Source organism: Molothrus aeneus, chromosome 14 (assembly GCF_037042795.1).
Source record: "Molothrus aeneus isolate 106 chromosome 14, BPBGC_Maene_1.0, whole genome shotgun sequence".
Lineage (NCBI taxonomy): Eukaryota > Metazoa > Chordata > Aves > Passeriformes > Icteridae > Molothrus > Molothrus aeneus.
Genome location: NC_089659.1, coordinates 13,169,344 through 13,311,676, shown reverse-complemented (window position 1 = coordinate 13,311,676; position 142,333 = coordinate 13,169,344). Strand labels below are relative to the sequence as shown.

Here is a 142,333-nt window from a genome sequence, read left to right as displayed (position 1 = left end):
CGTCCCCGGCCCGCAAGCGGCTGAAGCCGCTGCGGACGGTGGTGGCGTGGAGGGGCCGGGCGGAGTGGGACCAGGTGATGGTGGGGCTGTACTGCGGGGACAGCCGGCTGCAGCAGGACGCGCTGGACCGCGTCTCGGCGTGGAAGAGCCGGTACGGGCCGCGCGCCGCGGGCGGGCAGCGATGCGGGGCTCGGGGCCGGCCCTGTGTCCCGGGAGCGGCCGCTCTGTGCCCTCGGCCCCGGCTGTGCCCGGCCCCCGCCGGAGCAGCTCCGCGGCCGGGGCTGTGTGGGCAGGCCGGCGGTGCAGCAGGGCTGGCGGCCCCGTCTTGCAGAGCTCCTTCATTGCGGGAGGCTCCGGGCACGCAGCTTATGCCGAGAGCACGGTGGTCCTGTGGGAGCAGGGTGGCAGAAGCCCTGCATGCCCGCATCTTCACGGGCTGATTTCTCTGGCAGTGAGCATATCCAAGGCCCTTAAATTGCCTCTGCTGCATCCGTACACAAGACCCGCCTAGGTAAAGCATCTTGTCTGTGTGCTTGGCGTATCAGTAAATATTCATTTACCGTGTGCTTAGGAGTAACCGTGTAACTACTCTGTTCCAATAGAACCCTTCTGGAAAGAGCCTTTGATGCTGTCTCAGCATACCATTTCTTAGGCTGTTATGTACCACAGAACACGAAATGTAGTGGAAAAGCTGCCCTTTGTACAGGGTGAGTGTATTTGTGTGAGCCTACTCACCTGGTTTTCCTTGCCTCCAGGTACGGTCCAAAAATGCCTCTTGCAGTGGACTCCACGGCAGAACTGATTCGTTGTAAGGTCCTCGATTCATCTGGCAGATTGAAGTCACACGAGCTCATCCTGTCTTATGGGCTGGCCCTTGTAAGGTAAGGGCTATCAAGGCCCTTGTGCTTTTGAGAGAAAGACCTGGACAGATGTCATTATTCCACTGTCTGAGTTCACTTTGCATCTCTGGGACCACAGGATTGTATAGTACACAGGGAGTTTGTCTCAGGAGTTCCAAGTTTCTCTGCAGCTCTTGATAGTAATTTATTTTTTCTGTAACCTCCATGCAGATTTGTCAACTTGATCACAGAAAGGAAACAGAAGTCGGTCAGCATTCCTCTGAGACAATTAGCGAGAGAGGTAACTATTGAATAGGAGTTGCTTGATAATTTACAGGTTATTAACAACACTAGTGAATGAAATTGTGGGGGATCATTCTTTTGTAACCAAAATAACAGATATAGATGCTTGTTTATTCCAGCTGCAAAGTTTTAAACAGGTTAATTGCAACTGGATATAAAATTTGTTCTGTGAAGTCACAATAAGAGTAACAAAGGCCGATGATCATTAAAGGTTTTTGAATCACATGTGATCAAATTATTTGAATCACATATGATCAAATGTGTGTAGTCCCACTTGACATACTGTCACACGTTTTGTTTTCTTGGCGACTGAGCAAAAAGAGCTAAATCTGTGGTTTATAAATCCTAGTCTTTGACAAGCAAGGCTATTCATCACATTTGTAGGTATTTTCATCTCTTTTTCTTCAGGTGAGCTTTTCCACTCATGTGGAGGAGGAAGGGTTCAAACTGTAATTGTAGTAGCAGGACTAACTTGAGTCCTTTTACTGCCAGCTGCACTGAGCATCATACCTGGGACTGAACAAGTTTTGACAGTGAAGGACAGACAGTATTAGAGACTCTTCTGTATATGTTTGGACCCTTGTGTGGGAATGATGAATTGATTTTTTTTTTCCTGGCTTTTTGAGAAAAGTTCTGCTTCTCACTTTTTAAAACTGATCAAGCTTAAAAGCAAAGGTCCTGCATAGTTAAAGGTAGTTGTCCTCAGGAAAGCTGAAAAAAACTGCATGCAAATTATCGTGTAAATGTCAGTATTACATGTGATTCTGTGTCTTTGATACATAGTTATCCAGAATGAGACGCAATTAAACTGTATTTAAATGGATGAGAGAGTTACATTAGATTACATGTAACACCTCTGTCTAAAAAGAAATCTCTTGTTGCATGTAACACTGAAGGACTTAAACTGTAAACTACAAGTTTGTATGAATCCTAGCCCACAGGAGGAGTGGCATCAGAGAGCTGGGGGATCTTGGCTCACTCCTGAAGTGGGCAGCAGGGGAACTACAGCGCAGCAGTGGCCAGGAAGGTGCTGTTCCCAGCTGCTGGAGGCTCGGTGCAGCTGTGCAGGGCTGGTGCAGCTGTGCAGGGCTGATGCAGTGGGGCAGAGGGGTCAGCTGCTGGCTGTTGTTGCAGGTGGACATCCCCGTGTGGGTCGTGGATCTCCGTCACGAGCTGACGCACGGGAAGCTGCCGCGGCTGGCCCTGTGCCGCAAGGGTGAGTGAGTGAGTGAGTGAGTGAGTGAGTGAGTGAGTGAGTGAGTGAGTGAGTGCCACCAGCAGCTGCCACTGGCAGGGGTGGCCTGAGGCACATTGCCCGGGGTGGCAGTGCCAGAGCTGCAGGCCCTGAGAGGAGCACCCCTGCCTCCATTTTGGGGTGCTGCAGGACAGGCAGGGAGAGTTGTGATATCAGACTCTGGGAGGATTTGCCACTGCCCTGTCAGGATAGCTGAGCTGTGTCCTGTGGCTCCTCACAGGACAAATGTTCAGAGGCTTTCTCCTGTCCCTGAAAAAATGACTCAAAACAGCAACAGCTGGTTGCAACAGTTTGGTGCTTTTGCTTTTTTACAGCACAGGAAGTTCATCTTGGGGAAATAGGTAAAAGCTTTTTCTGATGGTATAGTGATACCTAAGACTCCTAAAAAATCCTATTTAGGGAGAAATTTGGATACTGCAAGCCTCAGTGAATGACCAGCTCATAGTATTTGAAGAGACTCCTGGAAATATTGGGTTAAGGCTTGAGAATCCAGTTAAATAATCTTCAGCATGGTCCTTAGATTGAATTGGGAAAATGCTGATGAAAGTAAAGGCATTTCCTTTCTATTCTATTTCATGTATGCATAGTGTAGTCCCTGCATAAAAAAAATTCTGTTATTGTTGTAGATGCTGTGTTGACCATGGCGATACTAACATGGTGATACTAAAGTATTGGCTAATTTTCTCATCTGAATGCCACTGCAGGGACCTAGCTGCTGCTTAAATTTGACCTAGCTTGAGCAAGGTGCAGTGCCATAGCAGTGTCCAATCATTTTTTTTCTCCCCCAAAAATATGATGGGTAGTTATCATGTCTGTGATACTGGATTGGGTTTTTTCTCTTCCTGGTTTCTTTCTGGAGGTTGGTTTTGGTTTGGTTTTGGGGGGTTTTGTTTGTTTGTTTGGGTTTTTTTAACTTGTTCACTTCATTCATTAATGGAGTATTTTGTGTTTTCAGGGTTCATAACTGGTTAATAGCATTTATTTTCATAATTCAAGTTAGCAATATACCACTTATTATTTTTTGCCATAACAAAGAAATCCTTCCTGAGATGTTTTCTGTTCTCTGTTAGGTTGTGATGTTGTGCTGGAGTGGCTGCGGAAGATGTATTGGAACCGTCAGCTGGGCAATAACTTGTGTGAGGAAGATGAGGATGAGGAAGAAGAGCAGGAAGAGGTGGAAGCAAATGCAGATTTGGATGGTGATGCATGGGAGATTCAAACCCCACAGCATGAGGCCTGTCAGAAACACAAGGAATTCCATGGTAGGTGTTCCTAGAACAACAGCAGATACAAGGATTGGATATGCTAAAGAAAGCAGATTAAATGTGTCACCTTCTAGCATAAAGATATAACTTCAGCTCAGGTTTTGGGATTCCTCTTTGAGTCTTGGTGGATTCCTGGTGTTGACTGACTGGTTTGGTAGTATTTCTCCAAATTTTTAGCACTTTGTGAATAGCTGTAGTGCTGCTGCAATTGATACAAAATGCAAGTATATGGAATACAAATATGCATCAGAACATAAACTACATATGGGAACAATTTCTTCCTGCACTGATCTAGGAATTTGGTTTTTAGCTGTCTGTGTTTATCCAACTTACCTGTCTTTGGCTACTGTTAGTGATAAAATATGGAAATTGTGGTTCAACCCCACTTGAGAAAATTCATGTTGCTGGAACAGTCTGGGAGTTCTGGGAGCCTTCAGTGTGTTGTCTCAACAGAATTGCTGCCTTCATTTGGCTGATGCCTTCCTTGAGTGTAAATTTAGCAAAATTAAGCAGCTTCCTTAGATACAAAATCCCCTTACATAGTTGGTCTTCTGCTTAAATTATAAATTTATGTTTATTTCTAGAAAAAGTCAGAGATGTTCTGATATCTTACAAGAATGAGCAGTTCCGGGTAAGTGCACTCTGATGATCAGCACTTTGGTTCATTCTTTCTTCCTTCTTGGGCAATATGTTTTCTCTTCCTTGTTGCCTTAGTTAGTTCCTTGCTCAGGTCTGTCTGCTAGTGTTGTCATGCATGGCTTGCCAAAGGAAAACTTCACTACAGAGAACAAGCAATTTGAGCTCTGACAGTTCCTAATGTGGGCACTTTGTTCAGGTTTATAAAGGTGATCTGTGGTTATTGGAGATTCCAAGAAAGGGGGAACATTTGTGAACTTTTTCAGGTGCTGGTGATAAAGTACAGGTGGCACGTGCATCTTCTTGTCACAGCAATAATGTCTTTGTCATGGGAGTGTATTTTCTGTTCATGCTTGAATTTTGCCTTCACTCAGGTTATGCAGGCTATGCCGTCTCTTTCAAAGTCTCGAGAATTGTGGTCTGATTCCTCTTCAGAATTGGACTGGATTTTGGCTCAGATCAAAGACCTGATGCAGGAAAACAGGTATGTCTCTGCTAAAGAGCTGAGGTGAAAGGTATGGTGCTGAACTGGGCTGTAGACCTGTTTAATTGCCTTTTCATGGTAGCTGATCATGGAGAAAGCAATAAGTCAATGTCCTCAACATCTTTGAGGGCTGAGTTGTTGATGTGTGCTAATGAGCAATGGTCTTTGTGCCAGGTGATACCAAGGTGTTCTCCCAGACTTAGTGATGCTGGCTCCAAGGCATGCAGCATCTTCACTGTCTTCAAAAGCTCCCAACAAACCTGTAGAGATTTTGATTTCACAGTAACCTTTGGAATGCTTCAAAACTGCAGGGCAATATTTGGCATTTTCTATATTTTTTATCTTTCTATTACTACAGAGCCTCTAGGACCTAGTGTGTTGAGGCTTCCTTATTAGCATATAAATTTGCATGGAGATTTTGACCTGCTTTGAGAAATCTAAATGGTGTAACTGCAGAGGGAAGAGAGTATCATGTTACAGATAAGAGCTGTAACTCCTGATATTTTGAATATAAATATATATGCCATACAAGAATAGCATTACCACGTCTCTCAAACAAAAAATTCTCCATTCCCTCCTCACAGTTCCAGGTGTTTGTCAGTCAAACTTGTTTCAGAACTGGGGCAGGTGGTGTTTTGATACATGAAGGAATGAGTGGCAGTAATAAATTTATAAACTCTCTGCTCTAGGGCGACAGTGGCTGAAGCTCTTCTCAGTGATGGCTTTCTCATCCCAAAGATGGATTGTCTGAAGATGCTAAATATCAAATATGAAGGTGAGTGCTTTATGCATCACCCAAGTAGAGAATGCATAGCTAGTGTTATGACCAAGTCTGTTATTATTTTCTCATTATATTGAAATCTCTAATTGGCTGCATATTTTTTGTTTATCTAGGTCCTTAAATATCTTTTTCCCTGTTCTCCAGAACCCCTTATGGCCATGCTTAGCTACTGCTTTGCATAAAACTCTTGGGATGGAAGGATAGCTCTTCAGCACTGAATATCTGGCCAAAATATCTTTCAAAGCTTGCATCTACCCTTTTCTGCAATAGTTGCTGATATCAGGAATGTTTCTCTTCTACACTGAAGATTTGAAACAAATCAAAATGGATGGGATTTTTTGAGCCTCATTCACCAGCTGCATCTTAGTTCCAAGCTGCTGCCCATATGTGTGGAGTTGCATTTATTGTTTGTAGGAGAACTAGGCACCTAGAGGGAATGAAAAGAAATAAATTCCCTATTTCACAGCGAAAGAACTTTCCAAGAAAGATTTTCAAATTTCCATCACTATATAACAGTAGAAAAATTTAAAAGCTTTTTCATTTTTTTGTTGCTTTGCTCAGTAAACCTTCTCTTTGCAGTATATTTTTTAAATAGAGTAGCTCTTAATTATATGTGAAATAAGCTGAAACTGGAAAGGGATTAGCAAAACAGATCTTTCTGTGTTAATAATTTCTTTGTGCTAATTATCAAATTGCTACTTATTTTACTTGCCTAGCATAAGAAAAATAATAGTTTCAGCAAGGACTTCAGGAAATATCCTGGAATCAGTGATCTGAGAACAAACCTCTTTAGTTTGGAGCAAGTGTCCCACCTGTATTTCACAAAAACATTACAAAGCACCAATTTCTGGCTTCTCTGATTCGTTTTTTTCTTCTCATTGCAGCAAATAAAGAGGTATGGCAATTCAAAATTCCCCCAGCATTTTACTGCTTTTGGCAGCCTTTGCTGTCAGGCCTCCTTTCACGAAGTTTTACCCAGATCCTAATAGAGAAAATGTTTATAGAGCTGAAGGAATGTTCTGACTCTTCAGAACTCCGGCCTCAGTTCTTGATCAACTGGATTTCTGAGTTGCTGACTGGCATTGCCAGAGTAAATGCTGGTGAGTGTGTCTGCAATTTCTGTGTTTAAAAGAGCTTAAGAGTTTCTTCTGTACTGTGTAAAAGTATGCTAGTAAGGTGGTGGGACCTTTGTACATAAAGTGCAGTAGCCTAATTAGTACCTTTTGTCATGTGAACATAAAGCTTTTATTATTGCATTTCTTAGACTTTCCACCTGCAGCTTGTTCATGTCATGTATTTCTTAGCAAAAATTTTAAATTGTTATTGCTAAGTTTGCTGCAGCCTCCTCAAGATAGGAAAAGCAAATCTCTCACAGGAAAGATCAAGCCATTAATTGCTAATTTCTCCAGATATCAATACTTGTAGGAAATACCATCCTTATATGCTATCTGCTACTGTTATATGTGGTGTGTTATGAGATGCCTGTTCCCAGTTCTTTTCTCCCTTAACAGAAGCCTGCCTTTATAAGATACTAAATAGTGTTGCTGTCCTATCACAGGATTTTTATGCCTTCTAAACTTACACACATGTAATAAGTAATATTTTATTTTCAGTTCCTGACTCTTTAGAACTGTTAAAATTGGCAGACCTTATGTTTCATTCCAGAGATGGGCACTGAAGGGCCTTAATTATTCAGTGTCACAGGTTTCTGCTAACAGGATTTTTATACTGTGACATTGTGTATCCTTGCAGAGGTTTGCACCCCTTAATTTTGGTGCCTCTTCTGTCCTCTCCTGATCTGGCTCAGAGATTTTGCTCTGGTCTGCACAAAGATTTTGGCAGTATCTCAGGCAGTCATAGGTTAAGGTTTGGTGCTTTCAGTCAGTGCTGAGCATATCTATGATGTACCAAGATCCTGAATGCTGCTGGTTCCCAGCTGTTAAATCTACTGTTTGCAGAGCTATCTGGAATGATACTGGGTACCAGATGCAGTGCACTGCATTTATTTGGGATAATATTGTTCAAACACATCTTGTGGCTTTCCTGTCTGTTGTGACAAGCACAGGGCCTGATTGGGAATGTCTGTGCTGCTTTGTGCTCAGGTCTGGTGGAGCTACCTGAGCTGTCCATGTGTTTTCAAGTCCTTTATAACAGCCTTGATGTTGTATTTGGTTGGTACATCTGGCTGTGCACTTGGGTTAAAATGACAGTTTATTTGAGGATGGGTTCCAGTAAAAATGCAGAGGGTTGAAGGTTTGAAGGGTATATTTTTGATGAGTTTTGAGCACCCTATTGTTTTCATTATCTTCTTTGAAGGGAAGAAAAAACAACAGTGTAACAAGCAGATGTCTGTGAAGGAGCTGTTCCTCCACAAAGTTCCTTTGCAGTGGATAAGACTGACTGACAGTTGCTTGCAAGCTCCCTGCTGGGCAACCCCACATCTTCTTCAGCTGTAAGTTTGATGCTGTGACCTAGAAAAGGGACAGCAAAAAGTGCTCTGTAACAGCTTTGGGTCCCTACTGATATGCTGAGCTATAGCTGCATTCCCTTGCCTTTCTTTGCATCTTGTAGAAATTGTAACAGGTGCATATAAAGCCATGCTTGCTGCTATTCACCTCCCCATTGATTGCACACAAAGAGAAGGAAAAGGATTTTAAAGGATTGCACCTTCCAAATGAAAACAGAAGTTATCTGGGGAGGTATTTAAAGAAGCAGCCTGTTCAGGAGCAAAGTGACTTGGTAGAGATGTGACCTTATTGAGGTGATAGGAATTTACCACAGCTCCTAACTTGTATGCAAGAAAACAGTAAAGCAGTAATTCAGTTAGAAGTATCCTGAGTCCTTAATTTTAATCACAAAGATGGGAGTATTCCAGCATCCACTGACCAGGGAATAATCAGATTTTGCCTGTTAGATGTTATGTGAGCCAGCTGTCCTGGAGAAAACAAACACTTAAAAGCAAAAAAGCCTCCAGATGAAGATTTACCAACCCTTTTAAGACTTTTCCTTTGCCCTTTCTCCTCTCTAGGATCCTCACCATCATGAGGCCTCGCTTGCCACGTTCTTCTCGGAAGAACCTGCTCTACCTTGCTTCCATTTACACAGAAGGAGGGGCCCCTCTGTCCAGTCCAGGCCTCTCTTCAGATGGCAGTGAACAGCCAATTTATACTATAGAGAGCTTACAGTGGAGAGCCAGGCAAGAAAATCAGGTTAAAAATCAAGGGCAGACTGTAGAGAAACAAGAAGACGTGCCAGAGAGAGACAATGGTGTAGAGGAAGTGGAAGAGGAGGAAGAAGAAATGGTGACTGAAGCAAATGCTCTGGAAGGACTTGCTCATTCTGGTACCATGGTGGCCATTGCTGAGAAAAGGGCAGCACTGCAAGGGTCTGCCTGGCAGATCACTGCAGGTAAAAAGTGACTCTAAGACAGTCTTCATTACTGACAAGTGTTAATTGAAGTGCAAACACATCTCAGCCCTTTGGGGCTGCCACAATTAAACTGTGCTTCCAAGTCATCTAAATGCCAAATTACTAAAAAAATTTGGGTTTTCCAGTGTTTTGTTTATGTTCAGAAGTCATTTCACTTAAACTCATAAAACACTATGAATGTCTTTTCCAGGAGCATGCTATTACTATCTTATTTATTTTCTATGAAGTTTTTCCAAACTGTTTAAAATTTTGGTGTATCCAGCTGATGGGGCAGCATATATGCCAGCTGCTGAATGGTGAAGAAAATATGGATTCTTGGACTTGTGTTTGTCAGACTTGGGGGTAATTGAAAGCAAAGTTTGTCTGTGAACCCAAGTTCTATGCTCTGGGAAAATGGTTGTTGTGACATGGTGGCAAACAAAAGGAAGGAGCAAGACAGGGTTTTAGAAGGAATAAACAGCATATCCAGTGTTTTGTTAGCATTGTTACAGTAGCTGTGCTTTCTCATTGGGGTTGGAGGTCTCTTTAGCTAACAATTTCTGAGTCATGGAGGGACTCAGACACAGGAGGAGGAAGTTAGTGGAGAGGAGTTGGAGTCAAAATGACATTTAAAGGAAAAAAAAAGCAGCCACTAGAAGACTGAACTCTTGTACTTCATTCACTGAGAAATTTTCTCAAGAAAAAAAAGAGACATCTTAAATATGCTGATGTGGACAGCTTGTTAGAACTGGATGTTTTGAGAACAGAAGCAGAACTGTCCTCTGCTTCTGTGACATTGGTGCAGATCATTTGCTGAATGGCTGAGTTGCAGGGGGCAGTATTTGTGGACTGGGGGAGGGTGATGTTGTGTTTCAAAAATCTCTTTGGGAAACTCGGACTTCTTGTTTTGTACTGTTTTTATCTAGATGAAGTACGATGGAAAGACTTTCCTCTTGGGAAACTCCCAGGTCAGACAGATGACCCTGATGGTCTCATGTTGGATAATTATTCTATGATGTCCCTGCTTGATCAGCCAGTGAGGGAGGAGTGGAAGCCTCTCAGTACAAAGTGAGTAATGGTGTGGGTGGGATTTTGCCCCTGAACCATGAAATGCATTTCTCTCTCTGTGCCTTTTACTACACCATGTGAAAAATTAGGGCTGAAATTTCCTTTTTACTTGTATTTAAATAGTTTGACCCAAATATCTACTATTGTCTCTAAACCTAACCTTAATGGTATCCTTTGAGCACACCATCTTCTAATATTGCTATCTTCACTCCTGCTGCTCTTTTTTAAAAGAAGCCATTCCAAGCATTATGAATACTGCTGTTTACAGGTATCAGCACAGCCCCAGCAGGCTTGAAAATTGAAGTTTCTATTAGCTGGGGCTTTGATCTTCAATATTGGCAGTGCCCAGTGACCTTTTAGAGCTGTAACTAGTAATTTAGAGCTGCAGATCTGACCTCAGTAAAGAAACACAGATTGTTCTGGAAATAACAGGGGCATTCTATAAAGCTTTAGTTCAGATCACCTTTGTTACTAAATGAAGCTCATTGGAAATGTTTTAATAGGGTCATTATTTCACACTTTGAAGTCAGAGGAACTTAAATGCTGTAAGCTGTCAAATCAGTTTCATCACACACATATAAACCCATATCCTATTATTTTAATCCAAGGAATGCTTCAGAATCTAAATGAATTTTAGTTATTTTCCTTAACACTCGATTGGACAACCTTCTAATCACTGATTCCTTTCTGTGGTTGGTGGACCCAATCTGGCAGCAATATGAAGGACTGAGAATCATGCAGCCTGGGATATACTTCACTGAAGAAATCTTGCACATGTTCATATTTTCACATATTAGAGTTGTGTTCAAATCCCAAGCTTCCAGTTTCAAATCAGAGAAGATAAGGGCTTCCATTTTTCTCCATCCTCTTGGTCATCCTCCCTGGCATCAAATTATTGACCTTCCCTTATCAGTAACATCCTGTTCTTTTGGAGAAAGATGCCCTAGACTGCATTTTGAAATATGATTTAGTAATGGTGAGGACTGATAGTATATTAATTCTAAAAAGCTACAAGCCAGATCTGTAAATTTCAGGCTGTGTTTTAAACAGTGTAATGTGTCATGCAACTGATATTACTAGAAAATACTCATGTAGAAAATGAGAAAGCACCTACCAGGCCAAAAGTAACATGTGTTTGTTTCTGCACCTCCTTGTGTGGGGAAAGGGGCAGACAGTTTGTTCCACTCAGATTACAGCCTGGCAGGATGCCAAGGAAAAAAATCTTAGAAAGAAACACGAGGAAAACCTGTTGCTACCACAAATAGAAAGGAGCAGAACCTAATTTATTCCTGTAGCTGTGCCTGGAAACAATCCAGGTTTCATCAGGAGAGCTCCAATGGCAGCTTGTTCATTACTCTGATTTCCCTTCCATAGCAGCTCCTCCATTTGCCAAAGGACATGTGGTGTTAGAAAGGTGGTCTGACTTGCCCGAGGCAGAAGGAAGATTTTCTTGACTGCTTACATTTTCTTCTGTGTAGAAACCAGCCCACTGCTAATGTGCTTTATTCTCTTCCTCACAGCTCTGCAGAATTGAACATTCCCATGACAGGAGGATTGTTATGGACCCAGAACGACTTCCATAAAATAAAAAGTGGCCTTCAACTTTTCTGAGATGGCAGCAGAGTGCTCTGTGACTTTTAGTATTGCACAAGTTAAGTGGCATGGAAGATCTAGTAATGATGGTGGGAAAACAGTCACTCCAGGAGAAGTTGTTGCTGTGATTTATTGATTTTTACCATGTAAAATCAATGTTTTATAAAGGTCTTATGTTTTTAGTTGCATGTACAGTGACCATTGTCTTGCTTAACCGGTTGAAGTTTGCCAGATAGAGTTAAGTTTGGAATCCCTCCATGTTCCTTAACTTTTTTATAAATAAATACAACTGACTGGAGGCAAACCTTGCTCCTGGGTGCTGTTTCTCAGTTTTCACTCTGGAAAGTGTCCTCTGGCCCACAGTGAGACTATTGATTGATCCAGTCTTATTTCACTGATGCTGATACTGTCCTGGAGGAGTGATTGTGCCAGGATGAGATTGTGCTACAGTTTTCACCTGTCTAGGATTTCACATGAAGCTTCAGGGATCAATCCTAGCTAGAGCATGGCTGAATGTGATATGTAAATAACTTTGAAATGTTTTTGTCACGATGTTTTTTCAAGTGAGAGTCTTGAAGCCACTACTGTCTCTTTTTGATTGAAGTGTTTTGCTTCATGTTACTTCTGTTCATGATTTTGCTGATATTCATAACCAATACTGTGGTGTTTGCTGAGAGCTGGTGTGATCACTGCAGAAAAGGACTGAACAAGTAACTTGCTGCAAAGTTGTTGAGAAAAATGGCTTCCAGATAGTTTTTCCTAAATTCAGTTTTCTTTACCTGTATTATTGGAATTTTAGAGGCTTCTTCAGTTACCTGTCAAAACTCCCAGGAGTTTAAGTGTATATTTATTGCAGGATTCCTCAATAAGAATTTTTTTAAGTGCATCTGCTAGAGGGTAAAACAGAGAATTTCTCTGAGTCCATGTAGTAATTTTTGGGTTTTACTGAGCAGAAGGAATAACATATCAAGGAAAGGGATACCAAAAGGGGCATATAACTTCAGCAGCACATTGCATAGGGCTGAAATGCTTTATTAGAACAGCAGCTTCACGGATGCTTTGCACTGGCTCTCAAGTAAAGGCTTAGCTAGATGGCCAGAATGTAAATATTATTTTGTTACTCCTTCTTCTCTAGATTTTTGTCATTCTGCTCTACTGCAGTTGGTTGTTACCACACATCCAAAAATGGAACATACATTGCATATTTCCTTCTATAAAAGCAAGCAGTGCCAATGCAAAAGGAAATAAGCTTTCTGTTTTGAGGGATTTTTCATGGAAGCTCTTCTCCTTTCAAGTATTTTTAGAAAAGCTTCTTTTACCCAGTAGTTAATTAGGCTTATTTAGGAAATTCTGAGTGAAAGGGATTTGTTCCTTTATTACTGCATTTAGCTGAGTATGAAATTACTTAAATTACTGTATTTTCTATTGCAAACAAGCATAACAGTTCAAATAGGGATGTGCTGGCACATACTGTGCCATCTGTAATGTTTTTTTACTCACTGGAGAAAGTGCATTTTGTAAAATCATGTGCTGCTACCACGACTACTACAATACCTTGATCAGCTGTAGTTACTGCCTTGTGTATCTGCCATTACCCCACCTAAAGAATTTGGGAATTTTTCAGTCAATCAGCTAAAAAAACCCCAAGAAATAACTTGGACAGACTGCAGCAGTTGTTTTGGGCAAAAACCTTTTTGGGGGTCTTGTCTAAAGAGGGTTGAAAAATAAAAAGCTAAAAACAAATAATCCAATGGCTCTCAGTTTTATTAAATAAGCAAAAATTTTTTATATATATAAACTATAACATATTTCATATTATTAAATAATTGTGCAAAACATTTACATAGAGCAGGAGGGGAACAGGTGATAGCCTATACTTCTTTTAGATTCTTGCAATTCTTTTAATAAATTTACAAACTTTAAATACAGACCAAAATCAGCAATACTGTATAATGACTCTTGAAAGGCTAACCAAACACTGGCATAAGAATAATTTAAGTGATGGTGCAATTGTATTTTTCCAGTTGAAATATTGCAGGAATACACTTAATGAGGGCTCTGTCACACAAACAAGCGATAGGGACATCAGGAGTGTGAAAGCTGAATGCTCACCACAGAGGTAACTGTGACAGATGCTTCAGGTAAACTTTTGGCAAGTCAAGATCAAGTAATACTTCAGCTTTGGAACAAAGTTTCACAGAAATGTTGCACGTTCCTTCCCCTTAGTGTGGAGTTTTAAAAATTACAATAATCCAATGTTCCTGTTTGTGGATTGATATAGATCAGGTATGCATACAGGTCACCAAGTATTTTTAATTTTATTATTTGAACAAAATGCCAAAATGCATAATTTGGGACAAACTGGCATTAGAAGTATGTAGGGGTAAACTCACCTACTTAGGTGGTTTTGGTTTTGTCTGTTTTTTTTTTCAATGAAGCTCCTTCTGCTTGTTCTAAGCAACCATACTCCACACCTATTTTTAACTTTACAGCTAAAGCGTTTTTACAAAAGCTAAACAGACTCATGCTAGTAAATAAATTACATGCTGCAGCAACTAGAGCAGTGCCCACTTACCACTACAGAGATTTAAGAATACCACATACTGGTTTAACATCCATTTTCACTCATTTTGTCATTAAGACTTACATTATATTTGGGTCAACCAAAAAAACCCAAAGAGATTTATAAAATTTTACAACAATTAAACAGTAATGTTTAATTCTACAAATGAATAAAGCCAACTACTGCAGCTCAATATGACAACAACAGGACTAACAGCAGTGAAATCATGTACAATTTACTATATTACTGACATGTAATTCTTACAAAAAACATGAAATAATTTAGACTGACATCCCATAAAGCATTTGGTTTTTGATTTATGAATTTAAAGTTACACACTTTTAAGTGACAAATTATGTGAAAGTAATATAGCTGAAGATGAAAGAGAAGTAAATCAGAACTCCCAGAGAATGCTCTGGCCCCAGTAAAGCACTAAAATCTACTGCTCAACTCTTATCAACTGCAGTAGGCCACGATTTTACCTTCACTTTTTCCCCCCACATCTAGAATTGTTTTTTCATGGATTTTATTAAAATATAGTTTCTAGAACTGTTCTTTTACAGTTTTAAAAACATTTAAATACCATGCTCTAAAAAAGAGCATTTATACAAAGTCTTATATTTACAATATAGACAGTTATGATCAGGTGTTAATAAGATCAACTCTTCCATGTAAGAAGAAATCCAAGCTTATGCGCTAAAGATTAATGAACGTGTCAGTGTCCTGAACTGTCTTGTAAACATAGCTGAAAACAGGTGTGGATGACCAAATTATCACTTAAAGTAGTTGATCAGGAAAGACTACATCACATAGAAAAGTTGCATTACCTCTAAGGAGGACTAAACAAGCACAAAATTTGCAGGTTATTTCCACAAGGCTGCACTGCCAATTCTGTAACTATGCATGAGAGATGCCAATAGCTTCTCAGAATAAGACAATTTGCCTCTGAAGTGCCTTAGGGAAATAGTATGCTGGGTTTGTGTTCTCACAGCATTCCCAATGTTTAAAAAGGAATTCTTCCATCAGTAAAACAAAGGTTAGTGAAAATTAAAATGACTGGACAAATCCAACAAAAATGGATATCTCCATAAGCCACCCAGCACTTCAGACAGAAATGTCTGTTGAGTTTTCCACATTAGAAAACATCAAAATCACCTACTGATCCTCTCTTAAAATAGCTTATCTTTATAAATGGAGAAAAATGGAACAAACATTTTTCTGCATACAAATATTTAATTCCATGCAAGATGGAAAACATGAGTGCACAATAAACTTCATCTCATACCTAAATAATTTATAAATTAATTGGTTAGAATAAAATAGGGTCTATAGCAATTACTGTTACATTTTAAACACATGCAGATGAGTTAACAGCAACATTTTTACATAAAGTTTAGTGCAAGAATGTATCTGCTTAATAAATAGACTGAAGATACCTATGTAATGCTTTGAGGTGTACACACAGTATTTGTGCACATAATAACCTGGTTCTCAAAAGTTGTCCCTGTTTGTCTATAAACTACAAGTGCCCATTTTAAATAAAAAAATCCATAATTATTCATGGGCTACTTCCCTGTGACACATGGTGTCACAAACGTTGTGGTGAAAATGTAATACTGAAGTTAATCTAGAGATTATTTTTTTTATACACAGTTTTTATACAATCAAGAAAAAGAGATACAATTTGTATCAACAAACAAAAGGTCATTTCTGGTTATTTGAGGCATTGCTCTCAGCTGCTTATATCATGCAAGAGAAGAGAATAAGAATTAATTGCAAATTAAAAATATGAAATGTTTTTGAAAACCGGTCAAGAGTTAAATCTGTTTTCCCCCAGCTGTTATAAGTGTCTGGATCATTTTCCCCACTAACAGAGAGAATAACCAACTAATTGAAACTTAAGTTATTTGTAAGTACAGGATCACCTTCAAGTTACTTCATTTCAGATACATAATGACATAGTCATTATATACATCACCTGTACCAACACAAGAAAATTTATCCTGTGTGAAATGATACAGTTATCAAATGTCAGTAAATTAAATGTAGTTGCACCCATAATTGTGGTTTCTTGTTGGTTCATTTGGTGGGTTTTTTTATATGACAGGAACCTATTTTGCATGTGATAAAGAGCCCACAAGATATTCTGAATCAAACCAACCACTACAGTAACACAAGTGGAGGAAATGATAAACTTTGTTTCTCAGACAAACAGATAACTAGAAAGCAGCATGCAAGCCATTATCAAAACACCAGAAACAACCCTGACTGCAGCCTCACGTTCTGTGTGTTTCACAGTAAGAAACATTTAGGCAGTGTCACACCTTCTCATGAAGAAACAAAAGGCCATAAACCAGGCCTTCTCAACTTTCATGAAAAAAACTACAGTAGAAGTCAACAAGTCCTAGCTCGAGACATGTCGAGTTAGTCATGGTTCAAAATGTTGAAATATACAGTGGATTCAAAAAAGGGCGTACAGTCAGTGCAGCTTAAAAAAACCAATAAACGCCTCTTTTGGAGACATTTAGCTACAAAGGTTCCCACCCTGAGCAAGATACCAGTTGCGCAAACAATGCCACACAAAATTAGCTCACCTGTTGAAACAGGAACTCTAAAAGCCTTCACGAGGCAAATGCACACCTTAGCGTGGATGTGAAGAGCAAAAACCAGGACAGCTCTGCCACAAACCCAAACTGGAGCATCTCTTTTCAAGAAGCAGCCTTCCCCCTCCACCCTTTCTGAAGATGATCTTGTACAGCCCCCTTGAATGTCAGGCTCACTCAAACACCTTCCTTGCTCCCAGAGGAAGGGCTGCATTTACTGATGAACTTCCATGTTAATATCCAGTTTTTGCTGCTTCAAGTTGAGTAATCCAGTTTACATAATACTGACAATTTATTTTCAGCTTGTCTAGTTATTTGGGCCAGCAGCTGTTTACTGCACATTTGAGAGGAGATTCTGGAGAGAAGCTACAGTTAAAGTTTCAGTTTACTGAATGGCACTCATGCCTTTACATTCCTTAATGTTTTGGTCCTAATTTAATAAAGTATTTGGCTTCTGTTGGGTTGAGCCAACATATTGAACAATGTAATAATAGTTATTCAAACTCTTGAGGGACAGTTCTGAAATTTAAGTATCAACAACCATGTTGACATTGAAAATCTGAAATCAGTTTTTCCTTTTATAAACAATTTTAATTTTTAGCAAATTTACTTTTTCTTCACTACTTAAGATGCCACTAGGCAGTGTCAAATGACAAAGCTGAAACCCTAAAAGTCATCTTGGTGTGTATAGAGCATACTTTTAGAGGCCGATTAGGTATTTATAAGCAAATTGTAAGTGTACACTAATACATGCAATATAATTGCTAACACTAATTTTGTAGTAACAGCTTTGAGACACTGATTGTGACATTATAGTTCTTAGTGAGCTATCCATGCAGCAAGGTATGCATTTCCTATAAAATACTATTAAAAATCCCTATATTTTAAAATCTTAAAATTTGCAATACAATCAACTTTTATATAGTGCCTCAGCATATATATGATTGCTACTGTGTACAGAACTTTATACTATCTTAGTAGAAAATATTTACAATAGATTGGCCTCTTCCTTCATGTAAGTTTTCCTCTGGGTCCTATGTGCTGTACAGGTTCATTTATCCAAAAGAGGCTGTACTGCTCTAACGCCCTGTTCTTAATTTGGCAACAATCATAGCTGCCAGCTGTTGTGCATCTGTCATGTGGGGATTCTTCTCCATCACAGAAAGGACAACGCTTGGAGGGAAAATATTGCAGAGGTTCTTGTATGTTTGATACTGATGTTCTGGGATGATATGAGGTTCCCGTGGCTCACCACATATCCCAATCCAGGGATTTCTCCAGAGCTGTTCCATCTTCTCAGGCATGCTTCTAACCATGACAGGTTCATAACATGGCTGCATGAGGTTGTTACTCAGTGGGTAGGAGTGGTAAGTGTAGGAGTCTGATGCACAGGGCAATGGATCCCAGCTGGCGTGCTGCTCCCGACACAGAGGTGGCCGTCTCTGCCTCGTGGGGTTACTCTCATAAAGCCGAGAGTCAGAAATGCTGTCCATTCTTGTCATCACCAAGGCACGGCTTGGTTGTGCAGTTGATGGATGAACGTTTTGAGGCACAGGGTATTCTCCTGGACAACTGGACCGTGCTCCAACAACTGGATGCTGGGCATGTAGGCCTAAGTGGGAAACTGACTGTTTGCGAAGGGATTGCTTAGGCTCTTCAGTTCCATAACTCTGACCTCTATTTAAGGCTTCATGGTAACCATGAGGGAAAGGCTGAAGACGATTTTTCGATGGCAGTCTGTGGCTCTTCACATTGTCTTCTGGACTGGCATCTGCTACACCCAGATACAAGTCATTGTAAGAGGAATAAGAATCATTACTTGTATGGCTTAAGCAATTGTCAGGACAGGGGCTTGAGTTTCTAGAATACATCCCCTGGTCCATATCAGCCCCGTAATAATCTGAGTTACGGATACTACTTATGCTTAAGTTGGAGAAATCACTGAGTAAGGAGTAATAGCCATGGTCCCCCAGTGACTCATATTTGGGATACTGGTCAATATAGCTAACTGAGGTGCCATGGCTATTGGTGACTAGTATAGGAGGATATTGCACACTGGACATATGTTCCAGTGAGGATTTCTGATGTACGAACTGTGAGGAACCTGGCACCGGACTGCTTGCAGAACGAGTATTTAATGCACCAGCTGCATGGCTTTTTGGTGGAGGGAGCGTTGGTACACTTAATGCAGAAACCAGAGACGGGACAGAGCTGGCCTCGGACTTCCGGGCTGCTGATAACTTTTCCTCAGGCTCCACAGCTACTGACCTAATGCTTGGATCTGACTGGCGTTTTGGGGCAATGCGTTTCACTTCAGAACTGATTTCTCCTTTGGAGCTGGATGGCCCTGTGCCACATTTGGCCAAGGCTCCCTCACTCATAGTTTTCACAGCAGATAATTTGGCACTTATTCGAAGCTCATCCGCTACTGACCTTTGAGGCTGGTTTGCACGTTCTGGGTGGTAATATTTACATTTGTGCCCATAGGTGCACTTTTTACCTGAAAGAAAAGGGTTTTCAGGTTAAATAAATCAAAAAAACTCATTAATACCACCAGTTGCTATCTTTTTTCTTTATATCTTTCATCACTTTGCAATAGCAGTATTTATATAATAAACTTCTAAGGATAATGATGGATTTTATATATACAGGCAGTCACAGACTCTGCTTGCTGCCTGCATCCACATCTATCTGCATCAAAGGCACGATTTTTTTTTCCTAGTGGCTTATGATTTTAATCATGACAACATACACACAATGCTATATAAAACAAATCAGCTTTAACACAGTTTTATTAATTACAAATCTCCTCCCTCGAATACAAACCAGAATAGAATAGCAAAAAGCTGTATTATGCATAAGGTGTATCTTGTAATCCTCAATTTTCTGCTACACTGTTTTTATAAATATGTGCATGAGGGGTATAAAAGGATCATTGTGCTTGGATGGAAACATGAAAAGTGGTACATTTTGTTCTGATAATGACAAGATGTTAATTGCTAGTTTCACCTACCTTTAAATGCAACAAATCAATCTGACTTGCGCACTTACCATAAGGACACGGTTGTTTCTTATGTTCAGGAATAACTGGCCTTTTTCTCAAGAAATTTTCAAGGCTTGGACCATGACGTCCTAAAGGATCATCTGGAGGCATAAATCTAAGGGAAAAGAAATGAAACATGACCAGTTTTTCCTGAGAATGCTGAATTAGCAAATTTATTTACTTTTGAAGAAAAAACCCATACTTGTCATTCACAAAAGAATACATTAGCAGCCGCTCCTCTATGAACTTCTTCCATTCTGGTTTTTCATTCTGAAGATCCCGATAGTTATCATTGGACACAATGATGCCATCTGAGTCGAAGGCAAGTTTAACTATGAATCGATCATCATAGCAAACTACTCTTCTTCCCTGAACTCTTCGAGATGGGGTGAAAACAAGAATTTTTTCTTTCTCCAATTTACGTAAGATTTCTTGATCTGTAAAATAATTTTAGTTGAGCAGTTTTTAAAAACGTTTTAAAAGAAAGAAATGCAACCTTTGTATTACGAAAATTCTTGCCTTTTTTGTCTGACAAAGTATCTTGCAATTATATTCATACACAGACCTCGTTATGATTAAAAAACACCTCAATGTGGATTTTATTTCTGAGGTTTCAAAGCACTGAGTAAATATTCAATATTTGAACTTCATAACCACTCTGTAGCCATGTACCTTTACTCAGTCTTTCTGAACATGTCAGAAATTCAGGTGTTAGTGTATTACAACAGCCTTGTTAGGCAAGAGTAAAATGCAAGGTAAAAACACATGCTGCCTTTTCAGTGTTCAAGATAACCCTACTAACTGAGTCCCTGGCCTGTTACTACTTATTTCATACTCTCACCCAGCAAATAAAACTCAATTCCTGTATGCTCAACAACATTTGCAAATGGGAAAATTTCAACTGCTGCTTCTCAAAAATGTTGAAACCATCCAATAATGTTACAAAACCCAAATCATTGTTAACACATGCAGATATTTAAATGCTTGTTTTGTAATCAATGAAACTGTTGTGTTTTCAAACAAACAGTTGAGTGCAACATCATCATCACCACATCCACAGCCCAGTACTAGGACCCATCAGAAACATGACAATATATTTTTTTTTTCTTTTTAGCCAAGGGATCAAAGAAAATCTTGGTGTTACCTGTAATTGGTGCATCAGGTCGAGACTGTTCTTTTCTCCATGCAGGTACAAACACAGTGATATCTTTATGTCCTTTTTCCAGAAACCAATCAACAGCTAGTTGAATTCCCCGGCAGGAAAATCCTTCTTTGTTCCCATGGCTGAAGAACATGCAAGTTTTAGAAACAGCAAGGACCAAAAGTTACATTTGGTTTTGGTTTTTGTTATGGTGGTTTGGTTGTTTTTTTCTTCTAAAGCTGCCATGGTCAAAGGATATAAGGAAAAAAAAGTCTGTAAAGTTTTATTAGGCCTCCTTGCATAATTGGAAAAAGACAACTGTACTGAGCTATTCAGCCATCAGCTTACAGCAACCCTGCTACTTAAAAGGTCTATAAATTATGAAATTTTACTATCCCCAGAGCAAAAGCAAGTAAACATGAAGTTTTTCTTTTTTTTTTTTTAATTTTATTAGCTGACCTAATGAAAAATATCACTTTCCCTGACAAACTGAGTTCACCTTAAGTAGCACCATAAAATGCTACCACAAAAAGAGGAATAAACAATGCTGATTGCCATAGGTGATAAGTGCTTTTAGACATCTATATTAATAAAATATTTTCCTCTGATACTAAATGTTCTTCATTTTTATTAGAACTTCTTATAGGAAAGAAGTAATTGTGTAAAAGTTAAGTCCCACCCCATCAAAAATTTGTTTTCTGAAACTCAAAGGAGTCTCTAAAACAGCACACAACTCCCTCATAAAAAATCACACTTACTCAATGATAAACAATGGCTAGCTGAACTCTGTACTCTACAGAGTTCAAAAGTGGTATGGAACAGGTATCTCTTGGGTTAGTGTTAACCTAAGCAGCCAAGTGTACATAGAATATCCTGAGTCACAAGGGGCAAGCAGTGTAGCCGTGCTGGTCAGCAGGTTTAGCTCATGTGTTATCTCTGTTCTGACACAGCTAAATTGCTCTGAATACTGAGCAGGCTCAATCATCAAGAGCTCAAATACCATGAATTCACTGCATTTCATTACCATCCACTTGTCACTTTAGAAAGAACCAAGTTTTCCTACCGTGCTTAGTTACTTTCCTTTAATGTCCAGAAACAATTTTCAGTATTGTTCAAGGACTTCAAAATACTAAACCCATCCACACAAAAGCACACTACAAAGAGATTGCTTGAACAAAAGATTTGAGGTAAGAACTTGGTTTAAAATGAGGGCAGGGGAACTGGAACATGGATTACATATAAAGAACTAACAGCATAATTAAAAGCCTAGACTAAAGAGTCCATAAAATAGATGTATTATAAGTGTAGCAGTCTACATGACTTAAAATGACATTGCCATTAGTATTTTTTTTTAATATTTTAGTGATTTATTCTTTTCAAACATTGTGATAGGGACACCCACCTCATAGCGACATTGCTTCCATCAATGACAATTGGCCTCAAGTTATCACTGTTATCCACCACTTCATCTTCCAGGGACAATTCAGGGCTTGCTATTTCCTTTGGGCAAGGGCCTCTTGACACCAGAGTACCAGTGGTACTGCTGGCAGTGCTTTGTCCCTCTGATTCACTTTTGTTGCCAAGTCTCACAAGCTCTGCTAGAACATCATTGATGAGCGCATCCGCTCCCAACTTATTCAGTACAGCCTGGATCTGATCTCCTGCATACCCAAGCTTTAAAGCAAAATCCATTTTAGCTTGGTATTCCTTGTCCAAATTTGTTTTGCATTCATCTAGCTTCAAGTCTTGTGTGATACTGCTCTGTGAAAAACTTGGGCGATCCAGGCATGGGGACCGGCAGAGCGGCCGATGCGGTTTGGTGGAAACCTCCTTTTCTCTCCACTGAGCACTGCCTCTGAAGTATGGTTGCTCAGGCTCACTTTCTGAGCTCGTCCATTCCTCAGACTCAGCACTGCATTCCCCCGCGTCTTGCTCCACATTTCTGTCTTCTCTGGAGTGCCTCTTCTCCATTTTCAGCTTCCCTACCATAGACCAGGCCGTCATCACGTTCAGCTTCCAGCCAGAGCGCTCAGTTCTCGTTCATTTCCAAAGCCACCTGGAATTCATGCCCAATTGCATCATGTTGGCCAATTAAAAGTTTACACAAGGCTGGAGCTAATTTGCCTTGCTTACTATATTCTGGCATAAGCAACACCAACATGAAGTTCCTTAAAAAAAAAGGAAAAAAAATTAAAGATTAGGTTTTGATCAATTCTGCAAAATATTCAACTACAATGATTTTGTTTACAAGTCAGTAGATGTCCCTAGTCATTCACATTTCTATGTAAAGTGATTATAATAAAGCATATAATTACACTGTCTGTGTAATCACAAATAAGACTCTCTTTCCCTCCCTCAGTTACTCTACCTACAAAAAGAAAGAACAATTCCCACACAATAAACATAGAACTGGAATGGATGATCTCAGTAATACTTAAAGATGATAACCCAGAAAAGGGTGAGACACCATTTCCACTAGAAACATGGCTTCTACTGCAAGAACAGCCTGTCTACACTAGGAACAACTGTGCAGTGTTCCAGTATGTATAAAATTTAACACAAACCATTTCAGCCTCTTTCAGTAAGGATTTACTACCAGAACCAACAAGTTTACCTAGCAAAAGTGTCTTCTGGAAAACAGAACAGACATTTAACAAAATAATACAAGCCACAAAAGAAAATTAAAAGCATCACCAGTGTGCATATAAGTCAAAGCTTATTCATTTGAAATTTTCATATCCTTTTGGTTTTAGGTAATAAGATGCAGAAAATCACAGCACCTATTATACCACTCACAGAATCATAGAACAGCCTCTTCACCATTTGTGAGAGGCCATCCCTAACTCCTTTTGGACAATTTACAGGTGTTTCCCTGCTGCTTCCTAGAGCGCTGGTGTTTCCTGGTTCCTCTCTGACACTCAGAAGCACATCCCTTCCACTGGTGAATCTAGTTCAAAGCTCTGCTAGTAAGTCTTAGAAAGTTTTCTTTCTTGACTGTTTCCCTACATTAAATGGTGGAGTTCTGTTGTCTATGGGAATATTTCAGAGAACAACAGGTCTAGAAGAGTGATAAAATTTGATAAGCAAAACCATAAAAATGCCAAAGGATCTCTGAGACAGGTCCATATTGGCCTAACAACAACCAAACCCCCTAAAATTGTCTCAAAGTGAAACTGAGATTATTAACCTGCAAAACCTTTATATAGTAATATATAATAACCATAAACAGGCAAAACAGTAACATTCTACCAGACTGCACTCCAATTTATGCAAACAGAAATGTACACACACACAGCGACAGATGCTCAAAAGCCTAATTTCCTTAGAAAAATGCTAATCACTCATACCTAAAAAAAAACCCTAAAAGGTCAAGTTTTGAGTCAATCAACATCATTTTTTAATAAAGAATAACCATACTTTTTCATGATCCTGGAGGATTTCTTCCAACTTAAAGAATTCTGTGGTAGTTTAAGTCCTTTATGCCATATGAAATAAAAACACAATTGCATTTGAATGGAAATTCCAATCTTGACTAGTTAGTTTTAAGTTAGACTTAAAAAACTTCTGTTCTTTCATGTTATTTATTCAAAGAGTATCCCTCTAAATACTTAGGTATTATTTTTACAGTATTCTCTATTTTAATTCCAAGTGATTATTCTCTCACATAGCACTAATAGCACTATATTTACAACCCAAGTACTTGCCAGCTTAGATGTATTAATAGCTTGACCTGGAATGGATTTTAAATAGGTCTCATACATAACCTTGTACCTTTCCAACATTAAAAAAAAAGTATATAAAAAAATTACCATAAAAGAAGGTTAAAATACAAGGTTATCAGCACACTGCACCCACAGCATACAAAATATTGCAATGAAGGAATGCTGTACAATACATGTAGCAAGACTAATTTTTTTCAAATTATTGAGACTGTACTGCTTTGGCACTGGACAAAGAACAGCATGATTCTGTCCATCCAAGTTTAAAGAGCTTCATTCTTCTTTCCCAATTGTCATCTCTCTAAGCACAATGTCACAAGAATTTGGCTTCTGTTAAACTTATCATCTTGAAACCTCAATTCTCTCCCTGACCCTCACAATGCCTTTGATGCCTCCCCAGACTGTCCAAGCCATGTGCAATCACAGAACAGTTTTTCCTTGCATCCCCACTGTGTACCACACTCCCTCTGTCTGTGAGATGGCCCAGGCAGCCCCAGGCTCAGGGTGATGGGTGTCACCCTGACAGCACAGTTACATTCCCCCCCAAAGACAGCCAAACATGAACACACACTTAAAGGAAAGCAAGCTACTACAAATATCTCATTTAAAGCTATTACAGAAATACAGACACTGCAGCTTTAAATTTTTAATCCTCATGATGCTCGCTGCTAAGCAACCAACCAAGTTTCCTTCCCAAACACCTCTTTCAGCACAGTCACGAGCAACTAGTAGAACTGATAATGTGATTCAGAAAAAAGAGTAAGACAAAATCAAGTCTATTTTGTTCATAAGGGCCCAAACTGAAAGCATGTCTTCAACTTTGATGGTATTACAACAGAAAGAAAATATCTGCACAATAATAAAGTACTGTAATATAAATGAACACTTGCAAATTATTCAACAATCACTATTCAAATGACAATGACTATTTCGAGCTGGTGCTAGAAATACTCTATTCAAAGCCTGCTCATTTCAGCAGGACCAACAGAAGTTCAGGAAAAACAAAGGGCTGAACAGCTTCTTCTGGTCCCTTATGGCACTGCCTTTACCCTGACTCCCGGGTAAAGTGACGGCCCCGTGACGGACGGAGGAGAAGAGCGGCTCTGACAGAGCCCAGGTGGCTCCTGCCATTGCCCCGGTAATGCCCACGAGATGGGGCGGGGGAGCGGTCCCGGCAAGCGGCCCGGGACCGGGGCTGCCGCTATTGCCGCTTCCCTGCTCCGCTGCGGGGCAGCCACGGCCGGGCTCGGCCCCCGCCCCGGGAACCGGGGGTGTGAAATCTGCGGACGGGAGCCGCACCCTGGGCCGCACCGAGCCGGGGGAAAAGGCAGAGCTGAGTCCCTCAAGGAAACTAAAGTCACCTTTATAGGCAGGAGTGACTCCATCGCAGTTTCAACAATAACGAGTTTTGTTTTAGCGACCCGAGGGCCGCTGCGAGCAGAGCCACGGCCCCCGGGCGGGGGTGGCCGCACTGCGCGTCTGTCCCCGGGCCGTGCGGCGGGCAGCGAGCGCCCGGTCTGTGTGATGGTGTTACATAGGTGTTTCCCATTCCTCGAAAGGGAACACCTATGTAAACTGATTACAATAAAACATATAATTGCTCTGAATACTGAGCAGGCTCAATCATCAAGAGCTCAAATACTATAAATTCACTGCATTTCATTACCATCCACTGCATGTCACTATAGAAAGAACCAAGTTGTCCTACCCTACCTTGGTTACTTTCCTTTTCCTGTCCAAAGAAAAAGAAGTTGTTTTTCAGGCTCCCTCAAACCAGGCTATAAGTAAGCAGAGTCCTGTGTTAACAAATACCTTAGAATGGAAACTGAGCCAAGACACTGTTAGTGCCTATGAAATGAGAACCTTTCTTCCATCCTTTAAAATATGAATCAGAAAAACGCTGGGTGATTTATCAGTTTCTATTTGCCAAAGGAATACTTTAATTTTAAGATGCTTAAAATGAATACATGTTCAAAAAGTTCTTGTACTTTTTAATCTAATAAATTAGACATGGTCTAAAGAAGGATCTGAAACCAGATCCACAGCTCACTTAAACATTTAGAGACATGTATAATAGCATTCACAGAATATGTGCTAAGTCAAGCAGCATTTTTAACAGAAGTGTTAAAATGGCAGATCAGGCTTTTCAGTCCCTTGATAATTAGAGCCATATAAATGACAGCATTTTGATTCAGTTTAATGCATTTTTTTTTCTTATCTTACTATGCAATGTCAGTCTCAACACATTCCTGGGAAGTCTCAACACTGTCATTTTGATGAACAGAGAAACCCTAAATTTACACAAATCAAAGGCCTAATACTCTATAGTCTTTTATCAAGTGAAACTCAGTACAATGTCAAGAAAAATATTTTACTTTTTCTACTTACTATGGCTCCTCTGAAATAAAACACTAATATACATTAAATCTAAAGTATTAGCTATTTACACCAGCAGTGAACACCTTGCCCTTAAAATTAATATTGAAACACCAATTGAAAAATAGCCTGCTAGCTATGATTAGTAATAAATTTTATTTAGAAGCTTCCTATTTTCTGAGTCAATTCAGATAAAGTATTTTAAAAGAAAAACAAATTTGCCATTTCTGTTTCTCCATCTGTCTCTCCCCCTCCCTTACCCATCTTTGGAGAACAATAAGGAATGTGACTTAGCACTCTTCTATTACAGAGGCAAAGGACAAAGGAAGGTTTTCAGTGTTGACTCACCAGTTAAGATAAATGTAATTGTTACCACCACCCAACCCTGAAGGGGTTGTTCTTCTTTGACAAATGCTGATGGAACACTTGTAATAGTAGGAAAAGTTCAGTTGTGCAGAGGGGGCTGAATTTCAGGAATTCATACACCAGAATATATAGAACTGGAAATTACTTGAGAAATACCACTAGGCTTTAGCTTTCTGATCTACAATCTATATTGCAGTTCTTGTATACACTGAACAGTGATGGAAAAACCCACCCTAGGGACACACAAATAAATACAGATAGATAGATAAACCCATATATACATATACATGTAAATTCTAATTCTGTCAGTGTATCACTCGATAAATTCCATGGATCAGTTCAGAAAAGTGAAATAGAGCTATTGCTTCCCAAATGCTGCAAACACTTAAAAGTTTGGTAGTTCTCCTTCCTCACCAAGCTCCAGCCCACTGTTCCTGAAATCCTTTTACCACAGCTGGCTCAGTTTAAGAAAGTTATGAATGCTGTTTGAGAACAATGGAAATGCAGGGTACTGCCAATGAAAGTAAATCAATAAAAGAATAAAGTAAGCCCCTGAGTTAGCAGATCAAACATTTTCAAACACCGTGAGAATATCATCGAGTGGATATGAAAAACTAGATCCCTGAAATCATGCCATGGACTCTTCACCAAAACACCTAATTAACTAGAACCTACTCATTCTGACTCTCCCAAGAGTATGAAGAAGTTGATGGGCTCAGTTGGAAAAGGGACTGGGTGGGAATTTTTTGAGGGAGGAATTTGTTTGTTTCTTAAACACAGATCAAGTTTACAGTTCACCTCAAAAAAATAATTGCAGTTGTGCAAAGGGGAACAACATCCTGCAAGACAAAGGCAAGAAAGAACCATCATGAGAGACAAAAACATATAAGCATTGTCATGCAAAAAAGTAATTGTGCAAGTACCACCCTAAGGACATAAGTTTCTCACTTTCCTTTTCAACACTGCTGAATGCAAGTTATTGGTGTCTGGCTGGATTACTGATCAGGAATCAGGGAGTGACAGTATCCTTCAGCAATGACAAGACAGCTGAATTAGATTCAAGAGCCAGTCCTTACTCCCCTGACTGTGAAAAGTAATAAGCACAACTCTGCCTTTAAATGGTCTTTTTATTTCAGGAAAATTAGATTAAATACTACATTTCTAGTGATCACGACTTTAAAAAATCCAACCCAAAAACCTTAAGAAGAACATTCCATATTTGCAACTGAGTTGCCATACATTTCAAATTTAGATTTTTTTTTTTTTGGCTGACCTTGATGAAAACTTCCTCATTCAGATTATAAGAAATTGTACTGAGTTACTATGTTATTGCTCAACCTCCCAATAACAAGCAAGAAACTAAATAGAAAAGCAGAGCACTTGGCTGCATCAGAAAAAAACCTCATAGAAGGTGCTCAGAACTTCATTTTACTTTTCTAGCTCTGCTCAAACTGTAGATTTGTACATCACAAACACTAGGTGTTTGTCCTGCAAGATTGACAAGAGTATGACTAAACATTTGTGGCACGTTTTATAAAGGGTTCAGAAATTAACCTAGAGAACTTTTGGAAAATGCCAGGAACAGAACAACATAAACCTACCAACAGACACCAGGGAAATGAGAACAAGCATTTTGATTAACTCTAAGTTGGAGAAATCATGGCTATTTCTGAAAACCCAAAATAAAATACATGAAATACTAGGGTCACAGTAGATTTGGAACATTAAATAAAGCAATGTTTTCCTTGCTGAGCAAATATGTGATTAATCCTTTGGCCCAAATCTACAGCTTTTACTAAATCTAAACTTACCAAGAAGTCATTTTGTTTTCATGACTACACGATTTAACTCAAACCACAAGACAGAAACAACACCATAGAATAGAGAACTTGGTAGGAAAGTATGCATTTTTACTGCACTCTTATCATATTGTGAAGTTTTGTTAAACTGAAAAATTATTCTAAAAAACTACAGCAACACCTCAATGTTTGAGGCACTTCCAATTTACTTCAGGAAATACTTTCAGTGATCATTGATACATGTATTGGAATATACATAAAAGCAAGCTGGGTCTAGCATATCACATAGAGAACCTGAAATTCCTTGTGAAGGAGTCAACAGGGGAAGTTCAGGTTGGATTTTAGGAAGAAGTTCTTCCCCTGAGGGTGGCTGGGCACTGGAACAGGCTCCCAGTGCAGTGGGCATGGTGCCAAGCCATGGCTCAAGGAGCCTCAGGACAAAGCTTCAGGCACACGGTGGGATTCTTGGGTGAAGGGCCAGGAGCTGGACTGTGATGATCCTTGTAGCTCCCTTCCAACTCAGGATATTCTATAATTCTGTGAACTACAAATCAAGTGTGAACTGAAGAGAAATGCAAAAGTAGTATAACATTTAAGCACCTTGCCTCAAACTTCATTGATTTTGTCATACTCATAAGTATGAATTCAAAAGGACAGGATAGACATAGCTGGAATTCTAAACAGAGGAAACAGCATTTTAGTTCTTTCTTAAATTACATGATTCCTGTTTGGAGTTAACCCAACCTAGAAAGAACAGGTAGTGCTGAGCACAAGACAAATATAAAGTACAGGCCTTCTGAAGGGAAGAAAATGGAGTATTTCTGTTGCATTAGGTATTTAATCATTATTTCCTAAGACAGAAAAAAAGGAAATAATTATACAGTAAACACACACTTAAAAACAGTGTTCCAACAATTATATATAGTATCTTTTTCCTACCAATTTTCCCCTTTCTAATAATCTTAAGGAGCTACAGCTAGCATTATTGCCACTCAAAAGGTCTGTTGTCCCTACTAAGTCAATATTTACACTTCAGCTGACAACATGACATAAAATGAGAGCAGACATGTAACTCCTAAAGCTTATTTGTGGGCAGTTCCTTTAAACTGAGATGATTTATTTGGATCTATGACCAAAGGAATACACTAGCTCTCCTAATCCACATTCTGATAGGAGGCCATTTGGTACTACCTACTCTGCAGATATAAATGACTCATTATTGCTCTGTGAAGGGAAAAAAAAAAAAGTTGTGATTGCAGCTAAGTCAAAGACACATCAAGGATGTGATGCATCTTATCTTAACTTACACCAATTCAATTTGTAATTGAATATTTAGAATACTACTCTGGCAGACTAAACCAAATATTCCTTTAAACAAAATTCTCATTCAAAAGCAGTCTCTGAGAAACCTGAAAAACAAAGGGTGTTGTTTCTAAAGACCTCAATATACTGGATGGACCCTCACATGCTATGCCATCCAGGAGGCAGGATGGACTCACCTGTTAGGATAGAAGCTTTCTGATAAACTGAAAAAATCACTTCAGAAACTACCAAAAAACAGTCTGAAGCAGAGAGAGACACCTCACACAGTGAGTATCAAACAGTACCTTTATGGAAAGCAGCAAGGGGAGCTTGAAGGCATCTTGTGGCTTTATATTTTCACTCCAGTTACCTTGCTTTTGCAAAAACAAAGTCAGTACATGGCTAATTAAGTCTGCAATAAGGATGGTGTTGGACTAAGTGATCTCCTGAAAGAAGTCCAACACAAACTAATTCTTTTTTGCTAAGATTCCTTTATTCATATGATGGCAACACTGTTCATTTGCAAGGTGAAGAAGCTGCAAAGCCATCATCAAGAAGACAAGACAAAAAGCCTACCACTCTGCTTTGAAAATTAAAATGGCAATCCCTATGCTCCAGCAACTTCATCACTCTCTTTCTAAAAGGAGATCTACCCATGGACAAGACCTGAGGGAGGAAGGTTTTCTGGTGTGATGGATTATTTTGTTTTAGGGGGTGGAGTTTTTGTTTGTATTTTAAATCAATGTATTTAAACCTAGAAATCAGAAAAGGTAGAGACTTGGCAAAGAGGTGGAAACTAGTATTTGATCTTACAAAAAAAGAAAAAGCATTGCCTCGGGGCGGGGGGCAATTGCAAGTGGTTTTAGGTTGAAATTGTCAGACTTAGTTTTGACTTTATATGATTTGGCTGATGTGTCTGTGGGCTCAATAAAGGAGTGCATACTTCTTGTGGATAACCTCACTAAACATAAGAGTCTAAACCTTTGGATTTAACCTAATGTTCATACTCTGCCACGTTACAGCATTCAATTAAAACTAAAAGCCATGTCAGCTAATGAGAACAGATATTAATCTTGATGAGGGTCTCTCTCCAGATGGAACAAATGCAGAAAGGGGCTCTTAAATTCTGACTGTGTAACAAACAAGCACCTTGGCCTATGCTGGGATTTGTAAAACGCTTTAGTTCTACTCTACAATGATTTCCTAACGAAATTCTAGAAGAGGCCTACAACAAATGATGCAAAGCCTAGGTTTTATTTTGACATGGTGAATCAATCTGCTTTCTAGCAAGCCATGTCAAAAATAACCCATGAAAGAAAATTACAATAGGTACCTTTACAAGTCAAAGATACTTAGCTGAAGTACTTATTTAAATATAGAACATATATATTTGAATCAAAATTGCCAGCTAATGAAGATTTTTTTCTTATTATGACCATGAATAAATTGGTCACCTCAGAAGAAATGAAACTACATCTCAGGAGATGTTATACTGCTCAGCTCTGCACTGCAAATGTGTTTCCTAACTCTGAAATATATCTAAGGCAATTCTACATATTATGGCATCAGACAGCCTGGATCTGTAAAGGTGGTCATGGTATTCTTATTTCCAGATGAAATATCTGTGATACCATGAACACATCATACAAAATACAGCTTATCAACAAAAAGGGACAGTTCACAGGAAACTAAAAACACCTCACATTAACAGATGGCAAAGCATTTTAAAAATACCACTATTATGGCTCAAACAAGCTTTTCATTTACAATGTATAAAAATTAGCCTTTTACAATAAAATTACACACAAAAAAAGTTGATATATTTAAAAGTATATAGTTATCCAGCCATGAAAACATGGCTCTTCAAAGCCCTTTATGCCTAGCAGATTCCATGATGCAAACAAGGACAGCATTCTCAGGTATGTGTAGCATTACAGCCATTTGGGTTTTTTAATTTCTTTTTTCCACATTGTAAGATCAACAAATCAATATATCAAACTAATTTCAAATGTGGCAACACCTGGGAACTTCTTCCAAATTTATAAATTGCTTTTCTTCATCTTTCCAAGCCCTGCTTTCATACCTGAAATTAGATGCTGCCTTCCTTATTCCCAAAAAGCCCCAGTGCTTCTGCTCTTGATTCAAACAGTAAAAAAGTGCAAGTGATAGAAGCAATTTGTTGCACTTCTACTATTCACAGATTTATAGTAGAATTATAAGTGTTCAAGAAAATAACATTTCAGTTGCAAACTGTACAGTGGCTAGGAAAGTCAAAACCAGCAGATGTCTACAATGGAATAATTTAAATTGGAAAAGGCTTCCAGAAAGATCAAAGAACAGAAAGCCAGAACTTACCTAATTTACAGCTGTTGACAGTAAGAATTTACTTTCTTACCAGTTCATCAGCATATAATGGGTATCCCTTCATCCATCTTAACCCTTTTTCTTGTCATTCCTTCCAAACAGTGAGTTTGGGTTAGGTTTAGATTTAGCAGTTAGGTTTTCTTTTTTTTTAAATACCTTTTATTGCAATCATTCAAATAAAATTGACTTAGGAAGCTTTATGGATTGCTTCTATTAAAACTCGCTAAACATTAGATTATTTTAGAAGGCAGACAGATCCAGGAAATGTCAACACTGACAGGACTGATATACAGAAAACATGTGACATTGGAGAAGAAATGACATATTCCAAAGGAAGCTAAATTACTCTATATTTGAAGATGACCTTGAAATTTCCACTAACCCGTTTTTCCATTAAGAGGCAAAAATAATTTTATCAGTGGCACTAGCCAAATTTGTGAAATATACCTTCCAGTCATACATGCCATAGTTCAGTTACAACATTTGGCAAGCAGAAGATACATCTTATCAACAAAGGATCCTTCCTATGGAAAAAAGACTACTTGACAGGCTCTTCTATTTCAATAAACAAACATACCAAGCACAAGAAATCAGATGGACCTGAAATGCTGCATATTCCCAAGCACTCAGAACTAATGATCTGCATAATGGAAGTTCCTAAATGACCAGCATTTTAATATGCCTCCTATTCTTACTTCCCATTTATGGCAACACATGCTAATCACTGCAACACACTGCAAGACTAAAACAAAAAAAGTAAAACAATATCAGACATATCTCAATAAACTCAAATAATTTAGATTCACATCTATCAGAAGACACAATATAGCTTTTGCTTCAATTTTACTGTTTTGCTAGCCTGTGATGTAAACGCCTCCTGTGAAATATAATTTCCAAATGATTTAATGACAATTAGAAAAGCAGACAGCTATGAAAAAAATAACATTTTCAAATGAACTGATTAAAAAAGTATCTCAAACCTCAAGCATACTGCATGAGTGAGCAGTTCCTTATTCACAGTTGCATTATAAAGCAAAATGGAAGGATGCAAGTTGCAATCATCAGGTATCCTCTACAAAAGTAATTTCCTTATTTCACCACCTTTCTTCCTTAATGCAAGTTTCCTGCGTTGTTCTTTTGTTCAGACACCGAACACCTTCTCAAACAGCGTGCTAACGCAGCCTTTGCAATCTCTCCTTGGAGCTTGCAATGACTAAATGACGGGGAATTTCCCGGCTCCGTACCCCAGTGCCCAGGCCGCTCCACCTGCCCTGCCACAGCAGCCGGGGGCTCTGAGCGCGCTGCCGCAGCCTGGGCGAGGATGCTGCCATGGGTCCCCGCCAAGGCCTCGCGTCCCTCGCCCAGCGTGCGGCTGCTGCGGGCCAGGCGGCAGCGACCAAGGGCAGCGGCCCCGCAGCGCGGAGGGACGCGCCACGGCAGGCGGCCGCCGCTCCGGTGCGCGACGGGCGGCAGGGGCACCCCGGGCAGCGGCGGGAACAGCCCCGAGCAGCCCCGGGAGCAGCCCCGGGCGGCGGCGGTGCCCGCGCTGTCCCTCCCCGGTAGCGGAGCGCGGTCGGACGGTGGCCCAAGGCCGCGCCGCGGCTGCCGCCGGGCCCGGGCCGCGCCCGACGAGCGGCAGGGGGCGCCCCGCAGCCCCGCTCCCCCCGCCGCGCGGACCCCGGGGGAGGGGAGCGCTCCGCCGGGCTCCGCCGCTCCCCCGCTCCGAGCCGCCCTCGGCACCCCCGCGCCCGCCCGGGGCCTCACCCGCTGCTGTCGCTATGGACACCGTCCGCGGCTCCCTGCGGGATCTGGCGGCGAAGAGGTGAAGGACGGCAGGGCTCGGCGCGGCCGCGGCACGGGCCCCACTCCGGCCGCTCCCGCCGCATGGAGGGGGAAGGGCTGGCCGGAGCGAGGGGAGATGAGGGGGCGTGGAGGAGCAGAGCCAGGACGGGACGGGATGGGGAGGGATGGGGGAAGTGCGGGCTTGGAGTTCAGCGCCGACGGGAGCGCGGGGGCCGCTGCCGCCGCCTCATCGCCGCCCGCGCCGCACCGGGCCCGCGCCGCCGCCGCCCGGCCGCCGTCGCCCGGCAACGCGCGCGCCCCCGCTGCCGCAGGCGCGCGGCTCCGCGCGGCGCCCCGCGCGCTCCCGACGCCAGCGCACGCGCAGCCTCGCACGCGGCGGCGCGCGCCGGCCTCCCCTCCTCCTCCTCCTCCTTCTCCTCCTGACGGCAGGGGGCGCTGCAGGCGGGAACGGGATCGGGGAACAGGGACAGGAACGGGGAACGGGGAACGGGGAACGGGGAACGGGAGTCGGGAATGGGATCGGGAGAAGGGACAGGGACGGACACGGGGAAGGGGAACGGAGAACGAGGACAGGATTGGGAACGGGAACAGAGGATGGGAACGGGGACAGGGACGGGCACGGGGAACGGGAACGGGGAACGGGAATGGGATCGGGGAACGGGGACGGGGATGAGAATGGGAACGGGAATGGGGACGAGGACGGGGACGGCAACGGGCACCGGCAGCACCGGCTGCCCGCTGGGGAGCCGCGAATCGCGGGGCCGAGCCACGGGGCGGCTGTAGGGTCGGGCTCCGGAAGGGAACGGGAAAAGGGAGACGTGTCCCTTGACGCTGTCCCCTCCGCCATCCCATCCCCTGCTGAAAGAGCAGGAGGAGGCTCGGGGAGGGCAGAGGGGTGCCGGGCTGTTTATTGCAATATCGTGTTCTCCCAGGTTTGCAGGTCACGGGCTTGGAGGATGAAATAAAGGACATGACCAAACGCGGGTATATTTAGGCATACCTTTGGGATGGGCCAAGATTAACATATGCTGGCACTTAAACCTTTACCTAGGTAGGATGCTCCGGCACAGGATTAATAAAATTTGCAAATACTTTAGGCTTTATGTAAAACATTGATATTTAAGGACCAGATGCTTTAAAGATCTCAGGGTTAGCATGTAGTTGCTTCTGTCAGTTTCAGTGTTGCTGTACCTCCAGCTTCCCAAAGCATTCTGAAACCAATACCAGCTTTCCCTTAACATATGAAATTGGGGTGACCACTCAGAGAAAAAAATCTGTAAAATGTGAAGAGTATTTTTTGAAAGCTCAAAACCCCAATGGGATACAGAAAGAATCTATTTCCAGTTCAGAAACTCAGTAATTTAAAGCAAATTTCATTACTTGGGATGCACCATTTTGACTCATCCGTTTTCTGATATTTAGGTTTGACAATATTGCTGCACATTCTGCTTATGGTGGTGACTTGTACCTAATCCAGCAGTATATTAACCCAAGTTCAGTTCTGTTGCGTGTTTTACTGGGGGCTCTTCTCCACCAGTCTTTAATCTCTAATATTTCTTTAAATGCTAATTATTTCATAACACGTGTTGCACTTTAAAAAAAATGCAGTTAGAGTATTAATATTTAATAGTTCAGTTATAAGGGCCCTACATTGCATCACTACATCCAGACTTTTAGAATTAATTGCTGTAGCTGGGATAATTATCTAGGGAGGAAAAAAAAAATCCTTCCAGTTGGAATTGTTCTGAACTAGATTTGTTGTCATAGTGCTAAAGTGTATGGACTGACATTAGACTGTTAAATGGAAGTAGCTGATATTTGCACAAAAATTCAGTCTGTGCTCAATGAAGTAGGGGAGTATTTTAACCTTGGTTTCATACTGCATAATCCTGCAACTTGTTTTGAAATCTATTTGCCTGTTGGCTCTTGGTTTAAAAAGGATCAGACAACAACAAGAAGGTTGAATTTTCCAGGATCAGCTGAAATATTTTTTTCAGTGTCAGTTTAGTCCTAAGTACCTTAGCTTTCTTTAAAAAATCCAGTCCACATGCTGGGAAAAACTGATCATTATTTGCATCCCAAAATTTATCAAAGTTTGTAAATAGCACCAGAATAAATAATACATACCAGTGCAGTGATTTCAGATCATATAAAAAACTGTCAGACCCACTTTGTCTAAAAGAAAAACTGAAACACAGACATTGAAACACCTGAACAAAGCCATGAAGCACAAGTTGAATGCTACCAATTTGTATGTGCTGGGACTGCAAGTGTCAAACTTTTTGACTGTTTTGAAGTGCTTTGAAATGTGAAGATGTAATATTTTCTCTCCTTTTTTAAAACATGGAGAGGAAAAATAACTGCTAAGGCTTGTGGGTGGGTTTACTTCCTAAGAACTTCCAACTGATTTACAACAGTTTGTGAAGTGGTTTTCTTAGTGTCATTCAAAGCAGAGTAAAGGAACAAGTTGAACTTGCATTTTCATTTTCAGCCCTCAACCTTTTAGATTAGCCTGTAAAAACAGGAATCAAAAAATAGGATAAGTAGTGCAAAAATAGGCTGGAATTCTCATCACTCCTGTTTGAGGGCATTTTCCTTCTCTCCCTCTTGTCCTCACCCTGCCTGCTCTCCCTCCCTCACTGTCTTAGCAACAAGATTCACTGGCTGACTGTAGCTAACTTGTCTTCTACCCCCTCAAACCAATTAGTTCATCTATTTAAATCATGCATCAAAGAAGCCTCTCCCCCTATGAGCACACAGCACTTAGGGCTCAATCCTACAACCTTCAATTTTTAAGGTAGTGAGAGTTGGCAATTGACTCAGATTACATGAGGATAAGACCTTATATGTTCTAATATCTTTACGAAATCTGTAGCATGATGAAGAGGATGCTGGTGCTGTCACTGTTTTCTTTCATCTACCTTTTTCTTTATTTGAAGAACACAACAATATAGGGAAAAGCCCTTAAGTTATGAAGAAAGCAAATAAAACATCTATTCACGTCACCCTGATTTTTTTAAGATTTTCTAAGCCTTCTGATCTTTACATTCTTGTAACAAACTTTCTCACACATTTTCTGTAAATAACTTATTGTTTTGCATTCTTTTATGGAGGAGAAGAAATTTGATGGACTCTTGGTTTGTCCAGTGTCATTGGAGAGGTGGCACTTTCACCCTCCAATCCACTGTCACTTTTGGAAATCTATAAATATTAGAGTCAGAAAATAAACTTCCCCCTTTTTACCTTGAGAACATCAGTGTGTGCGTGTTGTGTTATTTCGTGTCCTGTAGTGACATCCACATAACCTCTTCTATTCACAAATGCTGCTTATTCATTATCAGTTCTAGAAACTTGCAAAGGTTGGATTTGGTGAGCAATTAGAACATTCAGTAGAAAACTCAGAGCATCCAGGAGAAAACAGCATTGTAGTAGTCAATGCCCACAGCATCCCTTTTTGTCAAAGCTTTTAATCAAAATCACGAACCCATCAGCAGTCTTTTAGTGCATATTTTAACGAAATACTAAACATTGCACAGATCTCAGAAGGAAGCCTCCTGCTCTTTTTGCACTCCTAACAACCTCTAGCATAATGAGGTGTGACAAATTGATTTAAAATGTAGTTGCAGGAAGAAGGGCAGGCGAGCTTTGCTCTGCCTTGTGGGTGTTGTAGTCGTTTTGCAGCTTCTCTGCCTGGGCAGCAATAGGAGCCCGGACTCGAAGTCCCACAGCTCCCGCTAGAGTCTGCCGCACAGGCTCAGAGCCCATATGCGAGCAGGGGGTGACTACATTGTGTCTATTGTATGGTTTTTTTGTTTTGGTTTGGTTTCGGTTTTTTTTTTCCCCTCGGGCATTTTGCACGTTTCACGGGAGGTGTAAACCGGGAGTAAAAAGCATGGCAGATGAGCAAGAAATAATGTGCAAACTCGAGAGCATCAAGGAGATCAGGTATGTTTGCTTTGTGCCCCATCGGTTCCGTGAAGCAGCTTTTTCCTCGGGGGAGCGGACGAGTTGCATCGATCCGAAAGTAGCTATTGTGCTACTGAGGGAAAGAAAACTACCGCTGGCTTCACGACGAGAGCTCAAAATACATTTTTCTAAGCAGGGAGGGAGCATCTGCTGCTGGGAATCGCGGCTGGAATGCGTAGTGCAGGGCGGTAATGGTCGTGCATTTGCAGAGCGCAGCCCCGAGTGATGGCACGGAGAGAAGGCGGAGTGCGCGGGGGGAAGGACCGAGCGGCTGCGGGGGAGTGGTGTCGGGCCGCGGCTCTGGAGGGTTTCACTGTTGTTTGTTTGTTTGTTTTTAAGTCGTTTGAATTAGTATTTCATATTCATGAGCCTCTGAATCTGTTATTTTGCCCCACTCACTCCCGGGCAGGAGCCTTGTCGAGCTGAGAAGGAAGCGGGGATGGCAAGGACAGCAGAGTCTGACACCCAAATCCAAGGGTGGACGTGCCTCGGGCAGGACAGGGCTGAGCAGCGCTACAGGCACCGGGGTGCAGGACAGCCATCTGTCCATTCATTTATCCGTCTGTCCGTCCGTCGGTCCCCCGCGGAGGGCGGCGGTAGGGCAGGGCCCTCCGGGGAGCGGTGGATCCGTGCGGGATGAGAGGGGAGCGGCTGAGCTTTGGCTCCTTCTCTGTCCCTGCCCTCCGTCCCCTTCGGCCAAAGGCGGGGAGCGACCGAGGGAGCCCCGCGGAGATGTCCCTGCCTGGTCCTGCGGCCGCCGCCCGGGGATGGGGACACACCGGGGATGGGGACACACCGGGCACACCGGGGATGGGGACACACCGGGGATGGGGACACACCGTACGCACCGGGGATGGGGACACACCGGGCGCACCGGGGATGGGGACACACCGGGGATGGGGACACACCGTACGCACCGGGGATGGGGACACACCGGGCGCACCGGGGATGGGGACACACCGGGGATGGGGACACACCGTACGCACCGGGGATGGGGACACACCGGGCGCACCGGGGCTTTTTCATCCGTGCCCTCCTGCCACAAGGCCCGAGGGCTGCTGTTCATGCCGTGCAGAACACCGGGAATTTGTTACAGCATCCTTTGTAGGGTGAGCTGCAGGATGCTGTGGGAGAGGGGGCTCATTGAAAGCCGGGCAGGGTACAGTACGCTCCTTCGAATGAGTAAACAGGTTTATTTACAGGTTCCTTCATCAGGAACCTTCTTCATAACTTTAGGCAGGGCGTTTCCACTCCTTGGTTTAGGGCACCGATTTCCAGCATTAGGCCTGAGCTCTCTGTTTAGTTGGAGCCAAAACACCTTAGAGAGAACAGTGGTTTTGAATGCAGGTGGGAGGTGGAAGGCATGCTGACTGTGAAACCCCAGAGCCATGAGAAGTGTTTGGGATGTGACAGCCAGAGAGGGCTGGCAGAGAGAGAGGAGAGAGGGCTGGCAGAGAGGAATCCCAGCTCCCAGGTGATCACAGGCACTCGTGGCTGGTTACAGCATCTCTAAGGAGCACACTTTATCCGTGGAACAAGTGAATTTGGCAGCAGAGTATGGGCCTCAGCCTTCTTCACACAATACTACAGAGGTGAACAAAGATCAAGCAAAAGTATTTGTCTGTCTAGTATCCCCAAACTATTTGTAGAAAGAGATGTGACAGTGTAAGAAGGATGATTTTGTACTCAACTGGTACACAGGCTCTGTTTTAGAAAACAGATCTAACTATGGTTTACTACAGTGTGTAGTCCAATTACTGTAACACTTAAATTAATTTTTCAGTGAGAGTAGTATCCTGTATTTGGAAATTTACAGTGCATTCAATTTTCTGGTCACATATTCAAAGGTGATGTATTAACTGCACTTGATGGATTTTTGCTATTATTTTGTGGTATAAGGTAGAGCAAAGGTGATGTTTAGCTTTAGTGTACAATGAAGTATCAAACAAGTTACTTGAGTGCATTTTAAATTTTAAAAAATCAGTGTCAAAAAGCCAGTCCTACTTGCAACATTGATGTCTATTTTGAGTCACCTTTAGCAAAATCTGATGAAATAAACCTGTTTATGCATTCGAAGCTTGCATTCTGTGAAGAATTTCCTTCAAGATAAACATGAGATCTCCTTATGTTTACAGATTCACCTTTGATAGGTTTAGCAGACTTTATTTTAATCTGCATTTCATGCATTCTATGGACAGAGGGGAAAGAAGTCTTCATGAACAAAATCAAAGAACTTGCCCATTTTTATATTTGATCTCTATTATGTATTATGATACAGCTTAGCTGGGTTTTGAAGGGATGTGGGAATCTGATTTCGAATCTGGACTCTGATCTCTATGTCCATATCTGTATCTATAGATAAATACATATCATTTGTAGTCAAGGGAATACTTCTTTCAGTAAACCCACTGGATGCCCACAATCCAAGCATATATGCACATGCTTATTTATATGCATGCTTATTTAAATACTTCCCCAGAAATAACCCATTCATAAAATTAGGTAAATACCTAAAGACTCAGTGTTCTGACTGGGAGGAGATACAAGAGAATAAGAGTGAATTTACTGATGAGAGATGCAGACACATGTCATAAATACAAGAGAGGAAACAGAAATTTTGTAATTGTTCTGTTTTAAATCTCCTTTGTTCATATTATCCCTGCCAGACCACCTGCTTCTGAATACATATTGTATGTAGAAGTTTTTTATGGTACTGTTTTTATCTCTTGCAGCTTTATAAACTCCTGAAATGAGAGAGGGAGGAACCCAGGTCATATTACTAGCTATGACACTTGGAATATGTAGCCATAATTAATTGTCCACGTGACTGACCCTGCTTTCTGCCATGCTCTGTCAAAACCTGACAACATTCTATTAATTTCATAATTCAGTACAAGGATTCTCTTACCACTGAAGAGCTCAGCAAAAGAGCTAGCATTGGAATTCAGTATTCTCCTTGTACCTCACCTTCTCTCAGACTCATTTAGTCTCATTCTTGTCTATTGCTGCTATTGCCTTCTTTCATCTGTCTAATCCCATATAAACTGACACCTCACAAAAACGTGTCAATGACTTACTGATGTCTCTCTATTTTTAATTGTCACTGGGACTCAGGAATAAGACTTTGCAGATGGAAAAAATAAAGGCAAGACTGAAAGCAGAATTTGAAGCCCTGGAGTCTGAAGAGAGGCACTTGAAGGAATATAAACAAGAAATGGACCTGCTGCTGCAGGAGAAGATGGCTCACGTGGAGGAGCTGAGACTGATCCACGCTGACATTAACGTGGTAAGTGCCAGCCCAGCTCAGACACTCTGACTCAGACACAGCTGCATGTGAATCATCCCACAGCTTGTGGAATTGTGCACATGAGTGAAGCATCACTGGTTCAATAATGTGCACTTTACAACACCATCCTGGGATCCTACAGAGAGCACAAAGTAAATATACCTCAGGATAACTGCTTTTTCTCTTTGCAGGGCAGGATATTTTATAATGCTGGCATAATAAGCTGTTGCACTGAGAGGATAGATAAGATAACCAAGGCTGTTGTGGCTATGACTTTGCCAGTAGCCACAGTGATACCACTCCAGCTGTCCCACAGAAAACAGTTCTTCCTGTTAGTCCTTTCTCATTTAGCATCCAGAAATAGAAACTTTGGCAGCTAGGTGGGACAAGGAGATTTTGAGAAAATACATAGTGTTTGTTAAATTCATAGTAAGAGCTGACCTTCATCCCAGAGTGGAATCACCAAACATCAAGAAGCACCAGCCTGAAGGGAATTAATACAAAAAAGAGACAAAACAATTTATAAACAGGGAAGATTAGCCAATTAGAGGGACTGAATAGGGAATATATTTTTAAATACATATTTTATGTCGTGTTAGGGCACTTACATGGGGTTTTTAGCTCTCAAGGTATCTGTGTTGCGCTGGAAGAAAAAGCTCCAACAGGTGAAAAAAGTACAAGCTATGTACTGGATTTGCAGACTACATTTATTTATGATTTCAAATGTCTGCTCCCTGTCCAGCTGCATAACCTCAACCCCTCTTTCATCCTCCTCTCTTTGTGCAGTCAGATTGTCTTTTTCTCTGCTGCTTTTCCCACTTGCTGCAGTAAGGGAAGCAAAAACCTTTCCTTAGCTTGTTTGTTAACTTCTGCCAGTCAGTGTTCAGGTATCTTAGAAACACAGAAGATTAGTTTGTTACTTTAAGCTCTTTTTTAGTTTCTCTTGAGAGTCTTCTATAGCTCCTCACTTGCCAGCTTTATTTGTAGCCTGTCTCTCTGCTTTTTCTGTTGTTCAGAAGGTCCTATAGGTTGAGTGCACTTTTTAAAAATGAAAATGCATGTCATATGTCACTTTCTGTTGCTTCTCCTTTACCCATTTTTCATCCTCCCAATACCTTAAGTCTTTGCTTTACTATTGCATTGTCTCAAATCTCTTCCAACTTGAGTGAGAAAAATCTACTCTTTCTGGCACAATCTGTTGCTCAGTCAGAGAGGAACAGTTCTTTAAAAGCCCAACCTGCTGTTTCAGATGGAGAACACTATCAAGCAGTCTGAGAACGATCTGAACAAGCTCTTGGAATCGACTCGCCGGCTCCACGAGGAGTACAAGCCCCTCAAGGAGCACGTGGATGCCTTGAGGATGACTCTGGGTCTGCAGAGGCTGCCAGACCTGTGTGAGGAGGAAGAGAAACTGTCCCTCGAGTAAGTCTCCAAAGCAAACATTATCTGCCTTTATGCTTTCTTTCAGTTCTACTGGTCATTTTCTCGTTTTAATTTTGTTGGTAGGTGGAAAAAAACAACCCAAGAGGTAGGCATGAAAAACAGAAGTTAACAAAAAAGGGATGTGGAGGACATGTGTTTGATAACATTCAGTCTGAATTTGTTTCAAGTTAAATTTAGGTTATTCCAAACTGCAAACCCTACATACCACATTCAAACATTTAAGGGTGGTTGTTGGCCTTCTAGGTTTCATACTATATGTTGCTTTTTCTATATTTTTATTTTTTCTTGAAAATTACTTCTTTAGCAAGCAATAGTAGGAGGCAATACATGAGAGGGATACAAACCAGGTATTCTTCAGTTGGGTTGTGCTGCTCCTAGTCAGAGTTTTACTTTTTGCTGCCTGCACATGGCAGTGGCTTTTACCAAATACCTGTGACTGTCAACAAGTTTCCCTGAGATGTGGAATGGATTTGGGTAATAAATCACAGTCTCATTTTTACATATAACCTAGGCAGAGCTGAATGGCAGAATTAGCTACTATTCAAAGAACAGTATCCTTTGTTTAACAGACCAGTTTTAAATGCAAGGGATGTTTTAATATGCAAGTATTGCTCTTATTGCCCAGCACAATTAATATATATACTTTTACAATACTATACAGTATTAGTACAATTACTATAGTACAATTACTATATACAATTAATATAAATACTATATATTTATTTACATACGCACACAGTTTTCAAGATTCCCCTTGTATTTCTATAGAAATGTTGTTTTACAATCCAAACACCTTGACACTACAAAGAATGTATTGATCTGTTTATTAATATGCTGTGCACAAAAGTTATTAATTTTAACAGAATAAAATAGAAAAACTGTTTGACAGAGGTGCATCTGAAGCTGTTGCCTATTTCTCTTCTATACATATTGTCTATTTTTCATCTTACTAGATTTACATCCAGTCTGGAATCTGGCTGAAGTGTAGAAATGCAGAAGAAACACCACATATTCTATTTATGAACTAGTCAATGTGTAGGCAATTTGGCAGTTTGACTCTAGTGGAGGAACATGATAGGGAAATGTGATCCACTGTATTTTAACACCAAATATCTTTTACAGGCTAATGAAATACTGCAGAAGGTGGTTACATTTTTTTGTTTGTCATCCTTTTGTCTAGCTACTTTGAAAAGCAGAAAGCAGAATGGCAGACAGAACCACAGGAGCCTCCCATCCCAGAGTCTCTGGCTGCAGCTGCAGCAGCTGCCCAACAGCTGCAGGTGGCCAGGAAGCAAGATACCAGACAGACAGCAACTTTCAGACAGCAGCCACCTCCAATGAAGGTCAGGAGATGGAATGTGCTGGTTTTTCTCTTTTGTCATTGGAATGCATTATGTTTAGAAGGTGATTAATGTCTGTGAAAAGGAAAAATTACATGTCCTGATGGCGATTTTCCTTGCAGGGGTTCAAAACAAGAGCAAGCAGTAGACTAAAGTAGTAGCACCAGTCACCAAGGGTTAAGGATAAGAATCCTTTAGGATTTAAAAGTCACCCTCAGCAGAGATGTAGGCAATTCCCATTCCTCTTGTGTTTCACACGGGAGCAAGGCATGTAAGAAAGAGAAAAAAAACTTGGCAAAAGAAAAAGTAGTGGCTCTTATTTAATGCCATATGGAGTCATATTAAAAACAGTGCACATCTTTTATGGGGGAAATTACCAATGGTGTAAATTACCAGGAAAAGCAATTGCTTCTGCACTTGGGATCTTCATGAGTAACATGTAGATTAATGTAACATAACCACAGGCACTTCAGTGACAGTTTTACTCAGCTCCTTATGTAGTGAGAAGAGTTAAGTAGTTACACAGGGGTATTCCTCCCACCCAGGTTCCAGAGTCACTAAGAAGGCTAACTGATGTAGGTACACCTCAAAGTAATATACTTACTATCTGTAGTTAGGCAATTGAAAAACCATTCTACAAGTAATAGGCTTCAGTCAGATGTAAATGACAGGGCTTAGTCTGGAGCAAAAGGGCAGAGTTCTGTACCTTGTGTTAAATATGTGGAATTCATCCAATTACCTGCTCCTACCTTCAATTCTGTGACACTGCAGTTGGCCATCACTGTAACTTCTCTGACTCAGTGAGCTATTAGGCAGGTAAACACCTTTAAAACATCACTGTAACCTTTAACACAAAATAGAATTTAAAGTTACTGATACACGTGTGAGCCACATGTCTGCAGAAATGCAGTTTTAATTCAATGAGATGCTCTGATTTTCAGTAAGCCTGAAATTACAATCCACATAACCTTGGTTGTATAGAGTGCAGCAGCAGTCTACCTTTGCAGGCAAGGAGCCTTGTTTTTGTCTGTACTGGAACTCAATAACCTGTGTACCAAGGCCACTTTGGTGTTTGTAACCAGAGGCTGCAATTGCATTTCAGGCGTGTTTGTCGTGTCACCAGCAAATCCACCGGAACGCGCCCATTTGTCCCCTGTGCAAAGCCAAGAGCCGCTCTCGGAACCCCAAAAAGCCCAAGAGGAAACAGGATGAATGAAATCCAGAAGATTGTGACAAGCTCCTGTCCCAGTACTCTTCCAGTAGAATGGCAAATTTGCCCAGACTTTGCTGAATTGCAGACTCAAGTATGACTGTCTCATTGTTTTCTATTTAAATGCAATGTAAGCACAATGATCCTGCTCTAAGTTCCTTCCAGTCTTTAGGATTTGGTTTTAGGAAAGTAAATATTACTGGTGCTACAGTTTAACATTTCAATTGCTCCATCTTTTGTACTCCTGAACAAACTGGAATTCTTTGTGCAAGTATCCTAAATGTCAGGCTATTTCTATTGACCAAATGTGATTACCACAAATGCTTTTATGTTCTCTTTTTAAAAAACAGATATTACTAAAAGATTATTCTCTTTTCTCCTGATAACAGGAGACTATTTCAAGTGCTGAAATAGCAGACTGTCTGTTTGTTTCACTGAAGAACAATTTGTTCTCCAATCTCGTAAGACTGGGTAGGTTTGGGTATCCAATGGAACTGTTTTTAAACAGGAAATGTTCAGGGAAAACGAGATTTGTTATACAGAATATCAATGCATTAAGGACACACATGGCTTTTGATTTACTGAAGTTGATTGTACCATTCCCTCAAACTTGACTTAAAACTTGGAAAGGTGCTGGCTGTGTATGAATTTCTAAAAATGATGTAATTTGTCATGCTTTAACATCTTAACAGGTTATTATTTTCAGCAGTCTAAAGACTGACTGACTTAAGATCAAGGCTGAAGTGAGCTCTGTTAGTGATCCTCCTAGGCTTTAAGGCTGACCAATGCACTGTGGTTCTCTAGGAAACATGCATGATATATCCCAGATCTCTGTGTGCACAGACTGCACATCAGCCATTCTGCATGTCTTCTGTTCCTGGTTTCTACAGCCAAAATCCGGCAGACATGTCCTCCGCTGGAGCATAGGAAAGTTCAGGAACATGCATGAGGAACAGTGTCAACTAAAAATTATGAGTTTCACCAGAACCAACAAGCTTTGGTGTCATTGTCCGCCCTCAACCAAAGCTTTCTATTTTTCTGTCTTTTAATAGGTCATTTTCAAATAAGCTTTACTTCAGGCCAGTTTGTTTTCTTGTTCCCTGTGTGCCAAAAGAACCCTGACTAAAGCATCTGGAGTAGATCACTCCCTGTATGTCTTCCCTTTGTTTCGTGTAATTTAACAACAGTTCTTGCTATGAGGAGGATGGCAATGATCCACTTACAGAACTGGCGGTTGAAATTTACTCATCTCTAATCCCAGTTTTGTCACCACCTTTGTTGCCTAAATTGATCTCAAGTGTTAAATATTCTTTTCACTAACTCTGGGACGCAGAAAGTGCTTGTTCACACTCTTCTCTTTAGCCCAGGTTTCTCTCTATATTATGTTAGAGTGGTTATATTGGGAATTTGGCTTGTTAGACAGGAAGAACAGGGAAGCTCCAAGTCTCTGCTCCAAGAACTTTGCCAAATGTTGGCAACTGTAACAAATCTACATGATGCAATTTTGCTGGCCAAATCACACATGTCACCATTAATTTCCTATGTCTGCCACTAAGTACATGAGTGATTTACTGAAAAGTCCTAAAACTTAAGCCAGGTTCAGGAGATATTCCCCCATTTTAATCTTACATGGTCAAATCAACATCTGCCAACAGCAGGCACAATGTGAACCACCTACCCCCGAAATTATGTGAAAAGCAGATTCTGCTAGCTGAATTACAGGGATTTGGTCTCTGAGATAGCAATAATGGAAGACAGTCTCCATGCTCCAAATGGCAATAGTGTGTTATACATGTTTTGTGGCACAAATACTGGATTTTACTGTTTCAAATGTCAGGGTGGTCTCATGCTGTGTGCTCTGTTCAGAGCAATTCCTATGGAGTTGAAGGGAAACTGCACAGAGTTAAAAGACAGTATGTGGGCTTCCCCAAAGTGCATACAGGAGAGCAGCATACTTTGATGGTGGTTGTACATAAATTTAAGAAGTAGTGACAATGGAGTGGGTGAATGGTCTGCAATGAAGTAGTGTGAATAGGTGGATTGATTTGTAGAGACTTCTGCTTACAGTTCTGAAATAAGTAGGGTTAGTCATAGTTGTTCTCACTTTACTGTTACTTTGCCAGGTTCTTTCTTTCTTGGGAGATCCCTGAACTGAAGTATACTTAAAGATGCACCATTTACTAATTTAGTACAACAGTTTTGTACTTTTACTTTTTTAAACTAGTCTCATGTTCTCTTGTGTTTTACAAGGTTAGGGTTTGTTTTTTTTTTTTTTTAAAGTGAATCTGACACACTGTGTTTGCATCAATTGTTCTAGTATTTACCAATTTTCACATCCTTTACAAAGGATATTCTGCCACATGAATAGCATGCCTTGCTGAGGGTGAGTAACTGGAGATAAGTCAGCAGGGTGCCCTGGCTGCCAAAAGGACCAACCACAACCTGGGGTACCTCCAGCACAGCATTGTCTCACTCTGCACTGCACTGGGGGGGCCTTGAGCACTGGGGGCAGCTTGGGGTGCCTCAGTGCAAGAAGGACATCAGACTGTTTCAGTGCTCTGGAGTCACCTCTGTGACCAAAACTGCAGAAGGTCTCAAGGACAAAACCTCTGAGGAGCAGCTGAGGACATTTGGCTTGTTCAGTTTGGAGGAAAGAGGGCTGAGGGGTGCCCTCATCACAGCCTACAACTTCCTCCAGGGGAGGAGGAGGTGCTGATCCCCCTCTGATGGCCAGCAACAGGATATGAGGAGATAGAATGAAGCTGCATTGAGGGAAGTTCAGGTTGGACACCAGGAAAAGGTTCTTCCCTGACAGAGTGGTTGGTGACTGGCCCAGTGACCCAGGGAAGTGGCCAAGGCACCAAGCCTGTCAGGGTTTGAGCATCACCTGGATTTCACTCTTAGCCATACAGTTTAATGCTAGGCAGTTGGACCCTTCATACTTGAGCTATTCTGTGATTCCAGCCATTTCAGGAGGTAAAATATGTGTTATGTATGAGGGGACCATGGGGGTGGGGGCAGGGAGGGAAGCAGTGTCTCTCACAGGGAAGGAGTTCTCTTTCTCTCACGGAACAATCACAGAAGTTTAACTGAAGAACTTTTCTCGTGACAGCCCCAGGCTCTTTTCTCCCAGGCAACTCTCTCAAGAGACTGGAGGAATAATTAGGAAATATTGATTTCTTGGTATTCAGACAGAAGAGGAAGCTGTCTGAAGTACAGCTCTTAACACAAGTCTGCTGCATTTTTGCTTCATAGAGCAACAATGGCTTCTTCGTTTGTATCTGAAGTCTTTGTGGATACTTCTCCACTTCACTTAAGTTTATTCTTATTTGGGTCAAATTGTCTGAGTAGCCACAATGAGACCTTCCTCAAAGCTTAGGAGACTTTTATATTACTGAAGTCTGGTTTAACCCTGTCTTTGTGGTTCTGTTTTTAAAAGGGTATCCATGTAACAACAAAAGAACTGGATTTTCTTGGTAAAGATGGTTTCCAGGGTCTTTGTTCATCACTTGCCGCAAAGGATAGTCCTGTTGTTCTGCAACCAAACAGAAAAAAACCAAAATCCCAAGCCTTTCACCCTACCATCAACCCTAAGCTCATAAGTAAAAGGATGCAAACACTGTACTGCATCTGAATGCTTTGCTACAGAAATTTTCATACCCAAGCTGGGGAGGATCAGTTGTCCAAACTTTAGTGTCAAGGACACATTAACTACAGAGAAAATGTAAGGCAAATTTAAATACTTGCACTTCCTGAATTCAACCTTAGCTTTATAAACAGGACCCTGACTGAACCTGACAGTGGCTTCAATTTACATAATATAAATTTGAAAGAATAGACATTGATGTGTTACTTTAAATAGCATACTATTCAAGAAATTGGGACTTCACTAGCACTTTAAATAAATAAAAAGTGCTTTATTCTTTTATTTTACAGTTTTCTAATTCCTCCAGCATACATTTTCATTTTAGTATTTAGGTATTCTAGCAATATCTGGTATTTTCACTGGCTTCTGTGTTTTAAGTATTTTACTCCTGTGCCTCATAGGAGTAACAGTGTGAGTTTAATTTGTCTGTACAGTCCTTTTAAATAAATGTATGTTTCATGTCATGCTTTCTTCCTTCAGAGTACTTTCACATCTGTTATTTGATTATGCTACTAAGAAGCCCAGGTGGTAAAACTCAGCTCTCTGATTTTACAGAATACCCTCAGCCACAATTCTGTTATACCTTTATAGAAACTTTATGGAAATAAATATGGGGTAAGAAAGATCCCTTCAAATAAGCTTTAGAAAATAGAAAGGAAAAGGAGATAGCAGAACAGGTGTCTCTGGGTCACATTTTTTGCTTTGGTCCTACAAATACAGATACATATGGGTTTGAAAATACACATACATCTTCTGTACATATAAATTATATAAATGAAACAGTAAAGGGCTTGAAAAGGGGAGAAAACAGGATTTCTGTGCAGGCAGCTGGAGCAGCTCCGCGCGTTTGTGGCACTGCAGGGCTCAGCGCTCGGGTCGCTGCTGCCGCCTGGGGGCAGCCCGCGGTACTGCAGGCCAAGAGCGGCACTGCGCCCCCGAATGCGCCTGCGCGGCCACTCGGACGCCTCGCGGGCGCCTCCTGCGCCTCAAAAGCGGGGCTGCAGCCCCGAAATGTGAAGGTGACCGTCACAGCGACCTGACAAGCGCCGGGGCTTTGTACACTTTGTACACTTTGTACACTTTCTACGCTTTTTACACTCTGTACACTCTATACACTATTTACCCTTTCTACGCCCAGTGCTGCCGCCGGAGGGAAGCCCCCGGTACTGGAGCACGGCGCTGTCCGTGGCCGCCGTCGCCTCCCGCCGGCCCCGCCGCCCTCCCGGGCCGTGAGCAGCGCGGCCGCACCGCGTTCCCCCCGAGCAGCGGAAATCCAGCAGCCAAACCCACCCAAACTGCCTCCCCTCCGAGCCGGGTAAAGAAATCCAGCACCCAAACCCACCCAAACTGCCTCCCCTCCGAGCCGGGTAAAGAAATCCAGCACCCAAACCCACCCAAACTGCCTCCCCTCCGAGCCGGGCAAAGAGGGACCAGCCCGGTTAGAAACTGCCGAAAGAACCCCGCTCCCCCCTGTCCCCCTGACATTTCAAGGGTTGGTCAAGGGACTCGGCTTTTGTCTCTGTCGGAATTCAGGACATCCCTCTGTCTGTCCTGGACTGCCAAGGCCCCTGCCAGGGGCTCAGAGACCCTGGCACAGAGCCCAAGACACCTGTGGGTTTGATTATGACCCATGGAGCAAATTACCAACCTTATATAAAGATCTGCAAGTCACAACAGTTTAAGAAGAATGATAGTGAATTTATCACGGGCTGAAAAATAGATTTTTGGGGTTTTAGAATGGGGGTTCAGGGGGCAAGATGGAGGAATCTGGGTGTGTCTAGCCTTTCTTCTTCTTCTTCTTCTTGACCTCCATCTTCTGCTGTTGGCACTTTTAGATTGGTTCAGAGTAGAAGCTCACTGTCTAACATAGGTGATAAGTATTGGAAAGTAATTGTAAATATTTAATACATAGTTTTTAGTATAAAAAGATAACACCGTCCCGGGGGCAGGCAGAGTGCCTCTGACTGTCCTGCTGAGCGGACCTTGGCTGGACAAGAGGAAAAATTTTGTAGATAAAATACAATAAACAACCTCGAGACTGAGAAATGAAGAGCTCTGACTCCTTCTTCGAGGGCCAGGCTGGGAAAAGAGACTTTCTAACGTATCTCGGGGTCACTCTGAGCAGTAGAGATCCCGAGATCTCTTGATCACTATTTTCCATCTCCCTGAGAACAAATGCAAAGAAATTCCCTGAAAAAACCTAACCCCTAACACACAGAAACTCAAACAGAGAAGTGCCATAGCTGAGATTTTTTCCAGAGCTTGAATTCAGTGTGTCACATCATCACTGCTTTTCTCATTCCCTGTGGCTGGGGAACTTCTTAAAGCGATAATAACATTTTCATAGATAGGAACAACAACTGTGTAAAAGCTTTGCAGTTACTCATGACAGGCTGAGACTCATTGCTCCCTTAGGTGGATGTAAATTGCTCCCTCCCCATAGACCTTGTGCAGTCAGGGACCCAAACACAGGGACTGTCACCAGCAGCAGGACACTGACCTGTCACACCAGCCTTTGCTTGCCCCAAACAGCTGCTGAGATACATTCTCTGTAACACATCTTACAGGCCATGATTTATTATAAGGTTTTATTTTATTAATGAGCAATGCTGGGAGTCTTTTTACTTGATGTCTTGCTAAGAGGGAAGTTATTCTGCTCATTAATTACAGGTTCTAGATGTGAATGGGAGGAAGGGCTTCTGTTTTCTCTCTGCTCCAGCTAGTTAACCACACATATCTGGTGAGAAGAAAGGGAAAAGGAGCCATGCAGAGTAAATCCTGGAAGATTGAAACACTGCCTTGTGGCCTGCCTTGAAGATGCTGGGTTTGCTGGTGCACCTCTCATGCAGAGAGCATGCAGCTCACACACAAACTCTGCCAGCAGATCCCAGTGAGTCCCCATTTCACAAGCTGGGAAAAGGAGCCATGCCTTCCCACCAGGAGCTCCTCCAGACTGGGCTTGCAAATGGCCTTCAAAGGGAGATAAAGGAAGGTGGGAGCCTGTTAAGGATGGAAGGATGAAGGCCAGAGCACTTGGATGTTCTGCCAGTATTTCTCAACCCACCCTCACTGTGGTGCTGGGAAAGGGCCCCGGGCTGGCCATGGTCAGGGCTCATGTCCTGGCTGCCACAGGAATTCCTTCACCCAGACCAGGGCACAGCAGTGCCCACATCACCAGTGCCTGCTGAGGCTGGAAGGGTTGGTCCTGTGCCCTCTGATTCCTGCCCTTGGCTGGGGCTGTTTTACCCCTGCCCCTCATGGCAAAGCTCAGGCAATTCCCTGGTTTCATTCAGACACATTTATTCTAAGTGCATCCTCATGCCATCCACACTCTGCTGAGGATATTTTGTTTGGGAAATTCTCCTTTAACTCTTTGAATTCCTCTGTAAATAGGCAGCTGCCTTTAGTTAGCAACTGCCTGAGTCATTTCCTCTCTGAGCAATCCTCTGGGTTCACTCTTCCTCTTAACAGTACTTCCTCTTAACATTTTCTACATCTTCTGATATTTTTCCTTTCTTAGCTGAAGTAGGCTGTTAAAAATAGCAACAGGATTTCACTGTGTATTTTTAAGATCGATACCACCACCCCAAAGATCTCTTTATGTTCTTTCTCAGAATAATTTCCATTTTCAGTTGTATAATTATTAAGTCTTGAGGCAAGAGAAAAGTTGCATTTTAGTGGTCCTAAAAAATCCTCTTTCTGAATGAAGATATAAACTGCTTCAATATGGTTCAGGTTTCTGTTTTGAAACATTACTGAACTAATATTGGCATAAACAATCTTGTCAATTGGAAAAACAGACTTAGGGGATGAAAGCTTTTAGCCACCTTTTCATTCTCCCAGATGCTTGGAGGATATCAGAGAATCATAGAGGTTGGAAATTTTGAGGTTGGAAAAGACCTCTGAGTCCAGCTGTTAACCCTGCACTGCCTAGTTCATCACTAATCCGTGTCTCCAAGTGCCACATTCGCACATTTTTTTAAGAACTCCAGGGATGGTGATTCCACCACTGCCCTGAGCAGCCCCTTCTGGTGTCTGACAATCCTTGCAGTGAAAAAAAACTCCCTAATATCCAATCCAAAATCTATAAACATCCATATAAATATTGTATATACTGGTTTTCAATACACTCTTCTACGCTAATTGACATTGACTATCATCTAGAATTGTGATAACTGTATGAGTTAGTTAGACTAATATGAGTTTATTTTTCACTGTACAGAGATACCAAATTTCTGGGATGTGAAAGCCCAAACCCTGTAAGTCAGTGGAATAATGAGATGTGCTGTGCCAAGATAATTTGAGAGAAAAAAAAAAACACCACAAAAAAAAAAAAAACAAAAAAAACTCACAATCAAACAAAAACAAACAAAACCAAAAACAAAACAAAAAACAAACAAACAAAAAAAAACCCCACCCCACCCTGGTTTTAAGTAAAGGAGGAGTTTGGGATTTACCAGCTGCAGTAGCATTGCTTTAAGGAAAAAGTGTCCTTGTCCCACTTCAGGGCAAGGACCTTGTTCAGACCATGGAGAATAAGGCTTAAATATGAGAGTCCCAACACACATCCAGCAAAATGTCCTTTCTGAGAGGAGAAAAGCCACACCTGACAGCCAGTGGCATTTATGCCATCACCATCCATGCTGCCAGAATCCTCCCAGTGCAGGTCCTGGGTCTAACCCATCCTCAGAAAAGGCCAAGGAAGCCTCTCTGCCAGACCCCACCCAGCCTGTCAGTGCTCTTGGCAGAAACAAACTGTGGCCAAAAGTGTGTCTGGAATTCCTGGGGTGCAGGAGATGCTGAAATCTAACCCTGGATCTGCCCCCTGCTGCAGGATGTACCTTTGCAGCCCCTCAGAATGTCCCACCTGCTCTGCTCAGGGCATTTGGGAACATGCAAGTTTTCAATTGTGCTCTTCTGGCTCCCTTCTAATTGAGTTTTGCTTTAATGTTTGTACATGAGAAGGAGTGATAATTGAAGGGGTGGGGACCCTGCTGGAGTCAGAAAAGTGAATGTTCAGCTGATTTATAGCAGGTATTAACCAGGACCTCACTATATTGTTCCCATTGGGAAGAGAAGCTGAAGGAAAAAGTTGGAATTTTAATGATACTGAACCGTGTTTCCTTGAAGACAGAAGAGCACCAAGCAGCCCTGTTCACCATTTCCAAACCAGGGCCACTACACACAGTCTCTCCTCCTGTTATTTCAGGAGTCCATGAGATGACTCCTTTTCTCACTGACACACAAAGCACCCAAATCCTCTACCCTCTGCCTTTGCAAGTACAAGCTTTGACATGCAGCCCATTGTTTTGGCTGGGAAAACAAAGAGAAATATCCACCCTCACCTCTCATTACAGAAATAGGTGGTAATTGGTCTTTTTATTCAATTTCCAAGATCCCAGTGGTAAGTAAACCACCATCTATAACCAAGTCTGCAGTCGACACACCCTCCTCCTCACATGAAGAATTCATAAATCCTGATTTAATCTGTTCTGCCACAGCCCACTGGAGCCAAATTCTAGTTCAATAATATATTACATAGCATCTTTCTGTGCTATGTATCCTTCATGTAGTCACTCCACACAGATCTGCATCTTATTTCATTTCTAGTGTTCAACTCTGCAGCGTGTTCAAGTGGATGATTTCTGAAGGGCTGTACTGCATCGGAGGCTCTTAAGGAAAACAGTCCCATGAAAGCAGGATGAAATCTGAATGTAGAGGACAGCTTTGTGCTTGTACCACTTCTCTCTGGAGCTGTTGGTCAGAAAAGCAGCAAGCAGACATGAGTAGTTCTCCTTTTATTTCTGCAGGTGGCACCAAGCATTTAGTTCTGAGACATATTTGTTCTTTTAAAGCTATTTTGAACTCCTAAAAGATGGTCTGCTGCTGTGCAGACCCTCTGTGGCTGCACATGGCCTCTCTGCAGCTCTGTGAGCCCATCCTCCAGGGAGGAGTCCCCCATCCATCCTCGTTGTCCCTGAGATGGTGGTGGGAGCTGAGGTGTGAGGCATGGATAGCCCAGCCAGGGCGAAGACTGGACAGGAGCCAGGGGCACGAGTGAGTGTGGGATTACAGCTGAAGCAAGCCAAGAGCTTGGCAGGGGTGTCACAGACCAGACCCCTATCCCAGCCCTGCAGTCCCATCCCATCCTCCCAGCATGCCTGACTGCTGCTGTCCCCTCAGACCACTCTCACAGGGTCATTTTTCTGCTGACTTCAGAGACAGAGACACCAAAGGGCTGGTGCTGCATGGCCAGGGCAGCCTTTGAGCTGTGAGGTCTGCAAAGCCACACGCCAGGACCAGGCCAGAGATCCCTGTTCTGAGACAGCTCTGGATAATCCACACCCCATGCTGACCTGGTGAGCCAGGGAAAGAGCCAGGATTAAAGTGGAAAAAGCACAGAAACTAAATATCCATATTCCTAACCACTTTCCATCACTGTAAAACTTCAGTGCTACACTCAAATGGAAGCTGCCACATACAACCAGGCTGGGTGCTTTGAGTTTTTGAGCCAGTCACCTTTTTGGGTGCCCCTTCCCACAGATGGCCTGGCTGGCTGCCCCATATCCCCTCCAGATTTTATTTCACTGCAGCCCTGGGAGCTGTCACTCTATCCCCAGAATAACCTATCTGCCATGCTCACGTGCAGAGCACACACTGACAGCTCCCTGGCCCCAGCCCAAAAACATTATGACTTATTAATTTAGCAAGGCAATTAATTCACCACTGGCAGCACTGGCTGAAGAGCAAAATGAGGAAGTCAGATTCATCCTTATCTCCAATGCATCAAAATAAAAGAACATCTGTAGTGTGCACAGCATGCTCTTAGCAACCAGGAGCTCCTGGGCTGGATATTGGAGGAAATAACTGGAAATCAATGGTGCTATACCTGCTCCATCTGCCTCCAGCCCTGCTCTACACTGTGATCAGATTGTGCAGAGGTTTTACACTACACCAAATATTGGGGTTTTTTGGCAGCTATTTGTAGTCTGCTTTTCCTTGCTCTGAAGGTACACACACTATAAATTTAAAACTGATGAAGATTTCCTTGTGCCATGGGGACAGAAACTCCTGGATTATTTCCCTTAGGAAGTATTTCTGGCCTACCACTGAGTGTGCAGCTGTGTACTGAAGCATGTACTTGTTAGAATATGTTGTAGAAACATTATAATGCTTAAAAGGTAGATAGTGTCTTGTAATTTCAAAGCATTGTATAAGCACTGACTAATTGAGGTTCATGGCAGCCCTTTTACCAGATAAGGAGCTACCACTGAAAAATAAGTAGCAGCCAACACTTACTGCCCTGAGGTCTGAACTGCAGTAGTTATTTTTTCAGGTGTGGAAAGGCAAAATATTCGAGTTTGCTCAGATGCCACAGTACAGTAATAACTGGCAAATGTCAGTATTTAAATGAAACTTGAGATGGAAACCCCCCCACCTCCATCCACTCCCCCACCCACTCACCAGCCAAATTTGTGCAGCCTAAGTGCTGCCATGACAGGACTTGTCACAACTTCTTTTCACACAAGTTACACAGCCTTGATACCCCCTTGAGCACTGGAGTGCAGGTTTGCTGAAAATCCTGCCCCCAGGAATTGCCTGAGAAAGGACAAGGCTCCAGTCCTGGTAGGCTGAGCAGTTGTTGTCATACTAAGAAGCAGAACCAGTATTGCTGGTGGAAAGCCAGCACCTCATGCTCAGCCCTGCCAAGACACTGGCTGCTCCTTTCTTTTTCATTTCCTGTAGCAGAACAAGTTTCAAAGGGCTCCTGTGACAGCCACCAGCTTTGATCCAGGGTAAAACACCTTGAGGTGGGAATCTTGGATACCAAAGCAGGTGCTGCATCGCCATAGCTAGGCAAAGGACAATCTCTAGGGCTCTTCAAACTTCTCTCCTTTTTTCTTCTTCACTGAACAAACCATGCAACCTCAACAACACTCTTGCAGCCCAGTTTATGCACATGTGGGTATCTTCACACAGTGCTCACAGCCAATTATACCAGGGCACTCACCACAGGATTTCAAACCACACAGGGCTCACCACTGCTGATTTGAGACAGAAAGAAACCTTCACATGTGAAAGCCAAAGTCGTGGCAAAGAAACCAGTGGAAACTCTATTAGCAATGCTGTGACCTGCTAATTAGCAGTCATACTGAAAGCCATTAACTCCCAGAAAACAAGAGACTAGAGGTTTCTGTTAGCTGAGTGTGGGTTGGAGAGTACCAAGACTGAAGGGTTTGCCTTAAAAAGCTCACAGAGCATGTGCTCAGTGCTTGACTGAAGCTGCTTTGCTGGGGTTTCAGGTGGCTGCTGTGCCTGGTTCACTGTGCAGGGCTATGGAAGGGAATTACCCTCTGGAGGGTTCTTCCGGACACACTATAAATCATCACTTAGGATTGCCACAAAATGTATCTAAAGGATTCCTACATGCTATGCTACATCTCATTTATTTCAGACATATTTAAATGTCTTGCTAGTTTGGCCTTTAAATTTCTAGAAGGAAGAAATCTGTGTCCTTGCCAAAGATGTAATAAATGTAGATCTAGAAGGCACCAGACTGGACAGAATGGATTTCATGGGGGGGCTAAATCCTTCATGTTGCTGCCCACAGCATCAATTTACTCATCATGAGGAACTTACCTATTATTTTACACTCAGAGTGTTCCAGGAACAGAGCCAGTGCTCATTACTGTCAGCTACACCAGGGGCCTAATTGCAGAGCACATCCCTGATTGCTTTGGAGGGGCTGGGTAACAATTGGCTCTGCAGGCAGAGTGCCACTGCCAGACTGTTAGCATCTGCAGGATTTGTGTCTCTGACTTCCAAAACTCCAGATACCACAGAAAGGACTCACACAGACAGACAGACAGCCTCACATCAATCACCTTCACACAGTCCATGCAGGGACCCCTTGTTACCTGCCCATTAAAAGCTGATCATTTTATAATGGTAATTTTAAATTAACTAATTTTCTTTTTCTTAAATGGAGAACATGTCTTTTTTCTCTGGTGTAAAGCCTAATTCTTTTGCACAGCCACATTTTGAAATGTGTTCTGCTAGAAAAGCTAGAAAATGCTTTCTTAGGTTTTAATCTTGAAGACTTCAAAACTGACATTAAATAAAAACATGAAGCCAAGGGAACCATGGAATGGTTAACTTCTGAGGAAGACACAATCAGAAAATGCTCAAGGAGAAAGATCAGAAACATCAGAAACATCAGAAACAACATGGCCTTTCTCTTTCTATTCCATGCCACCAGTCAAAGCTTTTTATGAAGAGTAACCCAAATAGAAAACCTGCTTGTTGCAGATGCAAGCAATTTATTAGGGCTGTCACTGCAATGCAACCCACAGTGTCAAGAATAAATGGCACTGCTGTGATTCTGGAGTAACAACTTCACAAAATAACCCCACCAGGCAGGGAAATGGGCCACAGATGGGCTGGTGCTTGTGTTTAAGGCTCTCAGCTCCAAATCTGGCCAGTTATCTCTCCTCCTGGAGTCTGAGGTCCTCAGTAGCACAGCTCTTGTTGGGCTAGTGTTTACAAGGAGCTGCCTAGTGCGTCCAAAATTGGTTTGTGGGTGAAATTCAGAAAATAAAAAAGTGAAAAAAGAGAGTTTTGTGTGTGTAAAATGAGCAGAAGTCTGATCAGAATCTGACCCTGCATCTCTCACTGTGTGTGCATGGATGTGTAGGAGCAGGAAGGCAGAAGAAATATGTGAGAGAAGCCATAAAAGCTCCCAGATAATGCCTCCAAAGTATTTCTAAGCCATTGCACAAGGAACAATATACAGAGACTTAAATTCACACAATTTAATTTAGACACAAGGGATCTATTTACGTGGCTAGAAGAATCCTCATGTGGAATACGCTTACAAAGAACCTTCTTTAGGGAAAACAAACAAACAAACACTGCAGTCATTTATCTCCTTGCCCTCTTCCTGTGCTGGAATACAGGAGCTTCACAGTGCTACAGTCCCAAAGCATGGCAGGGGCCTCCCCCTGTCCCTGCAGAATCCCACTTCAGTTCATTCAGCTGGGCAGGAGCAGAGGGCCCATTTCATGGGAGGACAAGGTAGGGTCTATGGTGAAGCAGCCTGTGAGACCAGGGTCTTTCCAAGCCATGTAAGCAGCCAGTGGGAGTTGCCAAGGCAGCAAAGTCCAAGCCAAAACAGGAAGGAACACCATAGAGTTCAGTAGCAACCACATTGCTAAAGCTCTTCTCCAAATGCATTTTCTTACAGAAAGAAACATTGCTGTTTGCCTAAAGATTGTTTCAGTATGAAATTGGTCTTCTAAAACTGATTAAGTAATCCAAGAGCTGAAATTTTTTCTTGATGCTGCTGAATAAGACCTATAGACTTTACTCCATATTGAACTTGGTAATTGAAGGGGGAAGAGGCAAATTCAGCAGCAGAATTAACAGGTTGTTACTTCCAGAAAGAAATGGAGAAATGGAACCACAGCTTCTCAGCAGGGTGAATGCAGCCAGCACTTCCCTGTGCCAGACTCACAAATGGGCATTTATGGTGCAGCCCCAACAGCATCCATCCCACACCAAGAGCATCTTTGACCCTGGGGAGAGAGGAAAGCAAACTGGAGGAAGTCATCCTAAAACACAGCTTGTTAGTGCCCACTCCCCTTACAAGCTGCTTTGAACAGCAGCTAGAACGTATTGGGGTAAAGGAGGGATTTTCAGGTAGGTAAATGCCAAAATACTGCAGAAAGTTAAAATTTGGATTAAATTAGCTCCAAATATCAAGTGCAGTCATGAAATCAATATTAGATTTTTGGTGAATTTTTGCTGCTGCTGCTGAAAAGCCATTTCTTTGTTCTCTCTTACTTTGTGAGTGGGACAGTGTAACCATCATTTGCAGGATTCTCCTTGGAGTTCCCTCTCCCTCAGAATGGGAATGGCTGGCCAAAGGCAGCACACTGCCTGCACCAAACCTCTGCAGGGAATCCAGACAATGTAACGGGGCTGTTAAATCCAGGCCTGCCAGGAAATGTGGGGAGAGCAGGTGGCAGTCTGAAGCAAAAAGTCTGTACAGAGTCTGGGAAATGGGAACTATTCCTCACAAATCTTCTTTTTACTGCAGGGAGAGCCACTCTTCAAACCCCAAGCAAATATGTTACATCACCTTAGGGAAGCAAATACTTCAGACCAAGTTTCTGTCCTTGCACTAAGAATCTTCCCCATCATCTCTACAACCTGCTCTTTATTCTTGCTTTTTCCAAAGGCAGTGAGGCAGTTACCAGGGACTCTCCTCTTCTCTGCCAAGGAGCTCTGCACAGAATAAAATTTGCATGACTGGCTTTTCTTCTTTTTGTCCAAGAAGACTTCCTGGACAACTGATCTTTCAAAAGCAGCGACCTTCAAACTGTTACAAAGAAAAACATCTAAGCAGTGCTAAGTTACTTAGAAATATTTTCATGCTCAAACAACTGAAAAATTATTCTGTATTTTCATAGTTCCCGTAAGTGCTCACTTCTAGGCAGGGATCAATCAGTCAGAGTTTTAGATCATTACATAGATTTGAGAAGTCTTTTAAGAGTCTTCAAAAAATGTCCTTTCAGTCAGATGCACAGCACTGCTAACAAAATACTGTAACTCACATCAGTGATTTATCTCAACACCACTTGGAATAATCAAATATTCATAAAAAGCCCTACTGAAATATATTATCTCATTAGCACATGGTGATAAGATTAAATTGTTTGGCATTAGAAGTGATAAGGATTACCATATCAGTGTTTAGCTTGTTGAAATCATATTACCTAGTGCCATTGACGGTAATCACATTGAAATTCTGGATAATTTCAAATGATTCAGTAATAATTACCACACTGTGCTGTAGGCAAAGGGAGATGCTGGAATTTGCACAGCCAGTGCTGAACATTGTACAATGACTCAGTGTGATGGGATTTGTACCTTAAGAAAACTGACTGAGCTGATTCCCCTTAGTCTTTCCTTTGGGGAATGCACTGCTCCAAATCAGAGCAGGGCAGGAGGGAAACAGTATGGAAATTATTTTTAAAATTATCCAGCTGCTCTACAGCTCCTTAGGAAATTCAGGACAAGGTTTGGGCTCTTTGGGGTAGGGAGCAGCCTACTGTGGTCTGTGTTTATGCATTATTCTTGCAGGCTCCCAGACCATGTGGCAACACAAGTAAATAGCCAGTGATGACACATGCAGTGAGAACTTGAGCACAGAGCATCTCAGTTTGGCTGAACAGATGCAGCTTTGACACACACTGTTAGGCAGCCACTGTCACAAGAAGTGGCCTAAGAGCTTAACTTTTATAACCTACTATTATTTTTTTACTGTCTTCAGTGTGCTCAACCTCCCAGACACACCCATACAGCAACTGCCAGCCTCAGAGAGAGCTTATGCTTGATGGAAAGCTACAGAATAAATAAGTAGGTACATAAACACTGAAAAGATGAGAGATGGTGAGAACAGACTTACTTGTCCCTATTTTGACCCCTGCAAGCACTTAAGTTTGTATGGGAATATGTTTTCTAGGACAACACATAAGTATAATTCTATGAAGTGAGAACTGGTGGGCAGGCACAGGATGGCACATAGGAAAGGAGAGGATCTGTTTCCATATGTTACATGTGCATGTTCTTTCTCAATTCCTTCATGTGTAAATTGCTCTCCTGCCCTTACTAAGCTATTATACAGAAAGGCTGATCTTAGAGACAGAATTGGTGTCAGGCACTGAAGCATCAAACCCTTTCAGCCAGCCAACCAAGCAGCCACATGACCACCATGTCTTCCCTTGAACTCATTTATCTTTTGTCACTGCTTAGAACACTGTCTAATTTTAGAAGGCAGTTCTGCAACCCTTGCAGTGAATAATACTTGTTCTGGCCAATAGTCTCAAAAGGCGCAAGTAGGAATGCCAGAATCACAGAAACACAGAGCTGAGACAGAGCTCAAGAGGTCATGGGGTCCCTCTGATCAGACCTGTCTTTCTGGGCTGACACTCACCCAGACACAGATACCCCATGCTGGAGCTTTACAGCTCCCCCAGCAATCCATCCCACTACTATTTTCCCACCCCTACCTGATAATATTTTCCTTGAAATCAAATAATCTTCCCTGATTAAAATAATTTCAATCATATTTTACTATCTCTGTTTCAAAGAAAGCAGATTATCACCCTTCATTTACCTCTTCATTAGACTGGAAAAAAAAATCGAATTCTTTAACTTTCCTCCCATTATTTCTTCTCACTTGCTCTAGATGTTCCCCAGCTGGCTTGCATCTTGCTGGGCAGCACCCCCAGAGTGGTCCTGCTGCTCCCCAGTACTGCTGATGAGCAGAGGGGGGCTGTGTGTCCCAGAGTGTCTGTCCCTGCTCTGGGGCACTTCCCTTTTCACAACACCAGGCCACTGTTGACTCATGCTCAGCTTGTGACACCCCAGATTATTTTCTGCTCTATCTGCTATTAGCAAGCTGTCCTCTGTCATGCCTTTCCACACTGAATTGTTCTTGTCTAAATGTTTTCTTTTGCATCGCTCCCTATTTACCCTCATCTCACCTTCCTGGACTGTATCTCTAACTTTCAGGATCATTCTGAATTCTATGCTTGTACTCTACCATATCAGCAGTGCATACAAATGATATAGAAATGCTTCCCCTTTTATCATCCAGGTAACTAATAAACATACTGGGACAAGGGAAAACTAACAGCTGAATTCTGTATCTCTTCTATTAAGCAATACTGCCTAATAACTTCACATCTAAGGAATTATTCACCCAGATAAATACAAATGAACTTGAGCCAGAGCTGAGAAATGAGGTCCTAAGCATACAGATGTATTAGTAACACCAAGGTTTGCAGGTATTTATCCCAGCAGGAGAGCAATAAACAAGAATGTGCAGTTAAAGCCCATTTGGAAAGAATATTGGGCAGCTACAGTAATTTTCATGCCATCAATTTTCTTTCCATCAGCCACGACAGTTACATTCACCACAGGAAACCCACTCTAATCTGTCACAATACAGGCCTTACACTTTTGGACTTAAAACATTTTGAAATACTTGTTCATAATTTTTCAAAATCCTACACATGGATATAAAGATACATTTATTTTCCCTGGTTTCTTTTTTTAGCTCTTACTCAGCAAGACTCGGACACAAATAAAGTTGAATACACACGAACATTTTAGTGTTGGATACTTCAATGACCAAAGGAATGAAAAGCTGCAGTCTCAAAGAAAATAAAAGCTGGGGGCTGTTTGTTTTAACCATTATATCAGATTTCAGATTGAGTCCAGACAAGCACAACATCTAATACTGTGTAACAATGGATACTTTGGGAAACAGGGTAAGGAATAAATTAATAGGTGGGTGCTTCTTCCTCTGGCACCCTCCCCAGATCTATCAGTGGCTTAGGTATTTTCTGAGCATTTCTTTTTGCATCTGGGTCATCACATGTGGAAGCTTCTACCTGACTAATTTCAGCCACTATTATTCCAACAACTTTCAGTATTCCTTAAACTGAAAACAATACTATAACCCCCTGGAATCTCACATTGCACGCAGTGCCAGGGCTCTATTGATTCTGAGCTCACAATGCCAATATGCACCCATCAGTGATTTGGCCTGAAACAGCTTTGAAGATTTGTCAGAAACTATCACATGAAAACTAAAAGGATGGAAAAAGTTATTGTAAAATTAAATTATTCATTTTTCCACAGGGACATGGAAAAAAGGACAGTCTTTCAAGGATTAGGATAAATCAGCTCCTATAATCAAATCTGCAAATGCTGCAAAATTGAAAGGCAGTTGAAAGTCCCGCTGAAGCCATGTGAGGTCAAAATTTTAATGAAGTTCCACCAAAAATGCAAAAGCAGTAATTGTATAACTGAACTGAAAATCTGAGAAACAAGGTCTAAAAGGAAATAACATTATTATAACAAATGTTACATGTACAATTGCTGCAACATTAGCTCAAACATTCCTAAACTGCTCATCAAAGACAAAGATAACACATTTTCCACATTGGGGCAGATTTTCTCAGCTCAGTTCCTGTGTGCTTAAAGATAAAAGATATGCTTGTCAAGCAGTTTGTAGATACATGGAGAGCAGGGAGGGACAATGCCCCATTTCTACCTCAAGAGTCCTTTTATCTCTCATGAATTTATATGTGCTTGGCCTTTATATTTTAACTTTACAGCCTCCACTGCACCACCACAAACATCCTGAGTGTGCAACACTTGGTTTATTTCCTTTCCTGTAATTCATACCTTCTACTCTGAAGCTTTGCACGTGCAGAATATCAGGAGTGGCAAATTGCAAGCAGTGAGACCACTCGTGTGTGTTGGTTGAAATGGAAAGAAAAGAAAATGCCATCTCATTTGAAAGTGAATTTTAGTTGCCCATTCTGTTTGCAAGCATCCCCTTCAGTGTGATTGTTCCCATGCCAGTTGTCTCATCTTTCTCAGAGGAACAAAAATGTATAAATAGACTCTGACCCCTTTTATTGCACAGTATGTTAAATGGGAAAGTTAAGGAAAATAACTGTAACCTAATAAAAATTCAGAGACACCTCAAAACATTAATGAACACTTTATTATTACAGATATGGAAAGTGCAGCCCCATAACTACACATTGTTTTTGGGGCTTGCAAAACATAAAAATTACATTCTCTAGGTAGTTTGACCATTTTTTCATACCACACCTATTGTACTTTATGCTGTTGAGAATGAATACAAACCATTTTGGTGATATTTTCTGATAGTTGCTGTTTAAAGGAAGATGGAAAAATACATGGACACAGAACAAGGAATCAAGAAACCTGGGCTGGGCTTTTTTGCTGTGCTCCTTTGTTCATGACATAACCAGAGACTTTGATTTCAATGACTCAGTCTTCTCATCTGTAAAATGAGGATAACATCTGAATGTCTCTCAGTGGAATGGTGAAATTTGATTTCAGCATGTGTAAAAAGTACATGGAGATTGCTAAGTGGCAAGGTGTTATTACCATATATTATAAACATAAACCAAGGAAATTTGGCACTGAATGTGTAGGGGTTTTTTCCCATTTAGCTGCCCTTTAGTTTTAAATATTACTAGTAATAATTGAAATTCTATTAACACTGAGAGGAAACAAAGGATTCTGTGCACACACATATAGCCAACATAAAAAAAGAAACAAAGAACAGGGCAAGTCTGTGGTCTGAATATTTAGACCAAGCTAAAATGGAGCTCTACTTGGGAATATTTAAAAGGCTCCTTTTCATTCTCTTGAAATACCACCTGATCTTACTGCTACTTCTTCTGCATTCATCACAATTAGAGGTTGATTTTTTGACCCACTGGCAGGCAAACTTTCTGTTCATGATTGCAAAGGAAGTTTCCTGCACAAGGCCCAAAGAGCCTGCCCTTTGGAATGGCCATGGATGCTGCTTTACCTTCACTCTTCTCAGAGTGCAAACTCAGAGGCAAAACAAGATTTTCCCAAATTTATTAATAACCAACTAGAGCAACATCTCTCTTTGAGAGCTCTCTAATGGGAGGCAACTCATCATGGTTAATAACACATTAGTTTAGGTTGGAAGGCACCTTAAAGACCCATCCAGTTCTAAGTTCCTTGCAGTGTTGGGATGACATTTGCAGTTGTTGTGGGGACACAAACTGCCCCTGCCCTGTGGGGTTCCTGGGGAGCTGTGCCGTGCCCTGCCAGGCTCCCCTCAGCACCGGCCACCGGGGACCACGATGGCTCCTGTGGGGCGGCCAATGCCACTGGCCCCTTTGGCAGATATTAACAGAATATTCACAATATTCAACCCCTAAACCATTAAACCAAAGGCGTATTTAAGAGGTTTCTGGATCTGACACTGGGTGATGTGGTTTTGGGGTTGCAGTGCCAGCGCTGAGTGGACTTGATGATCGTGAAGGTCTCTTCCAGCCTAGACAATTCCATGGTCCTAAACCACATCCCTCAGCGCCAGATCCCGACACCCCTTAAACACCTCCAGGGACGGTGACTCCATCTCCTCCTTGTGCAGCCCATTCCAACACCTGACCACCTGAACACCGGATTCCTTTTTTCTAATCTGCATCTCTGCTGTCGCCGTTTGAGGCCGTTTCCTCTGCTCCTCTCCGTGCAGAGCCGGCAGACGGGACCGGCCCCAGCTCATTGCACGCTCCCGTCAAGGGTGATGAGCTCCCCCCGGAGCCTCCTGGAGCCCCCAGCTCCCTCAGCCGCTGCCCATCAGACTCCCAGTCCTTCCCAGTTCCCCAGTTTTGGTCTCTCCCAGTTCCCCAGTCCTTGCAGGAGTTCCCTGCCCCGGCCGGACCCTCTCCAGCAGCCCCGTCCCTGAGGAAGCGCAGCCCGAGGCAGCGCCCGGCGCTCGCCGCGGCCGCCCCGGATGGACGCGGGAGCGCTCCCGGTGCCGGCGGGGCGGGAGCGGGCGGAGCCTGCGCACTGCGCCCCGCGCCCCGCGGCCCGCCCGGCACTCCCGCGGCCCGGCGCTGAAGATGGCGGAGGGCGGTGCGGCGCCCCCGTCCTGCGCTTCCTCCTCCTCCTCCTCCTTGAAGGGGCTGCGGGAGCAGATGGGTGAGAGCGGGCAGGGAGGGGTAGCACGGGGGGTGCGTGGGGGGTCCGGCGGCCCAAGGGCGCGGCTGGCGCCGGCCGCCCCCCCCCGGCCGCCCCGCTGGACGTCCGGCCCCGTCCCGGGGCGGGGAAGGGGCACCGCGAGCGGAGGCCGCCGGGGCTGGCCGGGCCCGGCCCGCTGCCCGCCCGGTCCGTGCTTCCCGCAGCTGCGGGCGGTGATTGCTGGCTCGGGACCTCCCGCAGCTCGTGGGCTCAGCACAGGCGGTGCGGGAGGCTGCGTTACACGAGCCGCCCGTTTCTCACCGGTTCTCCAAGTCGGCGGTGTCTGTGCTGGCTCTTGCTTTCAGAGGGTCTGCCCCAGCGATGTGTTCGGTCCCGAGTGCAGAAGGCAGAGAGCCCCTGGCATTGATTTCTAATCAAAGATTGAATAATTCCCGATTTTACTTTTCACTTTTTTTTTTTTTTAACTCGTGTTATAGGAGGGCTGAAGAAGCTCTGCTTTTGTCTTTGGCTGTGCATATGTGCCTATTTATTCTTAAGGTCCTTAATAATATACTCTGCAACGAGTGTTGTGCATGCACGATATGTGTTTGCAGCAACATTTCGTGGTACATCTCCATGTGAAAGCTTTGTGGGTGAGCAATAGAAAAGATAAACATTTACTTATCTCAGTCACAAAAACAAGTAAAGAGACTTGTGGTTTGATCTAAACTAACTAACTAGAACTAGGTGCAGCAACTACTCTTGAGAGCCTATTGCATTGTTTTCAGTGTATCTGTGTAATTACATAAAAAGGAGTGCTGGCAAAGGGTCCTGAATGCACAACTCTGATCTGGCATTCTTCTTCAGTGTGTTGGGTGTTGGAAATACTATTTAATTACTTTTTGTTTCTGTTTCAAAATTAAGACAGTTTAGTGCTCCAGAAGGATAAAGATCTACCAGAAGATAGCACTTCTCACCTGCAAAGGCTGTGTCTGTTTGAACCTTATTCTTCCTGCTAGAACTGCTGAATTTTATTTTGCATGTGGGATGCACTTACATGGTGGCTGCTAGGTTTTTCCAAGGATGGGCACCCATATTTGGTTACAGCTGTCATGACCTAGATTTAGTCCCAAAATCACAGAGGGAATGCTCCATGGGCCAGGCAGCTCCGTCTCCTTTCAGATATGCACATGTTATAATATGCACATCATGTTGAAAAAACAACCCCCCTCCCTAGATCCTGGAAAGGCTAGACCTTGATTTTTTTTTCCCTGAGGGGGTAGAAGTCACTGAACCAGAATCTGAACTTCAGTGTACATAGAATGCATTTGTAGCAGTTATGTGCTCAAAGATAAACTCGGTGCTAATGTGCAGTGAATCAATGCTGTCTGTGAGCTCTCAGGCTGCTGCAGCTCTGCTCCCGACTTCTACTCAGTAGCACTCCCTGGAGAGAGCAAATGATGTTTAGAAATCATCCTTGCAGTCCAGTGGTTGACGGTGGAATTTGCAGGATGATTTGCCACAGTATTTGCTGCTCTTTGGAGAAGTTGTGAGCAGCAGCCAAGTCTGATATCGCAGCTGTTTGGAGAAGATGTACAAAAAAAAAGAAAAAAAGAAAAAAAGACACCCGTTCAGTCCCACGCTCCCCTTGGGCGTGTTTGGGGAGGGATAGAACTTCCTGCCTGTCTGAGCTCACTTGGCTGCGTGGGGGGACTCCTCACTTCCAAAATACCTGCTAACAAGAATGCTTGGAGCCAGATTCTGCTGCTCTGGGGGCAGTTGTGTACTTTGCTGTCTTAATCAGTGTGGAGAACAAACATCTATGCAAAATAAATACAGTGTTGTGTGCCTTCAGAAGTTTGTCAGTGAACTTGTGTCTGGGAATCTCACATTTAAAGACAATAAATAAAGAGAATCCTGCTGAGAAGCCACAGCTCTTTCTGGCAGCCTGGCTAAGAGGTGTGTGTACATACTGTTTGTATAGTCACCTTCTGCATAGGTACCTTTGTGGGTCCTTATTAAAGGACACTTCTGGGTTCTTGTTCTGTTCACTTCTGCTGTCTGTGACCAGCCTCTTGATGGTGCTTGTTGATTTTTAGGCCTTGCACACGTAGAATCCCACGGTGCCACTTGTAACTAACTTCCAATTTGGTATGTTTAGCAAGAAAAATATTCTCTCAAATTCAGTCTGGTGTTGAGGTAAGGAAAAGGTGTTTCTCCTTCTTTGAGAGAGTATCAACTGTGATTAAGATTCTGCAGGCCAACTCATGCCTGCAGTGCCAGTTCTGCAGTTCCTTTGTAATAATTTTCTGCCCTGACACACTTGTCCAGTCTTATTTCCTTTATGTGGATGACAAAAAGCAGAATCTGCTACCACAACTAGAAGGCAGTTAAGGTTTCTGAACATCACTTAACATTAGAAATGAATTGTAGTTGTACACTGAACCAGCAGTGCATAGATGGCAGTTGCTTACCCCATTTTTGTTATCCATGCTTGCTGCTGTCATCCCTCAGGGATGAAGAGGAATTTTTGATCCTATTCTAATGCCATAAGTACTGCTGAGCTTGTTAAGATGTGAGAAGAGGGGAATAGTTGGGTACTTGTGATTTATCCAGTAAGTGAGGTTTTCCTTGAGTAGTGTTGGTAATCAGAGGAAAAATACCTGTAATTTATGCTGCTGTAGCCTACATTTATTGTCTTCATTTTCACTGGAATACTGAAAAGTCCTGTCTTTCACAGTATGGGTGGTAGAGAATGTTTGGATTTTTTTACTAGAGCTTGGTATTCCTGTGCTGTTGCCAGGATTTCCACTCATATATTGAATTGCTGTTGCAAAGGTTGTTCAAAACAGTATATTTAAATGCTGTTCATACGTATTTTCCTTTCCAGGACCTGCATCATCTTTTGGGAAACCTATCTCAGATGTGGGTAAAAAAATAAAGTGCCTTTTTCAACAAATCTAGCTGCAGGCATAAATTCCATGACCTGCAGGTCCCTGTTTGGTTGGAAGTTTTCTAATAAAATGACAACTTCATTCCATGTAATCAGTTTTTTCTCCCTATGCAAGTGGCACTGTCTGGCTTTGTCCATTTTGCCCAGACCACAGTTCTTAGCAATAGCTCTATCAAGTGCATGTACACAGAATTGGCATGAAAAGAAGGATGGATGGGTAACTAATAGTGCATCCTCATTGCTCAGGCAAGTAGTCAGGAACATGCACAGATTTTTCTGGTCTCTAGATAACAGTTATAAAACATAAGAACACAAGGTTGCACCAACACCTGTAGGAGTACTGGAGAGCTCTTGGGTACAGTCTTGGTCCCATAACAGAAGATGGTCAGAGGAAATGATTTGGGATCCAGAAGCATCTGTCAGACAATTGATGAGTTCACCTGTGTGTCAGAGCTGCCTGCTGGAAGATGGAAAGAATGAATTTACTTATGAATTTGGATCCTTTAAAGCCTTTGGGATTTGCACTGTGGCTGTCAGTAGAGGTGGGCTTCAGGTCTTGCCTGGGAAGCAGCAAGACAAGGAAACCATTTCTTTGCCAGGTTTCTCACAGTGTGGGAGTGCTGCATGAAAAGCATCTTGAGCATTCAGTTGTTGTCTTATTTGGTGATGTTTGAATGAGTGACTGGTACAGGTCCCATCTGCAGAGCAAAGGCAGCTCATCACTGGGGCATTCAGCTCGTGATCACTGGGGCTGGCTTCAATTTCTTGATTTGCCAAACTCCTCAGAACTTTGGACAAAGTTCTAAGGGGTTTTTGTGCTTCATCCTTTTTCCCTGCATGAAAGTAGTAAGACTGCTTTGCAGAGTGCCAAGGCAATAAGTGCAAAGAACTGCACAGAAATTGGATTTCATGTAGATCTCAGTGGTGAGAGAACATTCCCAAATCAGGCTGAGAACTTAATGTAATTGTGATGGCTATGAGCTCTAATTTCATTTTCTTTTTGTTCAGGGAAATACAATCATCTAGGGTAGGGATAATTTCATGCTGATTCAGAAAGATGAATGCTATGTATTGAGCTGCTTAGCATTCTGAAGATTACTTACAGTTGTAAGTGGTTTATAAAAGGTTTTATTAGAATTTAAAACTTTAAATTCTTGAGATTTCTCCAAATATATTCAGGAGAGATATGCTCCTTGCTGTAAGGAGAAAAAGGCAAACAAACAAAAAAACCACCCAAACCATGTGCATATACAGTATTTTTCTTTTCAGTTTCTTGTGTCGAATGTTCCATTCTCTACATATTTCTTCATGTGTTGAAATTGCAGAATATAAATTTGGCTTCCATGCTTCAATTCAGATGAAACTATTTAGCAAATAATGACTTGCAAGGGTCATAACTCCAGTGGTGAGAGCCCAGAGATGCTGTGGCTTACACTCTCCCTAACTGTGCATAGTCTTAAAATGTGACTGGAATTAAGGACTGCTGCTTCTTCATACAGTTGTGTTTTTTAAAAAGAAAATGGGAATACTGATATGCTATTATTAATTTTCAGTTCTTAAAGGTGATAAGAGAATAAAGAAGGGTTACTATGGGTTACTGTAAGATAAATGTAAAAAATAATCTAGGTTAGTCATAATAATAGGGGTATCAAAAGCTGCTGATTGTCTTTAAATTTGATTAAATAATTGGAGATGCTTGCAGTCCTCTTGTGAAAGGACACCCTGACAAATAAAATTCTGAGCATGCAGTTTTAATGACTTCTGTGAATATGACTTATTGGATTACTTGTGGTACTTGAAAATCCAACTGGGACTGCAAATTTCTTGTCTGCCACAAATAAATTAGTGCCATTTAGCTTCCAATTATGCAGCTTACAACCAGGTTAATCTTAATTGATGATATGCTTTCAGTGTGTTTGCATATGTCTGTCCAATAATCAAAACCTTTCTACATGCTGGTAGTTTAAGTTTTTTGGAGGGTGGCATTTGTGGAAGAAAAAAGTGTTGCTCAGAGTTGGTTTTGTTTGAAAGAGACAGAAACCTCCACTGTGCTGCATAAGGCTGTGCATAAAGGGACACAAGCCTTTGCTTTTAAGGAAGGCTGACATGGTTGCTTGACATTTGTTTTCATCTAAATTATTTTTATATTTCAGTCAGTTTGGAAGTTCTGCTTTCTAGGTGAAGGATCCCCGGCTGATGTTGCCTTTGAGGAAAGCAGTTACCACTGGCCATGCTCAGAATACCTCAGTCTTTTCTCATAGTGGTTTTTTCCCTTCATAATTCACAGGGAACTTCTAAAATACTCTTTATGAGTACTTAACTGACTCTTAATTTACAGACACTCTCTGTTGTTTAAATGCACTGACCTGAATCTTGGGAGGGAGAATAGATATTGTAGTGCCTTGTTCTCTGGGCAAGTGTTTCAAAGCTTCCAAGTGTTAGAATTCCTCTCCCAAGCCGAAGAGGGCTTGGCTACAAGAATATGGAAATACAGTAGGGATCTTTGTACTTAAAGAACATAATTTAATAAAATTTATTAAGTTGTTAATTTCAAACCTTATCCTCTGTTTAATTTTGCCAAGAGAACTTCTTGGAGGAACATTTTTGCAGCACAGAGTTGATCAATATTATTGTATGTTGTGTTCTGGATATTAAAACCAAGGCCACTCATCTCCAGACCAGGTCAGTGAGTGTCACCTTACATTCAGATTTCTTTAAAAGACTTTGTGCCACTGGGTAATGAATTTAGAAAGAAATATGGTCTCTTTATTGTCTCTTTAGCTCTTTTTTCCTGCTTGCTTTTTTTACACCCATTTGCCACTTTTCACTTATCCTTCAAGCTCTTTGGGGCAGGGACTGATTCATGGTTACTTTGCTGGGGTCTTACATTGCATGGATTGGAGTGTCCCAGAGCCTTCATTTTTTAATTAGCTGGGTGAACTGTACAGCTTTAAGAAAATTTGCAGTTTATTTCCTTTTACATTTTGCATCCCCCTTTTCTGCTTTAGACAGAGGGTTTGCTGCATTAAACACACTGTGGACCTGTCAGTGTCCTGCAGCACTTTCTGTTCTGAGTGATTTGATTTGAGGTTGGCCTCTTGGGGGTAAATGCCAGCACCAGTCTCTCCTTCTGAAACACACAGGCAGTGTTTGAATGAGCTCCAAATTTTCCATGAGAAATTCATCGAGTGTAAAAAGCAAAAGCAATAGTTTTCACTGCTGGCTTGGAAAGGAACTGCTGTCCTTGCACCAAAAGAAAGCTCAAAATGGAGTTTTCCCAGGGATGTCTGAGTCTGTTGTGACTTGCAGTGCTAGGCTGTGGTGTGGGCTGGCATTGTTTGGCCTGGGTGAATTAAACAATAGGCACAGCCTGCAAACAAGAGCACAAAAGCGTTTTCAAGGCCATGCTTCTAGCAAGCAAAAAAACCCCAGAGTGTTCAGGAAAGAGGGAAGTCATGGAGAGAAGTTAGTTATTGCCAGTGTTAGGGATAGTGCACGGCGGGGGAAGAAACAATACAATGAAAAAAACAGATGTGAAATAAGAGAAGAGAGCAAGGGCTTGTCTTGAAGTTACTTTTTGCCATGGCTTGCAGGAGTGTGAAGAGGAGTCAGTGTTAGGCAGCCCAAAGCAGAGAGCTGATTTCTGTCTGTAGCTTTTGTCAATGCTTGAGCTGGAATTCCAGTGGGAACTGAGCTGTGCAGAGGAGGTTAAAGGGACTGCTCTGGCATCTGTGAAGCCACTTCAGCATTGAGGGACAACATATGTACTCCTGAGGCACTGGGCAGTGCTATTAAATAGAGAAAATTATTTGTACAGCAGACTGGTTATTGATAATCTTCCATTTTACCTTTTGGGTCCTTCTGTAGCTGTTAAACCTGTATCTAATTCTGTCCAGTTGAGAGTGTTAAATCTGTTTACCCCTCTATATAAACATTGATGTCACATAACTAGTAAATTTCACAATGAATCTGCTTGAAATTATCTAAGGGCATATTAATTGTGTAGACTGCTTTCATTTTAGTCCTGTGTATTAGGATACTTTGGAATTTCCAGTATGCAGAAATAGGTAAATATTTCAGCTAAACTTGAGAAGGTTCACAAGGGTCTTTGTGAGAGTGGAGTTTCTGCTGTCATTCCACTTAATTTCTTTCAGGAGCAGAATAATAATACACCTCACTAATAAAGAACCCCAAATTGTGGAAGCCAGGTGTCTTTTCCAGAGAAGGAGATAGATTTAGCTTGTCAGCTCTGTGTGCAAAACACAGACAGTGCTTCTTACTAACCTTATGATGGCTTCTGCAAGAGTTGGTGATGTCTTTGTCCTTTCTAAGCATTGTGCTGGCAGTTGCTTTTTCCATTAAGCATAACTCATGGCTGAGCAGTATCAGTGAGGTTAAAATAAGAGAATAAGTGACAGTGGGAGTCAGTGGGACTCCACAGGTGTGTTTTCAGTAGTGTTCAGACAACTGAAGGTAGTGAGGATGGTGTGGCTGTTGAGCAATGGTGTAACATCTCTGACTGTAGAAAGTTTCTGGAGATGGCTGCTAATTCTGTTGAGGACAAATTTCAATGCCTTTGTCTGTGCTTATATTGCAGTCAAGTTTGGTTTAGATTGTGTGCTTCCCCTAGGGCAAAGTGTGCAGAGATCAATGCAAAAATTAACTAGCAACCTTCATGGTGCCTTTCTGGTCATGAGTACATAGTAAGAGTATCATACATCTTTGAGATTGCTTCAGCTGTATCTTTGCAGGTTTCCTTATAAGAAATAAGTAATTTTGTTAGTTATGTGATTTAAAAAAATATTTCTAGGTCTTAATCTCAATATGAATGTTTGAAGATAAGTAAAAAATTAGGTTCTTGCAAGTATGTCTCAAATACTTACTTGTGGAGCTGCTAATTCATATACTGCAAAGGAATGCTTGTGTCAGTGGGTTCAAAACTTGTGATGAACTCAAGAAATCACCCTTAACTGCCTTGAGCTTTGGGAGTAAAACCAGATTGTTGTACAGAATTAGCTGAGGAAATGGTCTTAAAGGGAGGAAAGCACATAAAGGTAGTAAAATAGGTATCCCATGTAGGGAATAAATATAGGACAAAGTTTGCAAATGGAGTCTGGGATTGGGATAAGACAACAGGAAGCTCTTGTAGCCTGCTGAAGCTGAGAGTGGGCACTGCTTTCTGAAGATCTCTGTGCTTCCCATCTGGTGGCTGCCCAGACAAAACAGGAGAACCATCTGCCTCCCAGCTGGTCCGTCAGAAGGTGCCTACAGGGAAGCTCACGTGTTTGTTTGTTTGTGGAGCTGTCAGTCCTTGCAGCCCAAAGATGGGATGTGAGGATCAGTGGGGAAAACAGGGAAGAGAGGAATGCACACAGAGAGGGCTTTCCCTTCATCATTAGAAACTTTCTCTGTTGTCCACTTGTTTGTGTGAAGGTGCATCCTTCCTCTGGTGTCGTCTGAACAAGGAGTAGTGGTGTAAAAACCAATACCTAATTTTTCTTAAAGCTTCAAACTTATGATCTTGCATCTGTTTCTTTAACCTATGTTAATTAATGATTGGAAATCATCTTAAAAGGCAGTGCATGGAAATCTCAAACTTGAATGCTGACTTTCCTCATCTTTCCTGAAAGTATGTAGAAAACTTTTAAAGGATCTGAACACTTACTGGCAAACAGCATCTCCCTGTAGTGGAACAAGACAAGAACGAAGGCTTGCAGATTTGGCACAGTTTGCTATAAAATCAGAGATGTTTTGCTGGAAGGTTCACTTTTGATTCATGGGTTGCTTATTGGCTTCTTGTTACCTGCTTTAAACTTTTATGAGCACACTTAGAATCATAACAGTGCTTAACATTCAGGAGCCCTCCTAACACCCCCTGTTTCAGAAGCTTAGCCTGGGATTTTTTTGTTTGCTTTGCATAGCAAGTCATTAAATCATAAGAAGCAGAAGGGTTGCTGTGAAAGTCAGCACATTCTGCTCTCCTCTGTAGTTCAACAAGGGAAGGGAAGGGAAGGGAAGGGAAGGGAAGGGAAGGGAAGGGAAGGGAAGGGAAGGGAAGGGAAGGGAAGGGAAGGGAAGGGAAGGGAAGGGAAGGGAAGGGAAGGGAAGGGAAGGGAAGGGAAGGGAAGGGAAGGGAAGGGAAGGGAAGGGAAGGGAAGGGAAGGGAAGGGATGGAAGGCCTGGAGCTCGCTGGGTGAAGGGATGGAGCTGCTTCAGTCCCTAATGAGGTTTACTAAGAACAGCAGTGGGTTCTTTGCCAGTCTTGGCAGGGGCCAAGGGTATTAGCCGTGTGCAGGGGTTGAAATAGAAATCAAGGTTTATTTTTAGCACCGGTCCCTTCAGGGCATATTGGAAACCTGATCAGGGAGGGGAAGTACTGTCATGCTCAGTGTGAGGGAGGCATCTCAGCACCTGCACTGTCAGGGGATCGTGAGCTGGAAGTGGAATTGGGAGAGTTGGATTTATTTAAAATGTCACCTCCTGGTGCTTCTGTGGGTTTGGTTTTTCTCTGATTTGCTTGGCCAGACCTGGGGTGCTAAATGGTGATGAGGGCACAGAAGGAAAACTGCTTCCCAAATGACCTAATCATTTCATGATTCAAATAGCTCTATTTTATTATGCATGAATGCAGATATTATTATTAGCCTCATGCATGGCTTATATTTTTATTGATTTTACCTGGAGCACTTAAAGGTAGACTACTGTAAAATAAGCACACAAATTATGATGATCACAAAATATTGCTATGGAAGACTACTGTGGGAGGGCAAGCTCAGAATAGAAATGAGATATAATTTGGCTCTAAGAGAATTTTTCCTCTCCAGGGAGTTTGCTGAATATGTCCATGTAGGCACCCCCCCCCCATTAATGCAACATGTGACAGATTCTAGTGAAATGGTTGTTAACTGGTTTCCTGTTCTGGGGTATTCTGATTCATTACACAGGTATTAGGCTCTGTATTTTACAGAGATATATTTTGTGGAAAATTCTTTTCCATGAAGCTTCACTCCATAGCAGACTGCTACATTCATTATGGAAAACTAGGCAGAGAAATTATAGCTATTTGTGCCAAAAAACATTTAAATATATTAATTATTAATGTTTCTTTTATCATATCAAAGCAAAATAAGATAGGTATTTCTTAAAGATTGCATAGTGCAACAATATGCAATGCATTTTCTTTTGCTGTAGTAAAATGTGGACTTTGAAAATCACAGTTTTGTATTGTAAATTTACCATGAAATTGTCAAGGGCCATAAAACCTGTCTGTTGACTAGGAACTTGGTGAAATTGAGCTCACATATCTCAGGAATGTATCTAATGTGATGTATGTTCCCCTTTTATCAATCTTCTGTTCGGATCCCCAGTTCACATTTGATTCTGGCTTTCTGTTGCTGAAATGCATCACATCCATGTGACATGAAGGTGCACACCTTGTACCTTAAATCTGCTACTTTCAAATGTGAAAGCACATTGTTTCTATGCAAATAATGAAGCATTGAAGGAACATAACATATTTTATCTGACATACAAAAAACCTTGATGTGCAGAGTCCTCTGGCTGGGTATTTCTAGAGTTTTTTCACCTCTGTGTCCTCTGCAAGCTGAACTGTTTTTGTAACCCACTTTCCCGCCTTACAGAATCTCAAGTAATCTTTTGCAACCTGAAATAATTAAAGTAAACTGACTAATTGCTTTGCAAATGTAACACATTTTTAAATCAGTGCCTTCTAATCATGAACATTATTCCAACTGTGCGTTTATTTTTGATTGAGTAAATAAATACATAATCCCCCATATCCATTATGGCTGCTTTATTCAGCTAGATTTCTAATAGTAAAATACTTCTGTAAGTAAAATAAAGTTAATATTGTACCTGTTTAATTGCAGGTTGCTTCTTATTATAACTTTGTTATGGAAATTTGGATGTTTAAACTTTGAGAGTTGAGGCAAAATTCCAGTGTTGGTCTTAACTGAAGCTGGTTTAGGTGGAGAGTGACTTTGTTCTGTTGGGATAATTTCCTGCCTGAGTTAGCTCAGGCTTCCTGGGCACCTCTGTCTCCTCCCTTGAGGAAAGATGTACCTGGATTTCTGGATTTGTCTGAAATCTAAGTGGTTTTTCAAGAAGCTTATGTTCCTTCAGCCTTTGTGATGTACAGAGGTGTCATTGGATATGAATGCCCTGGGTGTACATTTCTGCTCTCAGAACACCTGCAGTGGGCTGCTTTTCCTCTGGCTGTTTTCACTTCTATTTGTGTTAGAATAGATAATTCTGTTGTTGTCACTTGGTGTTTTTTTGGGCTGGATTCCCATCCCTGTGACATGCAACAGTGTACAAAAAATCAGAATTTTGTCTGACTTGTCTGATCTAGAGAGTGAAAAAAACAGTGAGCCTTTTTTAAGCTATTTTTTTGCCAGTTGGTAATCTCATCATGTTGTAGTATATCTGGTCTGTGACTTGTGTGAAAAGAGCCTCAGAGATGTATAGGATGGGCTTGAGGAAGACTTTTGTTTGCTGCTGCAATGAGAAATTAATTCAAGACATGGCAACAGCTGCGGGTGACAATTTAGAGTTGCTGAATAAGTATTGTAATCAGCATTTATCACTGAAATCACATGGGATTAAACACTTTGAGGTGATTGTTCTTGGGCACAGCCTTAGGGAGGGTTATTACCATGACACAACTAGTTGTCATGGCAATGCATGGAGAAGAGGGAGACTCTTCCTTCCTCTTTTGCATTTTGCACTCCTCTTATTAAAGGGAAGTCAGATCATTGGCAAAGTTGTAGTCTCCATTCTTAAAATATAACAGCAATTTGTACTATTGGTCCTTCACCTTCTGGGTGAGATCACAGCACGTTACGTGTTCCTTTTGTGGATTTGCCTTTTCTGTGTAAAACTGGCCTCAACTTTCCCATGTGTGGGTGTGTTCCCTTCTTCCCCTGAAGCTGGGTTTTCCCAAGGAAGCCAGCTGAGCTCCCAGTGCCTGTCAGGCAAGGTGACAGCAGGGTGGCAGTGTGTGGGGACACTTCTGTGGAGCTGTGCAGGGCGCTGGGGTAATGCTGCCTTACAGGTTGCCCTGCCTGCTTTCCCTGTAACTCTTCACGCCCTGCAAAGTGATTAGTGAAGGTTGATATCAAAACAAAGAAAATCTGGGGAGAGTGATACAGTAAATTAGTCTCCCAGACTTGTTAATGGTTTTTTTATTTAGCAAAATTAATATTGGGAGCATTTCCTTTCTGTGTGTTTATCTGTGAGTTGTAGCCCTGCATTTTGCTGAAGTTACCTTGGTGAAACTCAGATAAGGTGAATGGGTCTCTGCACAAATGCTCAATTTACTGTTTTGGGTCTAATTTATAATTTAAATTTATTTTTTAAGCTCTTGTTTCAGAAGTATGTTGTAAGCATCCTTCAGTGGTTTACTTTATGCAGCTAATCCCCTTTCTCTTTCATGTAATGAAGTAATGACAGGTCTTCATAGACCTCTCCCTGCTTGGGTCTCATCAGAATATGATTCTAGCAGTGCTAATGGGTTATTACATACATGTGTGCAGCCCACAATTGCTCATGTGGTAGCAAAGAGTTTCTTTTATTAAGTGTAAGTCACATATAACTTTGCAAAATAATGGAGTTTGTTTTAGAAGTGTTATTAAATAAATTTCATCTTTGAAACTCTGTAGTCTTAAAACATAAGGTTTGATAAATGTTTTTACAACAAAATGCTCTGCCAGGTCTCAAGTCTCATATGACAAGTTTTTCCTTACAAGTTGAGCAGCCCCCAGTTAGTTAATTAATAAAAGCATCAGCGACCTCAAGTAGAATTTTATGTATTTATGTTGGATATTTATTTCATGAGTTTCAGTTGTAGAGCTTTTCTTAATGTGGATTGATTTTTTCTCACAGTTGCTGCAGCCCAAGCCATAGCAGAAGAAAGAAGAAGCCAAAGTGGCATTAGCCCTCTTACAGTCCAGACCTCAATAAAGACAGCAACTAAACCAGGTATAATTACAGGTCATTGCTCTTAATGAAGTGCTGGGCTCACAAGGGAGGGTTCGTAGGGGTTGAAAAGAACATATTTAGAGGAAAGTTTGGTGCTCTTTCTTCAGGAGGCATCAGAGCACGTGGTAGATGGTTTGTAGGTCTGGTTTTGATGACAGATTTCTGGTTTTGACTGACTCAGAGTTCAGTTGCCTGTCTTGTAAGCAGGGCATGAGAGCAAAGATAAATGATGGTAACTGGGCAAGTTACCAGCTCACTTCCTGCTGAAATTCAAGCTTTTATACCTGCAAAGACTGCTTAAGTCTTGATTCTGCTTAGTCTGCAAATGAGCTGGTAATTTCCTACCTGAGTAAGCACTGTCCTATAGTGTTCTGAATTTGTAATGACAGGTGAACTATCTGGTCCCAGATGACGCTTTCCTAAATTCCTGTCATTCTTGTTCATGGGAGTTAATATGTACAAGAATGAGGATCAGGGCTGAATTTGGAATAGGGGATGTTCTCACACGTCTGACTTCTTAGGCTTTCCTTTGACTGTACTTATTGAGCCTTTAATGTAATGTTTGCTTTCTCTTGCACCTGTTAAAAATAGTGTTGTGAGGGAATGGAGAAGGGGAAGAGGAGGATGTTCAGCTTTCTATGAATTTTTCAGATGGTGTCTTTAATCTCTCTATAGAGTGTGCACTGATTTGGTGGTATGTGCACGTCTCAGGAAGTTTCATTCTCCTTTTGATAGTAAAGACTTTTGACATTTTATTTAAATTTGAATGTTCAAAGTCACTGACAATTATGTGTCTTCAATTTTTGTTTTGACAGTGATAGATGGTTCCATGCTAAGAACAGAAGAAAGGCAAAGACTGGCCAGGGAGCGTAGAGAAGAGCGGGAAAAGCAACATGGTATTTTCATGTTTCACTTAAAGTACCATTTTCTAAAATGTTTCTTTTAAAGGAATTACTGTCCCCCTTAGTCCATGTTTTGTCACTTTTTGTCAGCTTGCTGGGGACAAGAGACAAGGTCTGCTCTTGGTCTTGCATCAGTGTCCATCTGTGAACCTGAAAGAAGAAGGTTTTGATTTGAGAGGAAAACACTGTAGAGAGTTGTAGCTTGTTGAAGCTCAGTGTCACTTCTGACCTTCCATTTCTTAGTGACCACCCAGCAAATTTAGCTAATCCCCTTACTGAAAGCCTTAACAAAAACACTTTGGAAAATAGAACTTTTAGCTTAGAAGTCCTTCCTATAGCCCTGAAGACTGACATTTGGAGAATGCTGATTCAGAGAAAACCAAAAAAGATTTAGCTACTTGAATGGCTTGTTTGCCTTGAACACTGCTTCCCTTGTTTCCCAGCACACTGAAATGATTTCTGCATTGAAGTGTCAGCAGTATAGACTTTATCTTAGCAGGGAATCTGAACTAGATAACAGCAGAAAACTCTTACCCAGCTTTATGCTGTTTGTGATGTGAATCAGTGCATGTGTGTGTAGCAGGAGATGAAAGGGTCACAGTGTGCCCTGCAGTGCTGGGTCTTGGGCTCCTAGCTTGTGAGGAGAGATGTCTCTCTGAGCTGTGTGTTTGTTTCTCAACATAAAAGCAAACACTCACAACAACAGGAATTACTGTGTTATCCTAATATGGGAAGAGGGTAGTATTATGATGCATATAAAACTCAGAAATATTTTGGAGGCCCTATGTGTAGATGCTCCCTGTGCATTGTTGGTGTGATTATCTGGTCTCTTGGTTCATTTCATCTGTCTGGCCATGGAAAATACTCTGTGCATTCTAGCTTTGTGTCACAGGACCTGAGGCTTCCTGTTGAACTGCACACAGCTGTTCCTTGCTGGAGGCTGCAGAGAATGGTGATAGAACTATTTTGAACTCTGATGCAGGAACTGTAGGGTCTTCCCATCTTGTCATTCAGTGCTTTAAATATTACTATATTTTGTTCTTAAAAAAAAAAGCTACAGCATTGAAAATTCTACTTTTTGATTTTTAATTTACAGCTTCCTTACAGAGACATCACTATTATGTTGATAAGAAAAGTGTATGCTTAATTTAGGGAATATACATATCCTGATATTCCCGTCTAGACAGTAAAGCCTAGTAGCAGGCAAAGTTCTAATTCCACTTCCAGCCTGGGGACAGAATTAAAGATGAGTCTGTTGTTTGTTGTCACCTCTGCAAGCTCATCTTCCTGTACATTTTCACTTCAGGCAGTAAGAATTCTGCTTGAATATCTCTTGCTTATAAGTTGTATTGCAATATCAATGAATGGCTAAGTTTGATTTTAATTTTTTCTTTAAAATATTCTTACAGCTGCCAAAGAGACACAAATCCTTGAAAAGGAGAGAAAAGCAAAACTCCAGTATGAAAAACAGTTAGAAGAAAGGCAGAGAAAGCTGAAAGAAATGAAGCAAAAAGAGGAACAACGGAGGGCAGCAGTAGAAGAAAAGAGGAAACAAAAAATAGAGGAGGAAAAGGTAACACACATCAAAGTTCCATAGTTTAAAAGAACTATGTTGTTTTCCTACATTACCATGCAGTTTAAAAGAACTATGTTGTTTTCCTACATTACCATGCTCTGAAGTGCTGTGAAGGAGAAACTTAGGAAAATGATGAATGTGTTAGAACATAAAAGTATTTTCCACATCTACAGTGGGCTATGTAGGCACATGTCCACCTTCCCCATAGAGCTTTGGCTGTAGCTGAGGCACTCAGGACTTCAGGAGCTGTGGCTGTTTGACCACTGGCTGTTTCTCACATGAGCAAAACCCCCACCCCATATTCCCAGATTTCCAGATACCTTAAGAGCACCTTTAGAGTCTGTCTGTAAATCAGTGTGGGTGACAGGTCTTAGACTTCTCTAATTTCTGTGTCTTGTTTCCTTGGAGCCCTGCTGTGGCCTGAGACTCACATTCTCTTAATTCTTCTAAACCAGAATTCATTCCTGTATGATGAAAGGTGCTGATGTTATCTGTGTATTTTTCATTTGCTGCTTTGAACTGTGTGGTGTCTGTTCTCACTGGCCTTTGCTCTGACTGCACATGGACAGGCAGAGCAGAGTTTGAGTTTGGGACTCACTCAATGGGTAGAAGCTGACAGCAGAAAGAAATACATGAAGTTATTCCATCCTTTTGAACAAGTAGCTCTGTTACTGCATATTAAATGTGCAAGTTCTTATTGTTAACTTATTATTACCTTTTTCAGCCAGGTCTCGTTTAGTTAATCTTCTAATAAGGGAGGAGCAGTAGCACAGTAGCAAATACTGTGGAAAAGGGAGTGGTTCTAAAAATCTTGAAGACCACTAGCTGTGGTGAGGATTCACATCCCTGTCTCCCCCCTGCTCCTCAGGTATTCTGCATATCTCTGAGCTCACTATATTGAGGTCTTGAGCTCATTTCTGTCTTTTGTAAAGTGAAGCCTATATCTTTAACTCTGACTGAAGAATTGCTGCACTGCAGATGCCTCCATGGAAATACAATCTACAGATTACATAATGTCTGGGTACTTTGGCACCTTAGGTAAACTCTAGTTCAGGTTTCTCTAACAGAGGGGAAGCTAAGCTCTGTACTTCAAACAAAAACTTTTAGTTTTATCTTTTGTTAGTGAGCAGAATCCTCCCTTCCAGGTTTACATTGTGTGTTTTGCACGGTGACTTCTTTAGTTTGTGTTGTGAAATGGTGTTGAAAGGAGGTGAAAGTCTAGTGTCCCCAAGTGGGAGAAATGACTGTATAATGAGTTCCCTTGACATCATACTGCAGTGTATCTGCAGAAAATACTGCTTCAAAAGATCACTTGGGATATAACTAATCCAGAAGAGAAATGTGTTGTTGACACGTGTGGAAACCTGGCTGGCAAGAAAGAGTCTAGCATGGTTCATCTTTATGCACAAGAGCTAAAGCTCCCCTGCTGGCAGTTACTAGTTCTGGAGACAGCAGCAAAAGCTTCTTTCAGCCCCCTTTGTCCTGTCAGCAATGGTTGCTGAGGCCTGAAGTTGATTGGTCTTCTTTTGTAGTTTTGCCTTTATGTCTTGCTCTTCCTGGTTTCATCACATCTCTCATTCTGTCAGTGTCTGTTAAGACCTGGGTCATTGTTTTTACAGTTCTTTGAAAATACAAATAACTTTATACTTGGTATTTTATAATGGAGAATTTTTATCACCTTTAGAAATAACTTGGTGATATAAATAATTTCAATTGCTCAGTTTGGGGTTCATCCCTATTTAGAAAATAAATAGTGCTGTTTACTGAATAGGAAATCTGTTTGGTGTCTATTTTAAGTAAAGAGTAGAATAGATTATCTGTGCTTTAGCTCAACCTAATCATGTTTGCAGTCTTTTGAAGCCATTAATTACCTCCAGCATTCTTTGCATGATAATTTTCGTAACAACAGCCAGGTAAAACAGATTATAAATCATACTGAGGGGGGTGGGGTGTCTGTATTTTGTTTCCTGGCATGGCTGTGGTGAACAGTTAAGCTTCATGGAGGTGTTGTTTGGTAGGAGCGCTATGAAGCAGTTCTGCATCGCACCTTGGAGCGGAGTCAGCGCCTGGAAACACGACAGAAGAGATGGTCATGGGGGGGGTCTGTAACTCCAGACTCAGAAGGCAAAACAGGTAAGCAGCACTGGTTTTAGTAGGGCTGAATCATGGAATGTTCTGTGTGAACACTGGCAGATGGAGCACTATTCATAGGGACCTGGGCATCATTTCCTATCTGGGATCTTAAAGCAGGATCTGTGGGTAGCTCCTGGGAAAATGTCATATCTGTACTTGCCCTGAAATGCTGCTCACACTCAGCTATTTCTGACCTTGGGAAGAGCTGGAGAGAAGCTCCATGGGAAATACAGCATGTGACAGCACTGCCAGCCCTTAAACATCAGCTAGGGGGAATCATGATCTCTAATATTAAGATAATTCAGAGTCCTTTAAATGCAGTTCATGTAATGGAGTGCTAAGACTAGCACTCCATTACATGAACCAAACTCCATTTTGGTGATGAAAATCGAAAGTACCCAGTTGTACTCTAATATCACATCTAAAATGTTTTAAACACACCCTTGGAGTTATGGAATGCTGACTGATTTTTTGAATGCCCAGTAGTGGGTAAGGAGATGCAGTGGACACTCCAAGCTTCTTGGATCATGGATTCTATTCTGGATTAGGTGATGCATTTTAACAGTCTTTTAATTTGAACTCAGGTAATTTCCTCTTTCACAGTTAACTGTTTCTGCTTATAAACATTCTGAAATCAGACCAGCAAATAAAGATTGCAGTGGAAGGGATCTTTTCATGCACTACCTAACCACCAATAAATAACATAAATTATTGGCCAGGAATGAAATAAATCAAAAAATGCTTCAGTTCAGCCTATCCTCTATATTGGTGGAATTGTACTGAATGTGATACTGTCATTTTCTGTCAGCTTGAGTGTGTGTTTGTAACATGTTTGAAAGTGCTTTGATATTAGTTGTCATTATGATATGCAGCATCCCATTTTTTGGTTAACTTGCCTTTTTTTTGCTATTTGACCTCATGACTTAGCTTACAAACCTTCTTCTTCTACAGAACAACACAGCACTGATGAAGGTGGAACTGGTGGTACAGATTTTGAAAATTTTCTTTTTCTGTTATTTTACACTCACTACTAACCTTTTAAGCTTGAGTTCTTCTCACACTAAGGAAAACCATCTTCTTTAGATCTTTTCCTGGATCTTGGCCAGCTGTGCAACAAATGTGATCCCTAAGTAGAAAGCAGCCCCCCTCATTTTGGCTATCCCTCCCAGCTAATTCAACTACAGCTTAAGTCATGGCATGCTGAGGGAATTTTCAGGGAAAGGCTATGTGCATTTGGGTTTTTAAAGAGGTCTGGATACAGCACAGGGAGAAGAGAAATTTCTATGGGCAAGTATTTGAATAAGGTTTGGAGGGTTTAAGGGCAGTTTCAGACTCTTTCATTGCTTTGCAAAAAGTACATGGTCAGTCTTGGTTTGTTTCCTTCTTGCTTTGGTTTACCAGCAGTTGAAGTAACATTTGCAAAATCAAGGATATTTTAGTGAAACTTTGTGAAAGGGAATGGGTCTCTTGAGCAGTTTGATACTTTTTTCATGAAGGGTATTGCAAAATCAGAGCTGTCCCAATTACCTAAAGATAATTCTATACATGAAATATGTTTTCATTGGATTTCTGGCACTTTCCAGTGCACAGACTGAGCCATTCATGGAAATGCTTTGGACTATTGATACAAATGTTTAATAAGCAAAATTATTTTTTGTAGCTAGATTGAGGTGAAAACTCTCAGCTGAGACCCAGCTGAGTCTGAATCCTGGCAGCCTGTGCGTGCCCACAACATTACTAATGCAGTGCAGCTGTCTGTGACACACACAAGTGAGACTTGAAAATGCAGTGAGGTCTGACTGAGTATGGTTTAACTATTCTGACAAGACAGCAGAAGCATGTGTATTTTAGTTAACTTTTCTCCTCCCTTGCCCTGCACATCATGAGCCCCTAATTTTCTCAAAAAACCAGCCAGTTTGGCTGGGTTGGTTTATTTGCTTTACACGTGTTCCTTGGATACATAGATAAATCCATTCACTGTATCTCACACTACCAAATATCATTTAACCATGAAACTGGGAAATCACATTTGCCTCACATGTTTAAGAAAGCACTGGGTTTTATTCTACTAACAAACACAAAACAATGTTCTTTGCTCTCTCCTGATTTGTGTGAGGAAATGAGCCTTGTCTGTCCTTTCCGTTGTGGAGGAAGATCTTCAGTGCTGTTGAAGTATATTTAAGATAAAATATCTTCCAACACAAATGCTCCTGATACAATAATAAGTGCTTAAACTGTGATTTATGCATCATAAAATAACTATGCAGATAGTTCAGTGGCAGTAGATCAATTTGGGTAACTTGGCACCAATCTGGAAAAAAATTGCTATGAAGATAAACAGGTAATGCAATGTCCTAGTCAAACCCTTGTGCACCCACATTGTTTTAAAATTGTGTTTGATTTTATGTTAATGTTTCAAACATGAAGCTATGATGTGTGGGGTGGATAATGTGGAACCATGACTGGTTTTACATTTCTTATATTTATTCCTCTTTCAGAGTAGTTCTTTTTATCTTTGAGAACTCATTACTTTATTATTAGAAATCTACCTAAGCCATGTGGGATATTTCAGTCCGGCTGGCTTTCTAAAAAATCCTTATATGGTCCATTTTGCTTTATATTTGTATATTTTCTGGAAGGACAACAATTACCTTTTCTTTTTACTCTGAAAAATGACACCATATGAGCTCTAGTCCATGACATCATTGTGGCTGAATAGTGCATCTTCTCTAACTGCATATCAGGAGGAAGTTTCAATGCAATATTATATTTCCACTGTCAAATTCTGTGGCAGATTTGGGATTAAAGCCCCATTTCTTGAAATGAGAACCATTTGGGGAACTGATTTCAAATATTCTTTAAATATTTTAGGACAAAAGGCATTCTTGTCTGCTGTAGTGCTATGCAAAAAAAAATGCAGAATCAGATATGTCTTCCATGAACAGGGTGTGTCAACAGTAATATTTCGGAACATTGAGTGGCAGAGCAGAGGTTTTGGGTGATAGTGTGCTCTGGAAAGTGAAGCCCATGTAATGGAACATTTCCCCAGCCATCAGCAGTTCTGTGGGATGTTGAGTGTGATTCATGAGACCACAGCAGGGATCCCGCTGATGGAGAAATGTAAAAATGGATGAAAGCCCCAGAGTCAAGTGTTACATTAATGGCATTGCTGTCAGTGCTGAGATGAAGCAGGCAGGGTGTGGGTCTGCCAGGAGAAATGGCCAGGCTGTGCAATAAAGCATCCTTGATGACAGTCCTGCTAAAGGGAGTGTTTTAGTGGTGCCTGCTGAGCAGAACAAGAGGTTCAGGTGCATCAGGACTGGAGACATGCAATTAGAATAGAAATGGGGCTGCCAGAGCCTGTCCTTGCTAAATAAAGAGCTTCCTTGTCCTAGTAGAAATTTGGAAGGAAGTGAGAGAGAGCTGATCTTATTTCATGTAGCCTAATGTTATCCAGCCTCAGGCAATGCTGCAGCACCCTCTCTCAGTGCAATCCTATGAGGATTGAAAGCTCCTCACTCTGAGTGATTTTCTTAAGATCCCATGTTTCCCAGCTCCTTGCCCAGTTCCAAGTCCTGCTGCATGGCAGACATGTGCTTTCTTCAGCTGTGCTGCTGCAGTTTGCTTTCCCCCTTCCATTAGAAAAATAGAGAAGTTGGTGTCACGTGGGCTGCGTGCTTCCTGCATTTCAAACCCCTTGATTGAGGCAGGAATATCCTGCCTGTCTTCTAAAGCTTTTTTTTCTGGAGAAAGGAACTTTAAAGTCTGCAGAATTTGTTCTGTGAATGAGGTAGGGAAGAAGTTGAGGCCATCTGATCATGCAAATGTATTGGTTGAAAAAGCATTGACCTCTGTACCTGGGTCCCAGTAGGTGATAGACCAAATCTCAGATTTCATACAAATGCTGAAGTGCTAAATTGAGCCAAGAGAAATTTGTGTGAAGTGTCTCTGTGATGTTTGGAGGCCTTGGACTCAGTTGAGTTCAGTCAGGAGCCAGGATTTCCTTTAAAGAGCAGACACTAGAGGGAAGCCTTTCCCTTCAAAAGCACCCGAATACATGAATTATGAGCTTCCTCATTTTCGTATATAAAACCTCTTAAGGCTGTTTAGTTATCCCAGTTCTCAGACTCCATTCATAAAATGGCCACCTTTTTTTCTTTCTTCTTCTTTTTATTATGTTGGGGAAGCATGCACTAAGTTCAGATCTTAACTTCTAAACTAGATTCAGTAGATCTCCCTCTTACCCCATGGGGACTTTGCTCTTGTTCACTGTCCCAAGAGCTTCCCATAGGGCTGTCCATAGGAATCCTCATGTCCTGGCTCTGGCTATAAGGGGCTGTTGTAGCATGCTGGCAAAGGGAAAAGATGTTGCCTCTGTGGTGAGTAGTGCTGCTGTGTCCTTTGGTGTTTATGCACTAATGAGTTCAGATTAATCATCTTTGCTGTGCAGTGTGTCAGTAAAATTGATTACTTGTATTAGATGTTTAGAATTTTGTCTGTTTGTTGTGATGGTCTGTACCACTCTGTGTACATTAATGTTTTCTGCTTACTGAGTTTCTGTAGCAACAGGTACATGCTTTTTCCAAGGCTTTCACACTCTGGAGTAGTGTTCATCCTGAAAGTACATTATTTGAAATTAAAAAGCAGATATTTATCTGCCTTGTAATAAACTTCCAGTTCTGCCACACGAGATGTCATTTTTATCCATGTATATGTATCTGTATACACATACAAAAAATATTAATGCCTCATGTGGCAGGTTTTTTTCTGAAAAATTGCAGCTTTGATAGGAAACATTAACTGAAGAGTAACTTTTAGAGAAAAAATGGCAGTTTCTAAAATACAGCAACCTTTGTGAAGCAGTCAGAAATAGGAATGCTTTCTTGCCTTTCCTTAGGACTTGGTTTTATTCCTCCAAAATAATTTGTTTTGGTTTGGATTTATTAATAGTGATTAAAAAACTGTTTTGACATACCTATGTGGCAGGAATGAAGAAAGAAAATAACAACAAAATCTGGAAAATTTCTGGGTCTTGCAAGTCTGATAACAGCAGACAACCTCAGTAACTTTTGTCTTTTCATGTTAGGGGCACAGGGTTTAAAAATCCCTCTTTTGCACACAAATGCATAAATCCTGGCATGACTCCACTAAACTTTACCTGCTCTGTGCCTGTCCCAGCTGGTGCTAATGGTATCAAACCTGTTCAAAGGAAAACAAAATTTTGTGTTTGTCATCAAACAAAAGCAGAAATAGCTTTCAGGATGTAATACTTGGAGAGTGAGTTCTCAGCAAGGTGTGAAAGGCTCAGAATGAGGGCAGGTTCTGAAGTTTTCACTTCTCTCCACAGCCAGCAAACGCTCGCCCTCCACAGCCAACCTCAAACAGGCAGAGGCTGCCGTGAGCAAAGGCCTGTCCTCGTCATCTGCAGCTCTGTTAAATGCCTCAGATCGAGGTAAGTGGGGCTGTGGGAGCAGGGCACTGCTCAGCTGTGCCTGGGGAGGAGACAGGAGGTGGAATAAAAACTCCTCCCTCCTCCCCTGCTGTGTGACTCACTTCGTATTTTGATCTCAGATGCATTTCATGCAATTTGTTAATCCAGCCTGACTGGTCAGGGCTTTGACCCAGTTGGTGTGATCTCTGTTAGAGGAGAAGAGCAATGGTAAACATGGTAAAAACTGCTGGGTTTTTTATTTTTTATTTCTGTAATTCTGTTACTAAAGTCAAATCTTGGTGAATGATTCACAGATAATTTCCCATCATCTCTATGGATTTGCATGCCTTAATTTACACCCATAAATTTCAGCAAAATAGAAACAGTATGAAAATAAAGTTTGCCTTGTTCTGTTAGACAGCTTCAGTCATTTGATTGCCAATGGGACAGAAAAAATCAATTTTGACAAGGAATTGTCCTAATATACTTGTTAAGATTAATAAAAACTATTTGTAGGAGCACATATTTTGGCTTGTTTTAGCATGAGATTTTGTTATTTGGAACCTTCCCAGAGTTTCATATGAACCTGCCTATATCGCAAAAAATGGAAGATTCTGGTTTTGCTTTTTTGTTTGTCTAAAATGATGAATAAGCTAAAAGCTGTTTAATACAAAAGCAGATTCAGCTAGGTCTGTGCTGCAGTGTTCTGCCAATCTGCAGCCTCTGATCAAGCAAACTGAGCTAAAAGAATCCCTGACACAGACACAGCTAAAGGTGATTTTGCTGGTTTGTGTTGGAAGGTGATGCAGCAGAAAAATTTGTGCTCATCCATTCTTTGCCTGGTGGGGAAATCAGTGACTATATTTATACTGGCAGGGGCTCTGAGTCACTGGAGGCTGCTTGTGATTTTAAATTATATTTATATATTATGTGTCTGCAGGGTTCAGCTCTGGATATGAGTCAGAAGCAGGGTTGTAAAGTACAAATTAAACCTCTTACAAAGGAAGTCACTAATTATCAACTAATTAGGATTGCTTTCAAACTGTTGTCATACTCTGAAATCCTTTGTGAATCCTTAGTCACTTTGGAGAAAATATTCTCAGGTGGCCTAAAATACAACAGATTTGGACTCCAAGTGATCTGTGTGGTCAGGATGTAGGGGGTGACTTAGAGTGATCCTGTGCTCTCAATCTGACACTCAGGGAGAACTGTCAGTTTGATAAAAAATGGTAAATTCACAGGACATTAAATACAGCCACAAAATGAACCAGATTGCTTCTGTTGTGCATGTGTGCCTGGGAGGGTGAAGGAGCAGAATGTGGAAATGAGAAAATGATGCTTGTCCTGGATCAGTGGAGTATCTCCACTTACCACTGTGTTCTGTGTTAATTCTAGGCTCACTCATAGAGAATGTGAACAATTGTCTTTTAAAATTCTCATGTATTCTAAAGGTGTACAAAGATGGCCTCAGTAGGTCAAACAAGAATCTATTGTGGATGACATCCTGCTGCTGTGATTGGAAACATGCAGAAATAAAATAAGTAATGCTTCACATAAAGTGGTTCTTCCCTGATCCAGTTTTTCCGCTTCTGAAGAATTCAATATTATAAAGCAACTGAATCATTCCTTTCTCTCTTAGGGAAGTGGGGCAGGTGTTGGAGGGGACCTCTGGGCTTTTCAGCATAATTAATCCATGCACTTTCACTTCCAGGTACCACAAAGAGAAGTGCCTCATTAAACAGACTGAGTAACAAAGTCCCTCCACATTCCCAGCAGTCAGCACCCAAAGGTTCGCAGGTGGAGCAGAAAGGTGCTAGAAACCAGTTTGTTTTGAGAATTGGGAGGCAGTAAATGGGATATTCAAAGATGACTTTAAACCATGTCCCAGTTCCTTTATAAATGTTTTCACTCAGGCATTGATGCAGTCTGTGCACTGTGGCATAAATATCATTATGCACATTGCAGTGCCAGATATTGGGTAACTGTCTCTAAACCAGCCTTATTCCTCTGAAAAGTGGAAGGGTGGGGGGAAAGTAGACAAATGGTAGCCAAACCATTTAACTAATGAGAAAATAGTGCTTCATAATGATACATTGATGATTTTAGCTGATTAGTGAAAGCAAAGCATGGGATGGCAATTTAGAAAATCATATCTTGTTAAAAATAATCTTCCTTACGCTTGGTCTCTAGGAGGAACAGAAAAGAAGAGGAGCACATCTTTGAGTAGAATCAGTAGTAAACCCCAGTCTTCTCCAGAGCTAGAAAAAGTGAAAAAGGAAGAAAAACCAGGTGGTTGTTTCATAAAACTGAATATTTTTTTAAAGCCTTTAAAGTTTGGATAGGCTTGATTTCAGTAATTTCCTAGGTTCTTAAATTTCTAGGATTTTTAATGGCTTTTTTGTTACCCAGTGTTAAAGATAAAATGGTAAGAGTTAAGTTAAATTTTTATTTCTGGACAGGAAAAAAAAATCCTCTAAGAAGGCTTTTCTCTTTATTAAATGGCACTGCAAGCAGATAGCAACATGTGTCTGCTTAAGAAAGCAATCCATTTGAGATCTGGTAGATTGAAAGGTCAGAAATTGTAAAAATGCCATTGATCTGTTCACTTCATAGTTAAATCTTACTTTTGCTTTTTAAAGTTCCGTTTCATTATTCAGTTTAAAAGCAACTTCTCTGTTCCTGCTGCTGGAGTAAACCATGTGCATGCAGAAGGAAGAAAGCTGTTCTCACTTCAGTCTCTTTTGATCCGTGTATTCCCCTATATATAGGTTACAAATAACCTCTTTCCTGGGAACTTCTCCTAAACCTGAGGAATAGCACCTTGTCTAACATGTTCTTCCCTCTGAGTTAACAATTCTGAAACTTTCCTTTATAGCAGCTGTTACCAACAGTTGAAATTATTTCTGCTTCAGAATCTTTCCTGTATGAGAGAATGTTGGGTGCTGTCCATGTGAATCTGTGTGCAGGCAATGCTTGACCATAACTGCTGGCTTTGACTCGCAAGCCTTCTGTTTATTATGCCAAAACAGCCTTTCCTGCAATCTAGAGAATGTAGCTCTGAAGAGCTCAGTCAAAAACATCTCATACTTTGACTGGATTCAGCATTCACCTCTGTTGTACATGTGCCAGTCTCTGCACATTAAAATGACTTGTACTAAGCAAGGCAAGAAGTGCAACATAAGAGATTGCAGTGTTTAACCCTTCTGTGCTTTTCCTTTGGAATTCCCCCTCCATGACTTCAGTATTGATCTTCCAAAACTGTGATTTGCAACAATGCTCAGTCTTCCTTTGCTTTGTACTGCTTGTGTTTTCCATGATATGATTTCATGTTGGATCCTTTTTGGTTTGTTCCTGTCATCCAGCTCGCCGCTCCCAGCTCAGTCCCCTGGACAGTGGCGTAATCAGCCGCCTCCTCGCCCCCACACAGGCCTCCCTAGCTAGGAGTAAAAGTGCTGCTACCTTGGCTGATGGACAGGACCCCTCAGGTAACAGGAGGGCACCAAAGCCTCAAAGTCTTACACAGTTGCTCTTCAAGCAAGAGCTTAGATGGTAGCTGCTAACTGTGCTACTCTGAATCAGACAGTTAAACGTGGTTGTGTGTAATTTTACTTACCCAGTATTTTCTGTGGTCATTAATACCCAATTCATATGCTATGTTGCATGTTTACTTTACAAAACCATATAATATTGGCTTTTAAACTCCAGTGCTGGTTTGCTTGCTTTGCAGAGAACCAGATGCTGGTGTTCATTTTGGGGCTTTTGTGTGTGGCTTTTTTAACTGACAGAGATCTGCATTTGTACCTCAACTCAGTCTGAGACATTCTGGTTAGAGCAGTACTAAGTAATGAAAGGAAAAAGGAACTAAAACAAGCAAACCTGTAATTTCAAAGTGCAAAATTAAATTTCCTTAGGGGAAGAAACTCTTGCAGGAACATGACAGTAGGGTTACCTGGAGATAAGTACAGGGGACCCTGAGCTGGCTTTGTTCAGCTGATAGGAGAAGTCAAGGTATAATAGAAGAGAGAAACCCTGGCTAACTCAAGCAGTTTTGTGTTGATCCAGACTGACCTGATATGTCCACACCAGGGCTCAGTTTACCAGAGCAGGAATTTGCAGGAATTAACCCCCCTAGCTGCATCCCACATGTCCTGGAATTGTTACTGGTTAATTAATAATTCCCCAGTAAATGCATCTCTGGAACCAATGTGGAGTCCTTTCTTTTCTTTTACCTTACAACTTGTGTTCCCAGTTTTGCTTGTTTCTTCTTTAGTATGAAATCACATCTTTATTTTTTATCTTACACCATTTCACTTGGTCCTTGTCAGTAACGGTGACATTTCCACACTGTTCCCCTTGTCTAATAATCAGTATTTATTTTTTGGCTTGTAGTCAGTAGTCATATTTTTACACACCTGTTGTATGTGCTGCTTTTATTTTACCATGAATATTTCAGTTCATGTCATGTGGGGAAATGCCATCTTTTTTTCTGTTACTGTTAGCACATGACACTTCCTTATTGCTGAATTAAAGATACATTTTTATAAGTTTATTTAGAGGTACTTTTTTCATTTCATTAGAAAAGTACCTGTGCTTTAACACAACCTGTGCACAAACAGAATGCAGGTCTCCATTTACAAATGCTGTAAATACAAAAATAAAATGTATTTTCCATAAAGTTACAAAAGTAAGTGCTGCATTTGTCACAATGTATTTGAATTATAGAAGAATCCAATATCTAGCTTTAGAATATTTTTGCATCTATATGTGCTTATCTGTCTGTGATCATGTTAGTAAAAAAATAATAAGATAAAATTTCTTCCAATATCTTATGTGTGAAGAGATTGACACTTGAGGTAGGAAAGGTATCATAGTTAAATAGTTGACCTATTTCTCTTGATAGATTTCTTTTACGCCACCTTTGAAAGAAGGTAGGTTTCCTCCTTGAGTATAGAGGAAACATGTTTAAAATCTGAACCTCTCATGAAAAAATTGTCAGGAAAGATGCTAAGTCATTAAAACTGAAGCGTTTGTGATCGAATGCAACTTGACTAAAATTAAAGTAATGCTGGTGTACTGCAAATTTGGTTCATTTTTGGAAAAGCATTTTATTTTTATCTACTCCAGACTGCTGCTTTCAGAGTGTTTATTCTTGGTGCTGTTGCTTCCCAAGTACTAATTGTGTGGTGGTGTCTGTCTGTGACCTGTTGCACTGTGCACTGCCTGCGGTGTTTCCCTGTATGGTTTCTAACACACACAATCTCTCTTTCTCTTTTTCTCCCTCTTCCTTCTCTCCTGTTCTTATGCTGTGCACTTGGTTCTTGTTTTGTCTTGTCAAATTCCTAACTTTTATAGAATCTCACCTCTGTCCTCGTTCAGCTTCAGCCAGTTCCATCAGTTCCCCAGTCCCAGCTCCCAAAGTGCCGGTGCGCAGCCGTAGCATCGACAGGTTGAAGTCCTCTGTGTCTTCATCTGATGCAAGTTCACCTGATTCAACCCAGGTTTGTTGAAAACCCACAGGAATTAAGTTTCTATTAATCTGGGGGGTTGGAACAGCTCAGGATGAGATCCTGTTTCCCTTCTTTGCTGCTGCTTTCAGTAAGCATTAATAAATGTACAATAGCATTTGCCTAAAAAATAGAGGATTAAAATCAAATTGGAATTTTATGGTACTTGATCTCTCTTGTATCTTGAATGCATACTGTTTGCTGCTTATGGTTCCCAAAGTTTAATTTCTGTAAAAATTAAGCACAGACCAGGTCTGTGTTTTGGAACATAGAGGAAATTCAAAGTGTGTCTTGTTGACCACTTGCTTGTTTGTTGAAATAGCAGTTCCTCTGTCTGCAATGTATTCTAGAGTCAGCAATATTTTGGTTTTGTTTATCTTCTAGAAATCAGAGACAGAAAAACCATCCCCAGGCTCTGGCTTGAGGCGCCCTCCCTCACCATCCATGTCTGCCCGTAGAAGATCCCCCTCTCCTGCTAATTTGGTGAAGCGTCCTCCGTCCCCTTCTGCAGTCAGGTACGTGCCCAGGTTCAACCCTTTCTGCAGTCAGGTATGTGTAAACACCTTTTATTCAGCACAAAATGAAGACTTCTTCCTGTCTCAAGACAGCTGAGCTGTTAGAGTTTGGATGACCTATGCTATGCCATGTTTGTACAGAAAAGTCTTCATTTTGGGTCCAATTTCCCTTTCCCAAAGTAGAGATGCAGCTTTTCTTCAACCTTTGTTGTGCAGACAAAACACACCCTAATCTTCTGTACAGTCTGTGCACTAAAACCAACGAAAGTCTGCAAGCTTTTGAATAAAGTGTTCCTAATAACCTGTATTAGCACAGGAAGTTTCTTGGGTTGGAATCATGAGGTTCATCCTAGATATGAATTAAATGGAGATCTGGGCCAGCAATCCTGTTCTGATGTTAGCCCCAGGTAGCAAGGCTGGGTGCCCAAGGTGTCTTGGAATCCTGGTTTGAGTTTTATAGGGAAGGCACCAGTAATTTGTGGGTGGATTTACTTTTAAAAGTGAGGTATGTAATATAAACTAAACAAAGGAGACTGCTCTTCTGAGGTGCGTGGTTGAGGTTTTCATTGTTAGCTCTGAAAAGTACTCTTTATTTCAACAGGCAGAATACTCTTTATTTCAACAGGCAGCTCTGAAAAATACTCTTTATTTCAACAGGCAGAAGACTCGCCCACCTTCACCTGGTGTGTCTAAACAAAGGCCACCATCTCCTACTCCAGTCTCTAAACCAGCACCCATCCAGCGTCCATCTCTCACACCAAGTGTTATAAACATTACCAAAAAGAAAACTGAAGCAGAGAGCAAACCAAAGGATAAGAGCACAGAAGGAATAGGACAAGAGCAAGGTGCTTCCCTAGCCTTGGAGAGGGATGCAGGAGCAGCTAGCACAAAGACCAAAGAAGGTGGGTGTTCCTCAGTGTCTGACTCACTCCTGCTCCAGGCCTCTCCAGTGTGTGCTAGGTGTGGGGAAACAACTGGCTGGTGAGGCAGAGCCCTGGAGGGTAGGATGCTCTAAGACAGAACATGTTCATTGCTCATTATATAATAGTTTTTGATGTTATGACTTTGGGATGTGAATTTTAATGCAGTAGTTGGTTTATTTGACTAGGAGATTTAAGTCAGGAGCTTTCAATATTACTACTTGTATTGTAATTTTAAGAAAAGCAGAAATCCTCTTTGCCTTTTGGGTTTCAGCTGCTCTAGCTGAGGGATCTACTAGCTTAGGTTTATAAAGTCAGTAGTTAAACTACACAAAGGTCTTTCAGTTCAGTTGGTGGTTCTTAAGGTGCTCCTGTAGAGACCTTCTTGGAGGACAAAATCAGCTCCTGTTCATCACAGGATGAGAGAAAGTTTTCACAATGCTTGAAGGCTGCCTTGGCCTAAGTTCCAATGAGTGTGCAATCATTGCTGCCTTGTGATCAGTTCACAAGTCACACTGAGAAGTTTTCCTGGTAGATTCAGGAAAGTCATGTACCACATAAGTAATTAGTGTTCTAGTGCTCTTCATTGTGCCCTGAGCCTGGCCTCTGTCCCTGGGGAAAATGCCAGCTGCCATCTCCAGCAGAATCTAGGAGAGCCTTCTGATAAGGTCTGGCAGGCAATTCACTGTGCAGAAGGATTTAGGGGGCCCTTGACAGGAAAAGGAGGGATCTTTAGAAAGTAAGTTAGAGCCAGTGGGCAGTGCTGGGGCTGAGTCCCTCACACAGCAGGTAAGTGGGAACATGTGCTTGCTGCACGTTACTGCATGTTCCTGTGTGCTTCCCTGGGCTGCTCCTACTCTCTGCCACTTCTGAGGCTCCTTCTGACATGGCTTCTGGTGGATGTGAAGAAGTGTCATTCACCTGAAGAACTCGTGGTAGAGCTCTCTGGGCATGTGTTCCTGTGGAAGGAAGCCTGGCTGTCAGAGGTGGATGTTTGTACAAAGTCCCACATCCGTCTCTGCTGTCACGTCCTTTGTCTTTGCAGTCAGAATGTCCATCCCTGAGTGTGCTGCCATACTGTGGATAAATGTCTTGTGTGCCTCAGAGCATCATCACTTCTGATCAATGTCATCAGCTGGTTGAAGCCTCCATAACGATGTGTCCTAGTCCTGTGTGTTCCAGTTGTTCTGGAACAAGAAGCTCTGTCCTTGTTCCTTGGATGCCTGATCTGTCTCCTCTCTACACTGACTTCTGAAACTGTACTAACCCAGTTTATCTGTTTTCCTATTAGTTTATTTCTAATCTCAAAATAGTCATCTTTGTTGTGATTCCTACTGGGGCTGGGCAAAGCTCTTCTTCTTTGTTTGACACATAGAACAAAAGGAAATAGTGGGCATGTTCTTCAAAATAAGAGATGATTTCATTTCTCTCTTTGAATGTTTTGGTACACTGCAATATTGCTATATGAGGCAAAAATATTTTTTCTTAAGAAGTTGCTTTCAGTTTTCAAGGCAATTTTCATTTTACAGGTCTGTGTCAGCAGTTCACCCATGGGTTGGTGCAATTCCCTGTCCCAGACAGCTTCTGAAGTCAGAGCACACCAGTGAATGGCATGTGGCAAATCAGTCTCTAGGTCTTGTAGGTTTAGCCTACTTTCAGCTTTGTGCAATTGTATCTTCATCCCATCTCTTCTCCTTCAAACTGAACTTGTTTGCCTGTTGCCGACAGCAATCAAGTTTTCGTCTTGTTTTTTGTCTTCCTCCTGCAATATACTGTTCCACAGTAAAACACTTTTTATTTTTCAGTGACTGGAGCAGTTGTCATTTCTGGCAGCAGCCTCTCGCAGCTTCTCTGAGAATTAAAAGGCTTGTTCAACTTAAAGCATAAGAAGTGCTCCTTCATGAGCTCTCACCTTATGCATGATGATAGGTAATAAACTATCATGGAGCCTCACATTTTGTGTATCTGGGTATTGAAGGCTTTGAAATATGATTCCTAGATTAATTGTGAATTAACTACTTACCTTGAAATCTGTTGGAATCTTCCCTCCATCCAGCTAGTACTACATTTTGCAAGTGTTCAGAGATTGTTTCTCTTGCATCTTTCTCTCTTTCCCCTTTCCTTACAAAGAGGGAAGTCCTTTGATAAAAAGAATGACTAGGAGTACAAGGAAAAGGAAGCTGAGTGCAAAAGACAGTCAGAATTTTCTTATGGCATGTTAGCAATCATGTTGGAAAAATCTCATGTCCTGCCCTATGGAAACAGGCTGTACAGGGATACATGGAGATGAAAACAGTATTGAAGTACCCATATGGAAATCATCAGTAAAACTGCAGAAGTGAGAATGCAGTGGGAAGGTCCCCAACCCTTTCTTCTTTTTTCCCCCTGTTCTTTCCATATCTGCAGTGTTCTGAACTGTTGTGACTAATTTTCTTCTGTCAGTACCAGATACCATTCTTAAGCTGTCGTCATGCTGGAACCCTAGAACTTAAGTCTAAAACCTTTAGGCTTCTTGCTGAGCATTAGGTTGTCTTATTTAGGTTCAGTTTTGAGGGGAAATATGTTAAACCTGACATTAAGTGTCAACCAGATTTGATACAACTGGGAGAGATAGCAAACCTGCAACAAAAATGGCCTCTGCTGTGAAAAGTGAGTAGTCTGAACAGAAAGTACACTCATATGGCAGAGGAAGAGAGAGACATTCTTCATGGCTGTACACTGGCAACAGTAAATGAAACCTAGTAAGTTTGAGAATATTGGAAGAAAAGCATCTGCCTGTCTTACATAGGCAGATCTGCTAATGGTTTTGTAAATGCAAAATGGTCTTTCTTGCTCAGGAGGAGGAGGACCCCTTTTGACTGAGTTCAAATTTGGAATACTCATGGCTGATTTTTGTTAGTACCAACATGACTGCAACTTTTCCCACATCAGAAGCAGTGTGTTGTCTGGGGAGGTGGTGTTTTCTCAGCTTTGGGTAAATCTAAATGTTAGAACACTATCTATGCCTGCACTACATCAGTGCTGAAGTGCTTTTCTTAGGACTGCAAGAACAATTTTTATGCGCAAAAGACAGCCATGATTCAGCTGCTGAGAGTTTGCTGTGTGTAATTATATCCTGCAGCTGCAGGTAGTGATGTGTCCGTGGGGCCTAAGCAGCTTTTCAGGTGTTAAAGTTCCTAATGATGACATTGTGTTTTGAATGATTTGTCTTCAGGTCAGAAGTAAAACAAATGGTCAAACCCTGATGTCATAGTTCATTAAAATTACCTTGACTTCAATGCTTTATAAATATTAAGCAAACATACATGTGCTGATTTGTGAAATGTTCAGGAGAAAGGCAGGTCCTCACCAACATTATGATGCTGCTGCTCTACTGACATCAGGAACTGATTCTCTGAATATTCAGATGATGAGCTCTTAAATCTCATTCAAACCGAAATACTTCTAGGGAATACCTGATAGAAATCAGAGTTCCTTCAGTATACATATTGAGAGCAGCTGGATGGCAAGATGGTTCTGTTTTGACTTTTTTCCTGATGTTAATTTGTAATAGTGCCTCTGATGTTCAGACACCTGAACACCAGGCAGGTCATGAAGAAGCATAAACAGCAGGACCTGCAAAGATTTACTCACCTGGTGATGAAGCTGTTTTGATCTCCATGTAAATTGGAGATTGATTTGTTGCTGATGTATAGAAATATGGTATTACTGAAGTCATTAGTATGTGCCTTCAGGGCCAGATAAAATGATGAGCATTTGCACACCAAGATACTCAGTAAATATAAATGAATGTTAATGTTATGAAACAAGAAAAATAGAAGAACGATAATTTCTTCTTTAGGGTCCCATGTGTTCAGTTTTATTAGAAGGAAGTGAAAGGTATTTCCTAGAGCAGATTTTTTCCAGTTTTCTTATCAGTGTTCAAACATTACAGAAATGAGGGTGTCTTGTAAGAGACATGTTTTTAAATGCTGTGATAAATGGAGAGTATCTTTAAGTGTATGATCTGGAATATGGCTGGATCAGTGTTGAAATGAGCTGTTACTATTTCAGTGTCAGATATCATGGCTCTGCATCTCCAGGGCTCCCCTTTGGCTCTTGCAGGCCTGTTACAGATAAGGATGCAATCACTGTGTGATGAGCACTGATGGAAAAGATACTGAATCAGTTGGCCATAAGATCTCATCTCACAGAGATAACATCTTTCATAGTTTTAAGTTCCTGGAACTTTCTAACAGCAGATTCTTTTAACCTTTGCAGAATCAGGTAGCAAAACAGTAGCAGGGACCACCACAGCTGAAGAAGCTGCTAAAATCCTGACAGAGAAGCGACGTCTGGCACGGGAGCAAAGAGAGCGTGAAGACCAAGAAAGAATTCAGAGGCAAGAAGAGGAAAGGTAACAATTGAGGGGAAGAAAGGGATGCTTTCAGTGGTGGGGTGTGGTTGGAAAGGACACTCCAGCTGTATATGTTTTCTAAATTTTAATTTAAGTTCCTGCATATGTTAATACAGTTCCTGAAGCTGAGAGGCACTGGCACCAACCTGGGACAAGTTATTGTGTGTAACATCAGTTTATTTCTCAGTTCATATGTAATGCACAGTCCCTGTGAAATCACTGCTTCTTTTTCCTTCCAGATACCAGTGGGACTTTTGTTTCCACATCTAGAATGTGCTTTTTGCACTGCTTGTGTTTGGTTTGTTTGTATTTGGTTTGAAAGAGTCAAACTCTCTGTATTAAACTTTCCTTTCATCAACTTAGGCAGTGGTTTGATGGTACATTAAATCTCACTTTAGTGATATGAAATATGAATCAGAAATGTTGCAGGCAAGTAATTCAAAGTGTTAAATCAGTGTGCATTTGGTTCACTGCATAGAAGTTGTTGAATTAAATGGCTAAGTTAGTGCTGACTAAACTTGTTCCAGATCAGGGGTCACCTGTCTGCTTCTGTAAACAGGGTGGAATGTCAGATTTTGTCGCTTTCCCAGTTGTGGTTATGAAGCTGTCAGAAATTTGCATATAATCTCTTGTAGAAATATGTCATCTGATCTGCTCTGTATGTCTGCAAGAGCTGGCAGTGTACACCTTCAGAGTATCTCTGAATTCAGGGTATAGAAGAAACAGTCTTTTAGGGAATCCCACTAAATTTATGTTTGACAGTGATGATAAGCTTCATTCATGTCATGGTTGCAGATGGTTTTTATTAAATAGTCATTGCTTAATCCAGTTCTCAATCAAACATTCCATTATTGGAGCAACCTGCCTTGGCTTAATCAGCAAAGAGTATTTATTCACAGATAATTTCTTCCAAGTTATTCCAATTTTCGCTTTGACAAGTCTGGATAGTGGCTTTCGTAAATCTGCACCAGAAAGTGTCTTTATCCAGTTGTTTCTGACTGCCTAGAACTTTCTTGCTTTCCTACTCTGTCTCTTGTGCATGCACACTTTTAAAGAAATAAATACCCAGTAATCTGTACCTTGGAAATTCTAGAATCAGAGAAGAAGAAGTGGCCAGGAGAGCAGCTGAGGAGAAGGCACGGCGGGAGGAGGAGCTGCGGAAGCAGGAGGAGGAGAGGAGACAGACTCAGGAGGAGCAGCAGAGACAGGCTGAGGAGGAGAGGCTCCGCCGGGAGCAGGAGGAGCAGGAAAAACTTGCAGAGCTTCAACAGCAGGTCTGTGCCTCCAGCTGGTTCCTGGAAGAAGCTGCTGCTGTGGTTTCAAGAGGGTTGTCTTTGATTTTTCTTTCACAGAATGGTTTTGACAAATCTGTCAGGCATGATGTGAGGCTGAGTTCATCCTGTCTGAGAGGGATTTGAGACTGTCTGTAGGTCTTTTCCTTGCCCTGTGATTTTTATTTTTTTCCCCTAGCATTTAGTAAATTCAAGTGTGAGCAGAAGCAGCTATTTTGGAATATTTTTTTTTAGTCATCAGGGATGCTGTTTTGCATATGTAAAATATTTGTACTGAGCCCACTTTACCAGCAGACAGCTATGAGTTACAAGAAGATGGTCTGTCTGGGAAGTAATCTGGTTTATTCTGATTCCTTTCAAAGAAAGATTGGTAGTGTTTCCAAGTCTGCTTTTCCTGTTGCTGAATAGTCTTCCACAGCAAGTACCTTTACAAAGGCATCCTTTGAACTGAAGGGAGCAGTTCTGCAGAAAGCAGGCTTTCCTTAAGTTAGATTAATTCTGTAAACTAAAACAGTTTTACATTGAAATTATTCGTGTTCAAAGAGCTGTGAATGGTTTTGCCATGTGTCTGGATATTTCTTTAAATGTTTGTTAACAGCAATTACTCAGAGTGTTAACTATGTTTCTGTCTTCTTGGCAGTTATACTGGAAAAGATTTTCCAGTGTAGAAGGAGTAGAAGATGTTCAGCACCAAGTGTCTTGGTGGCAATACCCAACTGCCAAGATTTTTAAGTTAACCTTGACACATTTAGAATTTAATTGCTGTCTTGTTACTTTATAGATTGTCCTCATTAGCCAAATGTTCATCCCAAAGCATAGTCTGAACAGCAACATTCAGTATCTCAGCAACATTCAGAACATTTGCATTACCTCAATATAGTTGGTTTCAGTTTTTTAATATCATAGTAATATATATTTCATGTCAGTAACTAGGTAATTGACATTTAGTTTTAGTGTGTGGTCATATTGAATAGTGATTGTCTGATGTTCCTGTCTGTGTTGAACTAGATTCTATAACTCCTTTGCTTTTTACTGTTGGAATAAGTTATGCACTGGGTGCTCTCTTCTTTTTGTTTTATTTTCAGAAAGAAGAAGCTGAAGCAAAAGCTCAAGAAGAGGCTGAAAGACAGCGACTGGAAAGGGAGAGGATTATGCAGCAAAATATGCAGGAAAGGCTTGAAAGGAAAAAGGTAGCCTGTTTTCAATTCTCAGCCTAAAATAAACAGGCAAATGGTCACAGATGCAATTAAATAGAAGTGTGGTTTTTTCCAAGGCTGCCAGCTCTGGTTTGTGAGATTTAAAAACAGTGATAAAAATAGTACACTCATGAAATATGAAAATATATTATGATTGATGAATTTTAACCGGAATGCTGAAATATAAAGTTCTGTAAGTCATTGTAAATGTTCTCCATGTTTTAACAGAGAATCGAAGAAATAATGAAAAGAACACGGAAATCAGATCAAAACGAGTCCAAGGTACTTTGCTCTTTGATCTCTATAATGACAGAAAAGGACTTCTTGCCTTCTATCCTGTCTTCCTCTGTTATCTTTACACAAAATGGCTTCCACAGGAAGTGCAGAGTTCTGGTGCACCAGAATAATTTCCAGTAGCTTGCCATTGCACACATTCTTCTGCTTTGCTTGCTGTGTGAAGAGTCTTTGTTACATTTTTGTTCCAGGCCTGTAGACACAATGTTATCTGGTGTTATCACTTCCAGACTGGTTTTTAAAACACTGTTTTAACCAAACACTCCTTAGTAATGGATTTTTTTTCAACTGTGTGCATTCTGCCAGAAAACTTAGAATTCTGGCATCATTTGTTTGCTTAAAGCAAAAGAATTGTTTAGAGCAATTCTCTTTGGATTGCTATTGCTACAGTAAACTGGATGTATTTTTGTTAAGGCAGTGACCTAAGTTTTTTGGAAAATTGTACATATTGAGGAATAGTTGTTCCTCTTTGAACATTCAAATATTCAAGTCTTCCAGTAGCTGAAAATCAATAAAAATTTAGCACACACCTTGGAGAAATGAGGGGAAAAGGATCTCATGAATAATAGGTGGGAGGTGGAAGTGGGTCCCACAGGCTCTGGCTCTGCAGAGCACATGTTCCTGGGTAACCTGGTTGTCTGTGAGCCTTTGAATTCATGTGGCCTCACTTCTGGACACAGAATGGTCTTGTGTGGGAGCTGTGACTGAATTTGTGAAACTGTGGAGGACAGGGAGTTGTTCCAAATAACAATGTGGCAATTCAGTTGCAGAATGAAGGGAAGTCTGTCTCAGAGGTGATGGAGGGAGACGATATTGAAGAGGAGGAGGAGTTGGGTCTTGAGAAGACTGATCAGCCAGGTAAGGAAGCTGAGGGAGTCAGGCCTGGGTGGCAGTGAGTTCCAGTGATGTTTAAGCTCTGTTGCAGTCCTAACAGCACTGGGATGGCCTGAGACACCAGTCCCAGAGATGCCAGGGGTCTCCCTTCTTGAACAGAGAATCAAAGTTATTTGAGAGTGAAATTCAGGCAGCATGCTTTCATTTTACAAGTGGATTTTTGAAGATGAAAAACAAATTTCATGTTGATATAGGCAGCTTGTCTATAGACAAATCTATTGAAGCCAAGTGCCTCGGGGTTTGGCTGGGAAGGGTTATTTTGGCACTTATATTTTATTCATCTAGAAAAACAATTCTGCTACTCACGTTCTTTTCTCTCTTGTATTTAATTTTCTCTCCTCCCCCCCTCCCCACAACGTGCAGGAAAGCTAAATGGTGTTGACTTGCTCCAGGACATCAAGGGGGAGGCAGAAAATTGTTTAGAGACTGCACAAAGCATGATCTCTGCAGAATGTGAGGCACAAGCTGAGTCAGAGTTGAAGGCCAGTGAAGTGTTCATGAATGGAAGTGACTTGAAAAGTGACGAGGGGTCTCTGTGTGTTTCTGAGCTGAAGGATTCCAGGTGAGTCTGCTGTACTGTGGGAGCACTGAGCTCTCACACAAGAGAGTTCTTGTCTGTGTTTAAATGAATGCAGTGCTGTCTGCAGCACCTTGCTGGCTCTGTGGGGTCTGTGTGCCTTTCTCCAGCCATGTGGTGTGTGCTGTCAGCTCACAGCCTCACACAGGGCAGGTAGCTCAGCGTCATTGTTTGTTTAGATGGCACCTTGTTAACAGTGCTGCCTTTGCTGAGGAGTGAGACACACAGCCAGCAACATGGCAATGTTGATTATAAAAACTGAAATTGCCTTCAAACCTTTTCCATTTAAATGCCTTGCAGTTCTTCTCATTAACAAAACATTAAACAAGAGGGAGGAAGATAACACTGAAAAGGAAGAATAACCTGCAGAAAGCTCTAGAACACTGTCAGTTGTGCTGAAGCACCAGATACAATGCAGAAGCCTATCTTAGTGAAGAATTTGGGTTCTTTACTGTTTAAATTTTTTTTAACATAAAGCTTTTTCATCTACTACTGGAAAATTTGTCCTCTGATGCTTGTTCCATTTGCTCATCTAAATGCTAATGATTTAGAAATGACATTGTGAACACTTTTTTAAAGTGATGATAAATTAATGTCATTCCTCCAGTGATGGAATATAAAGACATTTCCATGATTTTCCTAAGAATGAGTGAAAATTTATCCATAATTTGGGTTTAGCTTTTGAATCTGTTTTAAATATTGCTGGTCTTCTGAGACTTAGTTTTGTGTTCAAAAAATCTTAGCTGGAGAAAAAAAATGAAAAATGCACCCTACAAAAATCAAGACTTTATAATCAAAGCTTTAAACTTGTTACTTTCTTATATCAAATTTCTAGAGGCAGAAACCTTACCTGAGGGCTGTTAGTATAGTAAAAAATGAGTATATATTGCCATTGGCTCTTGGAGGGGAGACTCTGTGTGGCAGCTGAAGCTTGTCAGGGAACCCTGTGGGATATTCAGTGCTTTGCAGAGTATGCAGACTGTTAATTATCTGTCCTGGAATCAATGTAAAGGTTAAACATGTGGAAACTGCAACACAAGCTTTTTATTTTTCCATTCTCTGTTTTTTGTAGTCATCCTGCAAAAGAAGCGGTTATTGATGACTCGGGGAAGTTGGGTGTTCATGGAGCTGATCATACAATTGGACTTATTCAGAATCTTAATGGAAAATCTGGGTCCTGGACTTTTGAGGAGTTCATTGATGTTGGAGTACATTCCAAGTCAACCAAACTGAGCTCGGACAGCATCTCTGCTGGTAACTGTAATCAAAACTTGAATGATGTTGCTACACTACCTTCTAGTCCCAAATTGGCTTTTGAGGAAGATGGTGCAGTGAATTCATTGACCAAACCTATAGATGCTTCATCAGGTAATCCAAGCTGACTTCCCTGTCTTTCTCTTCCCCTGGCTAGGCAATTCACCTCCTTGTGTTTTGCTCTCCTTGCCTTAACTACAGCTTCTTATTTTCAAGGCACTTTTTCCAGTGTGTAGACTGGAGGGAAGGCTCTTTCTTTAGTGCTTTTAACTTGAATTCTGTCAAAAGGAGTCACCAACTGATGCCTTTTTAGGGACTTGATAAGGCCCAACATTAAGGCTCTTCCAAAGACACAGCTGAGCCCGTGTGAAGTTCCAAACAGCATTGAAGCTCATATATTGTATTTAAGGTTTTTCTAAGACATGTTAAATGGCACATGTTACTTTTGAAGATACAAAATAGTTTAAAAGGTGTCTGATGTAACTACACACATCAGATCTTTTCACTCCTAGGCATGTTCTGGTTTTGATGCTGACCTGTGTGGTCTTACAGGGTCTCCTCAGTCTCTTAGCAGTGTGTTAGCTGTCCTCTCTACTTATTGTAGAACAGTCTTTCAGTACACTGAGGCAGGTAACACCAACCTGAAATTCCACAGATGGTTGTGTTACATTTTGGGAGGAGTAGTAAAGCTGTACACAAAATATTCTGAATTTTCTGAAAGAGGCAGGGCTGCATCTCAAGCCTCATGTACTTGAGGAGCCAAGCCCTGATGCAGTACAGTGCATAGTGTGTCAGAGAAGCTTCAGAAAGCCAGTTTATGTAAGACTGGACTTCTCTGGTGTTGGAGCCAAACCCCAAAGGGCTGTTTTCACAGGAGATCTCTTTCCATGGGATAAATGACTGTGTGATCAGTTGAAGTGAATGCTAGTGGAAAAACAAGCCTTGCTATCCACATTTCCTTCCAGTGATGTGTAGCACTTTCCTTGATTAAAGTGTAGCACTTTCCTAGACTGAGCTGTTTCCTGAGTCTCCTCTGTCACTCTGTGTCTGGTGAATTTGAGTTCCATGGGCACACCCTGATGAGGGCATCCCTTGAGGCCACACCAAACAGGGCCATGGGACAGACAAATTTATTGTGGTTCTGCTGTTCACTTTTTCTTGTGAGCAGACTCATTAACTTTTTAGTGAAGGAAGTGTGGCCTTTTAATTTTGAGCTTGAAAATTTTTAAATGTAATACAGTTTAAGAATTCTGTACATACTTTGAAAGTCCTGTAATATTCCTAATATTCCTGTAAAAAGAAAGAAAGCCTACTGTGCTGGTTTTGGACTGTAAGTGACCAAGTGGTTCTGTGCTCACTCCTGGATGTAGACTGACAGTGATGATGGATGCATGTGGCATACACACAGTTATGACAGTTAAATGTTTTCTTTTCTTTGCTCTTTGGACAGAACTGTGAACACTAGAGACCTGGAAATAATCTGATTGCACTTCAGTAATCCAGTGTTTTCTCAAGTACCGAAGGCCTTGTTTTGAAAAGCTGCTTGTTTACCTTTATCCATCTTCAAGTTTGCAAAAAACAACAGGGGAGGGATGACAAACTTCTAATTTGCACCTTGAAACATTTCAGGGAAACTGTTGTGCTAATGTTCTTTTTTTGTTCGTTTAGCTAATTGTTAAAGTTTCCAAGTTCAAGTTATTCCTTGTTTCCCCTTTACAGACTTTACAGTAACCTGATTGAGTCTTTTTTTTATTATTATTTCATATCAGTATCATGTAGAACATGCCACTGGAGGCTCCCCACTTAGCTGCAGACTTTGCATATTTCTAAAATGATCTTGATGAAATAAAAGACTCACTCAGTGTATGTTAAAGCTGAACTCCCTTTTTAATGTCTAGAAAAATGTTGTTGCTTGTTGGTTCATGTGCTATTTAAAAATGCAAAATTGAGTATTTTCAATTTTGAATGGAGAAGAAAAATTCCTTATCTAATGTGAAAATATTGGCAGTTTCAAAATGCAAGTGTTGTACCATCACTAATATGTTTTAATCTATTGGCAAACATCAAAACATTTTTCAGCATGTGCTCTAATACATTGCAAAAATGTTGAGTCCCTAGATTTGTCTGTTGGTGCAGTTTAAGGTGTTAGCTTTTAAAAAATGTTTTCCTTTTGAATTACTTATTTATCTACACTTATGGAAGTATTATTTTATTGTGTACATAACAGTATTAGACCATTGAAGTCATGTTTTGTTCATGTTAATTATTCCAAGTGTTCCAGTTCCAGCTCTATAACAGTGGCTGCAAACTGCATATATATTTCCCTTCCCCTAAAGCCTGCATTAAATAATCTATTTAACCTGAATTTGCCTGCTTTTTTCAGCATGAAGAGTTTAACGAAGCATCTTCTGAAAATTCCTACTAAAAGTAATAATGCAGCCTTGTTGTCTCCTGTAACAGATAGACTGGATAGGTCATTACTTTAAAAGCAGCTGTCTCAAAACCTGCTCCAAGCCACTGGCTGCTCCCTCGGTGGCAGTGGTGCAGGCCAGCAGCAGCTGTGTGTGCGCTGGGGTTGCTGGAAGCACACCTGTGCTTTCCTCGACACCTCAGCTGCAACAGGAGCCCTCAGCCTTCCCCCTCTCGTTGTTCAGAGATCCTGTAGAACTGTTTTAGACTTTAGAGCAGTGCCTTAGGTGAAAGGAGAACTGTATTTTTGTATGATAGCTGTTTGTTCTGGCAGAGACAATCATTCTAACAAAGATGCCGATATTTTTTCTGTGCTGAGATTTGTTGGCTGGCCTGTCCAGCCCTGTGTAAATACGTGTGCACAGTTAAATAAACTTTGCAGTTGAACAATGCTTTATTTCTGTAATGTTAAATGTGACCTTACTAGGCCTCTCCACCCCTTGCCATGCTGACCTGCCTTGGGATGCACTCTGGTGCTGCTCTAACTGCTCCAGCTTGCCACACTAGCTGCCTGTGTGGTTGGGAGGGGATTTGCACTAACACCTTCAGCTCTTGCTGTGTTTGTCCGTGCTGATGGCGTGTTCTGAACTGAGGGATTCTTTAACCTGCTTTTCCCTGCCAGCCTTTGCCTTTCCCCTGCAGCAGCAGCAGCATCTCTGTGTTGTGAGGGTGAGTCCAGCAGTGGAGCAGTGACCAGCAAGATGCTGCCTTTCATTTTCTTGCAAGGGTTCTTTATCAGTTGTTGAAAGGGAATGGCTGGAGCAGATCCAGTTGATAAAGTATTTCACTACTGTGGAAAAAAACTTCCTTAAACCAGCATTCAGGTTGCTGAAGCATGGTGGATCTGTGCATGAATGGTGGCTGTACATATGCTCTCCAAAGGGCTTTTTCACACAGGCTGTTTCTGGCAGATGGTCCAGTGTCAGTTATATATTAAAAAAAAATAATTAGTTTATGGAAATTGTTGCTTTAGTCCTCAGATACTTAAGGGTGCAATGACAGCACAGCTGACTCTTACTTTGCCAGTATCAATGTAGTAGACTTGGTTTCAGTAGCTTAGCCCTAAGACATGTCAATCATATAAGATGTCAAAATGAAAAAAAATAATTTCCAGACTATGGATTCCAAGCAGGCACTAGTCTCACTTTTATTCAGTCACTAAACATACACTGACATGATAGGAGAGCTAGCCTTGTATGAGCTATTTTTAATGCACTTGTAAATGCATGTGCATGTTGTAGGTGAAAGATTTACTACTTGTTAATGGATTAATAATTATACATAGACAGCCTTGTTTAAACAATAATATAAAAAAAGCTGATGAGGAAAACTTGCAGGCAAACCACACGGAAATCAAGACTAAAACAAGCTTATGGAAACTTAACTAAGCTAAAACTGCCAAAACATTGTTATCTGTAAGATGAAGCCATTCCTTACATGTGCTGCAATGTGGTGTTGTAGAGTAAGCTAAGGTATTTATTACTTATTAATGGTGCAGTGTTTGTTGTGTATCTGTACTTGTAGAAGCATAATAATGGATCCCTCTGATCCCACATGCAATCTTTGCATCTCTTTGTTGGAGGTGCATGCCTTGTCAAACCCACTTCAGTTAAGTGCCAAGCTTAATCATATACCAGATAAGTTTAAAACTAGATTTGTTTTAGTTTAAGCCACACAGAGATGATGCAGTGTGTGGATCTCTAAATCTAACAGCATTTCAAGCCTTTATACTAGGAGTTACTTGGAAACAGGGTTAGATTTTTGCAAGGCTACATGCTTTTGTACTGCACGATCTTCAAAAGTCAAACCCAGTATATTGAGGCTAATTTAGTTCTTACACTAAAATGGAAAAAGTTAAAACTCTCAACATGCAAAAACCTGCTCTTTTACCAGGGCTGTTTGGGAAAGCAGGGCTTTAAAATCCATCTTACATCTGCTCATTTACAGTCGTTTGGGACACTCAGCACAATAAATTTTTCCATTATGGCAAACAAAGCGCTTGTTGGCCAGCCCACGGGCACACTTTGTGCATTTGAAACAGTAATCGTGCCAGGACTCATCTTCATAGTTAACCACACTGGTTCCTCTTCCAAATCCTGCTAGGAGAGAACACAATTATAGGACGGCGATAGTAGCGCTGCCTTGGCTGGGCTGTCCCTCCAACCAGCCCTGCCTGGTGCTGCCCCCCCAGAGCTGCCCCAGGCGTGCAGGCCACGGGGGCTGCCTGAAACATCCAAGTGGCAGCTGAGCCATGGTTTGGTTGCATCTTCTGATGTTTCTTGAAGAAGAAACATAAGCATAAGGCTTGCATGGCTTGTTTCTGCAATAAGCTTTTTCCCTTGGCTCCTTTCTCCAGCAGTCAAGGAGAGATGTGGAGCAAGGACAGGTTGGGATAAACCCTTGAGGGCTCAGATCTGTGCTCTAAAATGCAGGATGGAATGTGAGCCTCCTGGGACTGGCAGGACAGTGCCCACATTTCAGAGCCGAGCTGTGTCATCCAGTGAGTTTTAAGTGTAAAATACATCAGAAGGGCTACAAATGTCCCTTTGGGACAATAAAACACCACTCGTTTTAGACTTGGGGGGGTCCCAGTCTAAGATATGGGTGGGAATAGTTCTGGTTGGGGGAGTTTTGAAGGAGGTAAATTTGAGACATGCAGAGGCTGCAGAGCTCAGTTACCAGCTCAGCCTCCATCCAGCACAAGCACGTGGCTCAAGAGGCAGATCACATGTAAAATGCTGGGATTGGGCTTGGGTTACCAGACCTGCTTCTGATGTTACCCATCCCTGGGCTCCCTGTCTTTGGGGGATCACTGTCCTGACCTTCAGCACCCACTGCCCTGGAGCTGCATTTAATCCAACATACCTGTAATAGGATTCTTGCATCCAGCACACTTCTTGGCAACACACTCCTTGTAGCACTCAACACAGTAAAACTGATCCTCCACAGCTGTGAAGCGCTTCCCTCCCAGTTGCTTCTTGCAGTTGGAGCAAATGAAACACTCGGAATGCCAAGGCTGCTCCTGGTAAGTGAGGCCTCCAGAAGTGATGGGCTGGGAGAGGAGGAGCAGAGGTGTGGTTAAGAATCAGCAGGGGACAAGAGAGGTGACACAGGCAAGGGGTGTTGGGTAGGAAAGCTTTGTCGTGGAGAGGATCTTTGCAAAGTTTGCATCAAAATTTAATTGAACAGTGCAGTTGAGTCCCTCTAACCTGAAATCTCACATACCTGGCACTGTCATAATACTTTCTTTTACCTGCAGTAACTGAAATTCCACACTAATCAATTGCAGAAGTTGTAAAACAGCTACTGTTTCACTTCTTGAATATTCAGTACCACTGCAGAGTTTAAACTACCCCAAGGCAAGTGCCAGACTGGTATCACTTGGTTTCTGCAGTGTTGCCATCAGCTAACCCAACCACCCCTGCCCAGATGCTGTAATGCACAGGAACCGTCAGCTCTGCCACCATTGCACCAGCTGCTGGCACTGGTATCTCAGAGGAAGAACATCAGCATTGTAAACCAGGTGAACCAATGTACCAATGGTAAACCAGGTGAACCATGGTTTGCCCGCTGGTTCACCCTCCCAGCTCCCAAAAGGCACATGAGGGCTGGTTCTGGCACCTGCCTCTGCGGACGGGAAGGACTCACTTACATTCTTGCACTTAGCACAGGTCTTGGCAAACTTGTGCTCATGGCAGGAGACACAGTAGAAGTCATCACCCTTGGGGAAGAAGCTCCCAGATCCAATCACTTGCTTGCACTGGCTGCAGGTGAAGCAGTCCTTGTGCCACACCATCTTCTTGTACTCAACGTTTTGGTCTCCTACAACAGATAAAAATAAGTTGTCCTGTGAGATTTCAGGCCTGTGGCAAACCCTTCTCCCTGTGCAGTGTTACATCTGTGGCAGGACCTGTCCATAGCTATTCCCATGATTCCAGGAATGCAGACTAGGGATGAGCTGGTAATTTCTCTATCTGATTCTAGCCAGGGCTTGCTAGATTTTCTTAAAATAGTTATCAGCTGCCTGAGCCTTTTAGGACCTTGATTTACTGAGCAAAGCTTTTGGTAGAAATAGTTTAAGACATGAGAGTTAATTATCCACATGAGGGTTAACTGCAAAGCAGCCTTTCAACACTTGAATAAAATGGACAGGTGAGAGCAGCAGTCAAAATTTACTATTCTGAGGTGCTCCAGCCTTCCACTGTGATGCCCAAACCCCTAACTGCAGCCTCCACAGCCTGATAAACCCCCCTGGTTATGCCCTGGAGCAGAACATGGCCCTCAGACCCATCACTGGCACAATACCTGCAATAATGGGCTTGAAGCAGCCCTTACACCTGGGTGCATCCTCAGCAGCAGTGCAGTTGCTGCACCAGACCTTGTTGTTCTCCCTCAGCATGAAGGGCTCGTTGACCAGGGACGTGTAGCACTTGAAGCAGCGGAAGCAGCTGTCGTGCCAGTATCGGTTCTTGAAATGCAGCTCCTGCAATGAACAGAAAGGGAGGGAGGGAGGGATGGAGTGAGAAGCTTTTCTCTCCCCCTGAGCAGCCCTAAAGCCAAGCTCCTGTCTCACCAGCCTGGACAGTGAAGGATGGATTTGTTGTTCCTAAGTTTGTCTGATTCAGTGGGTAGGGATACAGTTTCTCTTCAAGCACTTAAGGGAAGGACATTTAACCAAACTCACTGACACAATCACATTCACTTTGGGCTTCCAGGGGGGCAGAACGTGCTTCAAACCAACAGATTGGAGATTTGAGATTCTGCAAGTTCTCGGGTTCTTACATTCCCTCTAGTTCAGGTGTACATTATTATTGCCATAAACATTAGTCTGGCCCTGAAGGTATATGACTTCAGTAATATATTTCTATAAATAAGCTAATGACTTCAGTAATATATTTCTATAGATAAGCAACAAACCAATTTCCAGTTTTTATGGAGATCAAAATAATTTCAACCACCAGGTTTGCAGATATTTGCTGGTCCTGCAGTTTGTGTTTCTTCATGTCCTGCCTGGTGTTAGAGTGTCTGAACATCAGAGATAGTATTATAAATTAACATAAGGAAAAATACCCAGCAGAACCATCTTGCCATCCAACTGCTGTCAAAATATATATACAGAAAGAACTCTTGATTTCCATCATGAAGCAATAAGCATCTAACAAACTGACAAAAATCAGACCTCAGTGCTTTGCCCAGCAGATGAGTTTTGCAGACCCTATGCAGGCCAGCTCCCTGCAGCTCTCTCTGCAGGGCAATTCAGCATTTGCAGCAGGCCATGTGGCTGGATCTAGATGGTGGAATAAGATCCTGTGCCCAAGCAGCCCACCATGAATACACCCCAGCGCCGCTCTTTGCCCGATGAGCACACGGCTGGCAGCCAGAGGACTCCAAAGAGCTGCTCAGAGCCTGAGCAGAGCAAACAGGAGAGTGACCAGCCTCTGCCTCTCCTCCTCACCCACCGAGGAGCTCAGCACTGACCTTGGAGTCGGCCCCGATGGGTTTCTTGCACTCGATGCAGGTGTTGGCGCAGAACTTGTCGAAGCACTTGACGCAGCAGTGCCGCCCCTCCTTCTGCACGTACTTCTTGCCCTGCAGGGGGTCCCGGCAGTAGTGGCAGTCAAAGCGCTCCGACATGGTGCCCACGGTGTAGCTGCCAGGCCCTGCAAGAGCACAGCCATGAGGGGACAGCTCTGAGGGGACAGCCCTGAGGCCCTGACTGAAGTGCTCTGACATGGTGCCCATGGTGTAGCTGCCAGGCCCTACCAGAGCACAGCCATGAAGGGACAGCCCTGAGGCCCTGACTGAAGTGCTCTGGCATGGTACCCACGGTGTAGCTGCCAGGCCCTGCAAGAGCACAGCCATGAGGGGACAGCTCTGAGGGGACAGCCCTGAGGCCCTGACTGAAGTGCTCTGACATGGTGCCCATGGTGTAGCTGCCAGGCCCTACCAGAGCACAGCCATGAAGGGACAGCACTGAGGAGACAGCCCTGAGGCCCTGACTGAAGTGCTCTGACATCGTGCCCTTGGTGTAGCTGCCAGGCCCTGCAAGAGCACAGCCATGAAGGGACAGCATCGAGGCCCTGGCAGCTGCTCCAGCCTCCTGGGGCTGTGAAGATCACTAGGAGGAACATGGCTCAGGAATGAGCATGTGGTGGCTCCTTGATAGGTAAAGGAGCTCCAATCGAGGAGAGCAGAATCCCAAACCAGACTTTTCGCCATCCCCTTGTTAAGTGGAAGGACGCTAGGCTGGTTTATTTACACACTGCACATCAAGCAAGGGTAATGACACCTGATCACTCCCTGGGAGTCCTTTAGTTCATTACTGCACGCCTCAGTGAGGTCCTGGCTGAGGCACTACATCACTTGTGTGCAGAAATCACCCACAAACATGAGCACAGTGTGACTGTTCCCATGTTTTCGGCCTGAACCCACAGCCAGCTGCAGCCCTCCAAGGCCTTTTGTCCTGGATAGTTGTTCAGCTTCCAGCTGCCTCTTTTCACCAGGCTTTCACATATAAAACCATAAGGGGAAAAGAAAAGAAAAATATAAAAAAAAAACAAGAAAAAAATCTGCCTCCATGGAGAGATATTTTTCAGTTCACACCATCAAGGCTCTGCCAAGGTCTGATGTTCCACCACGGCCAGGGAGCTGTCGGGGGGTGTGCGGAATCATGACTGGAGGATTTTCCACTTTGGCTCACACTTTCTCCCCAGACACCCGTCCCTTCCTGCACTCCCAGTCTCCTGCTAATGGCTCCCTCCTTTCCATGCACCCTTCCTCAGCAGAAGCCACCAACACTCTTGCAAGAGGATCCAAGGGCTCTGTCAGGATTTAGAGAATCCTGGACTGGTTTGGGTTTGAAGGAACCTTAAAGATCATGTTGTTCCAAACCCCCTGCTAAGGACAGGGGTGCCAGCCACTACATCAGGTTGCTTAAAGCTGAATCCTGCCTGGCCTTCCAGGGAGAGAATTCAAGAGTTACAGAAGCCCATGGAGTCCCACAGAGGCAGCTCCATCCCTGCCCCTGCCCCTGGTGCCCCAGCACTGCAGAGCCCATTTCCCTGCACAGCCAACACACAGGGACACAGCCTTGAACCTTCTACATCATCACCAACCCGATGGGAAATGTGGCTGTGGTCTGGCAGCAGGGACTGCCAAGAGGAAATGTTCTCTCTTCCTGACAGAGGAAGGGAGGGAAAGGACAGAGTCAGGCCCTACAAATTGCTGCTGCCTCCATCATGTGGCCTCACCTTGGACCACCCCACCCAGCCCTGGGGCTACCCTGGAGCCTGTTCCTTACAGAGTTCAGGGGTACCACAGTGCTCATTGCAGCCGTGCTGCTCCCAGCCCAGCACAATCTGCCTTTATACACCAAAGCTGTAGGGGTTCTGGGGTGCAGAGAAGGTGTGTCACTCCTGGCTGTGCCCTCACAACAAGGCAGGGTCAGTGGGACCCTGTTGGGCTCACCCTTGGCTGCAGGATGCTCTTGGTCTGCCCTGTTATGGCCTAAGGCTCACAGGATTTTCATGGACACTTGCCCACCCCAGTAATTCCAGATGTACCATCAGCTACAGGGCCCAGCCTCACCAGAGCCCTGCAGCACACCAGGACCAGCCCAGCCCTGCAGGGTACAAAGCCAGAGGAGCCTGTACATGAACACTTTGCCATCACAGCACAGCATCTGCCTCATCTGGGCCCAGGAAGAGTGGGACTCACACTGTTACCTTGTAGGCTTTGAAATCCAAGGGTCTTCACACTATCTCCTCTTTGTCACCCTCTCAATAACATAGATGTATGTTAAGCTGAAGGATTGCTATTTCAGAGAGCAGGACAGAGAGCCATAAAGAAAAGTTTCACATAGGGAGGCTGCAGCAAGATGGAGGCTCTGTTCACACCCTATTCCTACCCCTAAAACTGACAGAGGCAGGCTGGAGACTGAACTGGTAGGAATTGTACTTTGTGGAGGGATCAAGGTCTGGAAATAATCCCTTGGCAAGGCCAGGGGATGTCATGTCCTGCTGACAAGCACACCAAGGACTTTGAGGTACCTGTTCAAGCAAATGAAACAGATAAACAGCTGGGAAACATGAAAACTATGTGAGCCACCACCAGCTCTGCAGAGCTCTAGCAAGCAGGTGGGTTTTATTTGGAAGAAATACAGTTGCAGAGCCCAGGGCAAATGGTATTGAAATGTCCCTGATCTCAGGTTTAGGGTTGCTTTCAGCCCGAACACATAATCTTGAAAGCATGGCTCAGGGAGCAGCACAACCCCGTGTTCCCATGTAACACATCACCTGCTAATGTGAGACACATTTATCACAGCAGCTCTGCAGCTCCACAGGCAAATTAACACCAGGCTGGAGCCCCCAGACTGGGCTGTGCCAGCAGCTTCTGCCTGCCTTATGCCATCTCACACAGCAGAAAGCCCCTCCTGTGCACAGGCAGGAGCATGAATTTGCTTCCAGCTTTTCCAGAGGCTTCCTGCCCTCAGCACTATCATCCCTGAATTCCTGATCTGGAGCCAGGAGAGGCACCTCTGTCCCCTTGCCTGCAGTGACGATGCAGGGTCCCATTGCCCCTGCAAATGTGCTGGCTGCTGCTGGGCTCTGCTCACCTGTGCCATGTCCAGGGCCCACAGCAGCCACAGAAGCAGGACCAGCCCACCCAGGGTAGGGTACACAAGAGCCCTGGAAGCCACCAGTGTGTGGCAAAGTGAAGCTCCAGGCCACTAGCATCTGTGCTGGGACCACCGGATTATTTTCCCCAAATGGAGCAAACATCTGTGGACACTTCAGAGCTCAGGTTCATTTGGTGTCCTACAGATGGTCCCCTCAGCAGCCCTGTCCCCTCTCATGGAAGGTAAACAGAGCAGATATTTCTTGTGCTCTGTATAAAAATAAATGTATTTCAAAAGCCTGCTTGGCAGCAGGTCATGGGTTTGGAGTTGTTTATCTCCTAAATTACCTGCTCACCCTCCAGCTGCACCAGGTCCCCACAGCACAACTTTCCAGAGCTTCCAAGTATATTAACTCTGGCCTGTCTTTACCATCTGGAAAGCAGGCAAGTTATGAAACTCGGGGTACACTGGGTATATGGAAAAATCATCACTTCCTTGGGTCTTTATTCAGTGCCCTCATCATCCCTTCCCATGCAGCAGATGCTAAGCACAGGGTAGGAATCCACACAGGGGTACAACAGTGCTACAGCAGCCCAAAACCAGGGAGAGCACTCACCAAACCACCACTAAAACCCAGAGCACTGAACCTCTGTGCTTCTTTTCACACTGCTGTGCTGAAAATGAGAGTGGTACATGCAGATGTTTTTGCTGGGAAGTCACTTGAGCACAAGTTTCTGTGGCTGTACCTTTACACCAGACTATAGCATCTCTGAGGTGACAGCCTGGTCTCTTTTTCAGCCCCAGGAGAATCTCATACCCTGAGGACATGCACTGATCCAAACCCCATGTCAGTCTGACACTGAGGCAATAAAATGGGATTTAGAAAGCAGAGGAAGAGCATGGACAGGCTGGAACTATTCCCCCTCCCAGGCATGTGCAGAAGATTGTTCTGCTGGAGAGAAGCAGGTGAAAACAGCAAGCACAGGCAGCTGGGGGGAGGGGAAAATGCAGAATGTGCCCATCCTTAAATAGTCTAGAGGACCCTCAATAAGATGGAGAAAAATGCAGCCATACTTCCAGAAATGAATCTCACTCTAAGCAAGGGATCCCAGTCCCACCAGCCCTGGCAGGGTGGTCTCTAAATGTAGCTCCCTGATGGATTTGGCTACAGCTGGAGGGCAGAAGGCCAGGCCAGTGGCCTTCTCAGATATCAGGGTATTTGGCACAAAGACCCACTGGAATACAACCCTAACATTTACCTGACCACAGAGGTGCCAGTTTGCCACTTGTCCCCTGAAAGCATCTTCTACTCCACAAAAACAGCCCTTGGACAGCCGCACCTTCCATCCTTCAGAGACCTCAAACACTTGGGCCCCAAGGGCCACCAACACCAAGCAGACACAGGGCTGCCTGAGGGTCAGGGCCACCTCTGCACCCTGCAGCATGGCCAGCTTTGGGATGGAAAGGATACAGACCTAAGCAGTGCCACCCCACAAAAACTGCTGCACCCACACAACCCCTGCCTCCTGCTGGGCTCCTGCACCACCCTGGGCTGGTTCATCCCAGTTCAGCCAAAAACCCAAAGCAGCATCACAGTGGTTTGCACAATAAATGGAACCAAAGCACTCAGGGAAGGAAGCTGAAGCACAGCTGATAAGCAAAGCACTTAGCACAGGCTATGTGTTAATGTCTCTGGGGAATATGTTTAAATGTGATAAACCACCAAGGAAGAACTTGAAGTGTAGTCTCTATACACAACCAGAGAGATGTGTACTTACACTTCACAGATTATTCTGCCACTTAAGAAAGAAGATGAGGCTGAAGTTGTTAACCCTCTGCCCTACACACAGTTGCATATGGAAGAAAAAGAGCTTTTTGATTCTACATTAGTTTTGTTTTTTCTCAGCAGACTGAGTACACAGCCCCACTCTGCCAGGCACTGGCTACACCTGCCTGTTTCAGATCAGTGCTGGCAGCCCTGCTCTGTCACCTGAGTTACTATTCTCAGCATTCCTCTATGCAAGGTCGCATGCTTTGCTATAAATACCTGGGGAACCCTTAAAAGAAGGGTCCTGTTAATCCCAAATGCAAAGTGACACTCAGGACTGCACTGGCACAATGCCCTGGGCAAAAAACATTTGCAAAACCCAAGAAAAGAAAGAAAAGAAATCTCTTGTAGGTCCTTTTTGCTGGGATGGTTGAAAATACCAGAGCTGTGCTCTCCCACTGCCAGGCTGGGGCACGTGCGAGTCTCATACTCTATAATTCAAAAATTAATCTGTTGATAAAAGGAAAGCTTCTTTATTTAGAGCAAGAACAGCTCCAAGTTCCTCAGGCACTTGCCAAAAACATTCCCTACGGTCCTATTGCCACCATGTGTGAGCACATCCCAGTCATTACTAAATCCTCACAGTTCCCCAGGGAAGCAGGGACATGCCATTTATTAAAAATCACTGGCCCAGCCCTGCAAACACTTTCCCCAGGGATTGCTTTGGCATTCAGTGAAGGCTAATGAGGCACCACTGCCTCAAGTAAGGCTGAGCACTTCAGGCAGAGTTTAAGCAACAAAGCCCAAACCTTTCAAAACAAAACAAATCCTGGTCAGTAACTAACTCTGTGCCTGCATTAAGTTTTGCCCTTTGAGACTCCCCTGTTGTGTTCCCAGCTAAGCACTGGTCTGCCCCACCTCAGCAGCTGGATGCTCTTCTTACACCCAGGTGCTCCCAGGTGCCAAAATGAGATTTCCTCCTGCTCTGGAGGACCCAGCCTCACCCTGAGCAGGCACTGTGATACCCCCACAGCTGCCCTGGGGTTCCCAGTGGTCTGCAGGATCAGACACTGTGCTGTGACTCTTTGGCAGAACAGTCCAACCACATCATCTGCTCAGAACACCCTGCAGCATTTTATATCACAGCACAGCATCAAATCTGGGATGAGTTCTTGCTCCAGGGGACGTCCCCTGAGGAAGATGAGAAAGAAAAAATTACATAGCTGGGAGTGTAATGGAAGGATGCTACAAGCATTGCTCAGTCTTGTGGGGTGAAGTTAAACATCTTCTTACATCAAATGATACCACAGAAGTCAGATTTTACTCGCAGTGATGCCCTGCATAACATGTATGTGCATCCCACCAGCAAATCCTGAGCAGTTACGTGCTGTGCAAGCAGCCTCAGGTGTGTGCCTCAGCCTGGGAAGGTGAGCAGGGAGCTGAGCAGCAAACTGTGCCTCTTCTGCCCAGCTTTGAGGAGGCTCTCTGTGCCCAAGTCTCAGGAGCACCCCTGGCTCCTGGTGTGCAGCAGCTGAGTTTGGTGCCCACAGGAGCTGCGCCCACCCTGTCCCCAGCACATCCACCCTCGGGGCTGTGTCTCACCAAGAGACACAATGGCACTGCCTCTGTGCTGTGGGGCTGTGAATGCACCCTGGATATGCACAAAAACAGCTGCTAAGAGGGAGATGGGCTTTCAAAATTCCCAAAGAGCTTCTGATTGTCTTCAGCTGCAGGGCTAGAGGAATGAGTCAGGATGGGAAGACACCCATCCTGACATGTAAAATATGATCTCAAGATTCCTGTCAGTGTTAATGGAAAAATTAACATTTTCCTATCACTGGTAAGGGTCAGCCCATCTGAATTAAAAGATAAACAGAGAAGAGGGACTAACCACAAACTTCTCACCAGAGCAGAGTAAACCATCTGGGTTTACACTCTGGTCTCCCCTCTGCCCTGGGTTTCTCTGCTCACTGCAATAAACTTGCAGCAAGGAGGAGCATTGTTCCCCATTTTCACCACATCTTGATCCAATATCAGCTGAGCCCCAGCCTTCCCAAAGCAGCAGATACAAAAACATTTAAAATCCAATGCATTTTACAAAACAAACAAGGCCAGCACCAGCCCTGTGCTCCAGCACCAGTCTCCCACTGTTATCAGCTCATTTGCCATCAGGAGTTACAGCTGCAGATTGCTGAGGTTTCAGTCTGCATTCTAAGTTATTTCTCTGGCACAGGAGCCTTTTGGCAAAACCTTCCTCCCCATTCACCAGGTGTGCTCCCCCAACACCTGGCAGCACAGCCACTTTACCTGTGTGCCTGTGGAAAGCCATGGTCAGCAGCCCAAAGTCACCAGCAGCCCCTCAGGTAATGGAGTTCACAGGCTGATAAGGAGCTGCCCCATTTGATAACATATATTTAAATGGAGGCTATTAATATGGACAGGACTCCTACCAGATGTCCACTCCCCTCCCCAGAGATCTCAACCTTAATCCCCCTTGGAAATTCTTACCATTTTAGGTGATCTGAGGGAGAAGAATAGGATCCTGAGAACTCTAGGTCTCTGCAGGCAACAGTCAAATACCTGCCCAGCTACTCAGCACCCAAATTAGTCCCAAAGGCAGAATGAACTCATGAACTTGACCCCATGCTGGTACTATTTGGCCTTGGCTTTAGAGTGAGATTGTGTCTCGTAGCAGTCCTGAGCTAAATTCCAGACTCAACACGAACGCTGCTCTGCCATGGCTGAAGGGAAGAGGTGATCACAGCCCTGTGGGGGCCAGAGGGGCTGCAGCCCCAAGAGCCAGCAAAGGGCTGTCTTCTGGCCCAGGAAGGATGTGGCTGTACCCCAGAGGACTCAGCTGACTGCCCACAGAAATACCAGCACATAGATTCACGGGTGGGTTGGATTTGCTCTCAACATGGAGGTCATGCTGAAGTTTCACTGCCAGTAAAACTGCCATTCCTGGTCCTTCCCCAGCTTTTTCCTTAAGGAAGCTCACAGCATTAACTGCTCACAGGGAGCAAATCCCTGAAGAGCAGCACTTAGAAAGATGGGTGTGATGATATGGGGCTTCTCTAGCATCTAGCATGGCTTTAGAGGCACTGGCTCATGCCTCTGTCCTCTGGACTCAGGTGTCCCCAAAGCTCTCAGGAAGATCCCAGCTCCATGGCTCCAGCTGACCTGTTTCCACCCAAATCACATCAGGAGGAGAGGGAGCTGTGGCTCAGGGTCACTCCTGTGGGGACCCCCAGGCTGCAGCAGCCCCCAAGCCCTGCACTCACCCTGGGTTATGCAACTGCTGGGGACGCTCAGGGCTGGGGGCCAGGGAGGCCCAGCTGCTAATCCTGCCTCCCACTGACGCACTGCACAGCCGTGGGAAAGTCACTGAACCTCCCTGACAGCCACTGGGAAGAGCCAATGTTTATCATTCCTTCCAGGGAGCCCATGGTGGTGGTGTCTGGCCTCTGAAGAGCAGCCCTGCTACAGCCAGGATCATCTCTGCTTCCCAGGAGCTCCTCAGCCACACATGCACAGTCTCCAGCCTCAGCACTGGCCTTGGTGAGCCCCTGAGCCTTCACACCCATCTTAGCTACCCAGGCAGCACAACCACAAGCTCAGCATCTCACCAGCATCCTGACATCTCCAAGTTTCCAACATGGCCTGGAAAAGGCCACTCTTGACAGCATGGAATTCCAAAAGAGCTCAGCATGGATCCACTGGTGCAGCAGATTGAGGCTGGGACGTGCTAAAATACTGATGCACTGAAACACTTTGGCGGGGAAAAACCCAGTGTTATTCTGCCCCAGCTCATCTATAAACTGCAGCAAATTGTTTGCATAATTCAGATGGCAACAGGAACCCTAACAACTGGTATTTTCCTGTTCTAATCTTGCTGTGCACAGTGTAATATTTACAGACATGAGTTCATTTTTGGCAATGCACGTAGAGTTTGCACCATTAACCATTCTCATTCCTTTCCAGCTTCCTACACAAAGCCCTGGCACCCTCCCACCCAGCTGTCATTTCCTGCTTTCCCCAGAATGCCCAGGTATTCCCAGCAGAAGCCTTGGCTCCCATCCTGGCTGATGGGCAGAGTCTCTGTGATGCCAGCCCTGCCACGCCCCGAGCGGAGGTGGCTGCAGCCAGCAGCACTTTGGAGCTGCAGAGGGCTCTGGAGAGCAGGGACGGACACTTGGGTGGCATTTCATGTGCACAAACACACGTGTGTCCACAGCACCACGACAGGCTTGGGCTGGAGGAGAGAAGAGAGGGAGAAAGTTTGGCCAAGAAACAGGAGGAAGACCCAGAAGTGTGGATGCCTATGGAGCTCCCTGGCACAGCTCACTCTGCAAAGCCCCAGAGCAGACTTTAATTAAAGGCCATTCTGTTTGAATCTCTGGCCTCCTGGTCCAGCAGCAGGAATGGAACAACCTTACTGCTGCTCTTAGTTTCTTGCTTGGTTATAGCCAAATAACTGGACAATTCCCTTTTCCTTCCCAAGGCTCTCTTCATCCACACAAGCCCAGGTGATTAAACACAGAGGTGCTGCAGGTGTAGCACAAGTGCCAAGGAGAGACATCAATGCCCCATGAAACGTGTCAAGGAGCAGACACCTCCAGGAGATAGAGGGTGCCCCAGAATGGAGCTGTGCCAGCCCTGCCTGAGCCCTTGTCTGTGCACGAGGCACTCACAGGACCCAGAGGAAAGAGTGCTACAAATACACCAGTGAGTGCACAGCAGGGCACAGCAGGCTTGGGATGTCATGTTTTTAACATTAAACCTGTCCTGTAGGTTTTCCAGGTAGCTGCCCTGGACACACTGATCCCACCCAGCGGGTCTGACTGCAGAGCAGCATGGCTGGGCCATAGTGTCATCCACTGGGATAAACAAATGATTCACGTTGTGATTTCCAGAGTATTTTCTTGCCCTAAGAATCCTGCCAGAAAAGGTCTTGGTCTCTCAGCTTGCTCACACATCCTGCTGTCATTCAACAGGCAGAAACTCCTAAAGAGAGCTGTCCTAAGTCAGGCATTGGTGAACTATTAGTCACCATGATCAAAGAAAGCAGCAGTAAATATGAGCAGCAGAGCACCTGTGCACCTCCTAAAGTAATGCTGTGCCTCCTGCTTCCATACATGCTGTTGGCAATGCACAGTGCACCTGCACAGAAGAGCACACTGCCATTCACCAGGCTCCCCAGGAAATGAGAGTCCCACATTGCTCCCTACCCTTCCTGTCCTGAGGGCAGATCAATTCTTTTTTAATTTTTTTTTTTTTTTGTCTCAGGTTACATGTGTGTGTCTTCCCACAGCAAAGCACTCCTGCCCAAGAGATCTCAGTTATAAACTTCCTTGGCTCTTCTGAGGCAGAAATAAAACAGTTTTTAAAAAACATTTCTTTGTTTTAGTATAAAGACAAAGTTTGCAGGAAGACCACCAATAAGAGAGTTTGGTTTGAGAGGAGAGAGGACATAGATACAGCTCTCTCCAAGGAAAAGACCTCTGCAGCTGTAGCTGATCCATCAGAGAGACATAAGAGACCCCAGTGGCACCGAAATGCTGGACAGGTTTGGCACCAGGACTGGCACTGGGGGCTGATCCAGCCCTCCAAGCACTCAGTATCCAACACTGGCAGCAGGCACTGCAGGGCAGTGTTTGCACATCAGCCACAGAGCACTGCCAGGGGATGCTGGGATGCTGGTCCCTGTTCCCCCAGCCAGAGACCCTGCCTGACACGCTCACATCTGAACCACAATGGGAATTTTCCACCTTGTCCTTTCAAATCTGAACAGTTTCTGTGTGAAGTATCCCAAAAATGCCCAAAAAGTCTCAAATCCAGCTCTGTGCTCAAGGATGTGCCTCAGCACCCCTGAAGCATCTCACAGGCACTCACAGGAACACAAGGTAGAGACAGCTGGGATGTTCCCACATCCAGAGCAAAACCAGCAAGGACATCCCTGCAGGGACAGGGGAGTGAACACCCCAGGCACCAGGTGAGCCCTGGTTTTCCCAGGGAACAGCTCACAGGGACAGTAGAGAAGGAAAGTGGCAAGATGTGCAAAAAGCACGATTCTTCCAGGCTGAGCTGCAGCTCACAGCTGGGTCACAGCTGGGTCACAGCACTGAGCTGAGCCTTTCAGTGCCAAGGGAAGTCTTTTGGGTCAGCTCTGAAGGTAGGGGTAGAGGAATGTGGAATAGGTTTATAAGGAAGCAGATGCAGGATGGGCAACATCCAGGAGCTCAGATAGAGTGTGAGTAGAAACAAAAGGCGGAAAAGAAGACAGGATAAGAAGAGGGGGAAAAAGGGATAAGGGCGTAGTAATAGGAAGGAATGGTCAGAGATAACAGAGCTGGAAATAAACTCATCTGAGAAAAAGCAAAACCAGGAAGAGATATAAACCAAGTCCTTCCCCATCTGCCTCCATCCACAGGCTGGACTCTTTCCAGGACTATTCCTGTGGCAGCTCCAAATTTATTTCCCTGCTGCCATCTGCTCTATGGCTCCCCTCCACACACGCTCCTGACTGGCACTTCTTCCCTTCACCTGTTGCTGACATGGCAGACCTCTCACTGCTGCTGGGAGCCAAGTGACTCTGGGGCCTGGGGGAGTGTCTGTGCATAAATCAGGAGCTGCTTTGTAGTCCCAAGGCTTTGTTCAGCTCCTGCTGGCTATGGCAGTAGGGTGGGATACAGGCATCAAACAGCCCCATGGCAGCCCCAGGCTCCAGAGAAGACTGGGGAGAGGAGAGACTGCAGCAGGTGCTGGGCAGAGCTGGCTTTGGATCAGCTTCAAAATAAAGTAAATTTCCTCCTATCCCTGCTCCTGTTTCTTGCATTACAGATAAGATGCCAAGGCTGCATCTCCCAGCACCAAGGATGTTGAGTGCCTGCTGTAGTCCCAACAGTTAGATTTAGACCTTCAGTGCAAACTCAAAAAGGAACAGCCTCAAAAGGCTGAAGATTTTTTAAAAATCTCTTAGAAAGATAGATGTCTTAGTCTTTGAATGCCCTTGCTTAAACGTGAGCCATGTTTCTCTTCCCAGCTCTGTCTGCCAAGTCCCTCTGCTGTGAGTGTGCAGGCAGTGGGCTGGAGGCTCAGCAGGCTGCCCACAGCCCCCTTCGTGGACTGCAAGGTGAAGACCACAGGTGTGAACATGTCCATGAAGGTCACACAACCCTGAGGGGAGACAAAGACTTCCTCTACTCCCCTTGGGAGGGCCACATGTACTGCCAAGACTGGTCTGATTCAGAAGCCTCAGAAGCGCAGCAGGCTCATAATTGGGCTAAAAATCTTCAAATACTGCACTTACCTCTTCCTCCCCAGCAGCCCTACAACTGTGTCACACACAGACCAACCCAGCAGCGCTGGGGTGACTCTCAGTCCCTTCTGCCAGGTGCTGTGTCCTGGGAGGAGCCATGGGACCAAGCAGCTGCACCACAACTCAGTTATTCCCCAGCCTATTACCCCAAAGCTTCACACCTGGGCCAGTGCAGCTCCTTAGGGCCATCTTAGCCAACTCTAGGTCTTTCTTTTTTCAAGTTCAGTTGCACTCATGGGCAGGGGGAATGACCAGGAGCCAAAGGTGAGGCAGATATTTGCCAGTCACAGCTTTCCCCCTGTGGCTTATCCCTGGCTTCAGAGCTGAGAAAAATAACTCAAGTCCCTGTCAAATAAATACTACAGTGACCCAGCCAGGCAGCACAGCAATCTTTCCCAGGACAGATGAGGTGTGAGGAACAGGCACAGCAATATAATCCTGCCATACCCACACAATAAATGCTCATGTCAGGGCTTCACCAAGCAGTGAGTGAGCCATCACTGAAATAATATTTCACAGTGTCCAGCAGGCACTCTGCACTTCCAGTAGCTCCCAGTTCCTTCTCATGGGCACAGCAGCTGGCTGGGCAGTGCTCTGCCTCAGTGAGGGTAAACAGCTCACTGTGGAGCTCATGGAAGGAAGTTCAGCTACTGGTTTGCTTCACTGTTTGAAAGCTGGGTCATTCCTTGGAAATCTACCCAGACATCAGCCACAACACACACAGTCTCCAGCTTCCCCTACACCCTCCTATGCTCATCCAACCTGGCAGCAAGGAAGACTCACAAGGTGGGTGCTGCAGGCTCTGCCCAAGCTCTTCCTCCAAAGCCTGGAAATGCTTTCTGTGTGATGTTTTCTAGCAAAATACCACATCCCCAGGAAGCTGCTGGGCAGATGGCTCTGCAGACCTCCAACCTCTGCCCACACAGGACAGGGGCCAAGCCAAATCCCCACACCAGCAGTGCTCTGTGGCACCAAGGAGCATTGGTATTTCCCCTTACAGACCTTGATTTTCAGGGGAGAAGAAGAAAGGGCTGTTTGTGGGTGGACTGTGATTCTGGAAAAACATTCTCCAGAAATTCAGCACGTGAGAGACACTGAGGATAGAAAACATCAGCTCAGGTGGTCAGAGAAGGGCAAAGCAAAAGCCCTCAGGAAAGGGCTGCCTGGCCAAGGGTGAAGACAGGCCACCTCTTTGATGAGGACGTGCCCTTCCAAGCATTGGCATGCCAGTTGGGAAGACTCCCTGGCATCCAGCACACCATCAAAGCGCTGCCCAAACTTGGCACAGGCCACAGGGCCATGCCCTCAGCACTGATTTAGAGCTGCAGAGCCAGCACTGGCACATGCTTTAGCAGGAGAAGCAGCCCAACACCCTGGGCAGGACAGTCCCCTCGAGCAAGATCAACACTTGGCTGTCTGCACCCTCAGTTGTTAGCCAGAGCTGGTGGCTGAAAGGACCAGATCACACTTGTTATGTGGCCATTTTAAAAATAACCTTTCCCAAAGCCCCATAGTGCATAACCCTGTGTCTGTCTCAGCTCCAGGAGCTGAAGGGATCAGCTTGCAGGGCTGATGGGTATTTTTGGGCACTCTGACTAATTGTCAGGACATATGCTGAGCATTCTTTACAAGGAAAAAACAAAGCTGCAAAGTCTCCTCCAGCAAGGCCTAAGGGGTTGGATTAGTCACAAGAGTTATTTTCATAAACCTCTACTTTAGGAAGTTTGATTTAACTTCCAGCTTCAGATGAGTGCAGTTTAAAATGGAAGAAGAAGTCAACTTCCTGGCACCCCAACACCCACCACAAAAGCCAGGCCAGGTTGGGCCACATTGCACAAGAAGGGCAGGAGAAGTGGAAACTCTTCACTTTGGAGTGGCTTCAGATTCACAACTGCTTCTTTGGCACCATATTGAATATTTTGCCAGTTGTGTATTGTGCCAGTGTCCCCCTTCCTCCCTTCACTCTCAGGAGCTCCCAGCTCAGAGGCTGCAGAGATTTGATGTCAAAGGCCACATCCCCTGAGAGGAGCAGACATCAGCCAGTTCTTGCAAGTTTATTCACCATTAAAAAGACTTTGTTCTAAAAGCAGCCTGTTTGGAGTGGGTTTCCTTTTCACAGTTCCTTGCTGCTTCTGTCACCAACCTGAGCACCTCAGCAGACTTCACCCAGTGCCACTTTCAGGCAGCACTCATCTGTTCACTTTCTGTACACTTACTAAGACAGCAAATAAAGCACCTGTGTGCAACATCTCCACAACACCCTGGCACACACAGGCCGGAGCAGCCCATGTTTCCCCAGCACTTTGCTCTCCCTTTCAGCCCAGAAGACCTTTGGGATGTTTGAAGCCCCACTGCTGTCTCAGCCCCTGAACTTGTGCTTACCCCTTTTCCTGGTAAATATCAAACCTTGCTCTTCTCATTCAGCAGACACACTGCAGCAGCAGCACACACATCTCAAGATGACAAGAGCTCTCTGAAGTCTCCACCAGTGCTCTCTGTACATTTTCCCCTGAGCTGCAGAGCAATTTCCACTGAGGATAAGTGTTGTCAATTCAATTTCTAATAACGGCATTAAAATGTATGAGCCATTTATCTGGAGTCAGGGATAATATTTTCAAAGTGCCTGTGTGATACAGGAATGTAAATCTCATTTTTCATAAAGTGATAAGGAGCCTGGGTCTCTCTGGAAATATGTCAGATCAGAGCTGGGCAAGGACTGCACAGGAAAGCTTTACCTGTGGGGCTGGTTAGAAAACACAGGCTCAAATGTTTAAAAAAAAAAAAAAAAGGAACAAATAGCTTTAAATCTTTCATCAGGGTTAGGTTTCAATTTCAGCCAAAACCAGAGTCCTAGCCCAGAATGGTTTTCAGAGCCCTGCCCTGGTTTTGGTATCCCAGCTGAGTGTCATTATCTTCAGGATAGAGAGGGATCTGCTGTTTTGGAGAGGGAAGCAGGGGAATTCTCCTCCCCAACATACTCCCACTCCAGTTTTTTGGTAACCTAGCAAAATTTGAGTTCCTTTAGTGTCTTGGAAACATTAAGATCAGTACTCGGTAGGAGACAGCTCGGGCCAAAGGAGGGTGGGGGGTGAGGTTACTGAAACTGCTAAGTTTAATACCTTCATTTCCCCCCTGCCCCAGGCCAGGACATTCAGAGCCAAGGGAAGGGCTCCTCTCCTCTGCCAAGTGTCTCACAGCAGCTCTCATGCTACTGCATTTCTACCAGTGCTGACTCTTGGAGCAATGGGCAAAGCCTGTGAGTGGGTACATTCACTAAACACAAACTTCAGAAAAAGAAAAGTGAGATACTTAAAAGAATGTTTGATTTTAAACATTGAAATAAACCAACTGGAGCTAGTAAAAGTGCTTGTGTGTTTGATTAAGCCATCCCCTGCTCTGGGATGGATTCAGGCCCAAAAATTATTTTGTTTTCTTTCTCAAGTAGCAGAGAGACAATAAATTCAGGGACAATGAGCAACACAGTCTGCAAAGAGAAACTGCCCTTCTCAACACAATCACTGTAAGTTCTGCAACTACTGCCCACATCCAGCCATTAGAGATGGGCTCCATGTGAGAAAAGCAGTGCTAATTGCACACAAATGCCAGAGAAAACTGTCAAAAAGCTAAACCAGATGTGAAACAGTGGTTTGCCTTCTCTGAAAACCAGCTTGTGCAACTGCATTTCATGAGAGCCCACAAACACCACTTCCCTCTGGGAATGCTGCAGGACAATGGGGAAAGGGTGAGGTTTCCAAATCATCCAAATCATGGAGGGTTTTCCTGCAACAGCAAGGACTTTGCTGTCCCTTTGGTAAAGTTTTACCCCTTGAGACACTCCCAGCTGTGCTAGAAGGAAGCCTGGTAGGAGCCTTGCCTGCTTTGTGCTGGGGCTGAGCAAGGTTAGGCTTGGTCCTGGATCTGCAAAGAACAGCAGCGGGTTGAGTCACCCAGAGACAGCCAAAAGGCAAACACACCTTGGTACCAAGAAGGTGAAGAACTGGGGGAGGACACAGGGTAGACCTGCAGGGATGCCTGTCCTGCTCCCAAATGTTAACATCCAGTGCTGCACCCCACAGAAAAGAGGTGACACAAAGGAACATCAAACAAGCAGTGTCTCATCTCCAAAGAGATGCTGAAAGCAGAAGATAAAATGCTGCACGTGGCATTTGCAGGTTTTAAAGTTTTTCAGCATCCTGCCCAGCTCAGGTCTGGGCAGTTTGGGGTCCTGGTGGCTGGGGCACAGGGCTGTGCCATGCAGCAGGGGGACATGGACTCAAGGCCAGCCCCTGGGACAGCCCAGGCACACCAGAGCACTGCCCACCCTGCAGCTGTAAAAGGTGAATTCATGTCTGATGTCTGTCTCACCCAGATCTCACTCAGCTCTAAGTCCCCACATGAAAATCACCTTCTTTCAAATGCCAGACTGCTCCAAGCACCAGGCTCTCCTGAAGCTTCTGCCTGAAGCTGATGGCTGAATGCACTGGTGGCACTGAGAGCTGCCTCTCATGCTGAGGGGCTTGGTCATGTCACCAAAGCATTTCCCACATGGCTTCAGAAAGGAGCTGGAAAAAATCCACCCACAGCCCTGGAAGGGACTTGCAAGAACACATAATTTATAGATCTCTCATGACTGTAAAATTATAATAAAAGACTTCCAAAATACAAAATACCCCTGCTGAAACCATTCTCTTTTTATAGATGCAACCTCCATCCCTTGTTTCAGAAAGCTATGATGTTAATCCAAAAAAAGGATCATGTTTTTTCATCATGTGAGTAGGTTCACAGATCACTTTTCAGGGGCTCAGCTTTTGTTTGCATTTGTGCTGTTGATAATTGTTCCCTGTTTTCACTCACTGGTAATTATGTCTTAAAAGATTTGCTGAAATCCAGTGGGCCTCTGGTAAGGAGCTGATGCATTGCTTCATCAAGACAGGTGATATTCTCAGGTATTTCTACACAACTTCATGTATTTGATAATTCAGCAGTGGGGAGCAAAACCCAAGCAGAGACCACTGCCACAGCTTTGTCAGCCTCCCCCTGCAGCACCATGTGCAGAGGGACAGGCAGTGCTTCCTCCTACAGACAGAGCTTTTCAGTTCAGAGTTGTACTTCTTCAGAAAATTCGAGTCTGTTGAATGGAGTGCATCTGGAAACAGCTCTGTCCTAGCAGAGAAAGGTGCAGGGTGATACAGGAGCCCTTCCAGGGCTGCCAAGGGACTGAGAGCAGCACAGCCTCCTTATCCTGCCTCTCTCAGGCACTGCTGGCACTCCTCCAGAGCCCCCTCCATCATCCCAGAAATGCCATCTCTGCTCCCACAGTGCCCTGGCAGCAGGGGACTCCAAAACTCCAGTCCTGACCTGCTTAAACTGGGGACATTTCAGGGCAAAATAATGCCAGAGCCCAAATGTTCCATCTCCTGCCCCAGGTGCATTGCAGAAGAGGATGAGGTTTTTCCAAGCCCTTGCTCCAGCCCCTGGAGAAGCAGCAGGGAGAGGCCTGGCCTGTCAGTGCTCCTGCCTAAGCAGCTGCTGAGAACCAGCCCTCACTTACAGGTCAAGCATCTCAGTTTCCCCACAATCCTTTCCCAGGGAGAAGTTTGCAGGACAGGGGAGATGGCAGAGAAGCCACCTTTGCAGCACCTGAACCCACCCCCGAGGCTCTCCAGCCCACAGTCCCCGAGGAATGTCCCTGCCACACTTCCAGGAATTGTGAAAGCCCTGTCTCAGCAGCCAGCCTCACGCAGCATCCCCTGCAGGATCTCATTGACAAGGCAAAAGCTTTTTGGCAGAGCAGCTCCCAGAGCATCCAAATGTCCCTGGAGCCGCCGGCATTCCTGGCGCTGCCCCCCCTTCCCTTCCCTTCCCTTCCCTTCCCTTCCCCCGGCTGCTCCAGGGATGAGCTCATCGCTATTTCAGGTTGAATTTGCACTTGGCAATCTCCCTGGTAACCAAAACAACTCACTCCCGGTTTATGGGAGATTTATTGGTTGTTTGGTTCGGTGTCTAGAGGAGCGCACGGAGGTTTCCCGCACCGGAGCAGGGGCTGGGGGAGGGCAGGGAGGGCAGGGGATGCTCCCAGCCGTGCCCCTGAGATGGTGCTGGGAGCCCTGCAGGGTGCGGGGCAGGGAAAGCTGCCTTCAGCTCACCCCAGCCACATGGAACCGAGGAAAGGAGCCGTGGGGCACGGCTTTCACCCACACACACCGCAGGTGAGCCCTTAGGGCAGCCCCTGCCAGCCCAAAGCAGTGTTACAGCCTCTGCTGCACATCAGAGTCACCACAGGGATGCTGTTTGCAATCCTCTCCAGCCAAAAATCAGCAAATCTTTCCCTAAACAGGAATGGTGAGTCCCCCATCCACTGCAAGAAACCCATCCTAACCACAGGGACAGATCCACAGTGGAAGTTTCCACCTTTGGTTGTAAATCATAAGAGAGAAGGGAATATTATGGCAAGGGGTGGATGACATGTTCTGGCATTCACTAAAGCAAATCCAGACAGAATTTAACAGATTTGCGTCCCCAGTGGGTGCCCTTGTGCTGCTGTGAGGTGAACTTGGGCTGCTCTCCCATCCTGATCCCATCCTGGCCCTTTCCAGAGGCAGCACTGAAATCAATTTATACATGAAGAGCATTCACCTGGCAGGCTGTGTCCTGGGGAGCATGGCTGCCTCTCAATGGGCAGAGCAAGGGCAGGCAGGAAACTGTATTTGCTTGTGTTGAGTGAAATACACAGCTCTTTTTTTAATGTGAGATGAAACTCACAAAATGTGCATTTTTAATGTGAGATGAAACAAGAGGGAGAGGAAGGGAAATCCTTGCACCCTGGGCTGTCCATCAGTGCTTCTCACAGTACTGTCAGAAGCAAGAGCACATCAGGACAATGCTTAGACATCACCAGGGAATTTGTAAGTGGAAGCAAAGCCACTCAGTCTCCTGATTACAATCTCAAACTACTCAATCCAGATGAGGACCACACACCTGTGTTCTGGAGGTGCTGTCTGTGTTTGCATTCCCTGAAACCACAGGCTGCCCTGTGGTTAATGCTGTACTAAAGAGCAGCACACAGTGCCAGGCCCCTGGAATGCTCCTGGGATCCTGACACTGCCTCTGTGGGCTCGTGAACTGAGCAGGCATCAGTCAGAAACTCAAACTCATCTAGTGGATGAGGTAAATCAAGCTAGAAAAATCTCTGTAGCACACAGCAAGAGCACTGTGAGTGCACACAGCTGTCCCCAGGCAGCAGTTTCCTGGGATGCTGCAGCCCTGGGGATGACACACCTCCCAGGAATTTTAAAGAGCTCTCTGCTATCTCAGTGCAACGAGATGAGGGGAAAACCAAGAGGCACAGAATGAAGTGCAAAAGGCTCATGAGTCCAAAAACGAGAGGATAAGACAGGAGCTGGAAAGGAAGGCAGGCAGTGCCTCAGAAGTGACTAATTCCAAACCATTGCTCCAGTGTTTATTATAGAAAAGAACAGATAAGAAAGGCTGATGGTAACAACTGCCAGGGGCAGCCAGTCCCAAGGTAAACAAGCAGCAAATGCCTTGGGAGCAGCCTGCCAAGTCCAGATGGTTCCCACATCTTGGGGCATTTCTTTAGAAGAAAGGACATCATTTTCTGCCACCCCAGCATCCTCCAGCAGTGGGGGGCTGTATTTAGGGTAGTGTCATAGTCAAGGGAATCTTTGGTCACAGACCACTGGAAGCACATGAGAACTGAATATTCCCATATGAAGGCTCTGAGGAAGAGCTGGGAGCCAACTCCCTGCAGGAAAGTCAACTAACAACCACTGTGGGCTGGACCAGTCATGGCTTTAGTGTGATTAATCATTTCTATTTTTCTTAGCACAAGAAGGAAGGCATGTCCAGCACTCTGGTTCATATGAGAGAGATTTGGAGGATTGAGTGGATTTTTTGCTCTGTCCAAGCAAAACAGCAAGGGCAATTCTCACTCTGCCAGAAGCTCTGAGCTCCTCTGCAGCTGGGAGCTGGTGTAGCACAAGATCCCTCACACTGGGACAGCTGCTGCAGTGCTAAAGGGACCTTGAAGCAAAATAGGTGAATTATAGATCCCTGTACCAACTGTGCCTCCCTGCAGGAGTCCCTTGCCACATGCAGCACACACAGTCCCTTGTGAACAGGAGTCTTTTAAACCCATCATTTCAGCAGACAGACACCACTGGAGCCAGCCAGTATTTGATTTGAAGCTCCCTCATATGTCAAAGCATCATAAATCTGTGAGGCAGATTTCAGTCTCCACTTTTCCACTCTGCTCATGTCCCCTTTCCAGGGGCGGAAAAGGATTAGAAACAAGAAAGCCAAAAAGCTGCCCTGCAGTGATTCTTCCCAGCAGGATTAGTTTTGCCCTGTTAGATGTCTGGGTGACAAGTGGCAGTCTGTACCTGACCCCAACAAGTCACAAATGCAGCAGTGTCCCACCACCTTCAATCCCTCACAGCACAGCCAGCCCTGCAGGAGGGATGCATCCCAAACAACCCCAGCCACTGGGGTCACCTCAAGGGACACAAAAGAGATGAGGCACATCTGTGGAATGTAGAGTGGGTTTTCTGAAAACATCAGTCCAAAGTCAAGAGAGTTTGAATTTCTTATTTACAAAAATAATGCAACTCTGTGACAGCATCCAAACCAAAATTGTAACTCTGCCTGAAAGTTTCCAGCCAGGCACACAGCAAAACAGCTGCCCTTCTACCCCGGATTGCAGCTCCAGAGCTGCCAGGAACCCTGCCCTGGCTCTCCAGCTTCTTCCAGGGAACTCTAGTTCAGCCTTTTTTTGAAAGAGTGCTTCCAACCTTGTCTGTACCATTCCAGCATGGCTATAATGCAATCCTTGCCCTACTTTGTTATTCTCCAAAGTCTTAAATGTAATTTTAGCCCTGTCTTGCCATAGAACACAGACCCTATTTCCCATCTATTCTGGTGGATATGAAAGAGCTGGAGAAGCAGAAGAGGGAGCATCCATCCATCCATCCATCCATCCATCCATCCATCCATCCATCCATCCATCCATCCATCCATCCATCCATCCATCCATCCATCCATCCATCCATCCCATCCCTGTGTCCCTGAGAGGAGGACTTTGCTCTGGCAGCATCCTTGGCACCACCCATGCCTGGATCACCCTGGAAGCAGCCAGGGCCAGCTCCTGCCCCAGTGACAGCTGCAGGGAGGGCAAGCACTGCCCCTTCAAGGGCTTCTCTGTGGCTTTCAGCAGCAGCTCAGAGCAGAGCAAAGCCCTTGCAGGAAGTGCTGAGAGCAGCCAAATGAGCCATTTCTGGTAGGAGAGTTTTACCTACAGGCCTGGGGAGGTTTCACAGAGAGAAATGCTCATCACACACCAGCCTCAGCCTCTTGGCTCCAATTCATTCCTGCAGAAGCCAGCTGGGATGATATTCCCATATATTCTCTGGGCTGCTCAGCTACAGAAATTCCCAGTTAAAGCACACTGGGGAGAGGAACAAGCTGGGCTCTGTCCTGTCTCTGAACCCCAGGGAAGCCTCAGTCCTTTGGTCCTACACCCATCCGAGGGGCTGCAAACAGGGTTTTAGTGGACCCAAGGACAAAAGGACTGAAGCCAGAATATATGACACAGTCCTTCCAAAACCACACTGCAGAAGTGGAAGCATGCATTTATCTAAATAACATTTAATTCTTTAGAGTCACAGAGTCTCAAGAGCCATCTGCTTAAAACTCCTCTCCAAACAGAGTATCTAAGTGAAATATGAGGTTTCTTTCTTCCTCCCACATTCCCTCTGCCAAAATCAGACACAAAATGACTGATCTCAGACATTTCTGCTTTGTTGCTTTCATTGTCTGTATTTCTTTAAGACAGAAATGAAATAAAAAGCAATCCAAATGAATCAAGCTGTAGTATTTTGACTTACAATGTATTTTTTAAATGAAATCACAGGTCAGTTCTGGGAAGGTTTATTACATAGACATGATTTCCATTATCTTTTCAAGCAAAAGTGAGTCCACCCTGCTCAAGGTAAAGAATTTAATCTGAAATCTCAGCTTTGCCACCTTTGCTCTCCCACCAGCAGGGCACAAGGTGACAGTGCCTGGGGACCACGAGGGTGACAGGCAGGCATGGAGTGCTTGGCTCAGCTCCCCACACATCTGCATCTCCATGTGACCCCTGAGAGCTGGCACCAGAGCCTGCCCATGGCTCTCCAGGGAGCTGCTCTGATTTAGGAGCAATCAAACCAAAACCAATCAAAAGCCTGAGCAAACTTTGCACATTGCTGGTGGTGAAGCTTTTATTGCTTCATTTAATGCCCCTGGGACTTCAGCACTAAGCAGCACCACAAAAAGGGAAATGCAAAACACAAACTTGTGTTATCCTTGTCCCATCAGCAAAGATCAGGAAAATTTTCTACCTAAACCCTCCAGTGCTTCCACTGGCTGGTGAATAAACTTAAAAGAACATAATTCACCCAGGCTGCTGCTGAGGGGACAGTATCATCCTGGCTCACCTCTGCCTCTCTGCTCCCTTGGTGAGAGCTCACCTGCAGAGCTGTGTGCAGCCCTGGGCCCCAGCACAGGAAGGACATGGAGCAAGTCCAGAGGGGACAAGGATGATGTGCTCTGAGGGATGGAGCATCTCTCCTTTGGAGACAGACTGAGAGAGCTGGGATGGCTCAGCCTGGAGAGGGGAAGGCTCTGGGAAGGCTTTTTTGCCATATTGTATTTCAATTCTTCAATGGGAAGATGAGAATAAACTTTTTATCACGGCCTGCTGCAACAGGACAAGGGCAAAGGTTTAAACTGAAACAGGTTAGATTTAGACTAGATATACAGAAGGAAACTTTTACACTGGAAAAACCAGCAAAGCACTGGCCCAGATTGCCCAGAGAGGTGGTAGATGCCCCATCCCTGGAAGTGTTCAAGGCTAGGCTGGACAGGGCTCTGAGCAACCTGGCCTAGTTGAAGATGTCCCTGTGGACTAAATGGCCTTTAAAGGTCCCTTCCAACCAAACTATTCTGTGATACAAAAGGAAGTAAATTCCTTCTTGGGGGCAAGGAGGTCAGTTCCTTAAAGCTTTTGTTGCATCCTAGTGCAGTGGGTGTGGACTGCAAGCCACATTCATGTGATAAGGATTTAGATTACAGGTGAAGGGCGTCCTACAGCATCACCCCCCAATCCTCAGACATGAACCTGACTGGGCTCCCCAGCTGCTTCCTACCACATATCTGGATTTTCCATTCACAGTACAGCTCGATGGAAAGGCTGCTTCCGAAGTAAAGGCCAGCCAAGACAGGCAGGAGAGTGTTTATTTTCAACTGTTTGAGTACCCTAAACATTGCCTCCTTTTGAACAGCTGCCATTGTTTACATCCAAGCAGAGAATTGTACCAGCATACAGGGACACAAGCCATCTCTCACAGCAGGGACTAACTTCTGCTAGAATCAGCTCAAGGGCCCAATCTTCAAAACCTTCCCCAGCCAAAATTCCTCAGTGCATGTCAGAAACCAGCTGTAAAATCCCAGCCCTGAACTCCTTCCTCAGAGCCACAGTCCAAAATCACAGCCCAACTGCCTTTCTGCTGCACTGAGATCTGGAGGGGTTTGGGGTTTTTTGCACTTGTGGTGCCAGCTCTGAAACACCTACCCACATTTTTCTTTTAGGTATTAGTCAAGAAGGAATTTTTATATACTGAGCTCCTTAAGGAAAAATTAGGAACTGGTTTGTATTCAAGAATGCTGTGTTTGGGAAAAAGAAGAAAAGGGTTTTGTCACTAAAGTATGTGGGTGCTTTTATCATTACAAAAGAAAGTTGAAGTTTCAAAGCCATATTTGGTTGCTTGATCAGCTATTTGCTTTGTACATCATGGCTTAAGAATTTAATCAGTTTCCTTTCGAAAGTTTTTTGTTGTTGTTTTTAAAAAACACTCTTCCTCTCAAAACAGGGTAAAAGGCTATTTGGTAGCCTTAGGTGGATTGTTTTTACAGTTTTCCCCATTCCACATGCTAGATTTCAATGGTTTAAAAAATAGTCACATCCCACTCTCAACCACAGACAGGCTCCTGCTAACACAACACAAACTAGACCAGAGTCCCATACATTAACTTATCTTTTGACCAATTACTAAAGAAAAGATTAATGACAGAAACACCCACCTTGCAAACACATGGGCAAATAGAACTTCACTCATGCAAGTGACTTCCCAAATCTATCTCTATACAGGGGTGCAGCATTTGTACAAAGCTAAAGGTGTTTGCATTCACATGGGTGCAGCTGCAGGAACACTGCAACTGCCTGATACTCCATAACACACAAAGAGGAAAGTGTGATAATTATTAGGTAAAAGCTTGCATTCCCATACTCCCCAATTCTGTTACTGCCATCCTGCTCCCAGGATTGTTCCTCACATCACCTGAGAGCCCACCAAACAGTCTCTGCTTCAGTTATTTCTTCCCCAGCTCTCATTAAAATCCTCAAAGAGGCACATCTGATCACCTGCTCAGGAGAGCACGGAGCTGACAGCTCTTACACAAATCAGCACCACTGCAAATGCTCCCTAAGCACCAGTTCAACTTGGAAGCAAAGAGAAAAGTTGTATTTATACCCCAGTGTTCAAAGCAACCACCTTCCAGGAGGCAATATGCATATCAGAAAAAGAGGATGCAAGAGAAATCAGACACAAGAACGTAGATAAATCCCATTTCCAAAACAACCCATAAAACAAGCAGTTTCTGAGGTTAACTCAGCAAACTACAGAGGAATTGCCTGCTGAAGTGTTTTAGAAGTACATTTCACACCCACAGGCTTCCCACTCCCCACAAACCCTTCTCCGGCAGAGAAAAGACCAACACCAGCCCTGAAATCCAAAGATCTGCGAGGCGTGGGATGCCGGAGCGCGGCTGCCCTGCTCGAGGAGACGATGCTGAGCGGCACGGAGGGAGGGAGGGAGGGATGGATGTGCTTACAGGCTGCCGGGAAGCGGGGCTGCTGCGGGGATGGACAGAGCGCAGGGACGGACAGAGCGCTGCGGTCGGACACGGAGTGCGCTGGGCTGGCCAGCGGGAGAAACGCGGCTCCCGGCTTATAGCAGGGAAAAAAAAAAAAAAAAAAAAAATTAGTCCAACCCAGAGCACTGATCCTGCCCCGGGGAGCTCCTCCCAGGGTCACCGCACCATCCCTGGGGGGAAAAGCCCGAGCAGCGCCGGCACTTTGCCAGCAGAGCTGTCCCGAGCTCCCCACGGCAGCACAGCGCTGCCATGGGAACCACGGGATGCTGCCCCAAAAAGTGCCGGCAGATGCACTCCCCGACAAGGAAAACGAGGCACAAAATCTTTGCAGGAGGATGCCTCGCCTGTCCTGTCCAAACCCTCTCTCAATGCTAAAGGCTTTCCTGGAAGCTCAGTTAGACAGCACCTTCAGGTTCACAGACAGAGTTTGCAGAACACAAGATGAACAGTAGGGATGTATTTCAAGTGAGAAGTCTGAAGAGAAGGAAGAGACCCAGCTGAAGAGAGCACAGAAAAAATGCCAAAAGAGGAGCATTTTCTTCAAAACACATATTTAAAAAAGTACTGTCAGGTAGCAATTCATTCCTATTTTAAATAAATCCACCTGCCTGTGCTGCTGCACCACACCAGAAAAATCTCACAGCATTCACACTTGTTTGCTTTTCTCCCTTTCTCCATCCCTTATTCTTTTTATATTCTTCTGAGTTTCTCCCACTTTACTTCCATTCTTCTGCTATTGGACACATGGCCCAGCAAGAAACTAAGTTTGTTTTTCAACGAGAGGTGCTTGTGCTGGAGCTCTTGCTCTACAAACAGGCTTTTGTGGTGCTTTGGAGAGCCACAACAGAGCTCCTGACTAATGGCAGGAGAGGCTGGTAGGTGTGCTGGACACAGCACCAGTATCCCTGGAAAGCAGATCATTGTACTTGGGCCAAGGAATTTCTCTTTGTTAGTAAAACAAGAGCATTGTGCAAGAGCAAACACACTCTCTTTATAAAAACATTCATATTTTTCTGTGTCTCTGTTGATTCAGCAGGTAAGCCCTACAGATTCCTCCAACACTGCATCATCCACATCAACAACACCCCTAGCAGGGACAGGAACGCTGGGCTGCCCTGAGGTTCAAGGCTCAGACTGCCACCACTTGCCAAGAACAACTTCAGGCATGCATAAAACACAGATGTGAAACACCAACATCATTTATCACTGTGGACTGGAGTTTACACTTGATTTTCAAAGGAATCCAAATACCCATTTCCAGCTCATTTTTCCAACAGCTCTCCCAGCAAGCATGAAACTTACCATTATGAGATATTTTCTCTAGTGGTTGTAACCAACCATCAGAGTTACAAGAACATTAGCAGAGCTCCCCTGCCCCTCAGGTGTGAGATTTGTAACGTGTTTGCAGCTGCAGGGCTCCAGGATTCATGAGAAATTGCAGAGGTGAGCCCCATCAAGCATGGGATGTTCAGACAGAGCATTCCCAGTTAGATAAATCAAGGCAAGAGCTCCAGGAGAAACCAGAGGTGCAGAGTGTGAGGATGCAAAGACAAGCCAGGTGTTGCATAACTGTAGGAGAACATCACCAGGGAAAATTACCCTGCAGGCAGCTCCTGGGGGGTTTCTTCTTTCAAAAGAAGGAGTTCTCCTGCCTCTGGCATGAACAGAAATTGGAGGAGAGAGGAGTGGGAAGGGCACTGCTCCAGGGGTGTCTGTACCAATGGATCCCCTTCTCCAGGACCAGGCATTGCCCCTGTCCCCACAGGAGTATTTGGGGACTAATCCTGCACCTCTGCAGCTGCATCTTGGAAGATCCCAGCCAGAGGATGCATCCTGGAGAAGCACAAGTGCTCTGATAAGTGCCTGACAACAGGCACTGCAGCCCACCAGCAGTGTAACAAGCATCCCCTATCTGCAAGGAATGTCATCAGGAGCCTCTTATTTAATACTTATTTAAAGTATTAGATACTTTATAATAATTATTTGAAGTATTAGATGCTTTCCACATACAACACAAACTAGAGATTTCATGTCCAAATCCTAAATACCATCAAAAGCAACTCCTAGGCAGCATGTCTGCCAGTTTAATAGAGTAGCAGCTAAATAATAAATTCATCTATTTAATGTGGCTCTCACTGGTTACAGCAGAGCAGGCTGTTATTTGAGTCATTCATTGC

General features: G+C 43.2%; 5 protein-coding genes across 8 annotated transcripts in view; 3 read left to right on the top strand and 2 right to left on the bottom strand.

Moving 5' to 3' along the window:
- LAS1L (LAS1 like ribosome biogenesis factor) overlaps positions 1–11,936 on the top strand; it is an 11,982-nt gene extending 46 nt beyond the window's left edge. Inside the window, exons 1-13 of the mRNA XM_066559765.1 lie at positions 1–151; positions 756–881; positions 1,071–1,140; positions 2,277–2,358; positions 3,468–3,659; positions 4,247–4,293; positions 4,673–4,782; positions 5,472–5,557; positions 6,448–6,663; positions 7,880–8,015; positions 8,592–8,971; positions 9,898–10,039; positions 11,560–11,936. The exon at positions 1–151 is cut by the window's left edge and continues 46 nt beyond it. Coding sequence (XP_066415862.1) covers positions 1–151; positions 756–881; positions 1,071–1,140; positions 2,277–2,358; positions 3,468–3,659; positions 4,247–4,293; positions 4,673–4,782; positions 5,472–5,557; positions 6,448–6,663; positions 7,880–8,015; positions 8,592–8,971; positions 9,898–10,039; positions 11,560–11,650 — 1,829 coding nt within the window. The 3' untranslated portion in view covers positions 11,651–11,936. The remainder of the gene's footprint in view (positions 152–755; positions 882–1,070; positions 1,141–2,276; positions 2,359–3,467; positions 3,660–4,246; positions 4,294–4,672; positions 4,783–5,471; positions 5,558–6,447; positions 6,664–7,879; positions 8,016–8,591; positions 8,972–9,897; positions 10,040–11,559) is intronic.
- Positions 11,937–13,378: 1,442 nt separating this feature from the next.
- ZC3H12B (zinc finger CCCH-type containing 12B) lies at positions 13,379–34,774 on the bottom strand. 2 transcript variants are annotated; one of them, XM_066559763.1, is made up of 6 exons: positions 34,673–34,774; positions 22,385–23,150; positions 20,986–21,125; positions 20,044–20,278; positions 19,850–19,956; positions 13,379–19,298 (listed from the first exon to the last, which is right to left on the bottom strand). In XM_066559763.1, exons 2-6 carry the CDS (start codon positions 22,984–22,986, stop codon positions 17,878–17,880), a joined length of 2,505 nt encoding a protein of 834 aa, XP_066415860.1. In that variant the 5' UTR covers positions 22,987–23,150; positions 34,673–34,774; the 3' UTR covers positions 13,379–17,877. The 2 variants fall into 2 exon arrangements, with proteins under 2 accessions (XP_066415860.1, XP_066415861.1); XM_066559764.1 differs by lacking the exon at positions 34,673–34,774 and adding an exon at positions 34,010–34,087.
- Positions 34,775–38,499: 3,725 nt separating this feature from the next.
- Positions 38,500–50,066, top strand: ZC4H2 (zinc finger C4H2-type containing). 2 transcript variants are annotated; one of them, XM_066559600.1, is made up of 5 exons: positions 38,528–38,656; positions 41,792–41,963; positions 43,213–43,385; positions 44,587–44,749; positions 45,849–50,066. In XM_066559600.1, exons 1-5 carry the CDS (start codon positions 38,604–38,606, stop codon positions 45,960–45,962), a joined length of 675 nt encoding a protein of 224 aa, XP_066415697.1. In that variant the 5' UTR covers positions 38,528–38,603; the 3' UTR covers positions 45,963–50,066. The 2 variants fall into 2 exon arrangements, with proteins under 2 accessions (XP_066415698.1, XP_066415697.1); XM_066559601.1 differs by lacking the exon at positions 44,587–44,749 and having other exon boundaries at positions 38,500–38,656.
- Positions 50,067–67,074: 17,008 nt separating this feature from the next.
- MAP7D3 (MAP7 domain containing 3) lies at positions 67,075–109,855 on the top strand. The gene is made up of 20 exons (XM_066559285.1): positions 67,075–67,179; positions 80,015–80,110; positions 80,926–81,006; positions 82,422–82,585; positions 84,607–84,721; positions 85,673–85,705; positions 90,069–90,173; positions 91,864–91,962; positions 92,343–92,441; positions 93,515–93,637; positions 95,505–95,650; positions 96,041–96,171; positions 96,829–97,073; positions 101,352–101,487; positions 102,581–102,761; positions 103,865–103,969; positions 104,204–104,257; positions 105,034–105,127; positions 105,527–105,725; positions 106,813–109,855. The coding sequence occupies exons 1-20, from the start codon at positions 67,101–67,103 to the stop codon at positions 107,120–107,122; spliced, it is 2,595 nt and encodes an 864-aa protein (XP_066415382.1). The 5' UTR covers positions 67,075–67,100; the 3' UTR covers positions 107,123–109,855.
- A 730-nt stretch (positions 109,856–110,585) lies between these two features.
- FHL1 (four and a half LIM domains 1) lies at positions 110,586–140,193 on the bottom strand. 2 transcript variants are annotated; one of them, XM_066559287.1, is made up of 6 exons: positions 140,115–140,193; positions 114,942–115,123; positions 113,769–113,946; positions 113,116–113,285; positions 112,329–112,515; positions 110,586–111,559 (listed from the first exon to the last, which is right to left on the bottom strand). In XM_066559287.1, the coding sequence occupies exons 2-6, from the start codon at positions 115,095–115,097 to the stop codon at positions 111,405–111,407; spliced, it is 846 nt and encodes a 281-aa protein (XP_066415384.1). In that variant the 5' UTR covers positions 115,098–115,123; positions 140,115–140,193; the 3' UTR covers positions 110,586–111,404. The 2 variants fall into 2 exon arrangements, with proteins under 2 accessions (XP_066415384.1, XP_066415385.1); XM_066559288.1 differs by lacking the exon at positions 140,115–140,193 and adding an exon at positions 139,973–140,046.
- Between the last annotated feature and the right edge of the window lie 2,140 nt (positions 140,194–142,333).

Bases quoted from the DNA above. Each gene is read 5' to 3' on its own strand.
- MAP7D3 (XM_066559285.1), top strand. From the start codon at position 67,101: ATGGCGGAGGGCGGTGCGGCGCCCCCGTCCTGCGCTTCCTCCTCCTCC. The intron at 81,007-82,421 runs GTATTTTCATGT...ATATTCTTACAG, and splicing joins AGAGCGGGAAAAGCAACATG to CTGCCAAAGAGACACAAATC. The intron at 96,172-96,828 runs GTACGTGCCCAG...TTATTTCAACAG, and splicing joins CCGTCCCCTTCTGCAGTCAG to GCAGAAGACTCGCCCACCTT.
- ZC3H12B (XM_066559763.1), bottom strand. From the start codon at position 22,986: ATGACGGCCTGGTCTATGGTAGGGAAGCTGAAAATGGAGAAGAGGCAC. The intron at 20,279-20,985 runs GTAACACCAAGA...ATTATTTTACAG, and splicing joins ACCTGATGCACCAATTACAG to ATCAAGAAATCTTACGTAAA. The intron at 19,299-19,849 runs GTAAGTGCGCAA...CTTTTCTTTCAG, and splicing joins GAAACAACCGTGTCCTTATG to GTAAAAAGTGCACCTATGGG.
- FHL1 (XM_066559287.1), bottom strand. From the start codon at position 115,097: ATGTCGGAGCGCTTTGACTGCCACTACTGCCGGGACCCCCTGCAGGGC. The intron at 113,947-114,941 runs GTCAGTGCTGAG...TGTTCATTGCAG, and splicing joins CCATCGGGGCCGACTCCAAG to GAGCTGCATTTCAAGAACCG. The intron at 112,516-113,115 runs GTAAGTGAGTCC...CTCCTCTCCCAG, and splicing joins CCTGTGCTAAGTGCAAGAAT to CCCATCACTTCTGGAGGCCT.
- ZC4H2 (XM_066559600.1), top strand. From the start codon at position 38,604: ATGGCAGATGAGCAAGAAATAATGTGCAAACTCGAGAGCATCAAGGAG. The intron at 38,657-41,791 runs GTATGTTTGCTT...ACTGGGACTCAG, and splicing joins GAGAGCATCAAGGAGATCAG to GAATAAGACTTTGCAGATGG. The intron at 41,964-43,212 runs GTAAGTGCCAGC...CTGCTGTTTCAG, and splicing joins TCCACGCTGACATTAACGTG to ATGGAGAACACTATCAAGCA.